This window comes from Ipomoea nil, unplaced genomic scaffold, assembly GCF_001879475.1.
Source record: "Ipomoea nil cultivar Tokyo-kokei standard unplaced genomic scaffold, Asagao_1.1 scaffold1572, whole genome shotgun sequence".
Taxonomy (NCBI): Eukaryota; Viridiplantae; Streptophyta; class Magnoliopsida; order Solanales; family Convolvulaceae; genus Ipomoea; species Ipomoea nil.
The window spans coordinates 193859-325960 of NW_017618000.1; the positions used below are offsets into that span (position 1 = coordinate 193859).

The 132102-nt window shown below is 38.2% G+C and overlaps 2 protein-coding genes, 1 long non-coding RNA gene and 1 pseudogene across 5 annotated transcripts; 2 read left to right on the forward strand and 2 right to left on the reverse strand.

Moving 5' to 3' along the window:
- Nucleotides 1–4869: 4869 nt before the first annotated feature.
- Nucleotides 4870–14790, forward strand: LOC109190169 (probable alpha-mannosidase At5g13980). 3 transcript variants are annotated; one of them, XM_019340621.1, is made up of 30 exons: nucleotides 4875–5494; nucleotides 5603–5686; nucleotides 5833–5921; nucleotides 6204–6378; nucleotides 6591–6710; nucleotides 6834–6917; nucleotides 7005–7076; nucleotides 7183–7296; nucleotides 7457–7557; nucleotides 7682–7775; nucleotides 8299–8466; nucleotides 8554–8643; nucleotides 9414–9479; nucleotides 9591–9647; nucleotides 10197–10416; nucleotides 10512–10651; nucleotides 11258–11338; nucleotides 11446–11505; nucleotides 11594–11665; nucleotides 12029–12076; nucleotides 12197–12316; nucleotides 12396–12461; nucleotides 12669–12781; nucleotides 12925–13009; nucleotides 13397–13507; nucleotides 13608–13703; nucleotides 13814–13861; nucleotides 14152–14220; nucleotides 14319–14530; nucleotides 14630–14790. In XM_019340621.1, the coding sequence occupies exons 1-30, from the start codon at nucleotides 5291–5293 to the stop codon at nucleotides 14655–14657; spliced, it is 3087 nt and encodes a 1028-aa protein (XP_019196166.1). In that variant the 5' UTR covers nucleotides 4875–5290; the 3' UTR covers nucleotides 14658–14790. The 3 variants fall into 3 exon arrangements, with proteins under 3 accessions (XP_019196168.1, XP_019196166.1, XP_019196167.1); XM_019340622.1 differs by having other exon boundaries at nucleotides 10515–10651; XM_019340623.1 differs by lacking the exons at nucleotides 13397–13507; nucleotides 13608–13703; nucleotides 13814–13861; ... (1 more) ...; nucleotides 14319–14530; nucleotides 14630–14790 and adding an exon at nucleotides 13257–13331 and having other exon boundaries at nucleotides 4870–5494; nucleotides 12925–13041.
- Nucleotides 14791–14884: 94 nt separating this feature from the next.
- LOC109190170 lies at nucleotides 14885–28483 on the reverse strand (annotated as a pseudogene).
- On the forward strand, nucleotides 26625–27203 carry LOC109190171. The gene is made up of 3 exons (XR_002055667.1): nucleotides 26625–26887; nucleotides 26990–27039; nucleotides 27164–27203. It is a non-coding gene; the product is annotated as an uncharacterized LOC109190171 (long non-coding RNA).
- Nucleotides 28484–34206: 5723 nt separating the features above from the next.
- LOC109190144 (B3 domain-containing protein At1g05920-like) lies at nucleotides 34207–104238 on the reverse strand. The gene is made up of 4 exons (XM_019340583.1): nucleotides 104084–104238; nucleotides 103049–103228; nucleotides 36779–36928; nucleotides 34207–35073 (listed from the first exon to the last, which is right to left on the reverse strand). Exons 2-4 carry the CDS (start codon nucleotides 103187–103189, stop codon nucleotides 34351–34353), a joined length of 1014 nt encoding a protein of 337 aa, XP_019196128.1. The 5' UTR covers nucleotides 103190–103228; nucleotides 104084–104238; the 3' UTR covers nucleotides 34207–34350.
- Nucleotides 104239–132102: the final 27864 nt, after the last annotated feature.

The following is a 132102-nucleotide window of genomic DNA, read 5'->3' on the forward strand; positions in this document are numbered from 1 at the left end:
AATACACAATAATATGGGGAAATCCTACGGGGGAAATCATAGCTATGAAAATAGGTTTTGTTGAGACATGGGTTACCTCTTAGCCTTAAATAATTCCTTGGCTATGAAGGGTCTTAAATATACATACATACTGATTTTAAAAGAGTTTTAGGGCATGAATATAAACCTTTCAAATATAGATACATAGTTCTGAATGTATAAAACATAGGTTTGGGTGTAAGTGATAGAGGGGTAATAACTCAATCTTATACTCGCATGTAGTCATGCTATCTCACTCTTCAATGCAATTTGAGTAATATATAAATGGTGCACTTAAGTAAAACTTTCATCATTTCATGATACAACACCAAAGTTACCACATACTTAATATTCATAATGTATTTTGAATGCTACTAGCTCTATTACAATGTAGTATACTTTCTCAACCTACTGAAACACAAAGAACCAATAACGCCTCCACTGAGGCTCAAACTCACAATCTTCCAAATGGAAGTCCAACCCGTGTACCATTAGACCACATAGTCCTGGTTAATATTCATAATGTAATGTATCCCAAATCACACTTAGTAAAATCGTAATTCATGCTTTGGTTGAAAAATGGATTTTTTATTCACATACCACTTATGCAATTTCACATAACCAACATTAAATTCCCGAGCCACACGGGCCCACGAGTCTCACAACGGAGCGGAACCACATTAACAGAGCCAAAAGGGGCCCTGTACAGTGGCTCGTAGCCTCCAGGACTATGCAGCAGGATTGGGCAGTCTTGCATCTATGTCCTACGGCACTATGAATCGGAGTGGCAAGACTCGAGGAATCTGCCACTCCGGCCTACTCTTCACACAGGACTAGCCGGCAGGACTAGCTAGTCCTGCAGCGTAGTCCTGCCGCACGAAGAACTGGGCGAGGCAGTGCCTCTGCCGGCATTCAACATTCAACCGCAAACATGCCATAAATTCACAACATTATCATAGCATCACAACAACAATATACAACATTATAAGCATCAAATAACATACATTTCATTATTCTAAATACCCAAAATATATATACACACATAAATAACTATCTCGCATAACTTAGGGCAAAATAATAGATTTGGGCATCCATGGGTTATACGTTGAGATTGCTAGCTCCTAGTATGAATCCCTCCTCCCTTCTTCAACTAGGACCACTTCCTTCACCTCCTATCAACCCCCAAACAAGAATATAGACAACAAACAACATACACACATACACAAACATACACATAGCAGTAGAGAAATGGGTAGGAGAAAATGGAAGAAGAAGATAATGGATGGAAGCATGAAGAAGAAAGGAAGAGAAGAGAATGCTCACAATGATGCCTTCTTGGTATGAAAATTTCTCTGGAGAGTTTTGTGAGGAGGAACATGGAGGGATTGAACATTAGGCAAGGGAATAGTGTAGTATTTATAGGTGGGGTTCAAAACCCTAGGGCTGATTTGTTCACATGGCTAGGAAGGGCAATTTGGTCCTTTCGCGATTTAAAATCTCGGGTTATAATTTTGTGTCAAAAGTTGGATCAAGTTTGGATATAAATGTGATATAAATTTTTAGAAAGAGATTGGGTTCATTTTGAAGCCAAATTTTGAATCAAAACTAGTTTATCAGTTTTTTAAGTCTGTCTTAGATAGACTTTTGGGTCAAGATTTTGATAAATAAATATATACTTTAAATAAGGTTTTCAAAACCATAAATAATTATATAATTACTTTATATTAACTCATTTAAAATAAGGAATTTAAAATAAAAATAATTTTGTGCATTTGGTAAAACCATCGTTGGAATAAAATGATAGAAATAATTATATCTTGGAATTTGATAAAATATGAGTTTTGAAGAAAATATTTTGGGGCGTCACACAAAGAAATTAAATGATTTGAGGGGTCTAAACTCCTAAGCTTGGTATCATCAAAATCTAATTACAAAATGTTCTTAGCAGTGTCTAATCCATGCACTGCTAAGAGCCCAATGACTTAAAGCCTTCTCATATGAGGCAATGGAGCATCCAAAATTGAGACAGATTAACAACCGGCTGATGGCTCCTCCACACATCATGGACATTGTTCCAGAGACTGATATTCCAACAGAGCAAGCATCACAACCTTCATCTCAAGTTGCATTGACCCAAAATCATACCAACCAGTCTATAGCACAAGTACTCAAGTAGAGTATTTCTGAACTAAACAAGGTAATTGAAATCCTGGTGAGGAGACGCAACATTGACATGAAACTTCTTGAGGAGCTTACCTTGAAGCAGGCATTTGAGGAAAGAAACTCCCAGTAGCAAGACAATCAACTCCCTGCTGCCACTGATTTTGATTGATCTTCAGTTACACCGTGCTTGGCCCATCTATGAAATCTTGTGGCTACAGATTCACAAGTTTCTGGCACTGAGGGGGAGCACCAAAAAATCTAATCCTTGTTACTTCTGGTTACTATTACTGGTTAGTGGTTACTATTGCGCTAAACTACCTTTACTAGTTCTTTGTTATTTGTGCTGGTTACTTCTGGTTACTTGAAAATGGCTTGAAATCCTGGACTTGATGTAGCACCAAATACAATATGCTTTTACATTTCTTTTGTTATTAGTATGTCTTTTGGTTGTTCAAAGTTCACATAGGTTCTGATATTTTAATAAGTATTTTTGTGAACTTTGGACTTTAGAGTGTCTTTGGCGTTGAAGTTTGAATCAAAATTAAAGTCAGTATGTTTTTCTCTAAGCATATTTTGCCTTTTAGGCTTACCTTTTTTGAACAACTACATTGCCATAAACTCAAACAAAGGGTGGGGGGATTGTTAATAAAATATATCATTGAGAAAAAGTGTTGTTACAAAAGCAAAATATCCTTTGATCCTCCGTGTTGTTTTGATTTATGGAACAATTCAGTAGTTCAATATCTAGTTCAATAATCATATCTAAAATTGTATTAAAATTAGATTGAGTCTATACTAATAACTCAAAGACATAGTTCAGAGATCAAACGTTTACCGAAAGATGAAGATTGAAGACCAGGAGTGAACAACTTGAGTAGTCAAATTTAAAAGGAAGTCCAAGACAGGTAGTTTGTTAGAGCTAAATCCGGAAGATCAACTATAAATGCCATGTGTTCTCCTACAGAATGGATTGATGATTTCCAAGATTTGCACAACAAAATCCAGAGTTCTAATCAGGGCATATTCATGAAGCATAAATGGAGAAACTTGATGAATTCACAATTCATGTCAAGTTGAATTTGACGCTTGAAGATTACAGGCTGACAAACCACAATTGTACACTCGGGAAAGCTACAGTTCAGGGGGAGTCTCAACTTGGAAGATCGGGAGATCTTACACCAACTCTTCAAGAAGCTTCGACGCGATTGGAAGACTAAGGATCAGCTGTGGAGTTCGAACTGCTTCGCTCAAAATCAATTGTTTGGTAAACTCTTTTGATTGATTATGAATGAAGAGTTGGACAAACCTTATTGTGGTGCCCCCCCTAGATGTAGGAATGTCTATTCCGAACTGGGTTACCAAACTTGCCTTGTTCTTGTGCATGTTTACTTATCGCTTTCTTACAATTTTCTTTATTAACACTCCTTTGCACTACGTTTAGAACTAGTTCATCAGTTATATATCGACAACTCTGTTGCATGTCTTATAAGTTGGGTATTAACGCATAAGTTTAAATTAACTTACCCCTTGCGTAAAACTTCAGTATCTAATAGGAAGGAAGAGTTACATGCTTTGGTTTACGCAGACAGACATCTTAGATGTTGTTGGATATTTTGATGCGGACTTCGCTGGCGGTGTTTATTCTCGAAAATCAACTTCAGGGTGCATATTTATCATAGCCGGCGGGGCTATCTCGTGGAGAAGTATTAAACAGTCCTTAATAACTACTTATACCATAGAAGTCAAGTTCATTTCCTATTTCGAGGCTACTTCAGAAGGTGTGTGGCTCAAGAATTTCATCTCTGGGTTTAGAGTTATGGACTCTATATCTAAGTGATTCGCTCTAACAAGTATAGTGGTATTTGGAACAAAAAATAAATGAATTTTGTTTTTGATCGTCCTAAGGGATTGGGGGTTTGGCTAGCGAAAGAAGATCTAGACACAAGCTCTGAACAATTTATGGAAGCTAAGCAAGTAATAACAGGAGTGAGGCAGCTTAAACATAAGAATATAAATTGTGGAATGAAAATAATGATAAAAGACTAGGGATTGGAACGGGTGTTATTGGTTTGATGCCATGGATCAATGGCTTGAGGGTTAGAAACTTCACCATCAGGTTTAAGACTACCAACTCTAAATTGGTTGAGTAACACGCCACTCTCGTGATCTAATGTTAGACTAATTTGGTAAACGGAAGTTGTCCCACTCTCGTAACGCTACCAATTCTCCTCATTAAGCTCAAATAGTTTGGACCTTCAACACTGCCTTCTCAGCTACCGACTACCCGTCGCCCCAGTCGCCCAACCAGTGGTCTCGACCGGACAACTTACTCGGCCCGTCTGACTAGATACCCTACTTGGGGTATGGGGTATCCAACAGAACTAAAATTACTAATTAAATACATTCACCTTTTGATATGATTAAGTATCTAATTAAGCCCAGAGCTAGTTGAAGTGATTAGATTAATCAACTTTAGTCTTGCAATTTTATCTCCTCAAACAGTTTTATACACGGAATCTTGAGAGCTCATATTAATTCAGTGGTACGGAAAATCTTATCTCAATTAATTCTTCTTTTTTAAGAAAGGAAGAAAAGTATCTAATCAGTAACCACGCCCAAAAGGCCGTAGATCTTTATTAGCAGCTTTTCCTTTAACTAAAATGAAAAATGTGAATAAAGCAAAAGGTGCGACGTGTACATTGTTGTACTGCTCCATGGATAATCGCGTACTCGTGTCACTCTAGTCTACTCACTCCCCACTATATGTTCAGGTTCCTTGTCTGCATTCAAGTGAATCGCGCTCATCTTCACATTTCCATAGACGAACACTCTCCCTATTAAGTAAAGCTATAAAGAAACTTAAAATAATCAATCCAAATATCATTTCCACAATCATTTGCGATCTTATCAACAATCCGGTAAAACCCACACATCGAGAAAGCGACCCGCTGTTTGTTGAGACCTCTTTTGGAAGTGAAGGAAGAGTGGAATTTGTATGTGACATCAACGCCTGCAATGATTCTTGATTTTGTTCTTTAGTGTTTAGTGTCTCTCTATATATATTCTGGGTGTTTGATCGATTGTCAAGATTGGGTGTCATCTGCAACCCATGGCGAAGGTTGAATTTTGGTTCTTGTCGTTGACTCTTGCGGTGGGTGTGTTGTGTGCGGAGTCGAAGTACGTAGTGTACGATACTTCGGCCGCCATTGTTCCCGGGAAGCTCAATGTTCATTTGGTTCCTCACACTCACGATGATGTTGGTTGGTTGAAGACTGTTGACCAGTACTATGTTGGCTCCAATAATTCAATCCAGGTGCTCAGCTTAAAACCTTGTATACCCTTTATTATTGTGAAAGATTCTTTTTTTTTTTTTTTGGGACTTGTGATAAATGAATTGGATTCCTTAATTTAATTTATGTAGGGAGCTTGTGTGCAAAATGTATTGGATTCCTTGATTCCGGCATTGTTAGCTGATAAAAACAGGAAATTTATCTATGTTGAACAGGCAAGTACATTTTTTCTATTTGTACTGGTTTTGTTCTTGCTAATATATATATATATATATGTATGCTGTGTATGTACATTTTGTGGTTATAGAAAACTGATGTAATCTAGCTCTTTGTGCTTTATATTATTATTATTATTGTGCAGGCATTTTTCCAGAGGTGGTGGAGGAACCAAAGTCCGGCAATGCAGAGTACAGTCCGGGGGCTAGTCAATTCGGGTCAACTTGAGTTCATGTATCTGTTATTCTGATCATATTACTTCTTAACCGAATTGTTTGCTGCCTTTTTGGACACAAATTTGTATTATAATTTGAAGCAATAACTTGGGGTGGGGGTGTTATGTGTAAGGAGGAAATGAGCCGGAACGTTTAGAATAATCATTAGTTTTGTTTTGCTTAACTATATATATATATATATATATATATGATTGATATGACTAAAAAATGTTGTTCTCTGATTGTAAATTGTAATGCTACTATTCTTTTTGATTATCAACTACGGGTTCTTTGCCTGCAGAAATGGGGGTTGGTGCATGCATGATGAAGCTGCTACACATTATATTGATATGATAGATCAGACAACCTTAGGACACCAGTATATCAAACAGCAGTTCAATGTTACCCCACGAATTGGCTGGCAAATTGATCCGTTTGGGCACTCTGCAGTTCAGGCATATCTTTTGGGTGCTGAGGTGTCATTACTCTCATCTATGTTTGAATTACAAGACTTGTCTACTAATCTAACTCACAGTTGCACTCGATTCGAAACCCATAAATGAATGAGTTTCTTGAATGCTGTTTGGTTGAAAGAAGATAAAACCTCGAGTTTATTAATTCATTAGTATTGGAACCTTTCCTCATATGAACCACAGTAACCAATCAAACTCACTTTTTGGCCTGTTAGGTTGGATTTGACTCTCTTTATTTTGGGCGAATTGACTACCAAGACAGAGCAAAGCGGAAAGGTGAGAAGAGTCTTGAGGTTGTCTGGAGGGCTTCTAAAAGTTTGGGCACATCCTCACAGGTATAGTTTTTTTTTTTTGTTGTGAATTTGTAATTGATATTACATTAGACTAGGTAGTAATTTCTACTCTGCTATTAAAGTTTTTTGTTTGGTTTTACCTCTTTTGTGCTTCTCATTCTTCAGATTTTTGCTGGTGCATTTCCTGAGAATTACGAGCCTCCAAGTGGTTTCTATTTTGAAGTCAACGACGATTCTCCCGTTGTTCAGGTAAATGGTTAAAAGAATTGTACACCAGGCTCTTCATCTTTTGCTTGCTTTAGATAATGATGGTATCTTTCTTTTGCCAACCCGAAGGACGATACCGATCTGTTTGATTACAATGTCCCAGAGCGTGTCAATGACTTTGTAGCTGCTGCATTGTCGCAGGTGAGATAGGATTTTTCATCTTATAGTATCCACTGCCAATTCATAAATTGTTAATTGCTCGCATTTTCTTAGGGATTAGAACTTATGTGGTAACTTTTATTTGCAGGCTAATATTACCCGCACGAATCATGTAATGTGGACCATGGGAACGGATTTCAAGTACCAGTATGCACACAGTTGGTTTCGGAACCTGGACAAACTCATTCATTATGTCAATCAAGTTGGTGCTCCCCATTATGTTAATGCTATTTTGGTCGTTTATTTTGGTCATAATCATTCATTTCTGCCATTTGACTGAACATATTGTGATTCCAGTAGTTTTAGATGAATTTACAGTTGTAGAAATTCTATTTGACAAAGGGCGTTATGTATTTTTGTAGGATGGCCGTGTGAATGCTTTGTACTCAACTCCATCGATCTACACTGATGCAAAATATGCTTCCGATCAGTCTTGGCCTCTTAAGACTGAGGACTATTTCCCGTGAGTCTGAAAGTTTTAAGATGTTGTAATGCAGACAGACTATTTAAGATTTATAGGCAATTTGGTATTTGGTAGATTTCACAAAAATTTCAAAGATTGATGAATAAATGTCTCTGTTAATCAGATACGCAGACCGTGAAAATGCTTACTGGACAGGATATTTCACAAGTAGGCCAACCATCAAAGGCTATGTCAGATTGATGAGTGCCTACTATTTGGTATGTCTTGCAACTCTTCATGTTTATTTGATAAGTAGCTACTGAATTCTCATTGAGTCTCTTTATATATATATATATATATATATATTGGTTCAAATGCGGACAGTGCTTTCCATGCGGTCGGTGCGGATTCACCATTAGGTATGCAAAAATGCACCACACAGCGTTTAGAAATGCACAATCCAAACAAATGCACCACACCTAGTGGTGCATTTCCGAACACTTTATGTTGCATTTATGCGTACCTAATGGTGATTGACCGCATGGGAACCTGACCCTATATATGTGTGTGTGTGTGCACACACACACGCACATTGATTATATGGCCCCCGGGGCATAGCTCAGTGGTGAAAGCCTGAGTGTGGCTGCGGGTGGCCAGCAAATGTCCGGGTTCAAACCCTACAAGCACTCAAATCACTGCACCACTGAGGCACATCCTCTAACAAGCTCCCCAGGCAGGGTGAAGTGAGGGGCACTTAGGTTTGGGGTTCAAACTTATATATATTGATTATATGCACTATAGGCGGCAAGGCAATTGGAATATTTTAAAGGGAGAAATAAGGTCGGGCCAACTACTGACTCACTTGCTGATGCTATGGGAATTGCTCAACATCATGATGCTGTTAGTGGTACAGAAAAACAACATGTAGCTAATGATTATGCAAAAAGGTTGTCCATAGGTTACACAGAGGTAAGATTCACTCTAATGTCTAAATACAACTTGCGGCTTGTCCACTTGCCAACAAGATGATGTATTTTAAGATAAGACTTCTTGCAGGCTGAAGATGTTGTTGCAAGTTCATTGGCTTGTGTGGTTGAAGCAAAATTGAAATCTGGATGCAAGAATCTGGAAACAAAGTTCAATCAGGCAAACCATCAGGAGCCTTTGTCTTTTAATATAGGGCGTATTTTCTCCAAATATCTAAGAGAGTATCATTGGCAATGCTTTTTATTTTTAGTTATATGCTGCATTTTATTTTATTCATTTCCATAATATTGAGTCTGTCTACTCCAGCTTGAGTTTGCTTTTTGTACACTGTCCTTAAACATTTAATGAACACGCAGTTTTTGTGGTACTTGTGTTCCCTCTAGCCTCTTCTTTCTGCAAAAACCAAGGTTGCAGAAGGCGCTAGGCGCTAATCGGGCGGTCGGGGGCGCCTAGAGCCTAGGTTGCTGCCTAGGCGGCCGAGTAAAATAATAATAATAATGATAAGGTGTAGCTGCCCTAAACCCTTAAAAAAAAATAAAAATAAAAAACTAGGGGTGAAATCCCCTCGGCCTAGGGGCGCCTAGTGCCTAGTCAGCACCTAGGCGGCCGCCTAGACCGATTTTTACAACACTGGCAAAAACATCCCTATATTTTGATGATCCCGAGGTTCATGCATATAAGCTGAAAGACATTTTTCAATACTGTCTTCTCTATTCTTGTTTCCAACTGTAAGGAGAGATATCTTACTTTTGAAGTTAATATGTGCTGTGGCTTTTGTTTGTTTTTTTATTTTTATTTTTATTTTTTCTTTTGAATACATGTCTTCCTGTATATAGAGCTAGATTGATTAAATTTTGTAATTTTCATTTTTTTTCCTTGTATTTTTTTGGTTTCTATTAGTAGTGACCGTTTCTCTCTTTTCATTTCAGTGCCCCCTTCTGAATATAAGTTATTGCCCTCCGACAGAAATTGATTTGTCTATTGGGAAAGAACTAGTAAGTAGTATGTACTGTTGGAACAGTTTTCAAGATTCATTACATTGTATCTGCTGGAATAATGAGAAGATTGCTGAAACCTATCTGTTACAACAATTTTGCTTTCTCTAGGTGATTGTTGTCTATAATCCTCTGGGATGGAAGAGAACAGATGTTGTGAGAATCCCGGTAAGTGTACCTTATGGATTCTCTGATATGATTTAATAATTTTTATATTTTTCAAATTATTTTACTATATACAGAGTTGCCTTTGATGCCTCGCACCAATTTCCTGTTAGTTGCTAGCAGAAAATCTGGCCCTGTTTGGTAAATGGATGTTAGCTGATAGCTGTTTTTAGCTGTTAGCTGATTGGGTTAATTAGAGGGTATAACTAGTTGATAATATTAGCTGATTGTAGAAAGGTGTTTGGTAAATTAGCTGTTAGCTGATAGCTATTTGGTATAATTTCTTTTCTTAAAAAGCTAATTGAAAAAGTTGCTTTGAGTAGCTTTTTGAATTTTAGCATTTTGGAGTACAAAAAGCTAATTAACCAAACACTTATATTCATTTTTAAACCAAGTCAAACAACTAATAGTGGTCAAATAAGCCAAAATTGGCCTATAGGCTAACTATTTTACCAAACAGGGCCAAAATCTTCTTGATGCGTACATTTCCTCGATTACCACCTTCAGTCCGTTATGGATTCCTCGTATGACAAACTGGAATATATGATGCAGGTGACCAGTGAAAATGTTAATGTTTGGGATTCCACTGGAAAAGAAGTTGAATCACAGGTTTTTCCAGTAGTAGATGCCTCAATATCCATGAGGAAAGACTATGCTAAAGCCTATGTCGGCAAATCTCCAAACACAGCCCCCTTATACTGGCTTGCATTTACCGCAACTCCTCCTCCTCTAGGTTTTACCACATATACAGTCACCCGTAGTGGACAGAAAGGTTAGCTGCTAACCTGCATATCTACTCTTTTATATATCAACGGTATACATGGTTCATTAATGTTTCCCGATGGATTACGAACTGTATTTTTTTAGCAGCTGCTACAGTGAAGCAGACAGTACTTGGGTCCAGGACGAGTCAAAATGATGATATAGTAGCAGGGCCTGGCAACTTGAAACTTCTATTTTCTGGAAATGACGGAAGACTTGCTAAATTTGTTAATAGCCAAAGCAAGGTATATAGTTAATTCAATAATTCGTCAGATTTATTTAGAGGGACTAAAAATGTCATTTCTCCTTAATTTTTATACTCAAGAATTCTTTGTTAAATGATAGCAAAAGCTGACGCTCCTTGCATATCTGATCCCCTTCCAATTCACCTGCACTCACTTTCTTTCGTAACATCATTACTTCCTCATTATCATGTAAGATTGGACTTGGGCTATAATGCACATGGGTCAAACCACACTAAAAGATTGAATCCAATCAATTAGCTAGTCTAACCCATAGCCTATAAACACATATGTTCTCTTTTATTTTATCAATGTCGGACTCTTACCACTCCCCTCGAGTGGACTACCGGGCCATTTTGAATCTAATTGGTTTGACCACTTGAAATTGGATGCCACCAATACCACGGGTAGACAACCGGGTGAACACAAAGTGGACCGAACAGGCTCTGATACCATGTTGAATGATGAGAATAAAAGGGATTTATCGTATTGTCTGTCTAAAACTATACAGAGATCTACTATTTATACAAGTATTATGGGCCCATACACATCCAAAAGTTAATCATGCCCACATTATGTTCATTAAACGTTTCTTTATTTTCATTGCAGATTAGTGCTGCTGTAGAACAATCCTACATTTATTATTCTGCTGATGACGGGAGTAAGGATAAGGATAGAGATCACTATCAGGTGATACTCTCTTCAAACATTTGTTATTGATATTTTATGTAGTTTCGTTAATTCAATTGTTTCCAGTTTACTATATATGTTATTGTAAGAACTATTTACTTCTGAAGGCTTCTGGAGCATATATATTTCGTCCAAATGGTTCGTTTGCCATCAACTCTGAAGGAAAGGTAAGAGAGACATTTTGAAGGTACGGGCGTCTTTCCTATGCTCATGTAAAAAACTTATCAATTAAGATGCTGGGTGTTAACATATTAGGTCCCCCTTAAAGTTTTGCGTGGGCCCCTTTATGATGAAGTTCATCAGACGATAAGTTCATGGATATACCAGGTAAATATACCATTCCATAGTAATTGCAACTTTTAACTCCTCTTCAAGATTTGTTTTTCTAGTGTTTTTATGCTATAAAATTATTTAAATGTAAAAACAAAGATAAGATAACGCAGAATTTTTTATTGATGTGAATTTCCAAGTGATTTTGCAACTAAAGTTGATGGAGTAAAACACCATCTCCCTCCTCGGACCCATAAAAAGTGCGAGCATGTGACTTTGTTTGTATAAACGTATAATTACCCAGAAAACTCCAGTAGGAATATTTTCTCGTTCTAGTATTTCATCTTTTCCGGTGCCATCAGAAATTTGTATTTCCTTAAAATGTTTTGCTAAGCAGTCATGGCTAAAATACATGGGCAGGTTACTAGAGTTTACAAGGAAAGAGAGCATGCCGAAGTTGAGTTTACTGTAAGTCAATTTAATTTAGTTTTAGCCATGTTATCTGCAAACGTATCGATCGGTGATTAGGAGGATGGAGAAAATGCTGAAATTTCAAGTAATACTTACATAAGAAATTCTGGATTTCAGATTGGCCCAATACCTATTGATGATGGAATAGGGAAAGAGGTTGTGACTCAGATTACAACTGAAATAAAAAGTAACAAGACATTTTACACTGATTCTAATGGGCGTGACTTCCTTGAAAGGGTGCGTCACTTTCTTTTTTCTATTATTATTATTTTCTTATTGTTCACATGAGAGTATGAGAACGTATGTAATGTTGCAGATTCGGAATTACAGAACTGATTGGGACCTTCAAGTGAATCAACCAGTTGCGGGAAATTATTATCCTGTATGTTTTTTATTATGGATGTAACATCTTCTTTACGTGCATATTTTAGTATTTAGACAATCTGACTAGCTTATACTTCACTCTATTGTCATTTTGTTCGCTGCTTATTACATAAAGTTTGAGGCGGCTTCTCTAGTTCAAAATCCAGAATGTGTTGTTTTCATGAGAACTCTATCTGCTCCACCTTATATAATCACATTCTTTCAGATTAATCTCGGGACATACATAAAAGATAGCAACACAGAGCTCTCAATCTTAGTCGATAGGTCTGTGGGAGGATCGAGCCTTGTTGATGGGCAATTGGAGCTGATGCTTCACAGGTAGATTTGCCGTGTCCCTTTCTAGCTAATCTAATATTTGCGTTTTTTTTCCCTCCCCGACTTTTCTTTCAATTTCCCACTTTACACTACGAAACCATTTCTATTATATGTACTATTTCACAAGTTCAATTTAATCTATATAGGAGATTGCTTCATGATGATGGTAGAGGTGTTGGTGAAGCACTAAATGAAACAGTATGCGTTACAGACAAATGTGCAGGGTTAACTGTAAGCGAATTTGCAGCTCTCGTTTTTATATTAATTTTTGTTATGGAATATATATTATATATTTGATATATAGAATCTCTATATATTAGGCCGTTTAGGAGTTTAGGTAAGTAGGACATATGGAAACTTGTTTCCTATACGTAGTCTTCTAGTACCTATTTATAAGGTTTTGTATTCTCTATTCTAATGATAGTTTGAGACAATATATGACAGCACATTAGAAAAACTCTCTCCTCACTTTCGTAACAATTTTGAACTTTAACTATGTATTTTAATCGCCATTAAAAGCCGTAAATACAGTTAATATTCTCAAATTTGCTAACTTTACTGGATTCAAGCATATAATGCAGCATCTACCTCTGTTTGCTTACGTAATGGTTCTTTTAGGTACAAGGAAAGTACTATGTAAGAATTGATCCAATCGGAGAGGGAGCTAAGTGGCGTCGATCTTTTGGACAGGAGATATATTCCCCGTTTCTTTTAGCCTTTGCCGAGCAGGTTACGTTGTGGGAAGGCCTCAATGATATTTTCCCTTAATACGAGATATCTTACAAAAGTTTTGTTCTCACGATATTTCCCTTGAAACGAGGATTTGCAGGATATAAATGAAGGGATGAAGTTTCAAATTCCTACATTTACAGGGATAGACCCTTCCTACAGTCTTCCTGATAATGTTGCAATTATCACACTACAGGTACCCCTTCATCTCCCTGCAAATGATATAAATATGCTTCAAATACTAAGTAGAAATTCGAAATTACAATTCCTTCCCCTCATTGCCCGCTACACCTTTGAAAATTGCAGGAGCTTGAAGACAAGAGTGTGCTCGTTCGGTTGGCACATTTATACGAGGTTTTTCCCGTTCCCAATATATTCATGCACTTTTACCCCCAATCGTTGCATTATGGTGCCATTAGATCTTCGATTTCCTTAGCTAGAGCCTAGACCAATTATTCTCTCCAAACATGAATGTTATTCTCCTGAAATTGGCCATCGTAATTTCAAGAATAGAATAAGATTTGGCCATGATGGTCACAACTCACAAATTAAAGCTTTAGATTTCGTTCATCAATTGGCCTAAGAACTATTGTTTGTGCACTTCTATATATAACTTTGGTTTTGTACTGTTGGTTTGATTATAGGTTGACGAGGACAAAGATCTATCAACTGTAACTAATGTAGAATTAAAGAAGCTGTTCCCAGGAAGGAAGGTGAGACAACATATACGTATATATCACCGGATCTCATTAGCATTTTGCATAAGATCACAATTAAACATCATATCCTTCTTCAAAATGTCCGTTTCCAGATTAAGAAAGTTAAAGAAATGAGTTTAAGCGCTAACCAAGAACGAGAAGAAATGGAAAAGAAAAGGCTAGTATGGAAAGCTGGAGGTTCTTCCAATGGACAAAAGGCATCAAGAGGTGGCCCCATAGATCCTGTTAAACTCATCGTGGAACTTGCCCCAATGGAAATTCGCACTTTTGTTATCGGATTCAGTTCCGAATTATCCATGAAAGTGTAAGACATCTTGCTACCACTTTTGTTTGTTATTGCAAGAACATATATGCTTCAATCTTGATATTGGACTGTTCTAATTTCAGCCTCTCGTTTATACAGGTTGAATTCACATTTCTTTCTGAAATAATTGCCCCCCGAGATGAGGGCACTGGACGACTTGACGGCTAACCTGTTTGTGTGATGAGTGTTTTTTAGTTGCTTGAACAATGTTTTCAGATCTCTTCCTCATCTTAAATAAGAAAGCCTTTGATTTTCTATGATGTTGGTTTTTATCTTCTTGTGATTTAGTAAAAAGCAAATCTATTGGGTATGGGATGTGAGATAACACAGGTCTCTTTTCAGGTTTGAGCTCTAAGAATGCAGGTGTTTTAAAATCCATGAGGGTACCTGCAAACAAAATTACTCTGATCCTTTGAAGCACTCCATCCATACTAGCTCCCCAGGAAGTACTGGTTCTCAATGTAGATGAAATTCTTGGCGCGACGAATGGCATTGATATACGCATCTTGAATACTATGATCAATCACGTGGTTTTTCCCAGTTATCAGCCCACTCTCCGCCGCCTCCACCGGGTTCCCAGGGAACCCAGCGGTGTCATTCCCGTCGATGGACCGGAAAATCTGAACAGTCCACCTCTCAGGATCATCCAAAACCGGAAATTCTGAGGGGCGGATAGTTAAGCCTTGCAGCTCCTTCATGGAGTATATGTACTTATCCCTGATATGTTTCTTCCATCTCTGCTCAAAATTATAGAGCACATCCCAGGCCGCAGGGCCTTCTAACCTGCATTTACGGATGTGCAAATTTCGGTAAATTTTCAGTTATTCAATCAAACAGACAGAATTCGTTAATCCTTTTTAACTGAACTTTTTCAGTTTATTGGTTAAACGTTTTTTTAAAATTTGGATTAATGGTTAATTCAGTTCGGAACTGTCAGTTAACTGAATTAACATAACAGTTAATCAAAATTTTAAATATATATAAAAATAAGTATATAATTGTTATGATATTGTTTTTGTATATTTTCTTATGAATTTATTATTCTATATATTATTTTAATTGGATTTATTATTATATGTATTACTTTTAGGATTTAAAACATTAGTTTAAAAATGTTCAGGAAATTGGTTAGCGGCAATGTTGAAAAAATCGCTAGGCGCCTAGGAAGCCAACCGTATAGCGTCGAAGTGCCGATTAATCGGCACCTAGGCGCGATTTTTTCAACACTGGTTAGCGGGAAACAATTTAGATTCAGTTAATTAGATAATACAAAGTTTGGTTTAATTAACAGTTAAAATTTTAAAATTTTTTTGTTAAAACTGTTCAATTAACCAAACCGTTACCCGATTGAACACTCCTACCTGCAATGGATGTCGTGCCAGGGCTCCTTCAGGCCGCCTTTACTCACATTCGCTCCTGGGAAATTAGGCTGGTGGAAATCCTCCTTGTGGGTTGTGTTTAATGTCCGGAATAGTGAATGCTCCCTGGTATCATATCGGTCGTCACAGAGATCAATCCCGCCCAGGAAACTAAGAATAGTCCGCTTTCCAGAACTGCCGCCGCCATGGAGCTCACTATCCACTATCACTGTTTTCTGGTGATGAGTGAACACTGTTGTTCTGGTGGTGAACTAGATCCCTTAATTGGAATTTCTCGGGGATAGGATGTGACACCCTGAAATCCAATTTCGGTTAAGGGATTAATTAAGTAATTAATCCTATTTCAATTCGTAATTCAATTCCTGAAATTTAATAGTCGGGGACTAGTAATTGACTAGTCAACCCCTAAGTCAAAGTTGTACCTTAAGCTTTATAAGGAGTTCCCTTGTTCCCTTACACTTCCTTATGTTAGTAAGGGTATTCTTGACCTTTCACTTGGTGTTAGTATTGTAACCTAACCTAGTAGACCACCTTCATTCTTTCCTTACACTTTCTAAAAATCTAGCTCCACCTTCTCTCTAAAAAGGTAGATAGCTTTCCTTCCAAGCCAAGATTGAAGCCTTGCCAAAACTTCAAGAGTTGCTTCCAAGATTCAACCTTTCATATATTTGGGCATCTAGGAGGATAAGATCTAAGTTCATCTTGTGTTTTTAGTATTATCTAAGGTGTCTTTTCTTAAAGATAGGATCTTTATGATCTTTTGGTATGTTATTGAAGTGGGTTTGGAAGGTGAACCTTGTGAGGAGCTTGTTGAGGTGTAAAGTGAAGTCTTTAGTCTACAAGAGGTAACCCATGCTCTACAAAATCTATTTTGCTTATCTATATGAATATTTCTTGGATTCTACATGTGTTTTTGCTATGAAATGTGAGTGTTTATGCATTGTCTTGTGAAAATGCATATCTAGAGCTTGTGTTTAGGGTTCTTGTGTGCCATTGCTTGGCCATTCCTTTGATTCAAGTCATTTTGTTGTATTTGGTGAGATTTGGCATGTTTTGGACTTGAATTTGAGTTTGGAGATGAAAATCGCCGAAGGGATTGTTTTGGTACAGGGTGTACCCGCGGGCAGAACAGCGGATAGGGGTCCAACCCGCCGCCCACCCGCGGGGTACATTATATTGGTTGGCCTGTACCCGCGGGCGGAACCACGGGTAGGAGCCTACCCGTGGGCCTACCCGCGGGGTACGTATTGTGGTTTGGCGGGGATTTGTTTCCCGTGATTCTTTTGACTCAGTATTTGGTCTTTTGACTTCCCGTTGTTCTTTTGTGGAACTATTTGAGTGTCTTCTTGATGTTTCGTATGTTTAGAACTATATGGTAGGAATCCATGTAGGTTTTGGTGTCTTGAGTCGTGCTAAGTGTTCAACATTGTGTTTCGTTGAACAGTGATGAGTCTTGTGTGTTCTTCAGAACTACGTTTGGTTTACCCGTTTGATAAGCATGCTAGTTCGGTGTTTAAATGCTAGCGGGTGTGTTGTTTGTACCTTCCGATTGGTTGATGATAACTTGTGTTATTCATCGTTGTTGTTGTTAGACTGTGATCCATTTCTTGATTGAGTATGGTTTCATATCTTCGTTGTGATCCGTTGATTGAATCCTGTTGTGGTGTGAGACGTGTGAGTGGCTTTACCTGGATTGCACGATTAGTGGTATGGGACACTAGTCACCAAGGTATTGCAGCGGTCCTCGTGGTGGCCGTGACGTGATTATGGAGTTGTGACCTTTGTGTAAGGTTCACGTATTTCTTGGGAGGCATGTGTTGCCGTGTGTGTGATCGGTACCCTCGTGTACTATGAATTGGTGGTTTTGTTGGCGGTTTGTCGGCAGATGGGGACGACGGTCCTCGGAGGGAAAAGGTTGGACTTGGTTGTACAGGGGTCCTGGAGGTAATGGTTGGAAGAAGAAATAAGGTTGGGGGTAGCCATAAGGTTGGAACCGGGCATAAGGAAGGCATATCAACTCGTGATGGGTGATGTCACGAAGGCTTGTGTAGCCGTTGTTGTGAGTTCTTCTGTTGTGACGTGTGTAGTCACAAAGGCATGTGTTGCCTTGGCATGTGTTGCCGTGGGTGAGTCTTATTCCTTTGCGTGATGCATGTCGGGTTTTGATCTATTGTGTGATGATAGATCATACCTTGAGACTTCTTCTGAGTCGTGTTGTTCTTTGTGGTCTTGGGATGTGTTCCCGTGTTCTTGTTGAGAGTGTTGAGTCTTGTGTTGACTATTACTCTTGGTTTTGGACTTATATATATGTATTCCGTTTCGAAAATGGCTTTACAAACTTATATCTTATCTATGTATGATATTTCACATGTATTGGTGGGTTACCAGTATTATTCGCTGACCGGGCGTCGTCCCATGTTTATTGTGTTCTTTCAGGTGATGTCTAGGCGAGTGCGCGGTCTAGTACTTGCTAGTATAGCTTCTCCCTTACGTTTTGTGGCCTGTGTGCCAGTTTAGATGTAGAACAATGAGACAATGGGTTTAGAATTAAACATTGCAGATGTTGCCTGTGCGTTCATCTCTTTGGTGAACGTGGCATAGCACCCCGTATTCCAGTTTATTTATATACATCTATCTTTCAGTCTTCCGCTGTGATTATTGTTTGGTTTAGTTATCTGCATGTTTAAGGCTTTAAAATATCATGTTTTTAGGGGGTGTTACATAGGAAACAATGGACACCCGTATCCCGGAAATAATCGTAGGTTTCTTGGTCGTGGGTTGCCATTAATCCATCCTTCTTGAAAACCTCGATGGATGCCTGGTCGTCCCAAACCAGGACCAAAACGTTAACCCCTTCCTTGGCTTTCGTCTTTAGCAGATCGCCGAGAAACATGTCGCCGCCGGGTTCCTGTCTCGCCGGGTCTATAACCAACGATATCTTGGTGTAAACGGACCAGCCCGTGATGTAAATCAAGTGCCGGGCGTTAACGATCGCTTGAAAAATGTCTTCCCAGCACCAATCGGGGTCGGCGAATCCCTGATCTTGGAGATACTTGGCCATCTTGTCGTCGGGGACGTGGGCGTCGGCGTAAAGCCTGACGCTGCAATTTTGCTATTCCTTAAAGAACGTGAACAGGACGGCGCCGGGATCCCTCTAGACCAGTCGTCGTCTTCTTTCACACTCGAGTACTGTAATCTGACGTGAATTCTAGGGTGGCCGTGGACGGAAATGCCTTCTTCGTCGAGAATTGGGAGCCATGTGTCCACCACGTACTTGTTCACGACCTCCGCCGCCAGGAGATAGGCTCTTCCGATGAGTGTGGCATCGATGGGGTCGTCGTATTTCACCGTGAAAATGATGTGGGAGATTGCGTGGGCGCAGTAGATACGGAATGGCTCGTTCCATATGGGATTGGAATGGTGGTAATGGTGGTTTTCTACGACTTGGGTCCTCCCCACTCTTGCCTTGTCCAGATCAATGGTTGCATAGAGCTTAGTACCTGTAATCTGATCAACAATTTTCACCAAGTTATTTTAAAAAAAAAAGATTTATATTTTGATTATTTATGAATTGACCGACATAAAATCATTAATGAGGTGTTTGGTACCCTGTAATTGCAATTCTTACAAGGCGTTTGGTTGGATGTAATTTAGTGGTAATTGAATTGTAATTCAATTGAGGCCTCAATTACACTATTTGGTTAGAAAGAATTGCAATTTCCTCCTTTTGTTGAATTGTTGCAATTCAAGGCTGGTGGGAAAGGAAAAAATTGAAGAAATGACAAAAATACTCTGGTTGATTGTTATTATTATTAATATTATTACACAAGGACATTTTAGTTTTTATACCACTTTTTCCTTCTCACCCCCAATAATTCTATTCTTCCCTACCAAACAATGTAATTTGAATTCCTACCTTATTCTTTTCCCACCAAATTGCAATTCATTTCCTTCATAATTCCTTCCTCCCAACCAAACACCCCCTTAATTACAATGCAATTCTTTAGCTTGGCAAATTACATTGTGTGGTTGGAGGAAATTGCGAAATGCAATTGCCTCCTAATGTTGAATTGGAATTCATACTTTCCATATGAATTTCAATTGAATGATGCATGGAAAGGAAAAAATAAGAAAAAGACCTTTTTACCCTTAGTAGTTATTATTTTTAATTATTACATAGGGGTCCATATTTTAGTCTTTATATCACTTCTTCCTTTCACATTTTTAATAATTTTATTCTCCCCTACCAAATAATAATGTAATTTGAATTTCTATTATATTCCCACCAAATTACAATTCACTCCCTCCTAATTCCCTCCTCCCAATCAAACACCCTGTAAAATAGGTTCAATTTTACAGGTCAGGCCCATTTAACACATTTTGAAGATAAGTTTGGTTAGAAATTTCACATAAATTACCGATTGGCCAGCCAACTCACTCTTACATTACATGGTGTTTGGTTGGGGGAAGGGATTATGGGAGAAAAGAATAATGTGCTAGGAATTTAAATTACATTGTTTATTATGAATACAATTGAAAGGAAAGAAGTGATATAAAAATTAAAATGTCTTTCTATTGTTAATACACCTTTTTTCCTATAAATAAAGCAATAGGTACAAATTTGCAAAACACATGACCATTCTAACATATGAATTGTAAATAAAATATCCCAAATATTTAAATATAAATAGACCTTTTAAAAAAAAATTCATAATAACCTTGAAACTTTATAAACAATGAGGACATTAACAAAGAAATTTGAAATGGGTAATACCTTAACATTAAAAAAAAATATTAAAAACCGAAAATAACAAAAAAAAAATGATATAGATATATGGGCAAATTATGCCGTGCAACCGTGTGCACCATGCATGGTACACACGGTTGCAAAAACGGCGTCGTTTTGATTAAAAACGACGCGTTCGACTTAAAAAAAATCAGTTTTGATTGCCGTTAACGGCGTTATGTTGTGCATAATTTGAACTATATATCCATGATGAATGAACTCGGTGATTTTTTTTTTTTTAAATCGAATGTCAAAACGACGTCGTTTTTGTAACCGTGTGCACCATGCATAGTGCACACAGTTGCATAGCATAACGCTCGAGATATATGGACACATTCTTTTAATAATCAATAATTTATTATCCAAATATTGTTGTATTGTTAATTAAAATTATTATTGTAGCATTTTAAAATCTAAGGTAAATTAATTGAAAATATATACAACGAAACCAGGGTACCTCTGGCCTACACAATATGAATCTCTTGATGCTGTTGAGGAACTTTTTGGTTGACGATTTAGCAGACGAATCCTTCAAGTTTCCAAGAAAAACAACAAAAAAAAAAAAAAACAAAAAACAAAAATGTAAAATTTGAGATAAGTAAATTAAGGTGTAACAAATTAGCAGGCTATAAAATATACAATCTGTCAATATCAATAGAATTGCTTCATTTAAATATATAGTTAATTCTATTTTGATCCTAGATTTATAAGTGACATTTTATTTTTAATTATTTTTAGTCATTTTTTAGAACATCTTTATTCTTTGATCATAATATTATTGTGACATGACCATTTTTTGTACTCCATCAAAAAATCATAATTGAATACCTAAATGCTCTTGTATTTTACAGAATTTAATTCAATTCTTGATGGATGATCAAAAATGGTCATACCACAATCATAGTAGGACCAAAGATGGATGTTTTGAAAATAAAAAACTAAAAGTGAATTGTTACCTATAAATCTAGAACCAAAAATGAAATTAACTATTTAAATGTATTATAATTTTGCGGAGTTAATTCTTGGTTTAGTTATTGAATATAGTGGCACTTTTTTATTTAATTATTTGTCTTCAACTTATTCAAGACCTAAATTTTATTGAATTTTTTAAGTGACATTGTTGGAAATCGCCAATTTTCCGACCAACAAAAAGTGGTCGGAAATGGCCAAAATCTGGTTGGAACTAGGGCTGCAAATGAGCCGAGCGGCTCGCGAGTGGTTCGCGAGCCGCTCGGTCAAAGCTCGGATCGCGCCCGGTCAATTCGAGCACGAGCCGGCTCGTTAGGCAAACGAGCCGAGCTCGAGCTCATATGTTATATGCTCGTGGCTCGTCAAGCTGGCTCGCGAGCCATAATTAAATAAATAATATAATATAATATATTAATATATATACTTAAATTCTTAATGTCAAACCCTAAAGACAAAAATCCTAAATTATTCAATTCTCTCGCACTCGCACTCTCACAGTATAGCCTCTCCGCCGGTCCGCCCTCTCGCTTCTCGCTAGAGTCGCCGACATACTCGCCGGCTTCCTCTCGCAGCCACTGCCGGCGACGTTGCAGCCGAACCCAAGTCCACCGCTGCCGCTAGCTCTCAGCTCTCTGCCTCTCTGGACTCCCTCAGGCGCGGATCTCGTGACTGCTGCTTCCGGTTCCCTCTCGCAGCCACCGCCGGTGACGCAGCAGCCAAGCACCACTCCGCCGCCTTCGACGACGGTACGGCACTCCGGCACCTCCTTCTACCACTGTAAGGTAATTAATTTTTTTTTTTTTTAAATATGATATCTATGTTGCTGAGTTAGTGAAAACTAGTGCAAACTCTAAGGTAAACTGCCGAGTATGTTTCTGTTTTAAGCTTATTATAATATGTTTCTGCTCTATTTTGTGCCTATTAGAGTATGTTTCTGTTTTGTGCCTATTAGAATATGTTTCTGCTCTATTTTGTGCCTATTAGAGTATGTTTCTGTTTTGTGCATATTTTGTGCCTATTTTGTGCCTATTAGAATATGTTTCTGCTCTATTTTGTGCCTATTAGAGTGCAATTAAGAAAACAGATGAAAGCCTTGCTTGTCATGTCTTGTGAGTTGTCAGTTGTCACTACTTTAAACATGATTTAGAGCCTGTGTGAATTTGACTGAAAATTCACAAATTTTCCTAAAGTTATGCAGTAGTTTATGAATTTATCATATTCTAACATGTTTTAGCAGGCAAGCAGCATCACCAATATATGGAATAAAATGTGCTAATTTCTGTTTAGAATTGATTGCTGTAATTTGGGGCAAACAAATAATACCCGGAGTATTCGGGTTGTCGAACCACAGAGAGGTGGGGTACTAATCACTAGCTACTAGGTTACTCATATGAAACTAGTCTGAACAAAACTTGAAGGTTGATTGATTGCATAAAATAACAAGCAGAATAAAATAAGTAGCAAGGTTTTGTAGACAATAGAGCAAAATAGGATTCTTGGGATCACAATGTTTAATCACCTAGTGCCAATTAACGTTTGTAATATTTGGTTTGGAATTAAGATTTGTATGGGAATGCAAAGTGGAATCGAATTACTCCCGTAATCTCTATTCCTAGTGAATTTCCACTCCCATGGCTTAAACACCCAATAAGATCAAAGATCAGCATTCAATTATTCCTAATTACTACCATCTCCCGATGAGCAATAATCTAGAATAAACTTCCCCTAATAAGTTCCCCTTTCCCAAGGACCAACCATTAGGTGCAATCGTGTGTGCCCTAATTTATGCCCCAACTCCCATTGGTGACACAAACATGACTGTGAAGCTAGTAATTTAGGCCTTTAACTACCAACAACAACAGATTAAAACAAGATTGCAACACAAATCATAAAACCAAACATAAATATATTAAGAAATTAACGAACTAGGCACATAGGTTCATAAACAAATTCACCCAAAAATCCTTAAAGAATTTAGCCGAGCATGGCTAAATTATACATAGCAAATATGAATAAAGGATTACAAATCATCAAAAGAGTACAAGAATTAACCAAGCGATTCTCCCAAATCTCCTTGGCTTCCTCCTTGCTTCCAAAGACAACTTGAGCCTCTTGATTTCCCTCTTTCTTGTCTACCAAGAACTCTAAAAATCTCTCGGTCTGTTATTAGGGTTGAGGAAGGAGGGATTTTATAGTGGGTACAAAGTTGAGATGAAATAGGAATCTTGTACAAAATTGGACTCAAATTATAATTTCTATATTTAAATAAAGAAATTGCTGCTTTTGCTTTTGATTTGAAATTGGAATGTTTTATTTAATTTATATAAAGGAAATTGCCATGCTTTATTGTAATCAGCGCCCCACCATTTGATTAAAGCTTGAATTGAATTTGGAAATCAGCGCCATGTTTTGGGTTTAGGAAATTAGTTGCCGCCATTCTCCTTTGCAGCGCCATAATGTGTATTTCGGGTCTTTCTCGCTCGACGCGTCGAGACTTGTTGAGTCTCGATCACGATACTTTCTGGAAATTTTCGACGCGTCGAGCCTTGGGCTCGACGCGTCAAGTCCCCTGAGGCCCGAACTCGTCCAAAATTGCTCCAAACTCATCCTTGAACTCCCCTCGCTCATATCTTTGACCTAAAATGGTTCAAAAACACTAACAAACACCGTAAAACATTCAAAACAAGTGTGAACCATAATTAAATGATAATAGCAAGGAAAACATGTATTAAATAAGTAAAATTAAAGGACTTAGTTACCGAGATGATTCAAAATAATTATAAAAACAAGCACAGATGTGATAACATCAAGAATAGATGTTAATTGCAACTAAAATCCTTCTATGTTTAGAATAGATGTTAATTGTATGTACATTTAGAATTGTCTTTTGTTCACTCACATTCCTTCTATGTTTCATTAATCTTTAAATAGATGTTAATTGCAACTAAAATCCTAACCAAATTTCAAATTAATTAAACAAGTTATTGATTTTATTATTGTTTTCCATTAGTTATGTCTACCGAGAATTCATCTATCCCGCAAAATCTACCTACTTCAATCAGTATGGTTGGTGAAAGTAATGAAGTGCGACAAACTGAAGGAATTGACTTAGATTTAGGTGATCATGATACACCCCAAAATGAAGATGTAGAACAACAATCAGATTTTCAAACAAACAAGAGGAAAAAAACCTCAAGTGTGTGGGTTGATTTTGAAGTGATCACTGTAGATGGAATAAAGAAGGTAAAGTGCAATCATTGTCATCATCACTTTGCATTGACTAAAACTGGAACGACAACTAGCTACAAGAGGCATCAAGAGAAATGTGTTAAGAGAAAGGCAAACTTACAGGTAACTATTTAATTCTCATTAGCTTAAATGTTAGCTAGATGGAAATAAATTTATAGTAATTGACTAATTGTATTGGTTTTGCAGGTGGTTGATCAACAAACTAAGTTGAATTTTTTGCCTAGTGATGGAGTTTCATCTTCCCTTCCGCCATTACATCATGGGAAGTTTGACATGGAAGTAATGAGAGAGTCTGCGGCTCATTGGATCATGATGCATGAGCACCCATTTAACATTTTGGAAGAAGTAGGATTTAACATCATGATGAAACGAGGAATGCCAGAGTGGAGAAAGATTAGTAGAAGCACAAACAAATCAGACTGTTTGAAGGTTTATGAGTTTGAAAAGAAAAAGTTGAAGCACAATCTTGAATCCGTTAGCAAAGTAAGTTTGACAACGGATTGTTGGAAATCAAAAAACCAAAAGATTGAGTACATGGTTGTGACCGGCCACTGGATTGATTCTAGTTGGAAATTGCAGAAGAGAGTTTTAAGCTTTATCAATATTCCACCACCGAGGGGAGGTCTGCAGATATGTGATGCTATATTTAGGTGCATGAAAGATTGGGGAATTGAAAATAAGGTTTTTACAATTACGGTTGATAATGCTACTAGTAATGATTCTGCAATTCGGTACATGAAGGATACACTTCAAAGATCAAGAAGTTTGGTATGTGGAGGTCGTTTATTTCATGTTCGATGTTGTTCACACATTTTGAACTTGTGTATTCAAGATGGATTAGAAGAGATTTGACATGTCATTAGGGATGTTAGGGATAGTGTCGAATATGTGAACCGATCGGAGGCAAGACGTATATAGTTTGCAGATTGTGTGCAGCAATTACAGTTGAAAGATAGAAAATTGATCCGTGATTGTAAAACAAGAAGGAACTCGACTTTTGAGATGCTAAGTTGTGCACTCAAGTTTAAAGAAGCTTTTAAGATGTTAAATGATCGTGATCCATTTTTCGACAGTTGTCCGTTAGAAGATGATTGGGTTAAAGTTACCAAGGTTTGCTCTATTTTAGAGGCTTTCTGGACAGCTACTCACATTATTTCAGGTTTGTTTCTTTTAACTTGTTTCTTCAAAATTGTTTTAGATTGTGACTTGTGAGTATCTGAATTCAAATTTGTTTCAGGTTGTGAGTACCCTACTTCAAATTTATTTCTTCAAGAAGTTCAGAAAATCAAAGCAGCCTTGGATAGTCATGCAAATGATGAGGATTCCTTCATTAAGGATTTGGTTGGGAAAATGAAAATGAAGTTTGATAAATATTGGGGTGAGTGTAATCTGTTGATGGCTATAGGTGCTGTTTTTGATCCAACAAAGAAGATGCTTGCTGTTGAGTTTTGTTTTCCTAGACTGTATTATGATATTGAAGCTAAGGAAAACATTTCAAAAGTGAAAGAGATCATCAATACTCTTTATGAAGAGTATGTTGCTGAAGCAGTGAACAAAGACATTTCTGAAAATTTAGGTTCTTCTACAACTTTTGGGAGCCAAGTAAGCCGTCAAAGTTCTACATACGATTGGGATGATTTTGATGATTATTGTGCTCAAGTCGAAACTTCAGAGCCTAAGAAATCAGAGTTAGCAGACTATCTTGAAAAAGGCGGTCTTAAGAAAAGTGAGATTGCTGCAGACTTTTCTTGTTTGGATTGGTGGAAGATGAATAGAATGCACTATCCAATATTGGCAAGAATGGCAGCAGATATCTTAGCTATACCTGTTAGCACGGTGGCTTCAGAAGCAACGTTTAGTGCGGGGACACGAGTAATTGATTCTTATCGTGCATCATTGCTGCCGGAAACAGTACAAGCTTTACTCTGTGGGGGTGATTGGCTTCGACATATACACGGAGTTACCAAAAACAAAGTAAGTTAATTTTTAATTTATAACTTTTATGTTAAATGATGCATTGCCTTTTAAAAATATTTGTTTAATTACATGTTAATTTATCTTCTTTTTTTTTTTCAGAAAGAGAAATCGTATCAAGAAATTTATCTTCCTGTATCCAACCCATGAAAGTAAGTTACACACTTTATCTTCTAGTATCCAACTCATGAGTAACATCTCAATTAAAATCTATATATTGATCATTTACAGCTTTTATATATTTAGTTAGTGTGTTTAAGATCTAAAGATTTGCAGGTTATGTTAGAATGATTGTTCCTAATCTTTTTTGATGGGGCGTTGTTGCTGGAAAGAGTGAAGATTGAAAAGCATGGCGAGTGTGAAATTGATGTTAAGTTCTTTAACTTGTATTGAATTGATGTGAAGTTGATGTTAAGTTCTTTAACTTGTATTGAATTGATGTGAAGTTGTTTAATCTGTTTGTATTTTGTAATGTTGTTGTAGACTTCTACTTCAGCTTTGAAGCTGTAAACTTCTGTGGAGAGCTTTGTTTTGGACTTTGATTTTTTTTTTTTTAGTTCTGATTTAGCATGTATTAAATAGGTCAAATTGTGCTTGAATTCGAGCTCGAATCGAGCTCGAATTCGAGCACAAGTTCGCGAACTCGAATCCAAGTCGAGCAGCTCGAGCTCGAGCTCGAACAAACGAGCAACTCAAGCCGAGCTCGAGCTGCTCAACATTGTGACGAGCTCGAGCTCGAGCCCCATTTCCGAGCTCGAACGAGCTCGAGCTCGAGCTCGAGCTCCCCTCTAACAAATCGAGCTCGAGCTCGGCTCGGCTCGAGCTACCCAAAGCTCGAGCTCGGCTCAGCTCGAGCTACCCAAAGCTCGAGCTCGGCTCGGCTTGTTAGAAGCCCTAGTTGGAACTCCATGTTCTGACCACTTTTTCCAACCATTTGGGAGATTCGGAAAAATCCTCGTCGGTAATTCTGACCACCACATTAAGTGGTCGGAACTAGCGTCCACTTTTGTAATCTAATGGGATAAAGTATTTTATTTTTCAAATCCTCAAACTTTACGGGAGATGAAATTGTAAATGAAAAGTTAAACTAGGCATAATCACTAAAGTAAATGGTAAAATAAAGTATTTTATTTTTCAAACCCTCAAACTTTACAGGAGATGAAATTGTAAATGAAAAAATTAAATTAAGCATAATCACTAAAGTAAATGGTAAAATAAAGTCAAATTATCTGTCAATGCGGACTAAATAAGAAAAAAAATATCACCACTATAAAAATTAAATCGAGAGTTAAATTTAATAGATACTTTAATATTGATATTAAAATTTTAAAAAGTACGGAGTATTAATTGGCAAAAAAAAAAAAAAAGATAATACCTTAATAGTACTACAAAAATCAAAGAGTCCACTCGATATCTTATCAACCTCAAAGATGGTTGCGTATAATGTCCCATGTAACAATTGCTGCCCCATAATTGATCCGCGTACTTGAAACACCCACAATAACTAACAATGTTATAAACACCTCAAAATTAATGAGACATTAAAGTAACTATAATTAAGTAAATATTGAACAAAAAGCTATACATACGCTCAAGACTTCGTGATCGGCGAACACCGACCTATGACTTTATGTTATAATGTCATAGATTCGACATCCCTTTTTCAGATTAACAAAAAAATTAATAAGGCTATATATGTATAATGAATATCAAATTAATTACAACATACAATTGTAGATGAAGCAAGCTTTTGGAGGCAATCTAAGGTTTGAGGACATGTGGATTGATGTATATATATGGGAGGGAGCTAAAGGGAAGATGAAGAATATCCTGTTTGGAAGAAAGAGTGATGGTTTGCTTTGTGTGTTCCATTGTACAATTATGTTTACTAAGTTTGGGAAGAATGTTTACTAAGATAAGAAATTGTTTTTCCTCTTTGGTTTTCTCCTGCTACAAGTTACGTGGAGAAAAGAAAACATATTTACTAACACAGTTTTCCATTTTGAAAACTGAAAATAATTTCTGAAAATTTCTAGAAAACTGAAACACACTTAAAAACTGTTTTCGAAATGGAAAACAGAATCATCTATCATCTATTTAGTTATATATCACTATAACCACATTACTATGATTACATTCATTATCACCTTATTTTACTTATTACTATTTTCTATCTTTTCTACTTACTTTACTTATTTAAACATAATTTATTTGCTTACACTTTAAAGTTATACATTATTTACATTATCAAAATTAAGAATTAAACTCTATATAATGTTTTAGATTTTGATTGAACTCAATAGATTATTAGTTTGAATATTTTTGATTATGTTACATCATAATACAAGTTCGGTCTACATATTGGAGTTATTGAAATTTCGCATATATTAGAATTCAAAGTAAAAGTTATATATTCATATACATGTCATTCAAATGAATATATCCAAAAAAAATATTTTAAATATTAGCTCAAAACTAAATTTTAGGTGAAAATTGAAAAATTAGAAAATAGAAAATATAGAACAGTTTTCAGTTAGTAAACAAGTTTTCTAAACAGAAAACAGAGAATTGAAAATAGAGAATGAAAACTGAAAAATTAGAAAACAGAAAACAGAGAATAGTTTTCTGTTGGTAAACGAACCCAAGCCTTCAAAGAATAACATACATTTTGGTTGAACCAAGAAGCAATTCACTGCCAAGCACCTATGTGGCTCCTTTTGAGGGAAGGTCACATGCAGGATCAAACCCCGGTGGTGGAGTATTGACTTTTTAGACTGCAGTAGTTAGAGAAAATATAGAACAGATACTACCTTAATAATATAGTCAATAATATTCAAAAAAAAAATGAAGCAATTCACTTATTAATTAAGCATTCAGTATGCCATGGCCCATGGGATTGCAATACAATAGTTATTTTGTGTAATTTTTTTTACACGCGACCCACTGTAATATACATTTTTATAATTAATAATGTACATTATTCAAACTCATAAAGTACACTATCTTACCTTAGAAGTTTTATTATTTTAATTCATAAATTAAAATTCAACGATGTCGTTTTGGACCATAGTACACACAATAATTTTCCACTACAATAATCCAATATTTTTTTTCTTTTCCTTTTATCAGCAAAACATTTTTTTTTTTTTAAAAAAGGTATTTAATATATTAATTAAGTAATATGTTTCCAATTTTTCTATATTAAGCGTATAAAAAAATATGTTATAATTTCCAATATATATTGTAGTTATAATAAAAGAGTTTCTAAAAACTATTTTTATGGGTTGAAATTACTTGATAATAATGCTTGTGTTATTATTTTTATTTTTATTTTTATTGCATAATGTTCCTAAAATCCTTGTTTTAATTGGTTGATAGTGTAGCTTTATGTGTCACTTTGTTATTGATAATTAATTTTGATATAATATTAATTCAAAATTCAAAATGTACAGTAGTTAACAACCATGTTACTAATTGCTAAGCACATTGTGCTCAGATCGATGACACCTCTGTAACTCTCTTTGGTTGAACCTTGATAGTGGGGTATTAACTTTATGGCTGCAACATATATAGATAAAGTATAAAATATATAATAATAATAATAATAATAATAATAATAATAATAATAATAATAATAATAATGCCACTAATTAATTGAAAATATATATATATATATATATATATATATATATATATATATATATATATATATATATATATATATATAGCATTATTTTCTCTTATTTTCTTACTTCAAATTATTGGTTTAACTTTAGAACTCAATAGTTTTTGGTTGTACTTGGAATTAGATAAAAATAATAATAATTATTATTTTCAAAAAAAAAAAGATAAAAATAATAATTATTAATTTAACACTTAATTTTGAACAAAAATATATTACTTATTATCACTTTTGTGTATTATCATGAAACTAAAATTTGACATTTTAAATGATCTTTTACATCATATCATAAAATAGTACTCAATAGGACATTTAGTATGGGCAATATAATTTTTAGGTTTCCTATCACCATCAATAATAATTTAAAAACATTTTTAAAAATTAACAAAATCTAAACTAATTAAAAACATAATTGACAATTAATTTGGCAAGAAGGTAATTAAAACATTAGAAATGTTTGAAAACATCAAAATATTATTATTTACTTAATAATATTATATTATTTATAATAAATTTATTTAATCATAATAATTGATTATAAATTTAGCCGAGCACCGCTCCACATTACACTTAGTTAGAAAACTAATGCATTGTACCTGGTTGTTGATTTGTTGCAATAAATTTGCTTGAGTTATTGTAATAGAGATATTCATTTATCATTAGATTATGTAATATATATTGTGTATACTGTATACCATCCTTTAGAGAAATGAGAATTACCTTTTTTTTTTTTTTGAAAAGAGAATTACTTATATAATGTGAACATAGTAAATAGTAAACCTAAAAAAAAAAACCTTATAACCACTATAAATGTCCATTAAAAAATTACTAAAGTGATCCCACAAGACAATTTTTACTGATTAGCTAACAAGATTAAAAAAAAAAAAAACAAAAAAAAAAAAACAAAAAAAGAGGTCATTACAGAAAATAAAATTTAAAAATAAAAAGAATAAAAACTAAAATAGTAGATTTAACAATATAATAGAATAACTACTATAATTTCATATGATGTTTTTAAGAAAGTACAGCCTTCAACATTCTTCCTTAGATCATAAATGTTTATAATTCAACTAAATGAGCAATTCATGGAAGGCTTTTACTGCTGAAACTCCCTACAAGAACATCAATTCTACTAATTAGATTCGTTTGTCAAGGACAAAAGAAATTGTAAGAAAAATCTTAAAAATAAACCACATTAGGAAGACTTTGTGTGATGGGCTTAACCAAGAAGGTGTTATCAATAATCGAACTCGTAACCTTCTGGTACAATCGAGAATTATGCTCCACCTACTCGGTCATCCTTTCAGGGCAAAATCTTTAGAGTTTTGTCTCACCATGAAATTTTCTTCGGCCAACCCTCCTCCATTGAGCTCATCTTGGCTTCATATTCTAACCATTGTGACTCAAATTGGTTTATTTGTTCTTTTAATGCTGCATTTTCCTTTTCATTCTGTTCAATGATAGCCTCAGCCATAAGAACCCACTTTTGAAGTTGTTCAACAACAGATGGTAATATAAAACTTCTGAAGGCAAGTCCTGATAAAAATGTCAACTTACGGCAATATCATTAAGACTAGCACTAGCATAAATGTAGAAGAATGCACCCAAAAAAGTTGCTACACTTTATTTTCCTGTAAGAGGGATCCTTCAAACACATGAAGAGAGGCTAAACCTTTTCCCCGCTTTTTCTTACATCACACACCTTCAATCTGTGTCCTTTTTATTCTTAAAGCAAAGGCTTTTTCTTACATCACACACCTTCTACCTATTGATGTTTTGCCCAATAAATATCTAATATGCACATTATATTTGTTAGGTAAACTTTAAAGAAAATTGAAAAGGTTACAAATATGGGAATTGTGAAAGCAAACCTGATGCCAAATATGAATACAATTTCTTTTTCACTGAGCTATTCCAGTAATTTTAATTGCATTGTCTGTCCTGAAAATAAATAAACACGAAAGATCAAAATAAAGCAACCACAAAAGAAAACATCAATAGTGGAAAGTAAGATCTTTGCTCAACTTATATACTAGTATACTACCTTCCAGGCAAAAAACTTCGTCAACTCTGCCCATTTGTTTCCATAAATTTGATGAGCACGAATGAGAGCTAATTCCTCTTCTTGTGTCCAAGGTTCTTTGTTTATTGAAGGATTAAGATGGTTGTGCCACCTTTTAAAAAAAAGAAAAAAAGGAATAAGAGTCCAAACATAATTTACTTCTATCAGATTATTCAACTCAACTGCCAATGGCTACACTAGAACTCAAAAATGTAATGATGTGTATTATCTATTTGCATATATATATATATTATGCTCTAAAAATTTAAAATTATTCTTGAGCAACCAAAACAAAAAGTTTAATGCCTTTGAAAACAGATATATACTTCAAAGGAACAACAATCAATTTCTATTCATGGGCATTAGTTTAACAATATGAGAGAACTCTAGGAATCCCCAAAAACACAAGCTACAAAAGAAACCAATTTCACACCATCCACTTAGCAATGAACACTCCTGCCATTTATGTAGGCTTTGTGGCAGTGGTAGGCTTAACAGAGAGGTAAAGACAAAGAATATTATCAATGTGCAAGTGAAGGGAATACCTATCTTTTTCCAGTTTTTTCCTTTAAATCGTTGAACAGCCTTGCACAAAATTTCATCCTGTAACAATAAGAAATTTATGCTAGTAGAAATACATAAACTTCTATATAATAAACTATGGTATGGAGTACTACACAATGACAGAAAACATGATCAGTAAGCCTGCATACTGAATTAGGGCAACCTTTGTGTCATAACTCATAAACATGTGAAAATCACATGCTGGTAAAAAGTACTGTACTCTCACATACATGGACCATAATGACCAAGAGATCTTAAGGATGCCTCATCTCCAAAATCACTTACCTCATTATTTAAACAGAGTGATTTCTCCTTGGAAAGACAGAATATTGTACACATTCTAGAGCTTTTTAGGGTATACTTTTGCAGGGAAGAGTGGATTCTGGATGTGGACCAAACGGTCCACATTGACCAATAGGTACAACTTTTTCAAATAAAAAGTGAAACACAAATTAGGATTTACGATGACATATTGCAAACATATGCTTTCATGTTATCAGAAAAATAAAGCACTGGAAAAGATCGAATTCTGAATTCTGTAGTTTAGATGGCAAAAATTGATATTGTATCAAGTAATCCCACTGAAATATTGAAAAGCAGTAATGAAACTGCAAGCGGTGCTCTCTTACAATTGTTGAGTATTTATAGTAGTCAGCTATAGCCCATATCTCTAGAAGCTCTGTGCATTCCTCTTCTCCAGAATGCATATGCAGTCATAGTTTTTTCTGATTCACACTATTTATGTGGCAAGGTAACCTTGATAGCTTAATGTTCTCACTTAGTTAAGAGACATATCTGATTCCTGTATCATCCCATTCCCCTTCAAAGGGCCAGCTTATTCATAAAGATGCAGGTCCTCTCAGACCTGAGCCAGTAAATCATTCTTTAGAATATGCAAGGAACACTCAATATAAAGAACAATATAAAGACATCCAGAAGAAGAAGCTGCACCGATATTATGAATTCCATAACACAGATAAGAGCATTTATATAGCAAAATAATCCCTACTCTCATTCAAAATGAACTGAACAGTATTTGATAGACATTCATAACAAAATTCAAAACTCTTTGAATTAGTTTCAAAAAACACAAAAAAGCATATACAAAGAGCATATTTGTATCTCCTAAATTGAAGTGGTAAGTTGATTAAAAGATCAAGAAAGCCTAACTAGAGCCATCCACAAGTCTACGCCAACCCGAATAGCCCACAATTGAACTATCATCTTGCTTTCAAATTTATTCCGTCTTCTTATTTCATTCCAAGTATTAGCTATGACGTAAGATACACTGGGAACTCCCCTTTCCTTCTTCATCTCCCACCTCCTCAAGCTCACCTTTGCTACTTCCATCATTGGTGTGATCAACGGAACTTCATCTATAGAACATACATTCTTCCCATTGCGCTGACAAAGTAGAAGATGCTCTTCTTCCGTAAGGAACTCCTCCCTCACAAGCCTCGCTGGGATTGACAGCCTATTCTGGGTGCTGTTTACATCCGTTTTTGTAAGCTCCTTTTGAATCACCAATTTCTCGACACATACTGCCCGGTTACCAGCCCTTTGGAGAATAAAATTTCTAAATTCAACCGGTAGTCCTGGTGGTGGTTCTGGACCGTTGTTGGGCACCCCACTTCCCCTCTTTCGCTTCTTGGAATTGATCCTCTCTGCCACAGCATTTCCCGCAACCTCATCAGACTTTAACCTCCTCTTTAAAGAAGCTTTGCTGTCATCACTGCCACTGGAATGTGAAATATCAGATTCTAGTGTCTTTCTTCGTGCTGCACTTTGCACCACAGAATTCAAAACATTCTGCCAAGATAAGCCATAAAATGATCCCATCAATTTTTTCCTCCATTCCTCCTTATCAGGCACTGTATGGTTTGAAGGAATGATCAAACTCTTATTGAGATCGACCCCACAGTAATGATCATCATCATCATCATTGTAGCATGCTTTCTTTTCTTGCTTATCCTCCTGTTTCTCTTTCTCAAGTAGTAATCTCTCTTGCTTACACACCGCAAGTAGATAATCAAATCTGCAAGAAGCCACAGGAAGGGTAATGTCAGCAAAGTCTTTAAGACAAACCATGATGAAAATAAACACCACACAACAAGGTATGTATTAAAAACTGAATATAGCAGATAAAGAAACTGAGTCCAGGACAGAAAAAAACTAAAGAAACTCTAGCTAAGAATGAATGAAGACTAAGTGTATGTATTGAAAACTGAATATATAGCAGATAAAGAAACTGAGTTCAGAACAGAAGAAATTCTAAAGAAACTCTAGTTAAGAATGAATGAAGACTAAGTGTATGTATTGAAAACTGAATATATAGCAGATAAAGAAAGTGAGTTCAGAACAGAGGAAAATCTAAAGAAACTCTAGTTAAGAATGAATGAATATTGAGTATATGTGTGTCTGCCTATATGTAGGGATGGATCATACACATAATACATATATACTAAATTTGTTTCCAAATCCCGTCAGAAATCAAAATTGGGATATAGCAAATGTTGAGTTACCGTTGGTATGAAGCTCTGCTGTCACCACTGCCACTGGAATGTGAACTAACAAACTCTGGGGTGTTGCTTTTCCTCCATTCCTCCTTATAAGGCACTGTATAGTTTGAAGGAGTGATCAAACTCTTATTGACATCAAACCCACAGAACTGATCATCATCATCATTGTAGCATCCTTTCTTTTCTTGCTTATCCTCTTGTTCCTCTTTCTTAAGTAGTAATCTCTCCTTCTTACACACCGCAAGTAGATAATCAAATCTGCAAGAACCCGCGGGAAGGGTAATGTCAGCAAAGTCTTTAAGATGAACCATGATGAAAATAAACACCACACAACAAGGTATGTATTAAAAACTGAATATATAGCAGATAAAAGAAACTGAGTTCAGAACAGAAGAAAAATTACAGACTGGACCATGATGGAAATAAACACCACACAACAAGGTATGTAATATGTATTAAAAACTGAATATATAGAGATAAGAGAAACTGAGTTCAAAACAGAAGAAAAACTACAGACAGAACCATGATGAAAATAAACACCACACAACAAGGTATGTATTGACAACTGAATATATAGCAGATAAAAGAAACTGACTTCATAACAGAAGAAAAACTACAGACTGAACCATGATAGAAATAAACACCACACAACAAGGTATCTATTAAAAACTGAATATGTAGCAGACAAAAGAAACTGAGTTCATAACAGAAGAAAAACTACAGACAGAACCATGATGAAAATAAACACCACACAACAAGGTATGTATTGAAAACTGAATATATAGCAGATAAAGACACTGAGTTCAGAACAGAAGAAAATCTAAAGAAAGTCTAGTTAAGAATGAATGAAGATTGATTAGTTGTGTGTCTGCCTATATGTAGGGATGAATCATATACAAAATACATATATACTAAATTTGTTTCCAAATCCCATCACAAATCAAAATTGGGATATAGCAAATGTTGAGTTACCTTTGGTATGAAGCTCTGCTGTCACTGCCACTGGAATGTGAAATAATAGACTCTGGGGTGTTGCTTTTCCTCCATTCCTCCTTATCAGTGTGGTTTGAAGGAATGATCAAACTCTCATTGAGATCAACCCCACCTAAATAGTATTGATCATCATCACCATTGTAGCACCCTTTCTTTTCTTGCTTATCCTTCTGTTCCTCTTTGTGAAGTAGCAATCTCTCTTGCTTACACACCTCAAGTAAATAATCAAATCTGCAAGAACCCCCAGGAAAGGTAATGTGAGCAAAGTCTTTAAGACAAACCATGATATGATGAAAATAAACACCACACCACAGCAGAGCAAGGTAATGAATGAAGATTAAGTATATGTGTGTCTGAGTGCGTAAATGTAGGAATTAGGAAATTGAGTTGAGTTGAGTTGTCGTTGGTATGAAGATTAATATATGTAGGGAGGGATTTTCCAAATTCCTCAGAAATCAGAATTAGGAAATTGTTACCGTTGGTATGAAATATGAATGAATGAATCATACTGTACCGTTGGTAGGATTCCCTCCAAACTTCCCGCCGCTCCCCCGCCGACTCCGACTACTTAAAATTTCAAATAATCCTTTTTTTTTTTAAATAGAAATTAAAAGCGTCCCTTACCGGCGACACTTCTAGGTGGAAGAGCAGCTCCGGCTCAGGCAATGACAACCACCGGTCCACCCCTCCTCTGCTCCTCCGCCGTCGCATTCTCGCCAGAACTGCTGCGCTTTGCTGCGGAGGAAGACGAGGAGAGAAGAGTCGCTTCGCCATTCTCGTCGCCTTGTCTAAATTCAATGAAGAGTTTGATACTGAATGTCTTCACTAGCATTAACTTTGAAGGGAGAGAAAGAATTTATATGGATGACTAAGTCGTAAAAATGTCACCCTAATCAAGACTAATCAATAATTAACTCATCTAATAAATACATCATACGAAATATTATGTGTACGTGAATTTCCACAATGTTTTAGAACATCGTGACATTTTTTTTTTTAATTTTAATAAATAAGCAATAATTGTTGGATAGGTATATAGTAAATGATTGAATAAATTAGTTTTGATATATTTATTGAAAGTATAAATAATATTTTGGTGTTGTTGAGTTGAAAATATTTAGAGAAAATGGTTAAATAGGTTCCTAAATTTTACCTCAAAAGTCAATTAGCTTCCTAAATTTTACAAAAGTGCAATTAAACCTTCAAACATGTCAAATTGGGTCAATGAAATCTAAAAATTGATAAATGACCTGTTATTACAGGTCATTTCAATTCCGGCGACAGATTCCGACCACCAGTGAATAATTCCAGCCACTAATGTAAAAATCCGGTCACCGGCGACAAAATCCGACCGTCTGGTCGTCTTCCGGAGAAGACGACCAGACGGCCGCCTTCTCCAATGGAGAAGACGACCAGACGGCTGTTCTTCTCCAATGGAGAAGGCGGCCGTCCAGTCGTCTTCTCTAGTGGAAGACGACCAGACGCCCATATTTTGTCGCCGGTGATCGGTTTTTTTCGCCGGTCGCCGGAATTGAAATGACATGTAATAACAGGTCATTTATCGGTTTTTGGGCTTCATTGATCTAATTTGACATGTTTGAGGATTTAATTGCACTCTTGTAAAGTTTAGGGGGCTAATTGATCTTTGGAATAAAGTTTAGGGGCCTATTTGACCCTTTTCTCAAATATTTATTATTTTTTACTTGAAATTTTATTATCTGTTGATTAAGAATGTTGATAAATAATTCTGATAAATTTTAAATTTAAGAATTGGAAGAAGTTCCAAGAAGGATTGGAGAATCAGTACAAGTTCCCGAAATGATTGAGGAATAGGAAAAAGTTCTAGGAAGAATTAGGAAATTATAAGAAATCTCGGAAGGAATGAAAAATCAAAATATGTTCTTAGAAGGATTGGGACATCATAAGATTGTGGGAAAATGACAGAAATGTGAAGATGAAATATGCAATTCGTCAAAATATGACAAAAAAATTGGATGAAAATATGAAAAACACATTCAGGAAATGCGTTTTACCATATTTCCGGTCAAAATTAAAACGCAAGTGAGATTTACATTTTTCGAGAAACGTAAATCTCACTTGCGTTTCTCGAGAAATGCAAACTTTTTTTTTTTTACAATTTTGGTTTCTCCGGCGAAGGAATATTATATTTATTAATTTAATAAATTTCTTGATCGGTTATAATGATATTTTAATTTATGAATACTTTAAATTATTGTTATTTTTTTTTCTGAAACACAAAGAGCTCCACTGAGGCTTGAACTTACAACCTTCCAAATGGAAGTCCAACCCGGATACCATTAGACCACATAGTCCTGGTATAAATTATTGTTATTTAATTTAATATATATACTCGTATATATAAAATTAGTATATATTTCACGTTTATTTATTATATATATTCATATTTATAAAATGAAACTAACTAACTAACTATATATATATATATATATATATATATATATATATATATATATATATATATATATATATATATTTATATTATTAAATATGAGTATTTTGGACTTTATACTACTTATTCACTTTCAATTCTCAGGTATATCTAACATTGAAATTGAAATTTTCAGTAATTATATTCATGCAAACCAAACACTGAAATTTAAATTATCACTTTATTTCCACATTATTCATTTCCTATGGAATTGTAATTCTTTTCTCACCTAATTCCCTCCATCCAACCAAACACCTTGTCATAGCGGAGTAGCATACTCATCCTTGCATATATATAGTAATAATGAAGGTGGTGGAGTGAAATATTTGATTGATTAATAGTACAGTTGGTCTTGAGATTTTATCTTAGTTTTTAATTTTATTTTTTTAAAAAAATCGATTGAGGTTAAGGATATGATGCTTGTTTTTGCCACTACCTTCAAAATTGTTGTGTTTTACGACTGCAATTGTTCACCTATTATTGTTATTATATTAGATTTAATTTTTTTGGTCCAAATATGTAAGTTTTATAAAGTGGATAATGTGAAGATCCTTATATAAAGATTACAATAGAGTATATTTACAATCGTTATATCGTGGACCAGGATCCACAGTGCATTGTGGACCCTGGTCTAATACACATAATTTGATTTTATAATGTATAAAATTCATGTTCATAATGTATAGAATTTATGTTCATAATACACATACACATAAACATGATATAATGAACATGAATTCTGTGCATTATGAACATGACTGTACATTATGAATATGAATTTTGTGTATTATGTTAAGTGTTTATGTGTCTTTATTGTATCGTGTTTATGTGTATGTGTATTATCAACATAAATTCTATATATTATGAAGTCAAAGTTTGTATATTGGAACAGGATCCATAGTGCATTGTGGACCCTAGTCCACGATATAAATTGCTGGATATTTAATGACCTACATATTAAACATGTCTTTAAAAAAGTTTAAGCCCAGATCAAACCTATTGTAGGCTTAGGTTTGAGCCTAAAAAAGCCTACACACAGACTTAGACCTAAGTTTTCGTAGCAGGCACATGCCTAAGTTTTCCAATAGTTATGCTGTGCAACTGTGTGTACCATGCATGGTGTACACGGTTGCAAAACGACGTCGTTTTGACTAAAAACGCGCGTCCCATTTAAAAAAAAATTCAGTTTCGATTCCCCTCAACAGCATTATGTTGTTCATTCATTGTGGATATTTAGTTCATTCATTGTGAATATTTAGTTCATTAATTGTGGATATTTAGTTCATTCATTGTGGATATTTAGTTCATTCATTCTGAATTTTGTGTTATTCATTCACTGTGGATATATAGTTATGAATTTGTGGATATATAATTTAAATTATGCACAAAAAAATGCTATTGCCAGGAATCGAACCTATTTTTTCTTAAAGTGCGATGCGCATTTTTAATCAAAACGACGTCGTTTTTGCAACCGTGTGCACTATAAATGGTGCACACGGTTGCACAACATAATTTGCGTAAGTTTTCAAAGCTTGGCCTGGCCTAACATATTTCCATCGATCCCTAAATATATACTCCGTAATAGAACTTCAATCAATTGCCAGTACAATGATTACTGACAAAATAACTATAGACTTTATGAGAGAATTTTTACATGCAAACTAAAAATATCAAGTTACTCTTTTGTTTGGTAAATTTATCAAAAAAGTAATCAGAGAAATTTGACATCTCTTGTACTTTAAAAGTTCTGATTTGATCATCATTGTTGCTTAGTAAGGGAAATAAAAAACTTTTGATACCTTATTTTGCACACCTGAAGATTGTGATCAAATGATTCCTTATTTTAACTAAGTCCCATGTTAATTAGACTTATGTTCCTAACAATAATTATACAAATAGAAGTGATGTTGTATATTTTATAACCTAGTATACCTCTTTTATATATATATATATATATATATATATATATATATATATATATATATATATATAGAGAGAGAGAGAGAGAGAGAGAGAGAGAGAGTTGCACTCGGGTGCGAACGGCTCGCCCAGGCGCGAAATAGGAATGAATTCTGTTCGTCCACGTGTCCAGATCTAATGGATGAGAAACACTCATTTTTTTAAAAAACGCGGTGACATTTTCGTAAATAATTGAACATCGAAGTGCAAGTAAAATGTATTACAAGTGCATGTAAAATGTATTATAGGTGCAAGTAAAAATTTACACTGAGCATCAATACTTAGTTGCACTTATAGTTCTAAGTAGTTGCACCTATAGTTCTAAGTAGTTGCACACATAGGTATAAGTAGTTGCATCTAGGTGTATGAATGTTTGCGAGTGGTTTTCAGGAGTATTACTACCCGCTGAACTCAGATCAATGAATGTTAACAAGGCAAAATTACATGCACTTATAGGTGAAAGTAGGTGCACCTATAGTTATAAGTAGTTGCACTTATAGTTATAAATAGTTGCACATATAGTTATAAGCACACCCAGGTGCATGAATGGTTGCGGAAAGTGAATGCTAACAAGGCAGAATTACATGCACTTATAGGTGAAAATAGGTGCACTTATAAGATATTTTACTTACAATTCGATGTTCAATTATTTACGAAAATGTCACCGCGTTTTTTTTAAGTTATTAGATCTGGACACGTGTCGCGCGCTGATTCGTTCGCATTTCCTTAATGGGCACTTATTCGCACCTGAGTGCGTCCCTCTCTCTATATATATATATATATATATATATATATATATATATATATATATATATATATATATATATATATATATATATATTTATTTATTTATTTATTTATTTTAATATCGAAACAAGAAACTATTATTCTCCAATGATCAAAGAATCCAAGTTACACAGTGGAAGATCAAAGATCCAAGATCTACACTCCAATTATGACCAACGGATTTGGGCAACAAATGGGCTGAGCTAAATTATTCTCAACTCTAGCTAGGAACAAAATTAATGCTAACATCCGGGATAGATGTTCAAATGCTTGGATAATAAATGATTGATTTTATGTTCAAATTGGAAAGACTATGCACAATTTTTAATCCTTACTTTGTTAGTGATTGATAGACAAAAATTGAGAAGCATTACAAACCATGAGGAAGTAAAAGTATTATATTAAAAGCATAATAAGCTTCAATCCAGGTTATGTCCCTGGTTTTATGTCTGTTTTTTCTGTTAATTTTATTTGTACCTTATGCTATAAATGTTTCACATTATTATTACCATGCACATGTATACACAATATCTTTTTTCTTACCTTCTTCAATTGGTAAGTTTGATTTTATTTAAATTTAATTAAATGTTACCATAGTTATATTTAGTAATATATCATTTCTATAATTCTTACTTCATTAATATTAATATGAATTCTACAATTATATATATATATATATATATATATATATATATATATATATATATATATATATATATATATATAAAACTAAGATTTTAACATTAAATATTAATATTGGGCATATATTTTTGCGCATTGCGCATATGAAATACTAGTATTAAAATATATGTTAGAGTTGAAATACTTTGTAATGAAAAAAAATAGTATTTTTATATTAATTTAAGAAAAATTATTACATTTTTGTTAAAATTATATTATATTAAACACATTTGTTTCATTGGTTTCATATAAGATCAATCTATTATATACAACAAAATCTTGTGTGAGACCGTTTCACAAATCCTTAATCGTAAGAGCATATTTGCCTCATAAAAGCTCCACAACTACCAGTCCACCTCTCCTTTGCTTCTCTGCAATCAAGTCCACCATCGCATTCTCATGAGAATTTTTGTGCTTTGCTGCGGAGGAGGACTCTTTGCCCCCAAGGAAGAGAAGAGAAGAGACAACGCAACGCTATTCTCATCGGGTTGTCTCAACTAGGTTATGCTACTAAATTTTGAAAATGGTTTTCAGACTAAGCGGCATATTTAGTTTGTTAAAATATATTATTCAATTCAGTTAATAAGAAGATATTTGTTTAAAAATATTATGCTATTAAATCTACTTTATTTTTATAAATTTACTAAGATTTCATATTTCTCTAATATTTTTCTTTTACATTATGTAGGAAGAAGAATACAATAAAGATGAAGATGCAGACAAAGCAATACCTAGATACAGGGGCGACGACATAATTTTTTTCGATGGGGACGAAAAATTACAACAAAATGTTAGACTAAAATATCACATGCATCACATAATATGTGATAACAGGACCGACTAACCTCCAGCCATAGCTCTTAACACGGTTGAACGATCCGGACTGCTGCAGAGGTAACGAGTATTTTGTCTATCACTTTACTCAGCTCTCTCTAGATGGTGTATGAGGTATGTAATGTGAGCAGTGAGAGGACTAGTGACCTTATATAACCACTGGCCATCATTGTGGTTGATTGTCTTTAGGTCTCCTAAACCCTAACTAGACTCCTAATCATAATGGTAGTCTAGCTATTAGGTTATTAGTGTTGCACCACATATCAAATACTGAATATTATCATAACTTATCCTAATGTTATAATAATAGTAACTGATAAACGTTACATTCTCCCACTTGGTGAAAGCACTACCACTCAATAACAGAAAAACACCAACCATAATGATATGTTCTCATTAGCGCGAGTAGTATCCATTATAATCAAATGCAAATTGCCATTGAGCACTTAATTAGGAAACAAAACCCAATGAAATAAACCCTATGTTTATTCCAAGTCCATGAAGTGCATATTCTCATCAATATATAACAAATGAAGGTGTACACACTTAATTGAGAAAATGTCTGAATGCCAAAGAATTTTATTAAACCTGAATGTATATATACAAATTACAAATTGGGCGAAAGTCCCATTTTCTGAACCAAATCCTTGAATTTAAATGGTGGCATGCCTTTAGTCAAGGGATCTGTTAACATCAACTCAGTACTAATGTGTTCAATGAATACAACTTTATTTTTGACATGTTTCCTAATTGCTAAGAACTTGATGTCGATGTGCTTAGTTCGACTTCCACTTTTGTCGTTCTTAGCTAGGAAGACTGCAGCTGAGTTGTCACAGTAGACTTTCAATGGCTTAGATATAGAATCCATAATTCTAAGCCCAGAGATAAAATTCTTTAGCCAAACACCCTGTGAAGTAGCCTCGAAACAGGAAACGAACTCGGCTTCCATGGTAGAAGTAGCTATTAAGGACTGTTCAACACTTCTCCATGAGATAGCCCCACCGGCCATAATGAAGACGCACCCTGAAGTTGATTTTCGAGAATCAACACCGCCAGCGAAGTCCGCGTCTGAATAACCGACAAGATCTAAATTGTCCGTCTGCCTAAACCCAAGCTTGTAACCTTTGGTTCTTTTGAGATACCTTAGAACCTTCTTTACAACTCTCCAATGGTCTAACCCCGGATTGTGCTGGTAACGCCCTAGCATTCCAACCGCAAAAGCAATATCCGGCCTCGTACATACTTGAATATATCCAAGACATCCAACTGCTGTAGCATAAGGGATGTTCTCCATGGATTCTTTCTCCAAATCATTTTTCGGACATTGGTCCAAACTGAATTTATCCCCCTTAGAAATGGGAGCAACATTTAGTGAACAATTTTGCATATGAAATCTCTCTAAAACTTTGTTTATATAGGTTTCTTGAGATAAACCCAGTATACCCCGGGACCTATCTCTATGAATTTTAATGCCAATAACATAAGAGTCATCACCCATATCCTTCATATCAAAGTTCTTAGAAAGAAATTGTTTCACATCACGAAGCATCCCCTTATCATTGGTTGCAAGTAAGATGTCATCCACATATAAAACAAGAAAGAAAATTTTACTCCCACTCACCTTTTGGTATATACAATTATCTGAGGGATTTTCAACAAAACCAAATGAAGAAATTACCCCATCGAACTTGATATACCATTGGCGGGAGGCTTGTTTTAAACCGTATATGGATTTCTTAAGCTTACATACTAAATGCTCACCACCCCTAGAAGAGAAACCTTCAGGTTGTTTCATATAAACCTCCTCTTCTAGATCACTATTTAGGAAAGCGGTTTTCACATCCATTTGTTGCAACTCAAGATTGAAATGTGCAACTAATGCCAGAATGACCCGAAGTGAATCTTTCTTTGATACAGGAGAAAAGGTCTCCTTGTAATCGATTTCTTCTTTTTGAGTAAATCCCTTGGCAACAAGCCGGGCCTTGTATCTCTAAATGTTGCCTAATGAGTTTCTTTTAGTCTTAAAAACCCATTTACAGCCAATGGCCTTGGCCCCATTAGGCAACTCAACAAGATCCCAAACTCCATTGTCCTTCATGAAATTCATTTCATCCTTCATGGCTTCTAACCATAAGTCAGACTATGCATAATTTGTGGCTTGAGAGAATGTTTCAGGATCATTTTCTGCCCCTATGTCAGATTCTTGTAGATACGAAACATAATAACTAGGAACTGCTGATCGCCTTATTCGAGTAGACCGTCTTAAGGTTGGACCCTCATCACCTTGTACAGGCTGCGGGGCAACTACCTCTTCAGGAATTGGTGGCAGTTCTTGAATTGGTTCAGTCTGCATCGGCTCAGAATCTTGTTGTATATCCTGAGTTGGTTCAACCATTGGCTCGAAATCTAGTTCAGGCGGTTGCTGCAAGTCCTGAACTGGTCCTTCCAAAGGTTGATCCTCAACAGTTTGTGGAACCTCAATAGTAGGTGGTATATCTGCAGGCGGAACTAAAGGAGCACTGCGGATAAGTACAACCCCACCAGATGACGTAGAAGGTCGAGAGTCAGTATGATCGAAGGAAGGAACTAAGTCCTTAAGCCAATGTTGCAAAACACGCTAGGCGCCCCCTAGGCGCCGATTTTTTATTTATTTTTAATTTTTTTTTAAATTTTTTTAATTAAAAATAAAATTAAAAATTAAAAATTTTTAAAATTTAGTAATAAAACATAAGGTTTCCATAGTTATTTCTTATAAATTATTTACGAAAGTGGTTGTAAAAGTGTTCAAAAGATTGTTTAAATCATCTAAATACATAAAAAACTAAAATTAAGAGCTAAAGAAGCATTTTTTTGAGAAATTAGTGGACCAAACTGCCTTCGGCTATTTGCGGTGGATAGATCTCGAAAAAATACGCGATTTGAAAAAAAAATTGTCCAAAACGGACAACCGAGTCAAAAGTTATGCCTTCCGAAACTTTTTCAACATTAAAAAAAAAAAAAAATTTATAGCGCCGAACCGGCCGGTTAGGCGGTCTAGGCGGCCGACCGCGGAGGAGGCCGTTCCTCGCGGCGGCGCAATGGCGCCTAGCGCCTAGGCGCCGATTAATCGGCGCCTAGGCGCGATTTTTGCAACATTGCCTTAAACTGATCACTCCCACTAATCAAGTCATCTTTAAGAAATTTAGCATTCCTTCATTCCACTATCTTAGTAGTATGAGATGGATAATAGAATCTATAACCCTTAGAAGATTGTGCATATCCAATAAAGAAAGCACTAATCGTCCTTGGATCAAGTTTCTTCTCGTGTGGGTTATATATCCTCACCTCATACGGACATCCCCAAACACGCATATGTTGCAAACTCAGTTTCCAACATTTGAATAACTCAAACGGTGTCTTAGGGACAGCCTTGGTTGGAAAACGGTTTAATATATACGTTGCCGTCTTAAGTGCTTCATCCCACAACGACTTAGGAAGCTTAGAGTTACTAAGCATACTCCGCACCATATCCAAAAGGGTCCAGTTTCTTCTTTCAGCTACACAATTTTGGTCCGGAGAACCAGGCATGGTGTATTGGGCAACAATCACATGCTCTTGAAGAAACTTAGCAAATAGACCAGGTGCTTGTCCATTCTCAGTATATCTACCATAGTATTCACCACCCTTATCATACCTAACTATGTGTATTTTCCTGTTACATTTGTTTTCAACTTCAGCTTTAAATGATTTAAAGGCATCCAATCCTTCATGTTTATGATGGAGTAAATACACATAAGAAAATCTTGAGAAGTCATCAATGAAGGTGATGAAATATTTATGACCAGGCATTGTCATGTCAGGACAACATATGTCAGTATGAATAATTTCCAACAACGTTGTACTTCTATTGGCACCTTTCTCTGACTTGTTTGTCTGTTTACCCTTAATGCAGTCAATGCAAGTCTCAAAGTCAGTATAGTCTAGAGTAGAAAGTACTCCATCCTTTACCAACCTTTTAATACACTCAAGGGAGATATGACCTAATCTCCGATGCCACAACATTGAGGAATTGTCGTTAATATTACACCGTTCGGTGCCGTTTTGAACATGTAAAGAATTGTAAACTGAATCATTCTTTAATTTAAAACGGAAAAGACCATCAGAAAATGTACCAGTACCAACACAAGTAGAATAATGAAATAACTTGAAATCATTGGCATTAAATTCAAAAGAATATCCGAAGGGTACAAGTCTAGAAACTGAAACTAAGTTCCTAGAAAAACTAGGAACATAAAATGTCTTTTCTAACGTCAATACAAAACCATTGTCCAAAACTAAATTGCAAACTCCGACAGCTTCTACTGGTGATGCAATCTTGTTTCCAGAGAAGATGCTACACTCAGTTCCCGACGGCTATCTCAGTTTTGTCATATCCTGCAAAGAGTTTGCAATGTGGATTGCTGAACCAGAGTCAACCCACCAGGAATTAGTATTAACTTCTGACATGTTAGATTCGAAACAAACAAAAGAAGATGAAATGTTACCTTTTTGGGACATCCATTTCTTAAACTTGATACAATCTTTCTTCATGTGTCCCTTCTTTTTGCAAAAGAAACACTTTTGTATCTTCTTAATGTCTGCTTTAGGGGTTAGTTTCCCCTTAGCAGCCATGGTAAGTCCCTTAGGCTTTCTAGACTTTCTTTTAGGCCTTGTTGTGGCCATTAAAGCACTTTCCCCAAGCTCAGTCATAAGCCGTATTTCCTCTTGAGTACACATGGTAATCAATTGATTGATAGACCATTCATCCTTATGTGTATTATAGGAAATTTTAAATGCATTATAGTCCTGAGATAGGGTATTTAGTGCAAAGTGCACAACAAAGGCATCTGGAAGAATAATTTTCAACTTCTTCAATTGAGCCGCAATGTCCCTGAGTTGCATGATGTGTTTCCGCGTTCCCTTAACAATGGAAAAACGCATATTGATAAACTTCATTATTAGGGTACTTGCCAAAGATTTGTTCGCGTCAACAAATTGCTCATCGATGGCTATGAGTAATGGCTCAATTTCCTCAATTTCATCGACGGGACCACGAATCTCTCTGGAAATTTTGGACTTAATGAGGAATACGCCCAAGCGATTGGCTGTTTCTCATCGCTCGTATAGCGTTTTTTGTTCCTCAGTGTTTTCCGTAGTAAGCTCAGGAGGCTTCTCATTGTGAATAGCATAATCAAACCCTAATATTCCCAAATTCAATAGAACAGCGTCTTTCCACTCTTTGTGATTATCATCTTTAAGGATAGGAATATCGATAGTTATTGATTGAGTGATTGGAAGAGTGACTGTAAAAGAAAATTGAAAGCTTGGTTAGAATATTTTCGAGGCACAGAATTAGAGAGAGATACTGAAGTACATAATATTACCAATGTAAAATTATGCAAAAGATAAATTCGGATGCCATAAAAATTTCCTGTGAGCTAAATTTTTATGCATAATGAATTTACCAATACTAAATGGTGGAAACGGAATGGGTGCGATTTTAATTTTTCCACCCTTAATGACAAAACTACCAAAACTATATGCCGATACATAATCCCAGTGGGCAAATTATGATCATAGTATGGTATTTCATCCTAATTAACCCTACAAATATAACAAAATTGCCTGTGGGCTAAATTTTGTCATATCACGCAGAATTAACTACAATATTCTTGCTTCGACTTTATGTGAGTAAAACTTAATATGTAATTTTGGTAAATTAAAGATGCTGTGGCTACTCTTTAATTAACCAAAGAACATAATCACATTAGCAAGAAAGCCTAATAAACAAACAGATTAAACCAAAATATGATAGACAATCTTTAGGTATACTCCTAGGAAAGTTGGTTGAGGCGAAGCTCGGTTAAAAACCAACTCCTTAGACAGAGTAGCGTCGCAAGGGGACTAGTAGCAACAAGGCTTTTAAGCCAGGGCCATAGAACTAGTATTCCTCCCCAAGAAACTTCTCTAATTCATGTGTTCTCAGTTTTGAAGTAAAATCGTTTGAGAGATCTAAAGAGTGTAATTTCACCTATGGATAAGGTTTTGAATAGGGTGAACTACGAATTTTTTATGTACTTTATGTGCTTTGAACTTTATAAGAGCACGAGTGGAGTAATAACTGAAGATTCAGTAATAATATGCATAATCTAACCTGAAAGACACTAATTTACCTAAAAGGCTCTAAATCATGCAAAGCATATAATTCAGACCTAAAAGGCTCTAAATTTTTCTTAATGAACATGCTTTTCTATAGGCATAATTATAACAATCAAATAATTATTGCAATAAAGAGATAAATAGCATGCTCAGATTATGCACATTACTCACAAATACTCCACAATTAAATTGCAACACTTAATACAATTTAAACTGAAAAACATTATTAAATTAAAATTCAACTGAAAAATTAAAACTGAATAATTATTAAAAGTTGAATAATAATTTAATAATAGACTTAAAAAAATTTTCAATTCAATTGGATAATTAAATTAGAAGAAGTCCATATATGATGATGATATTAAACTGAAAGAATTGATGAAATCCAAATATCAATTCAGGAGACCCGGCCCAGGTCCCCTTGACCAGAACGACTGCCGGCGAGACAAACTGGAGGTCAAGCTCCAACCACCACCAGCGAGAGAAAAACGGCGAAGCAGCAGGCTAAAAAATTAATTATCCAATTTTTTATTTTTTATTTTATTTCTTTTTTTTTTTTTTTTGTTTCTTAATGCGGAATAAACTTAATTTCCAGCAGCCCAGACAATTTAATTGCGAACTCAAGAATATTCACATATGCATCTCAATTATATAAAACCGTATACAACATATGCAAATATTTAGGCAATTAAAAAAAAAACTAGGCAGAGATTATTTATGACGACTGATATCAACTGTTAGACTAAAATATCACATGCATCACATAATATGTGATAACATGACCGACTAACCTCCAGCCATAGCTCTTAACACGGTTGAACAATCTGGACTGCTGCAGAGGTAACGAGTATTTTGTCTCTCACTTTACTCAGCTCTCTCTAGATGGTGTATGAGGTATGTAATGTGAGTAGTGAGAGGACTAGTGACCTTATATAACCACTGGCCATCATTGTGGTTGATTGTCTTTAGGTCTCCTAAACCCTAACTAGACTCCTAATCATAATGGTAGTCTAGTTATTAGGTTATTAGTGTTGCACCACATATCAAATACTGAATATTATCATAACTTATCCTAATGTTATAATAATAGTAACGGATAAACGTTACACAAAAGAGATAGTTTGAAAAAAATGAAACATTTAAAAAGTATGGCAATAAATATTATTGGATATGAGTAAAAAATAAAGCATATCAAAACTTTATAAAAATATTCATAACAAAATATGAAACAAAATTAATTTGATAAAATAATTAGAATAGAAAATACATTATAAATTACACATATCATTATAAATATAAAATTATATATATATATATATATATATATATATATATATATATATATATATATATATATATATATATATATATATATATATATAGTGAAAGGTTCCAGTGCGGTTGGGTGCTTCCCGTGCGGTTGATTAATGTGCGTGAGCTTTGTACATAATGTGCGTGAGTCTTGTGCTTAATGTGCCTGAGATTTGTACTTAATGTGCGTGAGTTTTGTAATTAATGTGCCTGAGTCTTGTGCTTAATGTGCCTGAGATTTGTACTTAATGTGTGTGGGTGTGTTAATATGCTCCTGTTGCTCCTGTACATATACGTCTTCGTCTTCGTCTCCTCTTCCTCTCTTTTCCCTTAATCCTCTCTTCCTCTCTCTCTCTCTCTGTTCTTCATCATACACGTCTTCGTCTTCTCTTCCTATTCCCTTAATCATCTCTTCCCCTCTCTTTGTTCTTCATCATATACATCTTCGTCTTCGTCTGACTTTTGTGTTTAATATGTGTGAGTTTCTGGTCTGAATGTATTGTGTTTATAGCTTCCTGTGTGATTGTGTTAAAAGTCACGCACATTAAGCACAAATCTCTCGCACATTATGGACAATACTTATGCACGTTAAGTACAAAACTCACGCACATTAACATTACACACTAACGCATATTAAGTACAAATCTTAGGCACATTAAGCACAAGACTCACGCACATTAAGTATAAAACTCACGCACATTAATCAACCGCACAACCGCACGGGAAGCCACAAATGCACCCGATCTCTTCCCTATATATATATATATATATATATATATATATATATATATATATATATATATATATATATATATATATGAAATTGTGTTGAAGAAATTAATAAGCTCACTATTAATAATTAATAATAGCCATAAAAACAGAATTAAGTGATATGAGTATTTGATCAAAGCAGCTTTTTTTGATCAACTTTTTTAGAAAGTCATTTTGTATGTATCAGCTATTAGCTAATTTACCAAACATCTTTTTACAATCAGCTAGGAGTTGGGCTTTTTGTTTTTCTTTTCCCCCTTTTTACGTTCTCCACCGCCTAAGCTATCACTGTTAAGCTCTCGTTCTCGCCGGAGGTTTGTGCGGTAATCAATGGCTCGGTCAGGTGGCAGTCGCCGTTCATGGAAGGGTAAGTCCAGGCAGTCATTCTCGCCAGCAACACCGCCCTTGGCTGCTTCGTACAGAGTCGCGGAGGCATCACGATATGTCACAATCCTGGAAAATGGCAACAAAAGATAGAAGAAGAGGTATAGAAGCAGAGAAGAAAGAGGTAGAGAATAGGGAAGAATTTAGGTTTAGGAGAAAGGAAATTAGGGTTTGATTCAATTCAGCAAGCATAAAAAATTCCAAAATTACAAAATGTAAAGATTAATAGACAACTATGCTAATACTTCCAAAGCTAGCTAACAAACTTCCAGAATTCTCACCATTTTCTCTTCTTCCGGCATCCCCTTCTCAAAAACGCCAAGGCTGGGGTGATTTCAACCGCTTCTTCCATACGGCGTCGTTTCTCCTTAAACGCCCCAACGGCCTCCAACGGCTAGTTTCATACGACATCGTAGGCTTAAATGATAACGGCTAAGTGGAATTCCGCGAACAATGTCGTACTGGTCCTCGTCTTCCAACACTTAGCTTATTTTCCCTGCTCTTTAATTCCAGCCCCATCTTCTCATTTCCTTCTTTAACACTCAGGACCATGACATTACCCTCCTCTTCATTGGACCCTTGTCCCCAAGGATCAAAATTTGGGAATTGCTTTGTGATGTGGTGGTAATTTTCCCATGTGGCTGCTTCCTTGGGTAGATTAGCCCATTGCACAAGAATTTCCACCTCAGGTGCATTCTTTCTCTTTACCAATCTCTTGGCCAGGGCAGCTTTGGGATGGGTCAGTATCATGCCTTCTGCATCTGTGGTGGGTAATTCTGCCTGAGGTACCACCCCATCACCCACCTTTTTCTTAAGTAATGAGACATGGAACACAGGGTGGATGGCAGCTTCTGCAGGCAACCTGAGCTTGTAGGCTACTTCCCCAACTCTCTCAATCACCTCATAAGGCCCATAGAACCTGGTAGTTAGCTTGATGTTGGACCTAACTGCCAAGGTAACCTGTTTATAGGGTTGTATCTTGAGATATACCCAATCCCCTAGTTCAAATGTCCTTTCACTTCTGTGTCTATCAGCTTGTTGTTTCATCCTAGCTTGAGCCTTTTGGAGATTGTCCTTTAGTAAGGTTATCATGGTAGCCCTATCCTTGAATCAGTCACTTCCCTCCCCTTCTGTTGATATGTCAAAAGCTAAGGATGGAGGAATATACCCATAGAGTGCTTGGAAAGGGGAACACTGCAGTGAAGTGTGATAATTGGTGTTATACCAATGTTCTGCCAAGTGAAGCCACTTAGCCTATGTTTTTGGCCTGTGAAACACCATGCACCTTAAGTAGGTTTCTAAACACTTGTTAACTCTTTCAGTCTGCCCATCACCTGTGGATGATAAGAAGTTGACATATTCAAATTCACCTGTAGCTGCTTGAACAAGTGTTACCAGAATTTGCTCAAAAACACTTTGTCCCTGTCACTTACAATGTTCCGAGGCAACCCATGAAGCTTGTAGACATGTTCCATAAATAGCTCAGCCACCTTCTCAGCTGTATAGGGGTGTGTGAGGGCCAAGAAGTGGCTGTACTTGGTGAATCTATCCACAACCACTAGTATGACTTCCTTGCCTTGAGAGTTAGGTAATCCTTCTATGAAGTCCATAGAGATGCTCATCCAAGCTTGGTCAGGGATCTTTAATGGTTGCAACAACCCTGGATATGCCACATTTTCATCCTTGCATCTTTGACAAACATCACAACTTCTGACCATGAGCTTTACTTCTTTCTTCACGCCCTTCCAATAAAAAAGTTGCCTGAGCCTATGATAGGTGACTTGCTGCCCTGAATGTCCTCCAATAGGAGAGTTGTGCATTTGTGTCAAGAGCCTTTCCCTCAAGTTCCCATTTCCTCCAATGTACAATCTCCCTTTATATCTAATCAGGCCCTCCTTTACACTATACAGTGATCCTTCCTCAGGTGCAATCAGGTTTTCAGTAAGCAGTTTGGAAGCCATCTCATCCCCTTCATAACTACTCATAATCTCTTCTATCCACAATGGTCTTGCAGCTGAAATAGCCAGTAATTCAGATGACTCACTGTGATCCCTCCTAAACAAGGCATCAGCTACACAATTCTCTACACCCTTCTTGTACTGGATTTTATAACTCAACCCTAGTAATTTGGTTAAGCCTTTTTGTTGCATTGCTGTGGTAATCTTTTGATCCAGTAGGAATTTCAAACTTTGGTGATCAGTTTTGATAGTGAATGGCCTACCCACCAAATAAGATATCCACTTGTCTACAACATTGATGATAGAGAGATACTCCTTTTCATAAATTGATAGCCTTAGATGCTTAGGCCCAAATCCTTTGCTATAATAAGCTACTGGTCTTCCTTCTTGCATAAGCACTGCCCCCATCCCCTTATAACAGGCATCAGCTTCCACCACAAACTCCTTATCAAAGTCAACTGGTCTTCCTTCTTGCATAAGCACTGCCCCCATCCCCTTATAACAGGCATCAGCTTCCACCACAAACTCCTTATCAAAGTCAGGAAGTGTTAAGACTGGGGCTCCACACAAGGCTTGCTTCAAGGATTCAAATGCAGCCTCAGATTCCCCACTCCACTGGAAGGAATCTTTTCTAAGCATATTGGTGAGAGGCCTACTGATTGTGCCATAAGCCCTTATGAACCTCCTGTAGTAGCCTGTAAGACCCGAAAATCCTCTCAACTCCCTAATGTTAGCAGGTTTTGGCCAAGTTGCCACTTCAACCAATTTAGCAGGATCTGTTTGCAGGCCTTTCTCAGAGATGATATACCCTAGGTACTCCACTTCTGTCTTAGCAAAGGAACATTTGCTAAGTTTGGCCAACAACTGATGTTTCCTCATTACCTCTAGGACTTCCCTTAAATGACTCCAATGGCTTTCCAGAGAGGGGCTATAGATCAAAATGTCATCAAAGAAAACTAGCACTGTCTTTCTAATCAAAGCTTTAAACACATAGTTCATTAGGGACTGAAAAGTAGCTGGTGCATTTGTTAATCCAAAGAGCGTTACCTTAAATTCGTATTGCCCTAGGTGTGTTTTGAAGGTTGTCTTGTATTCCTCTCCTTCCTTCGTCCTGACTTGATGGTATCCAGCCCTCAAATCCAGCTTAGTAAAAATCCTTGCATGGGCCAATTCAGAGAACAAGTCCTCAACTAAGGGAATGGGAAACTTGTTCTTGATAGTAATCTCATTTAAGGCCCTGTGGTCCATACAAAACCTCCATGTGTTGTCTTTCTTAGGTACCAACAACACTGGGGAAGCAAAGGGTGATGTACTGTGTGAGATAATTCCAGCTGACAACATTTCCTCAACCATCCTTTCTATTGTGTTTTTCTGCATAAAGGAGTACCTATAGGGTTTGAAATTCACAGGTTTAGCTCCTTTGATCAATGGAATGTCATGATCAAATGGCCTCCTAGGTGGTAATGACTTAGGATCTACAAACAGATCGTTATATTCTTACAGAATTCCAGCCAATTCAGAACTGTTACCATTGGATTCTGCTTGTTGACAACTTAATAGCTCACCCCCCTGGGCAAGTTGGATTTCCCCTTGAACCCAGTATCCTTGTACTCCTTCCATCTTCCACCTCCTTATTTCCTTCTTAGTAGCAGAATGTAAGGAAATGCCTTTGGTCATACCCTTCAATAACACCTTCCTGCCATCTTTGTGAAATGATATGCTAGGGGGCCTGGTATGTAACTGGATTGGAGTAAAGTTGTCAATCCAGTCCATACCTAGGACCATATCACAACCACCCAACTTCAGCACTCTAATCTCTCTCAAAGGGCTCATCATGTACTTGCTACTTGAGGCCATAGCATATGGAATCACAGACCAGTTTCTCCCCATTAGCCACTGTCACTGTAAGGGGTTTCACCTTCTCAGGAGTGATTTTTAATTGGTTGAGCAGCCTAGGGTCCAAGAAGCTATGTGTACTTCCACTATCTACCAAGATTACAATGGATTGTTTGTTGACAGACCCTACCAGCTTGATAGTGTTAATGCCTTCCCCTCCAATAACTGCACACAAGGTGACTTCAGCTTCTTCCTGTCCCAGATCAGCCCCCACTTCCTCATCCACCTTTTGATCCTCACTGGGCTCCTCCTCAGGTTCTAAGGACTCAACTTCTTCCATTATGTTGAAGGTTGGTCCTTTACATTTATGGCCAGGGCTCCAAGGGTCAAAACACTTGAAGCATCTGTTTTGCTCCCTGAGCTGGGTTCTAAGTTTACTGATTTCAGGTGATCGGGTGTGTATTTGGGGGGTATTAGAGGCTGTAGTTTTAAGGGATTTTTGGCTATTTTGGGATCTGTTTGGTTCAGTGGCTTTGGAATTATAGGGTTTGGAAAAGGATTGGTTTTTTTGGGTAGTATAAGCTGGCTTGTGGGAAAAGGATTTTTGTGGCTCACTCACCTTTAACCCCTTCTCAAATTGTCTGGCCAACCACATGGCATCCTCCAAGTTATTGGGTTTAGATGTCCTCACAAAAAATCTAAGTTGTTGCTTCAACCTTACCACATAGCTATCAAGGAAGTACTGATCTATTAGGTATGGATAAATTTGTAACAGCAAGCCCTTATACTCTTCAAATTTGTCAGAATAGTCAACCACATTTCCCCATTGTTTAAATCTTGAGAATTCTTCCATCACATCCATACTATGCTCACAAATCTCTTACACACTGCCCTAGCAAACATAACCCATTGGGACCCCTCCCTTAAACCATTAAGGTATCCTTCATACCATAGGGCTACTTTTCCAGATAGGTTCACACCTAAAACATGCATAACTTCATCTCTAGGAATCCTAGCTAACATGAAGAATCTTTCACATCTCACAACCCACAGTCTAGAGTTTTCATAGTCAAAAGTAGGGAATTCATGTTTGTACCTCAATAGCTGTTCATTTCCTGGTCTAGCATCAAACTGGACCCTCCTGGCTATCCTTGGTCTACCAGCTCTCATAGGGTCACCATACTGAGCAAACTGGTTCTCCCCTAGCCTTTCTTCATCCTCGGAGATCTCCTGCAGATCAGCTGGGTTTTCAGCTGCAGGCTCCTTGCCTGGCCTCCTTCCATGATCTGCACTGGCCTCCCCTGGGCTGGGGTGTGGAGGATTAGCCTGGCCATGGACAGAAGATGGCTCAGTGGTAGGTGGGGATGTCTATTAAGCCTCAGCAATTCCATCACTTCATTTTTCTAGCCCACTGCATGGTCTCTTAACTCCTGGAATGAGTCCCCTAGACCTTGCAATCCAGTTGTAAATTTCATGTCCTGCTCTAGTAGTTGAGCCTCCATCCGGCTTATTCTGTCTTCCATAGATGATGTAGGCTGGGTTCCCATTACGGGCTCTGATACCACATGTCACAAACCTGGAAAATGGCAACAAAAGATAGAAGAAGAGGTATAGAATCAGAGAAGAAAGAGGTAGAGAATAGGGAAGAATTTAGGTTTAGGAGAAAGGAAATTAGGGTTTGATTCAATTCAGCAAGCATAAAAAATCCCAAAATTACAAAATGTAAAGATTAATAGACAACTATGCTAATGCTTCCAAAGCTAGCTAACAAACTTCCGGAATTCTCGCCATTTTCTCTTTTTCCGGCATCCCCTTCTCAGAAACGCCAAGGCTGGGGTGATTTCAACCGCTTCTTCCATACGGCGTCGTTTCTCCTTAAACGCCCCAACGGCCTCCAACAGCTAGTTTCATACGACGTCGTAGGCTTAAATGATAACGGCTAAGAGGAATTCCGCGAACGACGTCGTACTGGTCCTCGTCTTCCAACAATTAGCTTATTTTCCCTGCTCTTTAATTCCAGCCCCATCTTCTCATTTCCTTCTTTAACACTCAGGACCATGACACGATCGTTCAGACGCAGTCCTCCGGCCACGACTAATCGTGGTGTTTTCGACCGGGTTGTGTCCGTGATAACCTCTAGGGTATCTGCACGGCGACGGACGGTGCACCGGTGTGGTCTGCGAGGTTAGTGTCGGTTCTCATGGTTTTTAGTCATATTCCGCGCGATTTTGAAATTGGTAATTTGGGTTGTTTTCCTGGAGCACATTGATGCTTGAATTGAGCTTTTGGCAGTTTGTTTGTTGTGCATTCGTAGCTTGATTGGGGTCTGCCGGCATGCATGTTGCACTAGACAGATAGGAAACCATGTAGCATATAAAAGTCCCCAATTTTAGGTGGGGGTAATCTGTTTTTGGTTTGTTGATAAACTTCTTCTGTAGTTTACTCTCTAGAAAGCACAAATGAAGCAGATAAGTCCAAACTTGAAACAGTTATTAGGAGTTTATGGGTAAAGTTCAGTATTAAACATTGAATTTAGCGTCCACCATGCTTTTATAATTGACTATAATCTTGGATGGCTGGGTTTTATTATGGTGCTGAACTACAGAATATATAATATAGTATTTTAGTCATTTGTCAAACTTTTTATATGTCATGAATAATTTAGTAGAGTTGGATATTACTCCAAACCTACAGATTATGAAGATGAGCAATGTAATAAAATCAATGGTGGCCCTTGCATTGTGTTAGGAAGCTGCAGTAACGTCTTTGTTAAGAGATATACACATATATTAGTGCTCTCTTTGTTAGACCATTTTGTCAGTTTGCATACAATTTAAAGATTAAGTTAGCATTTTGGTGGCCCTTATGTTAACATTTTGTTTTGGTTTTAATTAGAGTTGATAAAATCAATTTATTATGAAAACTAGCTGAACTTTTAGAATTCTGCAGATTTTCCTTTGACTCAAAACACCAGCCATTCATTATTTTTTTGCACCGCATTGCAGCCTGGCACATCATCTTATAAAAGCTTCATTCGTTCACTAATCGTTTCTCTACTAATCTGTTCAAAGTAGGTGTAAGTAGAGTCTCCACTTGCTAGAATGGATTAAAACAAAGATAATCCACTTAATCAAGAAGATGTTTGAAGAATTTATAATCTTTGTGCATTCTTAGAGTGCATTCAGTTATAGTTATCACGGCGCCCTGTTAAGTCGCGGCGCCCCCCGACCGACTTGTCGCCTAGGCGACAAGTTAGGAAGAACAATATATATATAATTATATATTATATATATATATATATATATATATATATATATATATATATATATATATATATTAATATATATCTAAAGTTTAAACATGGTAAAGTCTAAACTCTAAACAATTAAACATATTCAAGTATTCAAGCATTCAACATATTAAGGTACCAAGTTACCAACTACATAACACACAAGTAACACAACTACACAAGTAGAATACTAGAATAATCAACAAGACAACAATATCCAAGTTCAAAGGCTCAAAGGTCCATCAAGAAGTCATCAATATTTGTTTCTCTCTCATTGCCATCATTACTATCTTCATTTCCCACTTCATCATCATCTTGAACATCATCCTCATCTTCAATGTCTTCATCATCATTAGGAAAATGCTCTTCTTCATTTTGTTCTTCCTCATCTATCCTAGAACTAGAAGGAGTACTAGTAGAAGCATTGCGGCGTCGTGAATAGCTCAACATTTGTGCACGTGAACCTTCCCCCGCGTGAGCTCTTGTAGAAAGATGAGAGCCCTCAAGGTTGTTTGATGCACCAATTGCTTCATCAACATGCCTCCATGTAAGATCACCCCCGGGATGAACATCATCACTAGATTCACCACCATTAATCCATTCATTGTCCCATTGGAACTCTTCTAAGACCAATGGATTAAAGTTGGAGCCTTGTTCACGCATCTTTTGAGACCTACTTGCAATTTTGCGATTGTATTGAACATAGACCAAGTCGTTCAATCTCTTATGCTCTAAGCGGTTTCTTTTCTTTGTATGGATCTAAAAAAGTAAAAGTAGAAACATAAACAAGTTTAAAATTCTTGTATTAAAATTTTAGATAAATTATAATTTCTATAATACTATTTACTATTTACTAATTAGGAAAACTATACTTACAAATTCAAATGTGCTCCAATTGCGCTCACAACCGGAAGATGAACAACAAAGGCTTGTGATGCGCATTGCTAGTGTTTGAAGCTCAATGCTAAGTCCACCAATCAACTACAAAATAAGTTTAAGATTTATAATATTTAATTTAATATACTTTGTACTTAGTGTGTTAGTAGTTATTTACTTAGTATGATAGTATTACTTACGAGGAGTCTTTGCTTTTTGTTGCTTGACTGCTAATGGAATTCCAAAGTCGTTCCTCATGTTATTGTAGTTATTTGCTTGATTGCTAATCTTCACTTGCAAGTCATCATCGTCAATCATCTTATGAAGTATTGTGTTGAATATGGCTCGTTGCTTACGAGCACATGCACTATCCGTCGCCTTAAGGTCAAAGTATTTAGAAGGATTTAAAAATAAGGCGGCTCCATATAAATCCACTCCCATCTGATCATCCCATCTTCGTTCTACAATAGCCATCAACTTTCCCAACAATCTTTGCTTGCTTGCAAATGATTCATTGAGCTTTTTCTTAGCAGCCAACATAGCCATCGTAAGCTCGGGCATAGCTGGAGTACTATCAGCATCAACGATCCTCAACACAATCAAAATGGGATGTGATGCCCTCAAGCGATCCTCAACCACAGTCCAAAATCTATACGACAACACGATCTCACACACCTTTTTACCCGCTTCGGTGTTGGATAATTTTGAGCGAACCCAATCTTCACTAACAAATAGAGCTCTCAAAGCATTTTTGTGCTTGTACAAACTCTGTAAAGTGAGTAATGTTGTGGCGAATTGAGTAGCTCCAGCTCTTATAAGATCTTGCCCACCCGTATGCTCTCTCATGGCACTAAGGATTTGCCCATGTCTATAAATGAAAGTGGTAATATTTCTACCACTTGCAATCTTGGACTTGAACTCCGTCATCTTCCCATGTCCTCTAGCATGAGGTCAAGACAGTGTGCTGCACAAGGAGTCCAAAATAATGTCCGAATCCTCTCCTCCAAAAGTTTGCCTGCGGCTTTATAGTTTGCTCCATTGTCGGTCACTATTTGAACGACATTTTCTTTCCCAACTTCTTCGACTTTTTGCTCCAACAATCCAGCTTACATTCTTGCATCGTGTGACTCACTCGATGCATCAACCGACTCCAAGAAAAAAGTCCCCTCGGGACTATTCACAAGAAAATTAATCAGATGTCTACTTCTCTTATCGGTCCACCCATCAGACATGAGTGTGCACCCGTATTGCTTCCAAATAAGTCTATGTCTTTCTTTCAACTTATCAGTCGCTTGCTTTGAGTCCAAAAGGAGGGGTACTCATAACTCATGAAAGCTAGGAGGCTTCAATCCCAGCCCCCATTGTCCAATTGATTCAACCATTACTTCAAAGCTTCTTGAATTAGCCGCATTAAATGGTATGCCATTCTCATAAAAAAAATCTGCTATATGTAGCATTGTCCTCTTTGTTTCTTCCTTACTCTTCGTACAAGCCTCAATTGTTCTTTGAGTAGGACCCTTGGAATGCCTCTCATCAACTACTTCTTCAAGGGTCTTTCTAAGTAGTGATGCAACTGATTGAGTTTGTTTTCCTACTCTCGGTTGCGATTCTGCAAATCTCAACATCGTTTATTTTCTCTTACCAGCCGTCCCGGAACTTGGATAAGTAATGGAATCGTGAGATGATGGTTGTGTTTCTTCCCTTGTCGATTCTTGCACATCATCATCCACATTATCATCCAAGACCACCCTTGATCTCTTCATTCTTGATGTGCCTTGCATATATTGTTGCATTTCCCTCATAATCTCCGTAGTTGTTTTGGGGCATTTAGCAACATCTCCGTAACCCGCCGCCAAGTGTTGTTTTAGTCTTTTGATTCCCGAATGCATTTGTTTGTGGCAAAGTGTACATTCGACTAAATCTTTGTTTGCCAAGTCCGGCCAAAAACCATGCTTCCATCCCGGATCATTTGATTTAGCTTTCCTCTTAGGGTCGGTAGATGGATCATAGCTCTCATTTTCCGAATTTGCAGCCATAATTGAGTGTAATCCTACTGTCCAACCATGAAACAATGTACAATTTTTTTTTAAAAAATTAAAAAAAAATAAAGTAATGACCAAGTGGCAGGCAGTGAGCACTGCCTCTGCTCACTGCCCCCAGGTGGCCATAAGGCCATTAATGGCTAAATACCAAACAAAAGTCATTTGACTCATTTCTTTGGTATATAAAGCCACTACAAATGAAAACAAAGAGAAAACAAACAAACAAAAGAAGAAGAAAAATCGACGAAGTGACGAACACTCGAACAGCGAAGAAGAAAGAAGAAATCAGGAAACAACTCACAGGGAAACGGTGGTCCGGCGACGGCGGTGGTCCGGCGATGGCAGTGGTCCGTGGGCAACGGCAAAGGAGGGAGGGAGGGCTGGCGTTTGCGTCTCGGAGTCGCACTGTCCAAGACTTGCGTTTCTGACTAAGGTCGCAGAGTCGCAGCAGTTTCTTGCATTTTTTACTAAGTCTCGACTTTCTATTTCTTAACTTAGGGTTTTTTTTTTTCTTATTAGTTGCTACTTACCTTAAAAAAAAAAAACCAAAAATGGGCCGGGTTTCCGGGTTGGACGACGGATTGGCGTCCAAGGCGTCGCCTGGGACGCCATGGCGACGCCATTGCTCGACTCGCCCCTTTCAGGCGAGTCGAGCCCTCCAGGCGTCCTGTCTCTACCGACAGGATGCCAAGGCGTCGCCGTGATAACTATGCATTTAGTAGCCTGGCCCCTTTTGGCTCTGTCATGAAAGCTAGATGACCTCTTAGGTTTCTCTTCACTTCTAGCAAACGCTTTCAATGGATTATAATTTTGCTTCAGTAAGATTCTTCTAGTGAAGCTAAGGAGTAGAATGGGGAAAAATGGCTGAATTATTATAATTTTGCTTCAGTTTGATACTGCCAGTGATAGCTAAGGAGTAAAATGGGGGAAAATTGTTGAATTAAGAAATCAAGGTGGTCTTGGCTTGTGTTATCTTCGACATTTCTCGCTTCCTACACTATTAGTATATGTAAGCATGCAAGCTTTGAAGATTATTGAGAGTTTATTCTTTACCCATCCAAGAAGTTGATCCAGGTTACGAGGATGACACCGGTCCACCCACGGTTCACCACGTGCCCCCTCCAAGTCCCAACATGGTACGCCTACTCCACCTGTGCGTCCTCTACCCCGTTTCTATCCGTGTTTGAGGCATATTTAATTTTTTTTTAATATCTAAGTAGAAAGGGAAGACCCAAACAAGACTAAGAATACAAATCAGCTAGACAACGCTAAACGCCAAGACGGAATGCCACCAACATCATCCTCAAGCAGTTTCTTGATTTCTTCCGGTGGAGCTTCGAGAATATGGATACCTCTAGGATGATTTCTCGAAGTGGCAGCTAACGCATCGGCAACGTGGTTCTGTTCGCGAAAGATCAAAGACACCTTCCAATCTTCCACCTTGCTTAACTCTCTTCTGCATGCCAAAAGGATGTTCTGCGCAACAACATCATCTATGCTGCCTTCATTGATGCTTGCTACAAGTTCTTTAGAATCGCATTCAATGTCCAAACAGGTAAGTCCTTTAGCAACCCCAATTGGATTCTTTTTAATAAGGCCCAGGCCTCCGCTACTAATGGTGAGAACATGCCAATCCGCAGATAGAGACCTCCTTGCCAAAGACCATTGCAGTCTCTTACCACACCACCACCTCCAGACTTACTGGTGAGCAAATCCACCGACCCATCGACGTTGATTTTAACGCGGCCTTCCATTGGTTTAACCCAGTTTAAGAGACTCCAGTGGGGGACCCCTTGTTTACACCTATCACCTCTGGTCATTGAGAAGGCAGAGGTGACAACCGCAAGCTGGGCTCTAATCCAGGCCACCTTGGACTCAAGAGAGAAAAACGTATTGTTAAAAATGGCTTCATTACACCATTTCCACAACCACCAACAGGTCAGGGCAAATAAGGAACTACTGCTAGAAGGGCTTCTGTTAGTCCCTCTGGAAGCAATCCCAGCATCCAACCAGACTGGGAATGATTTAGGGATAGACTCCGTATGAAAGGTAGGAGAAATCGCTATCCAAACTTCCTGCGCCAGAGGGCATTTTCTCAGCACATGCTCGGTTTCCTCAGTTGTATTGTTGCACAGCCAGCACTTGTCACAAGTTGTAAATCCTCTTCTCAGTCTAACCCTGTTGGTCATGATCCTATCATGCTTAGCTAGCCACAGGAAGAAACAAATGCGATTCGGTACCTTTAATTTCCAGATATTATTTCACATAGCCGCTTGCAATGGAGGAACTTGATCAGACGCAATCTCATAAGCCAAGCTGACTGAGAACTTCCCACTAGCTTCTTTGGCCCAGCTAATGTAATCACTCTGTGACTGGTCTTCACAAATAACCATTGCTGCGATCTTGCAGAGGGTATTCTCTGGTAGTAAATGTTCTAGTTTGCTCCAGTCCCAACCCGCGATGGGGTCCCAGTAGTAAGCTACTGGTCTGAGTATCCCGTCATGCAGAATTTGGCCCTGAGCGAGCTGCTGCAAAGGGCCATCCTCCACCCACCTATCCAGCCAGAACCGTGTTCCTTCACCATTTCTCACAACGTTCCTAACCCCCTTATCAAGAAGCGGGATGGCTTTTAGGATACCTCTCCAGGCGTTAGACATGTTTGTCTTGGCGGTCCACTCTGAGTAATGTGAGGAGGATGCTACATACTTGGCTCTTAGGAGCTGTATCCAAAGACTGTCTTCGTTCTGCACTAATCTCCATACGAGCTTTGTCATGAAGGCTGCGTTCATCTGGTTCAACCTGCGAATGCCTAGGCCTCCATTAGATTTGGCTCTTGTCACCGTATCCCAGTTGATTAAGTGGCAGTTTCTTGATTCATCAGTACCACCCCAGAGGAAGCTTCGAATAAGTTTCTCCATGGAGGAAATTACACCAATCGGCAGAAGGGTTGACTACATAGTATAATAAGGAATCGAAGAGAGCACGAATTTCGCCAGGACATATCTGCCAGCGAAGGATAAGGTTCTTAGTTTCCAGCCTGCTAGCCTTGCTTGGACTCTCTCCAAAATCCCCGCAAAGGATTCATTCTTCAATCTCCCATGGATAGAGGGGACACCCAGGTACTTGCCCGTGTCTACTACCTTTGGAATGCCAGCTACACTTTCTATTTCAAGTTGGATCTCGACTGGAGTATTCTTCGAGAAATAAATGGAGGACTTCTGTAAGTTCACTTTTTGACCGGAGCTGCTGCAGAACCTGTCCAGGCAAGCCTTCATTTCTACTGCTTGGTTTATAATTGCCTCACCTATTAGAATCATATCATCTATAAAAAATAAATGGGAAACGTTAGGACTTAGATTATTGACTTTAAAACCTTTCCATTTACCTGACGACACAGAATTCTGAATAAGGTGGCTCAGTCTTTCTATACATAAAACAAAAAGGAAAGGGGAAATGGGGTCTCCCTGTCTAATCCCACGTTCCGGCTTGAACCAATTGGATTGATGCCCATTCCAAGTAGTTGCCAACCTTGACGTGGTCACGCAAGACATAATATTTCTAACCCAGACACTACTCAACCCGATATCCGTGAGTGTGTCTTCAATAAAGCTCCACTTGACCATATCATAGGCCTTTTCCAAGTCTATTTTCATTACCATCCATCCTGAGGCTCCCTTCTTGCACCTCATTGAATTTAGAATTTCTTGGTAGACTAGAATATTGTCTTTGATTTGGCGACCAGGCACAAAGCTTGTTTGATGATGGCCAATCAATTTTCTGGATATATCCTTAAGTCTAGATGCCATTGCTTTGATTAGGATCTTATAGGACACGTTACATAGCCCGATTGGGCGAAACTGCTTGACGGACTCCGGGGAGTTAAATTTAAGTATGAGGGTGATTACTGTATCATTACAAAATTATGGAAGTGCACCCTTCTCAAAGAAGTCCAATGCGAACCTGACTACAGTGCCACCTACTATGTTCCATGTATTCTGATAGAATGAAGCATTGAAACCGTCGGGACCTGGAGCCTTGCATGGTTCCATTTCAAACAACGCTCATTTGATGTCCTCAGCCTTAAAAGGCTTATCAATCTTTGACAAATCTGAATCACTTAAAGGAGGAAACTGACCTCTCGGGAATTCCTGAACTTGGGATTCCAGTTCCTCAGAATACAAAGTCTTGTAATAGTCTCTCACATGGTCACTGATCGAAGCCTCCTCATCTATCCATATTCCATATTCATCCTTTAGTTTTGATATTCTCTTGTTATTGTTCTTGACCATAGTGGCTGTGTGGTAATAACGGGTATTCCGGTCTCGCGATTTGATCCATTCTTCCCTTGATCATTGGTACCATAAGAGTTCCTCTTGATAGAGAATATCCTCCAAGTCCTCACGAAGCTTTCTTTCCTGCCTTAATAAGTTGGAGGTAACTTTGTTGCACAAATAGCGTTGCACTCCTTTCAACCTAGCCAGAATGCAGTTCTTTCGTTGGAAAATGTTACCGAAGACATTCTTGTTCCAAACTTGTAGAGCTGCTGCTATAGACTTTTTTTTCTGATTTTAACTCCCCTGCTGAACTCCACATTCGACCCATAAATTCTTGAAATTTCGGATGAGTGGTCCAGGCAAAATTAAACCTGAACCTCTTGTGATGATTGAGCTGAGGAGATGAGGTAGCACTAGTGTTGACCAGCAAAGGGGAATAATCAGACGCGACCATTGGAAGGTTCTCAACTTGGGTTTCTGGGAATCTTAGTCTCCATTCTACGTTGGCTAAGGCTCTATCTAACCGGGCACCCCTAAAGGTTGATGAGTTCACACCTCTCATCCAAGTGAATGGTGAGCCTGTAAAACCAAGATCGAGTAGTCCCTCCCTGAAGATCCACTCAGAAAAGTCAGAACATCTAGATGAGTTAAATGTGTCCGGATTACTAACTTCCCTCTGACTTGTCACGGAGTTGTAATCTCATACTGAAAGCCAAGGCCCTTGCAGATTCATATTTTGGTATGACAAATCAGCAAACAGCTTCCTCCTCAGCTGTAGATTAGGGCTTCCATAGACGAACGACATAACCTAAGGCTCAAGGCCGGTTCCATTCACCTGCACGACCAAAAACTGGGGATGAGTTTGGATAATATCTAAAGATACGTTATTATTCCAGAGGACCCAAATCCCCTCAAAAAAACCAACCGCCTCTACTCTAACCCATTCGGGGAAGCAAAAGCTAGCACAAATGCCATTCGCCTGGACTCCCGACAACTTGGGTTCAAGAAGACAGACAATGGAAGGATTGTGAATCCTAACAAATTGTTTGAGGGTGCGGCGAAAATCTTGCGAAGCCGCCCCTTGGCAATTCCAAATTAGACTAATCATGAAGAAACAAGCTAAAATAAAAACAAACGCTCAGGAGCGCAAAAAGGATACAGGGAACGTCAAACAACGAAAAACCAGCGCTCAGGAGCGCAGAGCAGCACTAAGTGCCTCGTGGCCAATCTGGCCAATATCGCCATCTACATCACACATTGGATCGTCTGGCGGCTTAGCTGGGATAGGCACTGGTCTTGTAGTGACCGGCTGCCTACTCGATTCGTCACACTCAAACACCCCCATTGGAGGCGTCTCTGGGTGATCATTAACTTTGTATACCACCGTACTGGTAACACTGTAACACCCCGTGTTACGGCCATCAATCCCGGATTAATTATTTAATTAATCCCGTTAATAATAATTAAATATGATTTAATTTGGTTAGGTTCCCTTTAAATAATAATAAGGTCCACCATGAATCGTGGACCCTTGCCTAAACTAGAGTTTTAAGCCTATTAGGAATAAAGAAAGTAAACCTTTTACTAGTCAGATTCTAATTAGGAATCCTAGACCTATTTATCTATTAGGAATAAAGGAAGTAGGTCTTTTACTATTCAGATTATGATTAGGATTCTCTTTAATTAATTAATATGGTCCACTATGGACCATGGACCCTTATCCCTAAAACAAGTCTTTAGTCCTATAAGGAATAGGATTAGTAAACCCATACCATTCAGACCCTAATTGGGACTCTTAAATATATATATATATATATATATATATATATATATATATATATATATATATATATATATATATATATAAGGACATAGGAGGCACCTAGAAGTCACACCACAAAAGATATTACCACACAAGAATTCCCAAGGGACTCCCCACCACCAAGCCTAGGGATATCAAAATGGATGGAAATCTTAGGGAAGAATCTTAATAGCCCAGGAATGATTAATTAAGGCTAAGAGGTAACCAATGTCTCAACAAAACCTATTTTCTTCGCTATAATCTCCTTCCTTGGTCTCCCTCTTTATTCTTGTGTCTCGATTGAATTCTTCTATGATAATTATGTTATGTTCTTGATGATTGATAAGATGATTTATATGCTTTCTTGATAATCTTGATGATCTTAATGTTAAGAAGAAGTTCTTGATTATGATGTGATGATTTTTGACGAATCTTGATATTTTCTTGATGTTAAAGATTAAATATGTTCTTGATGATTTGGGTGGGATTAGAGCCCTCGGTTGGATTGGGAACTTGTATTGTGATGTTCTCGATTTGTATTTGGGTGGGAATTCGCATGTTCGGGTGTTGTTTACATTTAGAAGTCATAATAGGATGAGTCCTACATGATTTTTGCTTTTGATCCGTTAATTGCTTACGTGGTGTCGTTATTTACGTTTAAAAGTGTCTAAGCATGGTTTCGGGTTCCACAAAGGTCCCCGGGACGAATATATGAGAAAAGAGTCAGTGGGGGGTAGGTGGGGGTGGGGGAACCCACCACTTACCCGCTGCCCAAAGAGGCGCTGCCCGGCAGCGGGCAGCCGGCTACCCGCTGCCCGGAACAGCGCCCACCGGCGGGCAGCCGGCGGGTTACCCCCACCCACCGGATACCCGCTGGTCCACACCCCACCCCGGGTCCCCGGCTTCCCCGTTTGATGTTTCCCGTTCCCCATAGTGTCCCAACGGACCCCGTTTGTCGTGCCTGAGTCTAGTTTGGAATTTCGGGTACCATTCGTAGGATAAACGAGTCTTAGGGATTGCATGCTAGTTGAATTGGTAACCCGTGGACCTAGGTGGAAGTTATATGAGCCATTAGGAATTATTCTTAGTATGTGAATGATCACATGTAAGCTTAATTATATGTCTCCCCCTTCCCTATGTGAATTATGTGTTATTATGTGCTGTTGTGTGTTACGTGATGCAGGACCCCAACTTGGTTAAGATCAATTGGGCTATACGGGCAGTTGAATGGGCTGAGAACCATCCCAACTATTAACCAGGCCGGTTAAGATCAGTTAGGGATATAAATATGATATAGGACTAAGGTCCACTATACGGGCAGTTGAATGGGTTGAGAACCATCCCAACTGTTAACCAGGCTGGTAGATACCGGTCACGTATATAAAGATTATGTATAGGACTGAAGGTCCACATGGGCCTCGGTGATATGACCCACCGACCGGGACGCGCCAGGCGGTATGGGGCCAACAAGCCGAGGAAGGTTGTAGTCCACCGACCTGAGTAATCAGGCGGTGTGTAGGGCTACGACTGGCTGCGACCCACCGAGTGGTGGGACATCGGTATGTAGGACCGTAGTCTCCGAGGATCTTTGCCCACCGACTAAGTTTAGCTCAGCGGTGTGTCGGGCTTGATCCGCTACGGCCCACCGATTGTGCGCATCAACGGTGTGTAAGGTCGTAAGTCCCCCCTTGTAAAGGGGATCGCGGTCCACAGACTGGGCGCATCAGCGGTGTGTCGGATCGTGGTCCGATGTTGAGTTCGTCAGCGGTTCTCAAAGGGTTGGTTGCGATCAACTCCCCTCGTACCACGGTACTGAGGTAGGGTGCTGCGGGGCCGTGTTAATGCTATAAGCATTAACCCTCATGTTCGGGGCATGCGATTGGTCCCGTGGCGCCATCAATGATTATGTGATATGAATGATACTTGAATGATGATGTGTTTGAATTGAATCTGTGACCTTAGATGCTTATTCCTTATGATGTTATCTCTACTTCACTGTTTATCATTGATTAATGTGCTTGTCCCTATTTGCTAAGTCTATCCCTGATTTTAAAGCTAGAGTATCCTAAGTATATATCTTCCGGCTTCAAAATGGTTTTCCTATATCTATATCTATATATATATCTATATTGTATTTCAACGCGTTGGAGTGGGTTACCAGCATCTCTCGCTGAACAGATATATTTGGCTTTCAGGCTTAGATGAGTAGGTCCCAGAGCGCGCTAGAGATCCGAGGCGTAGAGTAGCTAGTTTCCCTTTCGGCCTGCGTGCCATGCTTATGTATTGACATTATTTGAGGATTTTAGTTAGTTAGCCTGTGCACCTGAGTTCTCTAGCTCAGGTGTGGCATAGCACCCCATACTCTTATGTTTGATTTCAGGATTTAATGAGGATTTACCTTTATTATATAAGTTTTAAAAGTTTCTAAATTTTGGGATGTTACAATTAGAGCCCTAGGTTAAAATTGAGAATTTCGTATTGTGTTATTCTTGATATAATTGGGTGGGATTTCGCATGTTCGGGTGTTGATTATGTTTAGAAGTCATGATAGGATATGTGCTATATGATTCTTGCTTTTGAATCTGTTAATTGTCTACGTGGTGTCATCAATTGCGTTTAAAAGTGTCTAAGCATGGTTTCGGGTTCCACAACGGATCCCGGGACGTTTATTTTGATAAAGAGTCAGTGGGGGGTAGGGGGACCCGCCACCTACCCGCTGCCCGAAAAGGGCGTCGCCGGCAGCGGGCAGCAGGCAAGCAGGCGCGCCGGGCACCTGCTGCCCGGAGACTCGTCGCCGGCGGGTGGTCCGCCACCCACCGGTTACCCGCTGGAATGTGTCCAACTCGGGACTCCGGCTTCCCCGTTTGATGTTTCCCCGACCCTCGTGGTGTCCCAACGGACTCCGTTTATCGTGCCTAAGTCTAGTTTGATGTTTCGGGTACCGTTCGTAGGATAAATGAGTCTTATATATATCGCATGCTAGTTGAATTGGTATCCCGTTGGCCTAGGTGAAAGAAGTATGAACCCCTTAGGATTACTCCTAGTATGTGGATGACCACGCATAGGTTTCGTTATACGTTTTCTCCCCTTTTCCCAATGTGTTAATGTGGGTTGCATGTGCTTGCTATGTGTTATGTGTGCATGATACCCCAATTTGGTTGCGATCGAATTGGTTATTCCTGAGCTGCGGTTCAGAAGCTGGCTGCGGTCAGAATTACACTCTCGGGCTGCGGTCCACCGTTTGGTTGCGATCAAACGTTTTACATGAGTTGCGGTTCATATTCCTGGCTGCGGTCAGATGATCACTTTTGGGCTGCGGTCCACCGTTTGGTTGCGATCAAACGTTTTACATGAGCTGCGGTTCATATTCTTGGCTGCGGTCAGATGATCACTCTTGGGCTGCGGTCCACTGTTTGGTTGCGATCAAACATTATGATGAGCTGCGGTTCATCGGTCGGTTGCGATCGACCCCTTCGTATTGCGATATGAGGCAGGGTGCTGCGGGGCCGTGTCAGAGCTATATGCGCTGACCCTCATTTATGGGCATGCGATTGGTCCTGTGGCGCCACCAAAGTGTGCTTGTGTGTGATGAGACACGAATTGAGATGATGATATGAATGAGATGAAGTGAATATGTGACCATAGGATGTGTGCTAGTATCTTTATATGCTTGATTATGACTGTTGAATGTGCTTATCCCTATCTGTCGAGTCTATTCTTGGTTTTAAAACTAGTGTCTCCTAAGTATATATCTTCCTGCTTCAAAATGGTTTTCGTATATCTATATATAAATATCTATCTATAAGGTATTTCAACGCGTTGGAGTGGGTTACCAGCATCTCTCGCTGAACAGATATATTTGGCTTTCAGGCACATTGGAGTAGACACTGGAGCGCGCTAGAGATTTGGAGCGTAGAGTAGATAGTTTCCCTTTCGGCCTGCGTGCCATGCTTATGTATTTACATTATCGAGGATATTAGTTAGTTAGCCTGTGCACCTGAGTTCTCTAGCCCAGGTGTGACATAGCACCCCGTACTATACTATATTATGTTTTGAGATTTAATGAGAATTTACCTTTATTATATAAGTTTCCAAAGTTTTAAAATTTCGGGGTGTTACAGTTGGTATCAGAGCCTAAGTTTGACCCTAGGATAAGCCTCTTAAGATCAGACTTTAGGACAATAGGCTTGAACTCTAAGTATTTAGGAACATAGGACTCAGGAATCTTAGGACGCGCGGTGAGATTGTGAAACCTACACATAACCTCCCCTCACTTTACCCCTCCCTAATTTAAAAAAGAACTTCCCCTACGCTTACCACACCAAGGTAAGGGTGCAACACACTGACTTATCATTACAATAAATAGCCCTGAAAACCAGCAGCATGGCACCAACAAGAAGTCAGTCAAGGACCCCACACTCCTCGAAGAATGGATCCGAACCTTCAACAAAATCCTCGGGTTAGTGGAATGCCCAGAGGAACGCCGCGTAGAGATAGCCTCGTTCCACTTCAGACACGAGGCCGATCTTTGGTAAATCCACGAATAACCCACTCATGGACAACAACCGGGGGTTCAACTGGGAGTGCCTAGGAGCACGGCTATGAGGACGATTCCACCCCGCACCCGTAAGGGCAACCATGTACGAAGAAATTCTCCACCTAAAACAAGGGATGACCACCGTTAGGGAATTCCACAAACAATTCCTCCAGCCGGCTCGTTTCGCGCCTGAATTAGATCCTACAGAAACAACCAAGATAAAGAAGTCTGTGACAGACCACCAACTACGAAACCCAGAAGGCCCTAATTGTAAGCAAACCCCGAACCGCTAATGAAGCCTACACCAGTGCTGCCTACCTCTATCGAATCCAACTTCTACAAATGGGAAATTCAGGAACAAACCCGAAAGAAGAAGTAACAGAAGTGGGAGACCACTTGTAAAGAGAACCGGGAACGCCAATTAAATGCAAGGAAGTAAAGTAGTACATAAACAACATCTTTTCTTAATCGTTAGCGCGAATTGTCGAAAAGGGCTCGATATGACAAGAAGAGGCAACAGACGCGTGGGAAGTACCATACAACTAAAGCTTCCCTGCAATAAAGGTCTTACCTTGGAACAAGGACCTTGATGGTTTTAAGGCACCGAAAGAAGTGCATGTGACACACAAAATCGCCAAAACACCATGCGACGTCGAGGGCAGTCAATCAAATGCATTCCAAGGAAGAGAAATGCATCACCAAGCACTTGGTCACCAAAGGATTGAACAAAGAGCGAGCGACAAGCCGAACTCCAAGAAAAACCAAGAAGGCTTATCATTAATCAAACAAGGAAAAGACAAAGTTGGCTTATAACCAACTACCCGGTGAAGATAACAAGGTTGCTAATTCGAAACCTGACCCGACCTACTGAGCGGAAAGGACATACGAGAGTCTTGACACATCTAGAACTCGTGCTTAAGGATCAATAACACTGTGTTAGTGTTTTTATGTTCAAAAACCCCATATTATAATTGGCAATATTATTATGGCATACTAAGATAGGTTTAGAGTCTGTCCGGTTGGGTCTACAGTTTACTGATAAAGCAGAAGCAACGACAGAAGAACTGACACTGAAGATCTGATTTAGGAAAGCTGTTTCCTTAAGAGTCTTACGCGGTTTTATCAGCTCAGTATGGAAAGACGATCAGCGTATCTTCAAAGAAGGTAATGGACCTAATCAGCTGAGATTACATTCCTCTTTTATAGTCCTACCTTTTACAATCAAAGATCTTTTATGGAGAGTGTTTATAGAAGGATCTATAAGTACCAGTTCTTTATGGGAACTAGGGTTACGCCAAAAAATAAGCAGAAGAAACACTCCAGATCAGTTTGATGAGTCTAGATCTTTGATGGTCATGCACCTTCTCAATAGAACATGTTCATGGTGATTAAGATAATGAACTTGAGAAGATTTACTGCTGCTTAAACGAAAGGACACTAAGATCACACTGTTGTGGGAACAACCTTATAGAGCGTCACTGAAGTGGACTGCATCAGAGCTGGCTCTCCAAGTAAAGGGATTTCATTGGACTTCTGTATGCATGGCTGTCCATCTTCAACAATCCACTAAGCCTGTGTAGACTGGGTATGTACCTTGTGTGGGGCACTTGGGTAAGATTATTGTATATCTACCTTTGTACATTGGATTATGACTTAGTGGATTGGACGCCTATGTGATCGTCCCCCAGACGTAGATACACACCGTATCGAACTGGGTAAACATTGTGAGTGTTCGTTCTGTGTGTTTGTTTATTTTTCTCTGATGTTCTCTTCATGATCTATCATTACTAAGTAGGAGCTTAACTGAATCAATCAGTATTCTAAGTCAGCAAACATTTTCTGTTAATTTATGTAATATGAGAAAATGCAAAATTACATGTGGTATCAGAGCTTTTAAGTCTACATAGTGACTTGATCCGAAGGGCTATCTTAGTTTTGCTTTCTCTCTGTTTTTGTGGAAGTCTGTCTGTGTGTTCGTTGGCTGGTTGTTGGTTTCAGGATGGACGCGAGTATGAAACCACCAGAACTAGATGGTCACAACTACTCTTTCTGGAAGGCTCGTATGGAAATATATCTTCATGCACAAGGAAACAGGGTTTATCACACCATCCTAACTGGGTGGAGTCGACCTACTACTCCGAATGCACAAGGAGTTGCTGAAGAAAAACCCATGGAGACTTGGACAGATGATGAAATGAATGCCTCTGATCTAAACAACAAAGCACTGAACTCAATTGTTGGATCTCTACATGAATCTGTTTTTACGCTTGTTACAGGGGTAAAAGAGGCTAAACGAGTATGGGAGATTCTTGAAACCAGATTTGAAGGAACCAGTGATGTCAAACAGTCAAAGTTGCAAATGGTTCTGTCAGAGTTCGAAGCTCTCAGAATGACTGAAGACGAAACCATTTCTACCTTCCACAGTAGGGTTCAGAACTTGATGAACCGAGCCTCAATTCTTGGGGAACCATTCACTGATGAGAGAGTGGTCAAAAAGATTCTCAGATCTCTACCTAACGTTTTCGAATGAAAGTAACGGCTATTCAGGAACACACAGGTTAGGAAAAGAAGACTGTCGGAGAACTCATGGGAAGCTTGCACACATATGAACTGGAAGTTCTTGCTGATGATGATGTTGGAAGCAACAAGAAAGGAAAGTCTGTAGCCTTTGTGGCTGAAGCTGACCGAGAATCTGACACAGACGACATAGATGATGAAACCCTAGCTCTCCTAACCAAAAACTTCAAGAAAATCTTAAAAGTATTCAACAGAAAGGGTCAAGGTGAGCCTACAAGAACACAATACAAAGGCAACAACCCTTCATATCAAAAGGTTGAAACAGCACCCTTCTCTCAGAACAATCAATCTCAGACTGGGCGATCGAGACAAAACAGAAGTAGTACCACAGACACAGGAAAACCCCTCAATCGGTCAGTGCAGTGTAGGGAATGTGAAGGATATGGTCACATACAGGCTGAATGTGCAACATATCTTAAAAGGAAAAAGGCTATGTCTGTAGCTACTCTTAGTGATGATGAGGAGGAAAATTCAAATGATCAATCAGATGATAATGTAGGAAACTTTGTAACATTCTTCACTGCCACAAACATTCAATCAGACGGAGATCAATCAGATGGAGAATCATACATATCAACATATGATTTTGAAGAGAGACATATTCAACTTGAGGCAGAATTTGCAAAACTTGTCGCTAGCTGGGAACAACTTGTGAAAGTGAATAAGAATCTGAATGACGATCTAAAGCAGAAAGATGATCTTATAAAGAAACTAAATGCTGAACTGGTCATAAAAGAAGATCTCATCACTCAGATACGTTCCAGAGAAGGTAAATTAATCAAGGAGTTGGAGAGCTTGAAGAAAAATATACAGATGATGGACATCACATCTACCTTAGATAAAATTCTAGACTCTGGCAGAAATCCTAATGATAAAAAGGGTCTGGGATTTGAGCAAGGAGAATCTTCGAACAACGCACCAAAGTTCATCAAAGAGGGAATGTCTAAGACCACAGCATATCACAGGTATGAACAAGGACAGTCATCTCAGTCAGTACAAATCAAGGAAAGGAGATACGGTACTAACACTGACCAGGACAAATCAACTTATCAATCTCATTATTCGAGATTCAAAAATAAGATTGTCAAAGTTAAATATTATACTCCCATTTGTCACTGCTGTCACACAAAAGGTCATACTCGTCCCGAATGCTATTTTTTTTTTTTTACAGAGATCAAAGGAAGGAAAAATATCAGAATAAGACTATTACAGCATTCACTAGACAGGTTTGGGTCAGAAAGTCAGAAGTTATCTGTTATCCCACCATTGTTCTAACTGCATCTACAACTGATGCTAGATGGTATTTCGACAGTGGTTGTTCCAGACATATGACAGGAAACATTAAATGTCTGATGGCTGTTCAACCTAGCAGTGGAGCTGTAACATTTGGAGATGGACAAAAGGGTAAAATCATTGGGAAAGGTGTCCTAAATGTTCCAGGTTTACCTCAATTAGAAGAAGTCTTGCTAGTCAGTGGGTTAAAAGCGAATCTTATTAGCATCAGTCAGTTATGTGATCAAAATTGGAATGTATGCTTCGATCGTAACTGCTGCAGAATGAGTGACAAAGCAAATCCACTTGTCATGGAAGGAACTCGGTCTTCAGACAACTGTTATGTTTTGACAAATGAAACTGCTTGTTACCTATCCAAATCCGATGAATCAAAACTCTGGCATAGAAGACTGGGTCACATAAATTTCAGAGACATGGATAAGTTGATAAAACTGGAAGCAGTAAAAGGTGTACCTAAGATCATAATTGATCCAGAGAAAATTTGTGGGGCATGTGCTATTGGGAAACAAATCAGAACTCCACACAAAGCAGTAAGAGGTATCACCACTGAGAAATGTTTAGATCCTGTCCATATAGATCTCATAGGGCCAACACAGACTGAAAGCATTGGAGGAAAGAAATATATATTTGTGTGTGTAGACGGTTTCTCTCGATACAGCTGGGTTTACTTTCTGAGAGAAAAGACAGAAGCCTTCAAGGCCTTCAAGACTTTGTGCATAAGAGTTCAGAAGGAAAAAGATGAGTCTATTATAAAAGTTTAGAGATTGAGGAGTGATCATGGAAAGGAATTTGAGAACTCACTATATTTAGACTTCTGCTCCGAGCATGGTATCTCACATGAGTTCTCAGCTCCTAGAACTGCTCAACAGAATGGAGTGGTGGAAAGAAAGAACCGAACGCTACAGGAAATGGCTAGAGTTATGCTACATGCCTCACATATGCCACAACATTTCTGGGCTGAAGCAGTACACACAGCATGTCATACTATAAATAGGGTCTACCTTAGACCAGGAACGACGAAAACTCCATATGAGATCTGGAAGGGAAAGAAGCCAAATCTGAAATACTTTCATGTGTTTGGGACAAAGTGCTATGTGCTGGCTGATAGAAAACAAAGAGGGAAGTTCGAACCCAAAAGTGATGAGAGCATCTTTCTTGGATACTCTCCGAACAGTCGTGCCTACAGAGTCTACAACAAGAGGACTCAGTCTGTGATGGAGTCAGTAAACGTGGTTGTCGATGACAATCCAGAAGAACCAGTGGACTCAACAGTGATAGAGTCACCTCTACGTGATTCAGATGCAAGTAATAACAACAGTCAGCTCAAACCACAAGATTCATCAGATGAAGATCAAGAAAGTTCGGAACAAGAGATAGATCTCATGAATGATGTTGGTAAAGACAAACCTACCAGAACTCAGAAAAACCATCCATCAGATAACATTATTGGAGATCTGTCAGATGGAATGAAAACCAGAAGCAGAATAAGAAATAATCTGACAGAAATATCTGGGTCTTACTGCTATACCTCAAAGATAGAACCCAAAAATGTCAAAGAAGCTCTACAGGATGATCTGTGGATCAATGCAATGCAGGAGGAGCTACATCAGTTTGAGCGGAATCAAGTCTGGAATCTTGTACCAAGACCTGATGGTGTCAAAGTAATAGGAACGAAGTGGATCGTTAAAAATAAAACTGATGAAGCAGGGAATATAGCCAGAAACAAAGCTCAGTTGGTGGCTCAAGGTTATACACAGATTGAAGGGGTTGACTATGACGAGACATTTGCACCTGTAGCTAGACTTGAGTCAATCAGAATCTTGCTGGTTGTCGCCTGCATTTTGGGATTTACATTATATCAGATGGATGTAAAGACAGCGTTTCTGAATGGGTATCTCCATGAAGATATATATGTGGCTCAACCTAAAGGTTTTGAAGATCCAGAACGTCCTTCGTATGTCTATAAGCTTCGAAAAGCTCTCTATGGCCTTAAACAAGCCCCACGGGCCTGGTATGAACGTCTGACACAGTATTTGCTCTAGCACGAATATAAACGCGGAAGTGTTGACAAAACTCTGTTTGTCAAAACGACTGGAAGTCATGTAACCATAGCTCAAATCTATGTTGATGACATTGTGTTTGGATCAACCTTGCAGAAATACACTGATGAGTTGGTAAAAGTCATGGAGGAAGAGTTTGAAATGTCCATGGTTGGTCAACTGACATATTTCCTAGGTCTACAAGTCAAGCAAAGCTCTGAAGGATACTTTATTTCACAAGAAAAGTATGCTAAGAATCTTGTCAAAAAGTTTGATCTGGAATCATGTAAACCATCCAGAACACCGATCTCCACTTCTACAAAAGTATCAAAAGATGAAACTGGTATATCAGTGGATAACACAGTCTATCGTAGCTTGATAGGCAGCTTGTTGTATCTAACAGCCAGTCGACCAGACATAATGTTCAGTGTTGGAATCTGTGCAAGGTATCAATCTAACCCAAAGGAATCACATCTGATAGCGGCAAAACGCATTCTAAAATACGTGAAAGGAACGATACAGTATGGACTCTGGTATTCCAAGGATAGTGAACTGAATCTGGTTGCATATTGTGATGCTGATTGGGCAGGGAATATTGATGATCGGAAAAGTACTTCTGGAGGATGCTTCTTTGTTGGGAAGAACTTAGTATCATGGTTAAGTAAGAAACAGAACTCTATCTCACTAAACACTGCAGAGGCAGAATACATAGCCGCAGGTGGTTGCTGTACTCAGTTGGTTTGGATGAAACAGATGTTTCTGGATTATGGTCTTACACAAGGAACAATGACACTCTTTTGTGACAATGTCAGTGCTATTAACATCTCCAAGAATCCTGTTCAACATTCCAGAACGAAGCATATTGACATCAGGCATCACTACATCAGAGACCTGGTTGAATCCAAGGAAATTGAGTTGGAATACATTGAGACTGACAAACAACTGGCGGACATTCTGACTAAGCCACTGGATGCTAATCGTTTTGAAATTCTCAGATCTGCTCTGGGAATTTGCAGAATTGACTGACTAAAGCAGTTGGTCCGTCAGAGAGGAGTTGGTTTAATACGGGTCAGTGTTATGACTTTGAATTTCCTTAAAGACTCCTCTCTTTTTATGTTAAGAAGATCATCTAAGCTTATTCTTCTCTGAAGATATCTTAAAATATCTCAATGCTTTTTGAATTTCAAATTCCCTTGGGTTCCGTTTCCTTCCTAAAAAGGAGCTGTACCGTTGTGTCCATCAATCACTTCTGCATGATATTTTGACTTGCCGCATTAATTAGGGTTCATCACTCTTAAGCCTATATGATACCGGGTCAAGAAGAAAGAACTCACCTCAGCTCTCATCTCTCCATTTACCGTGCTTATCTGCTCTCGGTGTTTTATTCTTCTTCTCGCACTTAATCTTAAATGGCGGACCCCGTAAAAAACATCATCATTAAGCTTGGAAGCAAGGTACACCCTCCGGCGGCAGCCCTCAAACACATTCAGACACTTCTACAGTTGGTTATGAAGAAGATGCTCAAGCTTGATCCTCTGCTTCGCGACGAGATTCTGGTGACTGTTATGACCAACTATCCGGAGTTTTATGCTGAATGGTCGGCAGATGATGTAACTGAACTTCTTGTGTTGGTCGCCGAAGCCAGTGATGACGTCTCTCCAGTGTTTATTCCAGAACCCTTCGATGGAAATCGGGCCGGGGCATTCCTTCAATTTTTTGCTCAACGTGCCCTACAATCTGTTGAAGAAGCTCGACGACGAGAGGAGTCCCAAGCTCTGTATCTTGAAGCTGCTCAGAGAGAAGCAACACACAGACAGGAGATTCTTCGACAACGGGTAAATGATTCTGAAACCCCTATTGAAATTTCTCCTGATAGACCTGTTGATTCTTCTATTCCATCGTCTGTGTCTGTTTTGCCTGAAAATCAATCTTCTTTGGGTTCCGAGAAGTCCCCTGTGAATGTTGATCCTTTATCTTTGCCTGTGACTAATTTTGCTGGTGAAAAATCTGATGCGTTACATATGTCTGATGAGAAAACAAAGTCCTCTGATGAGCCAAATCCACTGAGTCTGGTTGTTTATGCTTCTGAGAACATTGCTCTGCCTCCGTCTGAAACTGATTATGTCTCTAAAGAATCTTGTCCTGCTGTTGATCCTCCTGCCTTACCTGCAACTGTTAAAACTGTTGATTTATCAAGTCCCCACAAGTCTGAGAAAACAGGTGGAGTTCCTGTTTACACTGCAACATCTTTGGGAGAAAGCCTGGAACATGTGCGACATTTTGCTGGGTTACCATCTGCTTCGATCCCTCAACCTTATCGAGTGATACACCCTTCAGAATCCTCCAGTGAAGATGATAAGATTCTGGCTGAGGTGTATGGATCCCAAACACCTTCTTCTGCTGCCCCTACTATTGAGGGAACTGCTCATCCCGATTCCACGAATTTCAGAATTCGAGAGATATCAAATATTGTTGGGAGCTCATCTGCAAATGTTTCTGATTCTAGCCACTCGGTGACTCCTGTTCAGTCCCCATCCAGAGAAACAAGACGGACAAAAAGGTAGAATGTTCCAACGAAGGTTGTTGTTGAAACCAGTGCTGATAATGTTGATGTGGATCAGCCTGTGAAGAAGAGAAAGTCGACTGAGACTGCTAAGCCTGAAGGAGACCCACCTATCCACCAAGTTTTCAAGACTCTACGTTCCTCTGTTAAGCAACAAGGCACTACTGCTGCTCAAGCTTCTTCTGCACCAGCCCCCTCTGTCAGAAAAGGGAAACCTACCACAAGGTCAAGAGGTCGAAGTGTAACTCCGGAGGTTCCACCTATTGAAGGAATTGATACTACTGTTTACAAACCTCAGTTTGGTGCTGCACAAACAAAATGGGCCACTATGGTCAGAAGAGAGCTGATTGTTCAAAGAACTGTGGATAAGAATCAACTGAACTCCGTTTGCGACATCCTGCCCTTGCTGAATGAAGTTGGTCTTTTGAAAACTGTTACAGATGTTTGCCCTTACTCCAAGCTGCTCACATATGAGTTCTATTGCAATCTCAGTGATGAGATTGACAGTCTCACAGGGCCACGACCAATGCAAATCTTCATCAGAGGGAAGTGGTATGATTTTGGGCCAGCTGTGATAAATAAATACTATGGCTTGCCTACAGTGCAAGAAGAAGCTGTTACTGAATGGGATGTGGTGGCCAAAACTCTTACTGGTGGACATACTACATCTTGGCCTACAGGAGATAAGGACTATTATATGTCATCCTACATCGCCTGGCTCTGCACAACTGGCTTCCATCAGCGCATTTCAACACGGTTGGCAAGCTTCTGGCAGGGTTCTTATTTAGAATTGGAACTAAGATGCAGTGTGATCTGGGCAAATGGATTTTTTATCATGTTCTAACTCTGGTTCATCCCCGGGAACAGAAGGTAAGACTACTGTTTCCAAATCTGATTTTTGGCATCCTTACCTCTCAGGGTCTTAAGCATATGCCCAGTGAAGTGATCAGTCCGACGCTGCTTTACACTGTTGATAAACGTCTTCTTTCTGGAGATCATATTAATGATGTCGTTCCTGTGACTGCCCCATCCAATTCGGAACCTGATGCTGTGAATGATGAGTCTCCACATGCTAAAGATGAGAGGCTTTCCGAACAATTGAAGGCGCGAGTTGTTGATCTTGAGACGGTGCACGGTATCATTGCCAAGCAACTGACTGGTGCGCGCACTGAGCTAGCTACTGTTCTTCTCCGCATGAGCCTGTCTGCTACTGCTGTTGCTGCTGAGGATCCCGTGAAGTCTGACTGTGACTCTCCCTAAAATGTTTAATCTTTGGCTACCATTAGCAAAAAGGGGGAGTAGTAACTCAGGGGGAGTTTTTGTGATCGAGTACTTTCTGGCCCTGGCTAGGCGTTATGTTTTGATGTCGTTTTCTTTTTTTGTTTTTAGACTGCTTTGGATCTTATGTTCTTTTTATCCTATGTAATCAGTTTGGACACTTGGGTTGCTTCTTTTAATAGCCTATCTTAGTTCTTTTTATATAGTTGAGTTGTTTTGCCAAATAATAGCCAAAGGGGGAGTTTGTTAGTGTTTTTATGTTCAAAAACCCCATATTATAATTGGAAATATTATTATGGCATACTAAGATAGGTTTAGAGTCTGTCCGGTTGGGTCTACAGTTTACTGATCAAGCAGAAGCAACGACAGAAGAACTGACACTGAAGATCTGATTTAGGAAAGCTGTTTCCTTAAGAGTCTTACGCGGTTTTATCAGCTCAGTATGGAAAGACGATCAGCGTATCTTCAAAGAAGGTAATGGACCTAATCAGCTGAGATTACATTCCTCTTTTATAGTCCTACCTTCTACAATCAAAGATCTTTTATGGAGAGTGTTTATAGAAGGATCTAAAAGTACCAGTTCTTTAAGGGAACTAGGGTTACGCCAAAAAATAAGCAGAAGAAACACTCCAGATCAGTTTGATGAGTCTAGATCTTTGATGGTCATGCACCTTCTCAATACAACATGTTCATGTTGATTAAGATGATGAACTTGAGAAGATTTACTGCTGCTTAAACGAAAGGACACTAAGATCACACTGTTGTGGGAACAACCTTATAGAGCATCACTGAAGTGGACTGCATCAGAGCTGGCTCTCCAAGTAAAGGGATTTCATTGGACTTCTGTATGCATGGCTCTCCGTCTTCAACAATCCACTAAACCTGTGTAGACTGGGTATGTACCTTGTGTGGGGCACTTGGGTAAGATTATTGTATATCTACCTTTGTACATTGGATTATGACTTAGTGGATTGGACGCCTATGTGATCGTCCCCCAGACGTAGATGCACACCGTATCGAACTGGGTAAACATTGTGAGTGTTCGTTCTGTGTGTTTGTTTATTTTTCTCTGATGTTCTCTTCATGATCTATCATTACTAAGTAGGAGCTTAACTGAATCAATCAGTATTCTAAGTCAGCAAACTTTTTCTGTTAATTTACGTAATATGAGGAAATGCAAAATTACACACTGTACGATGGGTCATCCTATGTATTCGAATCCCTTTATTGTGCACATAGGCATGGGGTTTGTCAGGACGTGAATCTGTGCATTCTTGGGATTTTTCCTGAAGGAATTCACTCTTCCTAGTCACCTTCCCGCGGGTTCCCAACGGGACCTTGATGGGACCCTAACGGGTCCTTGACGGGACCTTGACGGGGCCCTGACAGGAGCTTGGCAGGCTGACGACAGCCCACCTCGCGCCCACTAGTACAATGTGCTGATTTCTTAACTCCTCGTTTTATTGATTCATTGCGCACTTGTGTGCCTCGATTGATGAACGCGAGTCTTGGGTAAGGACCATTGGTCGCCCAAACATGGCTTCCTCGGTAAAAGACCTTGACACGCGAGACACCATCAGAAAAACACGACCAATTGCATTACACGTTGAGTTGAAGTTGGACTCTACGATGCAACCGACTAGGGATGATTGCCGTGAAGGATTGTGCAAACCAAGGAGGCGAGTTGGGAACTCGTGCTAAGGACTCACAAAGGCCTTAAAAGTCAAAATGCTAAGGATGGACCCGGACTCCCTCAAACCATGGATATCATTCAAGCAAATCAGAGGGCTCCTTACAAGATGTATGAAATCAAGAACGACGTAGCCCGTGGTGCTAGGCAAAAAAAAGTAAAAGAGCACATTTGCGCCAAGGCCTCAAGGGTTATTAAGGACCCACAAGGAAATGAGATGACTCGTAAAGTCACCGAGTCATTCCACAACGAGATTAGGTAACCAACTGCGCTTCAAGAAGAAAAAGAACATGCAGGGCACCTTCATCATTAAAAGTAACACAAAAGGGCACAACAAGCCGAACCTCGGGGAAGACATGAAGTCTTACTAAGAATTTCGTTCACTAAAGAGGAGATGAAATTCAATAAGAAGAGAAAGTCAACCCAAAGTTTATCGACTCCCAAGAGACTTTGGGAAGAATTTGGGAAGTGCGCCCTAAAAGATTGGCTTGGTTGACCAAACATGGTCAAGACCTTGGACGCATTAAAGAAGAAAGTATTAAATCATCACGGGAGATTCCCTCAAGATAAAAATAGAAGGATGAAACTTAAGCTTGGGAAGCAAGGTCCGACAAGGACCTTAAAGTAAAGCAAGTGCCAACACCAAAGGAGAAGGATCATCAGTTCATCAATGCGTCGTGATCAAAGCATCAAACCAGAATAGTCACTTGAATCGAGAACCCTTAACCCATCCTAGCCGAATCCCTTTCCCTCCCTTGGACAACCGAGCCCTCCTTATTGCAAAACCCTTTCTACCCTTCAAACCCCATTCTTGATTCCCTACTTTAACGATTCCATACAAGGTATCAACCTCACCTCCTAAAGTTGCAAACCTTGAAAACTTTGATCCTAATTCCTAAATTCACTTTGTCCTCAAGTTTGAAACCCACTCTCTTAATCCATTTAACCCAATCATTCCCAAAAACCCAATACACATAGATAAACAATTATATATTCTCCGCATAGAATACATTCCCCCTATATGACCACCGTACTACTTTTGACTCGTTATCCCTGTAACGATTCCTAAGCTTCGGGGACGAAGCTTCTCGTAAGGGGGGGGGGGGGGTGGGGGAGAGAGTGTAACACCCCGTGTTACGGCCTTCAATCCCGGATTAATTATTTAATTAATCCCGTTAATAATAATTAAATATGATTTAATTTGGTTAGGTTCCCTTTAAATAATTAATAAGGTCCACCATGAATCGTGGACCCTTGCCTAAACTAGAGTTTTAAGCCTATTAAAAATAAAGAAAGTAAACCTTTTACTAGTCAGATTCTAATTAGGAATCCTAGACCTATTTATCTATTTGGAATAAAGGAAGTAGGTCTTTTACTATTCAGATTATGATTAGGATTCTCTTTAATTAATTAATATGGTCCACTATGGACCATGGACCCTTATCCCTAAAACAAGTCCTTAGTCCTATAAGGAATAGGATTAGTAAACCCATACCATTCAGACCCTAATTGGGACTCTTAAATATATATATATAAGGACATAGGAGGTACCTAGAAGTCACACCACAATAATCTCTCACCACACAAGAAGTTCCAAGAACTCCCCTAGGAGAAATCAAGAAAGAAGGAATCTTAAAGAAAGACCCTTCATAGCCAAGGAAATTAATTAAGGCTAAGAGGTAACCCATGTCTCAACAAAACCTATTTTCTTGCTATAATTATCTTCTTTGGCCTCCTCTCTATACTTATGTCTTGATGAATCGTTTATGATATTGATGATATGTTCTTGATGATTGTGAGATGATTTTATGTGTGATCTTGATGATCTTGATGATGATAAGAGGTTCTTGATGATTATGTGATGTTCTTGATGAATCTTGATGTTTTGATGATTAAAAGAAGAACTATGATTTTATTGATTTGAATATGATTAGAGCCATAGGTTAAAATTGGGAATTTCGTATTGTGTTATTCTTGATATAATTGGGTGGGATTTCGCATGTGCGGGTGTTGATTATGTTTAGATGTCATGATAGGATATGTGCTATATGATTCTTGCTTTTGGATCCGTTAATTGTCTACGTGGTGTCATCAATTGCGTTTAAAAGTGTCTAAGCATGGTTTTGGGTTCCACAACGGATCCCGGGACATTTAATTTGATAAAGAGTCAGTGGGGGGTAGGGGGACCCGCCACCTACCCGCTGCCCGAAAAGGGCGTCGCCGATAGCGGCCAGGCGACTGCCCGCCAGGCACCCGCTACCCGGAGACTCGTCGCCGGCGGGCAGCCGGCGGGTGGTCCGCCACCCACCGGCTACCCGCTGGAATGTGTCCAACTCGGGACTCCGGCTTCCCCGTTTGATGTTTCCCCGACCCTCGTGGTGTCCCAACGGACTCCGTTTATCATGCCTAAGTCTAGTTTGATGTTTCGGGTACCGTTCGTAGGATAAATGAGTCTTATATATATCGCATGCTAGTTGAATTGGTATCCCGTTGGCCTAGGTGAAAGAAGTATGAACCCCTTAGGATTACTCCTAGTATGTGGATGACCACGCATAGGTTTCGTTATACGCTTTCTCCCCTTTTCCCAATGTGTTAATGTGGGTTGCATGTGCTTGCTATGTGTTATGTGTGCATGATACCCCAATTTGGTTGCGATCGAATTGGTTATTCCTGAGCTGTGGTTCAGAAGCTGGCTGCGGTCAGAATTACACTCTCGGGCTGCGGTCCACCGTTTGGTTGCGATCAAACGTTTTACATGAGCTGCGGTTCATATTCCTGGCTGCGGTCAGATGATCACTTTTGGGCTGCGGTCCACCGTTTGGTAGCGATCAAATGTTTTACATGAGCTGCGGTTCATATTCCTGGCTGCGGTCAGATGATCACTCTTGGGCTGTGGTCCAATGTTTGGTTACGATCAAACATTATGATGAGCTGGGGTTCATCAGTCAGTTGCGATCTACCCCTTCGTATTGTGATACGAGGCAGGGTGCTGCGGGGCCGTGTCAGAGCTATATGCGCTGACCCTCATGTATGGGCATGCGATTGGTCCTATGGCGCCACCAAAGTGTGCTTGTGTGTGATGAGACACGAATTGAGATGATGATATGAATGAGATGAAGTGAATCTGTGACCATAGGATGTGTGCTAGTATCTTTATATGCTTGATTATGACTGTTGAATGTGCTTATCCCTATCTGTCGAGTCTATTCTTGGTTTTAAAACTAGTGTCTCTTAAGTATCTTCTTGCTTCAAAATGGTTTTCGTATATCTATATATAAATATCTATCTATAAGGTATTTCAACGCGTTGGAGTGGGTTACCAGCATCTCTCGCTGAACAGATATATTTGCCTTTCAGGCACAGAGGAGTAGACACTGGAGCGCGCTAGAGATTTGGAGCGTAGAGTATATAGTTTCCCTTTCGGCCTGCGTGCCATGCTTATGTATTTACATTATCGAGGATATTAGTTAGTTAGCCTGTGCACCTGAGTTCTCTAGCCCAGGTGTGGCATAGCACCCCGTACTTTACTATATTATGTTTTGGGATTTAATGAGAATTTACCTTTATTATATAAGTTTCAAAAGTTTTAAAATTTCGGGGTGTTACAAACACGCCCTCCCCAGTTAGAGCCCCGAACCACGGTATGCTCTACTCCGGCTGCGGCCTTTCTTGTAGTCCCCCCTTGCGTGATTCTGCCCCTTTGCACACCACGCTGGGCAGGTTGAGGGAATCTTGGCTGGCTGGACAACGACTCGGATCTTTGATTCTCGATGGGCACCTGTGGCGGAGGGGCACTGCCATCGATCCGTTGGTTAGTCCTAATTCTTGGGAGATTGTCCGTCTGATGAGCTATTCTCGCATTAGGTCCTTCTTCCTCCATGCGGACTTGAGCATTTGCTGGCAAATTTTCATCACCGTCAAGGCCCACAAGGGTAGCAAAGCGTGATGGGGCTCCCAGACCTTGCTTCGTTACTACCCTTCCTAGAGGCGTCTGTCTTCCGGCCTCCTGTCCAGATATCACCTTTCTTGGGCCTCTTTTGTCTCTTCTTGCTACTAACATCCATGGGCCGTATTTGGCCGTCAAATCATGCTCTGGGCGAGCCGGCTGATTCTCTGGTTGGTTTGGTGCCTTGCCCCCCTCTCCCAATTGGTTTGGCTCACCACCCTGATCGATGTTAGCAGCAGTACCATTGATGCCACATTGAGATTGTCTATGGCCATATAAACCATAGGAAAAACGTACCAAATGAACCCCCTCATATTCGACCGGCCAAACCTTTTCTTCAAGCGTGAACTTCGAAAGTAATGGCTTGGTGATATCGATTTCAACACACACCCGTGCAAATTTACCCTTAGAGATTAAGTTGGTAGTAAAGTCCACCCTAACTGGGCGCCCCACTCTTCTTGATATCTTCCTCACAAACTTCCCTTCAAAATATTCAATGGGCAGAGTAGGGAACATTACCCACATCAGTAATTTCTTGGTCTTGTTGCTCGATGGGTCGAAGTTTGGTTCCCATTCTTGGACGACCAGGTAGTGGTCAAGAATCACCCACGGCCCTTCATACTTGGCAAATTCATAGTCTCTGAGCGACTCAAACTTGGATATGAAGTAATCCTGATCTAACGCTATTAGCTCGAAGACGGACTTTGGTTTCCACATCTTCTGGAGCCTCTGTAACAGGTAAGAATAGCTCACTTTTCAGCCAAGAACCTTACAAATCAGCGATCTGCGCCAAGGTCTTCGAATTCTTTCCTTTTCTTCCTCCGTGATGGGTATTACCGGGTTGCATGGATCCGAGTCATCCTCTTCCATTGATTCCTCATCTGAATCGACATCCTTGTTAGCGGGATCGTTGAATTCCTTCCGACTCCCGGTCTGATTCGGAGTCGCATCTGGAGTTTTCCACTGAGCAGAACCTGGTGACAACAGCTCATTCTCCGCCGGAGTTTCTTGGACTCGACTTATCGAACCGATCGGAGAAGAAGTCCCCAACTGCGATCTTCCTCTTTTTGATTTCTTTGAACTTCTTTCAGACAATTCTGGGTCCGTCGGCGACTGAGAGGTCGCCGTCGGCATGACGGGTTCTGAGCGAGACTCAGAGGCTATTTCTATTCATTCTCGAGTTAATTCATTAACTTTGCTGAGGCATATTTAATTTTCTTTCCTATATTCTTGATTGTTTGGGATCTGTTGTGCCGTACGGGTTTGAGCAGGAATTCGCATCCATGACTATGGACCTTCTTTCAATAGCCACACGGATTGCAGAGATGGTACGCAAAAACCCCAACCAAGCTCGCATGGACCGGAATTTCCAAAGGATCGCCAGCGCGGTGAATTTGTTGAGGGGGTTAATACCAGAGCCGACGGAGGACACACCTCACCCCAACCCCGAACCAGCTGAGGCACCAGCCACGACATCTGGCTATCAGGACGACGCTCTTTCGCAGCACACGCAGTTTTAAAGCCACATGTCCAGGCATAGGTGATATAGTTATGAACGCCTTCAGCTAGTGTTTTAAAGCAGCGTCCAATGACCGGACCGGCGTAATTGCCGTGTCCACATTCAACCACCAGTATTTAATAGGAACGGTGGTTAGCTCCGTCGTACTATACGGCACACCCCTGCCCACAATCTCCAACTCTTTGGCCCCTGTAACAACAAATTACGCACAAAGACAAACTAAAAACTCCAAAAGAGATGCAAAATGGAATGGAATTTTAAAGATATAATACTAGATTAGAGTATGAAACAAAAACATGTTCAATCTGTCAACTTAAGAAGCAGGTGCATTGCAATTAAGAAATTATGCCGCAGTGTTCACAACACAAAACCAGGTGCATTGCAATTCATGCACAAATCATTGGTCATTATAATAAACTGATTTTATCGACTTTATTTAATACCAAAACAAAATTTTAAAATGTAAAAATGTTAACATTAGGGCTAACAAAATGCTAATTTAATCTTTAAATTGTATGCAAATTGACAAAATGGTCTAACAGAGAGAGCACTAATATAAGTATATATCTCAACCAGATTTTACTGCATCTAACTTACAACCAGAGGTTTGGAGTAATTTCACAGTTCAAAGGCCACCAGATGACCCACATCAGTGCACCACATTAATCCACGAGTTCACACGGTAGCAGTAGTATGCCCCAATTTGCCAGCCAGTCCGCACACTTATTCAATATGAATGGTGGTAATGATTTACAAATTTAAAGAATTGAATTGCAGATTCAATATTATGATTTTTTTTTAATTTTTCCTTTAATATTTCCATTTATTTTGAATTATTTCATTTTTTAGATAGCGTCTAAGTGGTTAAGAACCATTGATGGACACCTTATCATAATATGTTTATTAAGCACACTATCAGCGTATTCATGGGAGGCAAAGTTGGTGCTAATGCTTACAGCTTTCTCCATTAGTTATGGTAAAATCAACATTATTCCTGAATTAGACTATAAGAAAGGATTGACAAAGCAGATGACAATCGTCACCCAAACCACCAATCCAACAACAACCTCTTATAAGGAAAATCCATTTAATGATTCGATCAAGCATGCCTTAAAGCTCACTAGATGCATTGTTGAGCTCAAACAATCAGCATCTTACTCTTTGCCACAATTAGTCATTTCATCCCTGCCAATTGCTAGCTATTGGATCGGTAGAAGTGCCGTTATTACTAACGCTACTTATTGTGCTGGTCTTCTTACAGCGGGTGTGAAGTAAGATCTTAATTCTAACATATTGGTATTAGTGTGGAATATACATGCATATTTGCTCAAACAATAAAATTAAATTATTAGAAAAAAAACATATTTAGTATATTATACTCCGTATTTATCTTAAAATTAACGTCTGAATATAATTAAATTGGAGTGAACAATTTATATTTTGGCGTGGCTGACTATTAATTTTTCAGGTTTCAAAATGAACAAGATGTTATTACTACCAAAATCAAAGGCATACTCGCCACGACGCCACATGTTGCCCTGCACTAGGTTGGTTTCATAGTAGATATATTTATTTCTATGACATATATAGTTATATAGAAATAGGTTCAGGTGCGGTGGATAGCCTCAGGTGCGGTTGTGCGGTTAAAACAGAGCCATTGATTCTGCTTAAAAACGTTCAAGATTATCAAAATTTAAAAAAAAAAATGCAGTAGAAATTTGGTAATTTTTGCATCTAGGTCAAAATTATGGTGAGTGGCGTTGTGATTAAGGTGCGTGAGTTTTGTATATAAGGTGCGTGAGAGTTGTGCTTAATGTGTGTGAGTGTGTGCTTACTGTGAGTAATTGTTAAAACTTAAAGTGAGGTGGTGTTGTGATTAAGGTGCGTGAGTTTTGTATATAAGGTGTGTGAGAGTTTTGCTTAATGTGCTTGAGTCTTGTGTTTAATATGCGTGAGTGTGTGCTTAATGTGAGTAATTGTTAAAACTTAAAGTGGGTGGTTTTGTGCTTAAGGTGCGTGAGATTTGTGCTTAATGTGCTTGAATTTTGTGCTTAATGTACGTGTTGTGCTTAAAGTGCATGAGTGTTGTGATTAATGTGAGCAGTTGGGAAAACTTAAAGTGCATGTGTTTTGTGCTTAATGTATGTGAGATTTGCGCTTAAGGTGCGTGAGTGTTGTGCTTAATGTGCCTGAGTTTGTACTTAATGTGAGCCATTTTAAAATCTTAGGTGCGTGAGTTTTGTGCTTAATGTGCTTTGTTCTGTGCTTAATGTGCGTGGTTTATGTACTTAAGGTGAGTGATTTGTGTTCTTAATGTGCTTTGTTTGTGTGCTTAAGGTGTGTGGTGATTTGTGTACTTAAAGTGCGCATGTTTATGTTTGAGCGTTCAATCGCACGGGAAGCATCACCCGCACTTGAACCCTTCCCTATATATATATATATATATATATATATATATATATATATATATATATATATATATATATATATATATATATATATATATATATATATATAAAGGTGCGTGAGTTTTGTATATAAGGTGTGTGAGAGTTGTGCTTAATGTGCGTGTGTGCTTTATATGATTAATTGTTAAAACTTAAAGTGAGTGATTTTGTGTTTAAGGTGCGTGAGATTTGTGCTTAATGTGCTTGAGTTTTGTGCTTAATGTACGTGTTATATATATATATATATATATATATATATATATATATATATATATATATATATATATATATATAATGCAAAATCCTTTTTTATTTTAAATATTTTTGTTTTGTTTTTTTGTTTTTTTGTTTTTTTTTTTTTTTTTTTTTTTGCATAGAAGAGAAAAGGGAAGAGGAATTTTATAAAGCATTACAACATGCTTTGCTTAATAACTCTTCTTCTAATGTGGAAGTTTTAAAGTAATATTGAATGTTAATGATGACAATAAGGTTGTATATTTCAGGAGGAGCGAGGTAAAGCTACATGCTTTGACCAACATCTCTGTAACGTCAAAGATTGAGCCTATGCATTATAACATACATTATTGTTTTATAGTAAAAATAATGATGCATTTTAGTCTATCAATTTTGCAATTCTACTTGTACATTTTTATACCGTTCTTTTAGTCGTTGCATATTGCATATCCCTAATTTGACAAAAACAAAAACAAAAAAAAAAAAACAAAAATTGTGATTTTCATTACTCTAACAACTAAGTAGACATGTTTGGCACTCGATATTTTATATGCATTTCAATTCCTCAGATATGTTTGAGTTTTGACACTCAGGATTTCGTATGCTTCTCACATTTTGTATCTTTGTTTTAATATTTTGTACATTAGTGGCAGAAGAAATGAAAGTTAAAATTTTTTATGCTCTGCTCTTACTAATAACATCCGGTCATGACATCTCTGATGAAACAATTTGGGTTCTCAATTCTTTTTACTCGGTAGCAAATTTAGAAATGCTTTGAATTCCAATTGTGGATGATCATGTAGCATAGAGAAATGGTAGTTAAGATGCGATTTTTGTCAATGGGTGATCCAAGGAAACAATTGCACAAATTAAAGATTCATTAGATTTGTCAAGGAAAATCTCTCCTCTACCTTAGCTTTCACATTGGAAAGGAGCCAATCATCATTTCACTAGACAAACAAGGAAAGATCATTCATTCAAATGCGAAGCACATGATGCTAATATGGGATCTCGTAATATTGAAGGACAATCAATGAGAAGCCAGAAACGAGACAATATAATTCTATTTATCGAAAAGGAGATGAAAAAAGGACTCAATGTATTGATAGTTTGATTACTGATATTGATGAATTGATAAGTCATTTGGCTTGTGAAGTTAATGACAAGATAAATGATTGGTCACAGCACATTTTGAATAAGATAGAACAGTTGGTATGTTTTCCAACTTATAACTTCTAACTATGCAATTTGAAAAGCATACAAATCCCGCGAATAAATGATTTGAAATTTTACTGTCCAAAAAAAGTTATATTTAAATTTCTTTTTTTTCTTTTTAATCTAAATTATGTCATTTTGTAGCATTACTTACGTATTATCCTTTCATTCATATTCAGAAATCTACTTCAAGTATGCATACAAGTGAAAGAGAAATTACTCTATGGCAAAGAGAAAAGCTTTGAGTCTTGACCTTTTGCAGGGGAATATTGATAATATCATAAAGTTTTGGGTAAGTCCATTTTCAACCTCTTACTAATAACAACTATAAAATCTTATATTGTTTGAAGGGGTAGGGATCACAAAAATTAACTACAATATTTTTTTAAGGAATTAAGTACACAAAATTTATTTTTCAATTCTTTAACATTCCATATGCTAATAAATATTGTTTAATATATTATTTGTTGAAACAATCAATTTTGTAACACTTCCTTATTTTCGATCTTTCACCAGATTATTCCAATACAAGAAAAATCGCAATTCGCGACGGAAAAATTTCGTTGCGAAAATGCGAAATTCCGTCGCAAATCACGTTTTGCGACGGAATTTTACATTTTCACTACGGAATCCACTCAGTAATGTGAAGGCTTGTCGTATTTCATTTCGTGACGGAAATAATCCGTCGTGAGCGATGGCAACGGAAAATTGCGACGGAATTTTCCGTCGCAAAGTAGGTGACGGAAATCATTCTGTCGCGAGTCCGTCGCGGTATTGGCAACGGAAATGTTTCCTTCTGTCGCCATTGCGTGGAAAAATATTTCGTCGCGAAACTAATATTCCGTTACATATTTCTGTCGTTAAATATAACGATTGAACTAATTATTGTAAAAAGGTAAAACTTTCAATAATTACATAGGTGGTGTAATAGTCAAATGGGGGTTCATTTTGCTATTTACACCACCTTGGTCAAACTTTATTTATGAGGTGCAATTAATAATTTTTTATTTCAAAATTTAATTAATTAAAACATTAAATAAATTAAAAAAAATGACTCTATCACCTTCTCTAGTGAGAAGGCGAGAGACTGCCTTCTCACCGGAGAAGGTGACGGGATCTTTTTTTTTTTTTAATAATTAATATTTTGATTGTTAAAAAAATGGATAATAAATATTAATCTTTGACCACATTTAATGATGGTGGTGCAAATAGCACTTTTCTATTTGCACCACCTATAAAGCTATTATATCTAAAGGGGTGGTGTAAATAGCAAATTGGGTGGTGCAAATATAATTTTCTAAGTACAATTGTACTTACCTCATTAATTGTCAAGTCAAAAGGGCAAATTGAAAAATATAAAATGATAATTATGTTCAATTTTTTAAAGAAGACCCCATTTCGGGATTGATTAAAAAAGAAAGTAAAATAAGTAAAATGAGACAAATTAAAAAGTTTTGCAATTTAGTTATAACATATGAATTCATATGAAATTTAAATTTTATATTAAATTTTAAAAATTTCCCACTTAAAATTTAAAATATTCTCGCGACGGAAAAAACGATCGTCGCAAGTTCCATCGCTAAAATCAAACGTGAAATATATCATTGGGCCAAATAATGCAACAAAATTAATTTCTGTGGCAGATTCCGCCATCATAGCGTGATGAACTTGTAGGGCGTCGCATTTTCTGTTGCCAATGTGTTAACATATTGGCAACAAAATTGATTCCATCGTATAATTCTGTAGCGAAAAAAAAATTTACTTGAAAAATTAAATATTTTAGTGACGGAAAGAACGATCGTCGCAAGTTCCATCACCAACCTCAAATTTCAAATCTACCTTTGTGCCAAACATTGCAACAAAATTAATTTCCATTGCCATAGCGCAACAGACATGTAGGGCGTCTCATTTCCTGTCTCCAACGTGTCAACATATATGCGACAAAATTGATTTTGTCATCTCATTTTGTAGCAAAAATAAACTTTACTTCAAAAATTAAATATTTTGGTGACAGAAAAAATACCCGTCGCAAATTCCATCGTCAACCTCCGTCGTCAATCCCTTGGCGCAAAGATTACGTGGGAATATTTTTCACTTTGCACCAAATATCACAACAGAATTTATTCTCGTTGCCGATTCTGTAGCAAAACCACGACGGAACCATCGGTCGTTGCCTTTTCCGTCGCTATTACGGTGACAGAACTTAATTTTGTCACAAAATCCGTCACCAAAATGTGGGCGCCAAAATTCCTGGGCTTTCTCTCACTTTGCGCCAAAAAATCACTACGAAAATATATTCTGTGACCATTTCCGCCGCAAAATCACGACGGAACACGTTTCGTCGCAAAAACCGTCACGAATCGACAACGGATTACGTTCCGTCGTGATTCGTGATTTTTTTTGTAATGTTCAAGAAAATCACATTTAATTTTCTTATATGGTGGAATGATGCTAAATGGGTTCGAGAGTTCATTTCTAAAGTAATTGAAGTAAACTCTAAAACTCACTCAAATATAAAGTTGGCTTATGTAGGTTAAAATGAAATGATAAGAGCAAGCATTATTGAAGAAAACAAGGGTCATATATTGACTAGTCCCTACCATGTTTGGTGGTTTTGGGCACGACTCCAAAGCTCTTTCCTATCAAGGATCAATTATTTAAATGCAACAAGTCTGGGTGGTGATGAGCGCAATAATGAAATTGCACGAGGGTTCAAAAATCTGTTGGCTTATGAAAGTGAGAGCCTAACAAGAAAAGGATGGACATTGTTAAGTAAAGGGCAAAAAGTGATTGTTAGTGGATATGGAAGTAAAATATTGAATCATGAATGAGTATCAGAATTGGACGAAAAGCATAACTCCTGAAAGTTTTGGCCAAGCATTCAAAGATTACTGCCAGATGATTTCTTCTTGTTCATTCAATATACATCCTTATTGTGCTCTTGAATACCCAATCACTTTGGAAGAAACTATAGAGAATGAAAAATGTCCCGAGTGCTCCTATCATATGCAAAAGTTCATCACTTTTACATGTAACCATGGTGATATTTGATTACAAGGATGATGGAAAACCTTTTCATGGCTAGGCATTCAAAGACAAGCACATGAGCAGGCTTGTTTTCTCTTGTGCAGTGTATTACCACCCACTTTGTGTGTATGAAAAATTGCTTATGATTGATAATTTATGTATTGTTTCTTTATACAATAATTTTCGAAAACTTATACCACAAAAGAAAACTGCTCATATGGAAAATATAATGTGTATAATTCAGCTAAAAAAGGTATACTTGAAGTCTTCAACAGAGACAAAAGTAATAGCTAGGTAAATTAGTACAATAAATTTTTGGTACAAAATAAAGGTTTCTCATCGAGACAATTTTTATTTTGAACTAAAGATTTCATACCCAAAACAAATATTTTTTTAAAAATATAATTCTATGATTCTTTTAGTATAATTAAGTAGTGTGGCTAATGCTTAATTTGCTAATTGATCAATTGCCATTTGAATTGTCAATCTATTATAATTGTTGATTTAACCTAGTGGTCTGGTACTTAGCAATAATCGAGTGTGTTGTTGTTAAGGAGAGTTATATTTGATTATCTGGTTGTAATAAATTGATGTGTTTTGTTCATTAGAACTTGTGTCTTTCTTGTTTCTAATACTATCAATTGAATTATTATATGAGTTTTCTTTAATAATCAGTTGGTAAGAGAAATAACTATAGATGTCTCGTAGTTATCAACAAGTTTAGGATGAATTAGTGTCTGAGTTATTGTTTGGGTCGTTATAACCAAGTTTTTTTTGCAATTATTGTAGGCCTATCTTTGCAACTATAATCTATTGCATGAATCATATTGTGAAAATAAATCTATAACTAGAACGTGTTATTCATTGAATTCTTATCACTTGCATCTTGTGTTTGTTGCTAGTTGACATTTTAATCTTTTTATTCCATGCAATTTAACCTCCTGTGGATACGATCCCTACTCCCCATTATATTGTTTTTTTTTTTAGGAGTAGGAATTTATTTTGACAGTTTGACACCCAACCAAAATTTGGTGTCGTTGCCGGTGGACAACTTGTAATTGGTTTATTTTATTTTTGTTTATTGTATTTATTTTCCAGTTTATGCCTCGTTCTTCTAGTACAGGTGATTTGCAATTTGATCCTGATATTGATATAATAGAGTGTAGGCTAAGGAAAGAGGCATGAGAAACAAAACAAGCGTCATCGTTGGGAGTGTCACAAGAACCTATGAACATGACAGAAGATATTACTTTAAGAGAGTTGGATAATCCTATGTTAACAAACAACCTTTATGCATTACTTTTCCAAATATTCGAAAACCATTTTGAGGTAAAATTTGGACTAATCCATTTGTTGCCTATTTTTCGTGGTCTTGCAGGTGAAGATCCTTACAAACATCTCAAGGAATTTCGATCATGTTGTGTGTTCAACTTTAAGCCCACAAGGAGTAACAGAGGATCAAATTAAATTGAAAGCATTTCCCTTTTTATTAATTGATAAGGCTAAGGATTGACTAGCTTATTTGCCACCGGTTCAATTACCAAATTTAGTCCTTGAGTATTGAATCATTTCCAATTGTAATCCACTATAAACTTTTTCATGTGTGAATTATAATTGAAAATGATTCAATACTCAATGATTAACTTTGGAAATGAGTGCAGGAGGGTCAAAGGACTAAATCCAGAATTAACTATAATATATATTACATACAAAAATGGTTACACAACTTAAAAATTTATTTGATTTGTAACTTTAGGAGAAGCTAAAAATTTCTAAATTTACCCTTTAATCCCCGTCAATTTTAACATAAAATTGAGGTGAGGGAGAAACAACAATTAAACGAACAATTCAGTGACTAAATGGGATCAGATGTATAATTAAGGATTTTTTTTTGAAACTACAAACGGGGGGGGGGGGGGGGGGGGGGGGACACCCCAGGCTGAGGGATAGAAAAACAAAACAGCCTACTCCGTCTCAAGCATGAGACGATCACTCACAACTCCCATTTGATCATTACAAACCAAAGTTTCACAGTCAGGGGGAGTGGAATCAAAAATAATACAAGGCTCCCTCCTGTTAGGAGCTACTGTAGCAAAAAAATCTGCAGCAGAATTCTGTTCACGAAAGACATGCACTAACTCGATGCTACCACCTCTACAGAGTAAATCTCTGCACCGTCTCTTTATAGTTCCTTTATGGTGATCGCTATCGTTGGCGTCCTTAAGAGCCTCCTTAACATCTTTGCAATTCCAAGTTTAAGATTCCTTTGGATTCCATCCATCGAAGTGCCAACTCCAGCGCTCTGAGTTCAGCTTCCAACGGATTCCAAGCTTGGAAGGAGAATGAGCAACCCTCAATCCAATTGCCATTTCTGTCTCTTAGTACAGCGCCTCCACCTGCTAACGTGTCCACTCCCCTAAAAGCGCCATCAACATTGAGAATTAGAGGAGAATCTGCTTGTCCCTTCCAACGAATTTGTCTCTCCACGTATCTCCCTTGGGGATTTCCTGGACTGGATGATCTAGCGAAAGCCCTGTTAATCTCCATTTCTTGGACTCTTAATCACTCAATCTTGTGTTGCAGCTCTTTCTCTTGGCCCCCGAAAGCAACTTCATTACGCCATTTCCATAACCACCATATGGTAATAGCAAAGAAGATATTCCAATTTCTTTTTACTCTGGACTCCACCTTTCCCCTAAGATTGGTAGAAAACCACTCCTCAAAACTTAATCTCTCAAGTCTTTGCCTTTCATGTCTGGGAAGGAATATTTTCCAGATGTTATCTGCAGCTCTGCACTTCCTGAAGATATGATCGCTATTTTCATGCCTATCTTTACATGTGTCACAATTGTCCCTGGCCGTGAAACCCCTTCTACATCTCTCCATATTTGTCATGAGTCTGCTATGCTTCAAGAGCCATAGGAAAGTACATATGCGGTTAAGAACTTTGAGTTTCCAAATGGCTGCCCAGTCCTTATCTTCAGGAGAGTCTTAACTATAACTAGCCGCCTCATAAGCTCTTGAAATGGAGAAGGAATCATTGCCTTCCTTTCCCTTTCTGCTGCTCGTGGAAACTTCTTCAGCACAAGGGGAATTCATGTTGCTTCCTTTATTAATCAGCTCTCGGTTAATAGATATACCTCATTTTCTTTTAAAATGAATTTTTAATTTTTATCAAAATAATAAAATACTTTATTGATAAAAAGTATATATATATATATATATATATATATATATATATATATATATATATATATATATCAAAAGTCAAAATTAAAGTTCAACGCATTTTACTTGTATATGGCTCTCATTTTACTTGTAAGCTTTGCTAAAAAAACACTCAATTCACTACATCTTAGAACACTTAAGTGATCTCAAAAAAAAAAATAAAAAAAAATAAAAAAAAAAAATAAAGAGAGATATACCTGATTCCTGTATCATCCCATTCCCCCTCAAAGATAGCAAATCCATTATTTTCCTAGACAGATTGTGATGGAGCTTACAAATAGCTATTTGCCTCTTAAATAATCAATGTTGCAACAGTAAAAATGCTTAAATTTTACCCAGACTAGATACATACTCTGAATTGAGTTACCAACACTCTGAATTGTTGCAACAGTAAAAAATCCCCTCCTGTGTTTGAGATTGCTTTTGTAATACTACCACACTCAAGCATAATCAGAATATATCGGGTTCAAATCCATCAGGATAAAACCTCCCAACTCGAGGGGCTACTTTGAATGCTTGCCATGCTCTTATTAGCTACCTTTCTCCCAGTGCAACACTTCCAACTGTTGCTCCCATAACCAAAGGAGTTGTCTGAAACCCAAAATGCCAAAGAGCATTCATATACTTTCACCTCCAGAAATAGTATCTTCAAAGTACATCAATACAATAGATACTTCTGTTTTAGTCTATAGCTCTCCATCTTAAGCATCATTACATTACAAGTACAAATTAAAGCTCTTATTAATCTATAGCTCTAATCACACATTAATTGCCAATTACTTCTCTCTGCACCATGAAGCCCAGGCCAACACTGAAACCTAGTAATTACAAATACAAATTCCCTCCCCTAAAAGAACTAAACACCTAATACCCATAGTTTGTATGATATTTGACCTTCAGGAGTAAACTCACCTAGGCTTCTTGTTTCCAATAGTCACAATTTCCCCAACTTTCAAGGCCCCATCCATTTGTAAATTATCAATCCCAATTCAAAAGAAGCTAGACCATATGAAGAAATTCAACCAAAAGAGAAAAGAAAAAACTAATCAACTTTTCATATTATTAAATGTTTGCATACTCTGTATTCACAAGTCACAACCAATCAATAACAAATATCAAGAACAAAGAAATTTTGATCTGATATGCAATGGCAATGATAATACAATGCCTAGACTGCCCTGTTAGCACCATGACCAGGCATTAGAATTTTCCTTAAAAAGGGAATAAAAATAAAAAATTTCTAAAAGGAATTCCCAGCACACAAGACTTGCTGATTATATTATAAAAACTTCCTAGTCTGCAGTTTTGTAACTCAAAACCATTTCTGGAAGATGGAACTAATTAAGCTAAAAGAAGAAGAAGATTTACCATATTGGAACTTCAGACGAGGAACGAATTCAATTTCGAACCTTGTTCTCTCTGCAATGAGTATTTTGGGCCATGTAATCAGCAGAAAGTAAAAATAGAAGCAGTGAATTGAAGTCAGTATACTAGGAAAAAGAGGTCATAGTTACCTCATACTCGCATATGGGAATAGTCTTTAAAACTACTAACTCATATCTATCTATAAATGGCACAATCAATGTCTCCAAAGTAGGCAGTCTTGTTTCTCAAAATTGTAACAATAAGGTATAAATTACAAAGTAGAGTCTCAGATTCTGCAAAACTTGAATTTCAACCATAAATGTACATAGAACGGGAGTACTAATGAGTAGCATATCAATGTTTGAGCATGCAGATAATGCCAAAAACTCCCAGTATAAAAGTAACATGGTTAAGTACACCAATCTTAGGTTTATAGATGAATATTGAATACAAAAGCTGTAAAAAATCGGGAACAATCCAGGTCAGATGAACATACAGTTGTGCAGTGGTGATTTACATTGTCTATAATCACACAAAGCTTATAAATTAATGATTCAAAACAGTTCCTGTCATAGCAATTCACTGAGATCTCAATGAAAAAACACTATGCAAACTACCAAGATATTTTAGATGAATAGATCACAGTTTTCAATATCACTTTCTGACAGAACTCAGCTAGGACATATAGATTCTATCTTCAAATTTGAAGATGAATTTGTGTTTCAATGGGAAGAGGAGGAAGGATTAGACTATTAGAGGGGTAAAACTACACACAAAATCAACTGAACCCCAGAAAATTTAAAATAGTAGAAGAAATAACATTCAGATAAACAAACTGTTTTAATCCACCACAATATTAACAATGACAATAGCTAGTAACAAAGTTTTGAGAAGGTTAGCAAAACATCTTACCTGAAGTGGTTCCCTTCTGATTGAAAGCAATCAGGCTTTAATCCAAGTTTCATGAACTTCATCTTGGCAACTTCAAGATTTGTTTCTCCTTGAAACTTTAACTCTTATATATACTTCAATGTTACTCAACTGATCACTGTAAAATTAAATACCTGGGTTCATTGGCTGACAGACTAAAAGATCAAATACATCCAGAGTTCCAGAAACAGAAAATAGAAAACACTCAATATAAAGAACAATTTAAAGACATCCAGAAGAAGAAGCTGCACCGATATTATGAATTCCATAACACAATTAAAAGCATTTATATAACAAAATAATCCCTACTCTCATTCAAAATGAACTGAACAGTATTTGATAGACATTCATAACAAAATTCAAAACTCTTTGAATTAGTTTCAAAAAACACAAAAAAGCATATACAAAGAGCATATTTGTATCTCCTAAATTGAAGTGGTAAGTTGACTAAAAAAAGATCAAGAAAGCCTAACTAGAGCCATCCACAAATCTACGTCAACCCGAATAGCCCACAATTGAACTATCATCTTGCTTTCAAATTTATTCCGTCTTCTTATTTCATTCCAAGTATTAGCTATGACGTAAGATACACTGGGAACTCCCCTTTCCTTCTTCATCTCCCACCTCCTCAAGCTCACCTTTGCTACCTCCATCATTGGTGTGATCAACGGAACTTCATCTATAGAACATACATTCTTCCCATTGCGCTGACAAAGTAGAAGATGCTCTTCTTCCGTAAGGAAATCCTCCCTCACAAGCCTCGCTGGGATTGACAGCCTATTTTGGGTGTTGTTTACATCCATTTTGGTAAGCTCCTTTTGAATCACTAATTTCTCGACACATACTGCCCGCTTACCAGCCAACTGGAGAATTAAATTTTTGAATTTAACTGGCAGTCCTGGTGGTGGTGGTTCTGGACCGTTGTTGGGCACCCTACTTCCCCTCTTTCGCTTCTTGGAATTGATCCTCTCTGCCACAGCTTCTCGCCCAACCTCATCATACTTTAATCTCCTCTTTAAAGAAGCTCTGCTGCCATCAGTGCCACTGGAATGTGAAATAACAGATTCTGGTGTGTTGCTTCGTGCTGCACTTTGCACCACAGACTTCAAAGCATTCTGCCAAGATAAGCCATAAAATGATCCCATCAATTTTTTCCTCCATTCCTCCTTATTAGGCACTGTATGGTTGGAAGGAATGATCAAACTCTTATTGAGATCAACCTCACAGTACTGATCATCATCATCATCATCATTGTAGCATGCTTTCTTTTCTTGCTTATCCTCTTGTTTCTCTTTCTCAAGTAGTAAGCTCTCATGCTTACACACCGCAAGTAGATAATCAAATCTGCAAGAACCCGAGGGAAGGGTAATGTCAGCAAAATCTTTAAGATGAACCATGGTGAAAATAAACACCACACAACAAGGTATGTATTAAAAACTGAATATATAGCAGATAAGAGAAACTGAGTTCAGAATAGAAGAAAAACTACAGACTGAACCATGATGAAAATAAACACCACACAACAAGGTATGTATTCAAAACTGAATATATAGCAGATAAAAGAAACTGACTTCATAACAGAAGAAAAACTACAGACTGAACCATGATAGAAATAAACACCACACAACAAGGTATCTATTAAAAACTGAATATATAGCAGACAAAAGAAACTGAGTTCATAACAGAAGAAAAACTACAGACTGAACCATGATAGAAATAAACACCACACAACAAGGTATGTATTAAAAACTGAATATATAGCAGATAAAAGAAACTGACTTTAAAACAGAAGAAAAACTAAAGAAACTCTAGTTAAGAATGGATGAAGACTAAGTATATGTGTGTGTGTATATGTAGGGATGGATCAAATACATAATACATATATACTAAATTATTTTCCAAATCCCATCATAAATCAAAATTGGGAAATAGCAAATGTTGAGTTACCTTTGGTATGAAGCTCTGCTGTCACTGCCACTGGAATGTGAAATAATAGACTCTGGGGTGCTGCTTTTCCTCCATTCCTCCTTATCAGTGTGGTTTGAAGGAGTGATCAAACTCTCATTGAGATCAATCCCACCTAAATAGTATTGATCATCATCACCATTGTAGCACCCTTTCTTTTCTTGCTTATCCTTCTGTTCCTCTTTGTGAAGTAGCAATCTCTCTTGCTTACACACCTCAAGTAAATAATCAAATCTGCAAGAACCCCCAGGAAGGGTAATGTGAGCAAAGTCTTTAAGACAAACCATGATATGATGAAAATAAACACCACACCACAGCAGAGCAAGGTAATGAATGAAGATTAAGTATATGTGTGTCTGAGTGCGTAAATGTAGGAATTAGGAAATTGAGTTGAGTTGAGTTGCCGTTGGTATGAAGATTAATATATGTAGGGAGGGATTTTCCAAATTCCTCAGAAATCAGAATTAGGAAATTGTTACCGTTGGTATGAAATATGAATGAATGAATCATACTGTACCGTTGGTAGGTTTCCCTCCAAACTTCCCGCCGCACCCCCGCCGACTCCGACTACTTAAAATTTCAAATAATCCTTTTTTTTTTCTTAAATAGAAATTAAAAGCGTCCCTTACCGGCGACACTTCTAGGTGGAAGAACAGCTCCGGCTCAGGCGATGATAAGAGCTCCACAACCACCGGTCCACCCCTCCTCTGCTCCTCCGCCGTCGCATTCTCGTCAGAACTGCTGCGCTTTGCTGCGGAGGAGGACGAGAAGAGACGCTTCGCCATTCTCCCAGTGTTCACTAACATTAACTTTGATGATTATGTAATTAACAACATACTAATTCACATTTTAACTCTTAAATGTCAAGGTAGAGATAGAATTTAATTATATGGATGACTAGGTCGTAAAAATGTCACCCTAATCAAGACTAATCAATAATTAACTCATCTAATAAATACATCATAGCAAATATTATGTGTACGTGAATTTCCACAATGTTTTAGAACATCATGACATTTTTTTAAATGTTAATAAATAAGCAATAATTGTTGGATAGGTATATAGCAAATGATTGAATAAATTAGTTTTGACATATTTATCAAAAGCATAAATAATATTTTGATGTTGTTAAGTTGATATTATTTTATACTTGAAATTTTATTATCTGTTAATTAAGAATGTTGATAAATAATTCTGATAAACTTTAAATTTAGGAATTAGAAGAAGTTCCAAGAAGGATGGGGAAATTAGTGAATTGCAATTCTCTCTAACCAAATAATGTAATTGTGGCTTTCATTGAATTATAATTTAATTACAACCAAATTACATCCAACCAAAGGCCTTGTAAAAGTTCTCGAAATGATTGAGGAATAGGAAGAAGTTCTCAGAAGGATTGGGGAATCATAAAAAAGTCTTGGAAGGAATGGAAAATCAAAATATGTTCTTAGAAGGATTGGAACATCATAAGATTGTTGCTATTCTCGGGAATTCTCAATAGTGGGGATTTTGATGTGGTTTTTGAGGAGTTGTGTAGGTGTGATTAGGAAAGAAAGAAATAAAAAATGGAGAAAAACAAAACAAAACAAAACAAAACAAAAGCTGAATTTAAAAAAAAAAAAAAAAAGTCAAATATTTAATTAACATGCCCAGCTAGCGCGGGCTGGGCGCTAGTTGGCCTTCACGCAGCCTTGGCTGCAATTCTTTATTGGGATAAGTGTCAAATAAACCCTCAAACTATATAGCAAAGAGCAATTAGCCCCTCCAACTAAAAAAACCTCCAATTAACTCTTCAACTTGTTAAAAGTGTGCTTTTATCATTTTGGAATAAGGTTCAAATTGGATAGTGAATGTAACCTGAAAATGCAATTAGGTCACTGAACGAAAAAAAATGCAATTAAGCCACTGGACACTACAAAAACGTGCAATTAGGCCACTGAGCACTCCAAATGTATGCAATTTCACCGGATAGCAGGTTACCATCAATTTTATCAGGTTACCATCAATTTTAGCAAGTTACCTGCTTACGTGACAGCTGAGTTGGCATTTTAAATAATTTTTAAATAATTTTTAATAATAAATTTTAAAAAATTGAAAAAAAATAAAAATAAATAAATAAATAAATAAAACGCCGGCAACCCCGTCGTTTTTTAAATTTATTATTAAAATTTATTAAAAATTATTAAAAATGCCAACTCAGTTGCCACGTAAGCAGGTAACCTGTTATCAGGTGAAATTGCATACATTTGGAGTGTTCAGTGGCCTAATTGCACTCTTTTTTTTTTTCGTTCAGTGGCCTAATTGCATTTTCAGGTTATGTTCAGTGGCCAATTTGAACCTTATTCCTATCATTTTTAACAAGTTACCAAAAAGTCACTAGTTAATTTTGCTTGCTTAGCATCTACATCACATTTCATTTAGATATTTTTTTTTTTTTAAAAAAAAACCTTAAAAAAAAAAAAAAAAAGTCGCTGGCAGGGGATAAGCGTCGACGCCGCCGGATAAGCCGTTGGATTCATTTCGTTGGCTTCCCTCCTCCATTAGCTCTCCGTCTAAATATACCCTTCTTCTTCACGTTCTTCCTCGTCGTCTCCTTACTTCTTGTCACCAACAATGCAAGCGTAGGATAAGACTTGTAGTTATACACTGTCTTGTAGCTATTCACCTTCGGCAACGCTGCTTTGTAGGATAAGACCTCGTCGTCTTCTGCTTCTTCATGTTCTTCCTCTTCGTCTTCTTCTCTGTCCAAATATAACGTACCGTAGTTATACATTGTCCTGTAGCTGTTCATATCCGGTAGCGCGTGATGGCGGAGCAACCTCTGAAGTAAGGGCGGACGGTGTAACACCCCACTTTTCTTAAACTTATTTAACAGACTTAACCTTAAAAGGTAAGCTAAGGCAACAGAATAAACTTACTAAGCAACTTAATAGAGGTGTTACCGCCACAATCACCCTTCACGGTGATTGCACAGGCTAAGGATAAACAAACTAAATCATTAAAAGTTTTACTAGCATCAATCAAACTAGGGGATAAACCCCGGTGTCCAGCACCATAAAAAAACAAAGGGTAGTCGACTACAAGTCTCAAAAGAAATCAACATCAAGAGTTTAGACTACAACAGCTAACTATGCTAGTCTAGTCTAACTCGTACTCTCACAAACTGGGCCCACCTGAAAGGGGTTAATGAATAACAAGTAGAAAACAAACCCATTAGCACGAAGCTAAGTATAACGCCACTCAACCCTGTAAAGTACTACAGTATATACTTTTGGAAAACATTTGTTTCACATTCTTAGATCAAACATTCTCAATCACTTAGGCAATACTTTAACATGCTCCACAGGGTTTCTATATGCTTGCAACCTAATTAACAAATAGGCATGCTATCACAATTATTTAGCTTATCAACAAGTTCATAATATCACATATTTATCTTTCAATAATCTCATATCATCATCTATCTCAGTAAGCAGTCTCATGCTAACACATAATTCAATAAGCAATCGCGTGCTGTCATATAGTAAGAACTATATCTATAGCTGCATGAGCTATATCTATAGTAAGAACTTGCCTTGTTGCCTGATGTTATTTTGTGTTGTGTAGAGAAGCATGATCACTTTGAGAATATGACTTATTAGAAAAGCATGACTAGAATGTGTTGTTTGATCAATGGAATTTGGAGTATATTTTGACGATGGAATTATATAAAATTTGTTATGTTGCAAGCCTAGCATGAGATTGTATTCTTGAGAATTTTTAATTTTATGAATTATATACATGGATTTGGAGCATGTTGTAGAGTGTTTTTGCATCTCAAGTATATCATGTTTTAAAAGCTGCATAAGTGGCCAACGTGAGTCTAAGTATTACTTTCAAACTCCATAAGAATGTGGTATATCATTATTTGATGCATTGAGGAGTTGTTGAGATGTTGCATGCATGAGATTGATGCATGAGAGATATATTTATATATTATCTATATCGGTGAGGTTTTGGAGGACTCCGTTTGGACTATGTCCTCTCGGATGATTTTTATGGACATTGCGGTCCCAGTATATGTAACGCGGTGTATTCCCATGTTACGAGGTTGGAGACTGCCCGCCAAGCTTGGAATCCTGGTTAGGGGGTGTGCACACTAAAAGTACGATACCTGATTCTACAGAGAAAGCAAGAAAGAACGAAAGATAAAGAACCAATAGAGTGGTTCTGTGGGTGAGTTGAGTATGTGGCCGGCTAGATTGCCGACCCGGTTAGGTCCATTCACGATTCGTGAAGACCTACCTCCCCACAAGTTAGAGGTTCCATAGTTACGGATGTGGCGGATGCACGAGATTGCACCGTATGCTAGGGCTTCGCTGTGGCGGAGTACCTGCCTCGCACAAGAAGAGAAATTAGAAGTATGAGAAAGTTTGAGCAAGAAAGATATCGAGTCAAGAGACTCAAGAGAAAGAAAGCAAGTCGTTTATGACTCAATGAGACCTCCACAGAAAGTATTCTACTTTACAAACGAGTGTATGAGTATATTTATAGTATTGCACGAGATTGCATTTGAGTATAGTATTGCACGAGATTACATTTGAGTATATTTATAGTATTGCACGAGATTGCATTTGAGTATAGTTATAGTATTGCATGAGATTGCATAATGAGAATGACGAATGAATTTTTTTTATCGAGTATGATTGCTTAGTTATATTTTGAAGTCTTGTATATCCAGTTTGCATGATGAGAACCTGAAAGCATGACGATAGTTTTTGTATTGTTTAATAGTATGAAATTGCTTGTAAGCATGAGTTCGTTACGATGAGTTCGTTGTGATATTTATGTGTTGGAATCTTTATGTTGTAAAGTCATTTGTATTGAAGCATGCCTATTGATATTATAGGTTGCAAGCATATAGAAAGTCTGTGTTGTAACTATAGTTGCCTATGTGATGAGATTGTTGATTATTAATGTGAACAAATGTTTTTCCAAGTATATACTGTAGTACTTTACAGGGTCGAGTGTGGTTATACTTAGCTTCGTGCTAACGGGTGTTTTCCTATTTGTCTATGTGTTGTTTGTAAAACCCCTTTCAGGTTGACCCAGCTTTGAGAAGTGATCGAGTTAGACTAGTCTATTAGTTATAGAAGTCTAAACTCTTTATGTTTTGATTATGACGTTATTTATTGGATTTTAGACTTATGTTGTTTTGATGATGTAGATATTGGGGTGTGTTTACCCCCCTTACGCTTTTAAACTGAGTTTTATGGATTATTAGTTATTTATTTTATTTCTAGTTCTATCCTTAGCCTGTGCAATCACCACGGAGTGGTGATTGTGGCGGTGACACTCCCACTAGCTTTCCTAATAAGTTATTTATCCGCTGCTTAGTTATGTTAATTATGGTTTAGAATTTTAAGTATGATTTAGAAAAGTGGGGCGTTACAAATTGGTATCAGAGCGGTATGAACCACGGGAGACTTAGGCAGTTTGACTCTTAGGATTGAGTATAGAAACTCTAAGTGGAAGTCCTAGGAAGGACAAGTTAAGGAAAGATCTCTAAGTTGAAGTCTTAAGAAGGACAAGTTAAGAAGAGAACTTTAAGTGGAAATCCTAGGAAGGATAAGGCTAGGGAAAGAGCACTAAGTCATGAATTTGAGATGAGAAAGACTCTAAGTTCAGTGATTAAGTATGAGAATCAGAGTTAAGAGAAACTCTAAGTATTCGTTAGGAACGCGATGAGGTTGTGAGTTTTCCTTGCGTTTTCTTAACTGTTTATGTGATTTATCAATGTGTTTAAAGTGTTTTTGTTATCTTTTGTGATTGAAGTAGAGAAGTTAAAAGTGAGAAGTTGAAAGAGAAAAGAAACCAAGAGTTTGAAGGTTGAAAGTAGAAGTGAAAAGCTAAGAAAGCTAGAAGTTAGAATGTGAAAGAAAAACCTTGTGAAGTTGATAATAGTAAGAAGTATACAAGTTTATACCTATGTGTGTTTGTGTGCTTTGCTTGCTTAGATCTGTGGTTGTTGTACCTTGATAGTGTGCACGTAAACCCCTTGTCCTTGAAACCTATGTTTCACTCCATATATGACATTCATTGTGTCGTTGGTTGTCTAAGCATATTCCTTGTTCATGAGCTTGGTTTTGACATCGAATCCTGAGTATATTGTTGTGTTTATTATGCCAATCTTCTATTCCGAATTCCTTGTTGTTGATGGCATGATAATCCTTGAAATTGTATCATCGAGTTTGAGCTTATGCTTTCTGGAAATTTTCTCGTAGCTTGTTATTGATCCTTGAGTCATTCTGACTACTTCCAGTTTGCTTTCAATGTCTATCGAAGCTACCTAATGTCTAGAGTTGAGCATGAGAAGTTGTTTTGATTGAGTTGAGCCTTGAATTATTGCTAATGTCTATTCTTGACATTCCATGATTTATTGTTGAATCTGTATCTAGAATGCTTATAAATTCTTTCTAAGTATTCTTATGAGTTATCGTTGACTTGCAATGCTAGTATAATTGAATCTTGAAGCTAGTATGATCTTTTGGAAAGCTTTATTCTTGGAATCTCATTGTATTTGTGTGACACACTGTAAATCCAAACACTAATCAAGGATTAATTGAAGAATTAATCCTAGTCTCTTTGATAATCTATTCCTAAAAATCTTGAAATTTAATAGTCGAGGGACTAGATTTTGACTAGTCACTTAAGTCAAGTGGGTTGTACCTTGTGCTTCTTGAGTTGTGCCCTTGTTTCCTTGTCTTTCCAACATTAGTAAGGGTATGAATGTCTTTCTACCTAAAGTTTGTGATCCAAGCTAACCTAGCAAGGCTCTTTCATTTCATTCACTCCTCAACCTAAGACACAAAAACTCTAGCCTCTCTCTAAAAGATTTAGCTTCTTCTCCAAACTAGAGTTTGAGCATCCAAGTCTTGCAAGGTATTCTCCCAAGATTCCTACTTTCTTCATCTTAAGCATAGGGAAGGGTAAGATACTTGGTCCTTTGATGTTTTTAACCTTCTTTTAGGTGTCTTTTTCTAAAGATAGGATCTTTGTTGTCTTTTGGTTTGTGTATGAAGTTGGTGTGGAAGAGGAGCTATAGGGAAGGCTTTTTAAGGGTGAAAAGAGGAAGTTATTAGGCTACAAAGGTAACCCATGCTTTACAAAACCTATTTTCTTACTTATGTGATGATTCTTGGCTTCTACTTGTGATTCTTGTGTTGATTTGTGAGATTTGATGCATTGTCTTGTGGTGATGCATGTTTAGAGTTTGTTCTTAGGGTTCTTGAATGCCATTGCTTGGCTATTTCTTGGATTCAAGTCATATTGTTGTAGTGTGTGAGATTTTGGGTGTTTTAGACTTGAATTTGGATTTCTTGTTGAAAATCCCCGAAGGGATTATTGTGTACAGGAGGTGGTACCCGCGGGCAGAGGCCTACACGCCGCCCCACCCGCGGGGTACATGGTTCTTGTGGGTGAGTACTACTCGCGGGGAACATGCTTGGTTGTTGGCGGGGATTTGTTCCCTGTGATTCTTTTGATTCGGTATTGATGTTTTGACCTCCCAATGTTGTTTTATTGGGCTATTTGTAAGTCTTCTTGATGTTTCGAATGTATAGAACGGTATGTTAGGAATCCATGTAGGATTTGGTGTCTTGAATCGTGCTAAGGGTCCGACATTGTGATTCGTTGGACTAATGTGAGTCTTGAATTTTCTTTGGAACTACTTTTGGTTTACCCGTTTGATAAGCATGCTAGTTTGATGTTGAAATGCTAGTATGTGTGGTTTGTTCCTTCCTATTGGGATTGGCAACTTGTGTTGACAATCATTTGGTGTTGGATGGTGATCCTTTGTTGTTGAGTATGGTCTCATGTCTTGTTGTGATCCCTTGATTGATTCCTATGATATGAACGTATGTAAATCGTTGTACCCATTGATTGATACTTGATTAAGACTATTGTTGAGTCTTAATCTTCTTGGTAATGATGATGATCTTGTGTGACTATGATTGTGATTGGTGGTGTGTTATCTGAGCTTGGCTCACATGTTGGAGGCTATGTGAATGAAATTAATGGTACCCTCGTGTACTGAGAGTTCGACGGTCATGTTCGAGGTTGTTGGAGGGGGGACGATGGTCCCTAGCGGTACAAGGTTGGACTCAGAAGTACAGGGTGGCACTCGGAGGTAAAGGTTGGAACTTGTTATAAGGTCAGGGGTAGCCATAAGGTTGGAACAGGGCATAAGGTTGGAACTATGAAACTTGTGACATGTAGTTGTCACTGTGTGAATGTGAATTCCTTGCTTATGAGCATGACGTGATGTATTCTACTTTGTGATCAGTAGAGTGCACCCCGAGTTGTATCGTCTTTCATGTTTGTTGTCTTGTCGTTGTTGTGAGGATGGTGATTCCTATTTCTTTTGAGAGTGTTGAATGAGTCTTTGAAGTTGACTTCTCTCCTTGGCTTTGAAATGATGTATATACTGTATACCGTTTCAAAATGGTTTTGCTTATACTTATCTATATATATGTTATTTAACGCGTATTGATGGGTTAGCAGCAATATTCGCTAACCGGGTGTTATCCCCATGTTTATTCCCTTGTTCTACAGGTTTTGAGTAGATGTCTGAGAGCGCTAGACGTGGATCGCTAGATAATTTAGCTGTCCTGTGTAGACGTTATCTTTTGTTGGCCTGTGAGCCTGTTTTAGCGGCCTGTGTGCCTAGATACTTTATGTTTTGTTGAATTGATAAATTTTCCCGCCTGTGCACCTATGTCTGAGATAGGTGTGGCATAACATGCCCCGATTTTATATAGCTTCCGTTGCTTTATGTCTTGATGATTAGATATTTTCCTGTGCATTTAAGTTTTTAAAATGTGGTAAAAATCGGGGGTGTTACAATTTGACCTGAGTTTATTATCCTCGAATCCCCATTGTTGGAATCCATTGAGTTGTTGAGTCAAGATCTAATCGTTGTTGTTATGCCATTGGAATCGGTATTTGTTGAACTATTCCTATGAGCTTATATTTGATAAGTATTTTTGAAAGTGTTTTGTTCTTGAAGGGCTATGTTATTGGCTATGTGTCCCTCGTGCCCTCGGATCCTGTTGCTATTTTCTTGAGATTGTTCATTGTGGGATTCTTTTCTTGTTATTGAGCTTTTGAGCTATTGATTCGAGATCAACTTTTATATCTTCCTTTGAAATTCACTAGTGTTGATCTATTGCTTGAGATTAAATCCTTATTGCATCTTTATCTGGAATCCGTTAGTATTGAATTACTTCATTGAGATTATTCCTTGTTGTGCGCTCCTCTTGGAATTTGATCCACAGCTTTTGTTTCACAAGACCTTGCTGAATCTTGGAAAAACCGTGACTTTGATATTCATGACTTTGGTTGTAACCAATAGTACTCTTGAGTTTCAATTTAGAAACCTCTTATTTTCTTCCTTATGAAGTCGAAATACCTTCAAATCAAGTGTGTATCTATTTGTTAAGTTCCTATTTGCTAGTAAGTGGTTGCTTTGTTTAGCCTTATTAATACCTTTGATAGATGAAAGTTGTAATTATGTGAAAGCTGTTAATGTGATAAGTATAAGAGTTATGTTTGTATCCTGTTGGTATGCTTTCGTTGTGTGTAAAGTGTTAGATTGAGACAAGCATTAGTGATTAAGTGTAGTTCCTGTAGCATCGTAATAGCGCCAAGAAGCAATGTCTGGATCCGGAGCATTCATGGAGTGGATCTTCCCGACGTCGAGACACATCAAATCCAAGGGAGTACGTTAAGCCAAAGCAAGAGGAAAGCTAACGAAGACGTGAACCGAGTAGAGAAGAAGTCGAGATTTAGCTATCATGACCAAGACAAGAGCTTTCAAAGGAACCATGGCACGGTGAACAAGAAGGATAACCCAAGACAAGATCCAAGTGTAGCAAGGAAGAACAAGGCTGGAGAGAGAGACACTATCATTGCAAGAAGTGCGGGAAGGAGATCAGAAAGGCAAAAGAAAAGTTTTCATTGATAAAAGGTCCAAAGGGAGGACCGGCCCTTACAAAAAGTAAAGTTGCTAAAAACCTAAACTAAGGAAGAATGTGTTGTGGCTTCAACCCCCTCAACTTGCTCATCTGCCGATGGTCCAGCTGGAGGAGCAGTCGAAGGGTCTTCTGTTTGCGGAGGCACGTCAGTAGGCACAGTCAGATTCGTCGCTGGCAGGACTGGAGGAGAAAGAGAGGAAGTTACGGTCGCGGCCCAAGGCGCTGGCAGTGGCTCGATCACCGACTTGAGGCCCCAGCCTTCTGGAGTGAAAGATGGGTCGCGGGCCAGCAAGAGGGCATACATCTCCAGTTGCGCCTCGCGGTAGCTGAGGCGATAGTCGCGCTCGCCGAGGTCAAGAAGATAGTCGTCGCCCTCCAGGGTTGTAACAACCCAAAATTTCATTTTATAAATCCAGTGTTAAGAAATTCCAAAGTAGTTTTTCACTCCATTACAAATTTTTGCGAGCAATGGGTGTTTGAATAAAATAATTTTGTTCTATTTTAAAGTTAATTCGACACCAAAGAAATGAATTTCTTTCGAAAATTCCAAAGTTTTCGGTTACTTTGCGTACCAAGATTTAAATCGAAAATTTTACCCGAGTGAGACCGGGAGAATTAAAAAGGGAATTTTGTACAAGTGTTCATCCATTTAGCTTTTGGGAAATTCACTTTCCACCCCAAAGTAATAAAGAAATATCATTTTTAGTCTATGGTTCATGATACATGGTGGACCACAAGACATCCAAAAATCCCTTATAAAGTCATCTTTTAGCTTGGGGAAATTACCCCTTTGCCCTCAACCAATCATTGTGTATCATCCTAGGCTTTTGAACCCTATATAAACCCTTCATTCCATCACATTTTCCTGATCTCATTTCTTTGCCTCTTCCCCACATTTTGTCTGCCAACATCAAAGGAGAGAAACATCAACCTAGTAATTAAGCTTGTTCATCCTCCATCCTAGCATCTTTTATCTTCGAGTTTTCTTTGGTCTTTAAGATTATAGGCTAAGGATAGAAGGTGTGTTGGGAAGTGTAGGTGGTGAAGGAGGCTCAACCTAGGCCAAGAGGAAGAAGAGATCCAAGCAAGAAGACTAGACTACAAGAGGTATAACCCTATGGATTCCTCTTTAGTTTTGGCTCTGTGAAGCCTAGTTTTGAGTAGAAATGAGTAGAAACTACGAGCTTTTGATGCGTTTATGCTTAGAAATGCTTTGGTATGTGTTTATGAGTTGTTGAGATTATTTTGGACATGTTTGAAGAAGTTTTTGTAGGAGAAATGCTATCTGGTGCACAACACAGTGTGCACCAGACCAGAGTGGCGGCCCTAGCCGCGGCCCATCAGAAGGGTCGCCGGCTAGAGCCGTGCCACCACGGGACTAGGGCACGGCCCTAGAAGAGGGTCGTTGCCTAGTCCCGGCTTCTTAACGGGGCTCTAGGGGCAGACCATGATGAGTCCCGCCCCAGGTTCCTGAGTTTTGTACTGATGAGATTTTGTGTAGTGGTCGGGTTCTTGTGGCTCAGCTATGTGTCGTTTCGGACCGAGTGTTACGGGCCCTTTTGGCTCAGCTCTTCGGGATCGTCTTGACGCACGTTTTGTCTTTGATTTCGTTGAATTTGGATTAAAAACAAGTATGTTAAGAAGGATTTTGTGAAGAAATGTTACACAGTGCATATTTTGCTAAACTCTCTATGCTTGAGAAATTGTGGATTTTGTGATCAAATAATGATTTTATTGAGTAAAGAAGCATGATCCTTCCAGAATTGGATTTATTATGAAAGCATGATTAAATTGTATTATTTGATCAATGAGAATAGAAGCATACTTGTTGAGTGAAATGTATAGAAATTGCTATTTTGCAAACCGAGCATGTTGATATAATTTTGAATACTTCATGTTAGTGTATACATGATTTAAAAGCATGTTATAAACCATATTGACATTTCACATGATGCATATTTCGAAAATGCATAAGGGACCAACGTGAGTCCAATAATACTTTCAAAAACCATAAGCATGTGGTATATCATTCTTTGATGCATTGAGAAATAATAGAATTGTTGCATGCATGAGATTGATGCATGAGAGATATATTTATGTATTATCTATATCGATGAGGTTTTGGAGGATACCGTTTGGACTATGTTCCTCTCGGGAGATTATTATGGACATTGCGGTCCCAGTATATGTAACGCGGCGTATTCCCACATTACGAGGTTGGAAACTTCCCACCGGGCTTGGAATCCTGGTTAGGGGGTGTGCACACTAATTGTTGGTCCCAAAAGAGGTAAGGTGAAAGTCTAGAGGGGGGGGGGGGGGGTGAATAGACTTTCAAACTTTTTTGCACAGCACAACAATTGCTAAGCCAGAGATAAACCAAAACTCTTAACTAGATTGTTAGAGTATGGTGCACAGCGGAAATAAATACACATAAAGTGTGTGTGAGATTGTGTGAGCAGTATATCTCGTGTAGAGCGAATATGTAAAGAGCGGTAAGTAAAGAAAGCAGTAAAGAACACAAGACAATTATAGTGGTTCGCGAGGTGGTGTAATCCTCCTACTCCACTTGCTCTTATCTCCAAGAGCAATTCACTATATCTACCACTCCTTGGTTCCAAGATACAATGAATTTCCGTGATCTAGTGCTTTGATCACAAAGCCCGCACTAATCACGCCCAGTGACACCACACTGCTGCTTCGGGTTTCACGTCGCCGCGCTACTATCCCAGGATTTCACGACTCCGCGTTACTTTCCCCCCGTCTTCCACACTCCGGTAGAAACGTATCCCGTGATCTGGTGCTTTGATCACCAAGCCCACCCCAATCACGCCCAGTGCCTCCGACACTGCTGCTTCGGATCTCACAGCTCTGTGTGACAATCCAGGATTTCACAGCTCCGTGCTACTTTCCTCCCTTCTCTTGTTTTGCTCCAAAACAAGTGTTGTCTTGCTTCCAACTTCTGAGACTCTGTAGATGATCTTCAATGATGCGCAGGTCTCTTTGATGAAGATAAACACTCTGGAATGATTTCTCTTGATAGCTCTGAGTGTTTTCTCTCTGTGAATATATCAAGTAAAGCACTTGATATTTTTACTCTGCTTTGCTCTGTTTAAGAACTCTCAGAATATTTCTCTTTTGAAGCTCTCTGAGTTCTTTTTCTTTTCTCACTTCTCACTTGAAGATTTTTGGTATGCTCTGTACCAAATGAGATTTTTGCTCTATGCTCTTTCAAGCTTAATTGCTCTATTCGATCTCTTGATGAGTTTCGAATTTTCTGCTCTTGCTCTATTGCTCTTCACACTTCGCCGTTCTTCAAGTCTTCATATCTTCATCATTTTATAGCTGGTAATGAGAATCTGTCCGTTGGAAAGAGACGCTCTCATTTTTGAAATCTTGTATCTTTTTGTCAGAGATCTTATCTTATCTTCTGCAAAGATGTTAGAAAGGATAAGCTAGCCGTTGTTAGAGCTTCATCTCCATGTAAATGGGTTCTCAAACTTCATATGATATTTCCTCTGGTTTTACGTTGAGTGGGAATATCTGGGTGTAGAACGGCTTCTCTGATTAGCTCTGAAGTGGTCTTTGTATCTTTGGGATTTAAAAATATTCATCAATTTAATCCCATACTAGTTAAACTAGTATTTTTCCTTGTGAGAATATTTTCACTGTAAGTTCATAATTTAATCCCATACTAGTTAAACTAGTATTTTTCCTTGTGAGAATATTTTCGAGAATATTTTCACTGTAAGTTCATCTTCATCTTCTTCATTCTCATGTCTGGGTGTTCTCAGACTTCAAACTGGCTTTGAACTTCCACCCAATTTGAATTTCTCCTTTGTAATTGACACCCAATTTCAATTGGCTTGTAATTGGCACCCAATTTGAATTTCTCCATTGTAATTGGCTCCCAATTGACACCCAATTTGAATTTCTCCATTGTAATTGGGAGGCTTGTAATTGGCACCCAATTTGAATTTCTCCATTGGGAGGCTTGTAATTGGCAGGCTTGTAATTGGCACCCAATTTGAATTTCTCCATTGTAATTGGGAGGCTTGTAATTGGCACCCAATTTGAATTTCTCCATTATAATTGGCTCCCAATTTGAATTTCTCCATTTGGAGGCTTGTAATTGGCACCCAATTTGAATGGCAGGCTTGTAATTGGCACCCAATTTGAATGTAATTGGCAGGCTTGTAATTGGCACCCAATTTGAATTTCTCCAGGCTTGTAATTGGCACCCAATTTGAATTTCTCCTCCTGTTCCTGTTCCTGCTCCTTGACTTTGAAATTGGCTCCTGGTATTGAATTGGCTCCACACATACAAGAGTGTGTTTGCACATTGTCAATGCATGTATTTCTTGATGATTTTGAATAGATTTTTTTGCCATTTTTGAAGATAAATGAAGGCAAGATTCCTGAAGATCGCCTTGCTCTTCAAATGCTGGCAGAAGAGTTGAGTTCATGGCCTAATTTGGAGGTATTTCTGTGACTTTAAAGCATGGAATCATCATTTATTATTTCTTACGTGTAAGTGTCTTTTAGGTTAGCTCTGTTCTGATGGTGAGGTGGAGCTAAAATGTTATTCCTAAGAGAGGATGGATGCATTTGCATTTCCTTCTAAAACTAAATGCATAAATATAAAATAGATCTTCAGAAAATATTCCCCCTATTCTGGAGTGTTGTATCAATATGTAGATGATTTATACTCAAGCTTGTGTGCATATTTGCTTACATTATTCATGCTTTTCCATTAGACTGAAGCCACGTGTGTTCTATGAAGAAGACAAATAAAAGAGTGGCTCATGCATATCATTATAATTTAATTTTTTTCTATTTTAATAATGCGCAAAAATGAAAATTAAAGGTCATTTCAAATGCCTAATTATTTCTTTGTACTTTTATTACTATGTATTGAGATATTTTATTGTATTATTATGATTATTTCTTGAACCTCTTTGTTGATGAAGTGTTGATTTATATTATATTTTCCTCTACGGTTTCAAAAGCAACAAGAAGAACATGATCAATGGTTCCAAAAGCAAAAAGAAGAACATGATCAATGGTTGCAGATGCAACAAGAAGCTTATGAGCCCCAAGAAACAGATGAACAACGATTTGAAGAAAATGAGGCTTGCTTTAAAAGAATAGAAGCACATTTAGAGCAAATTGCTAAATTTGTGCAAGTGCACGTGCCAGGTAAGTTACCTAGTTAACCTGAAATTGGCTCCTGGTATTGAATTGGCTCCGACTTCTCCTGGTATTGAATTTCATCTCAATTCAATTGCATCCCATACTACAACCTCAATTGGCTCCCAGATTAATTTAATTTGGCTTCTCAAATTTTACCTTGTAAAATTGTTGATGGTGAGTTTTGAACTTGAGCCATTTTGCACAATATATCAAGCATCATCCACTTCATCCGTACAGCTTTTGATTAAATTTCCAATCATATTTGATGTACTCCTTTATTTCCATAGATGCTTGATCTCCAAGTCAATTTCATGCATTCTTCCAACATTAATTTTCTTCACGAAAATTCTTCTGGGATATCTTCTTTGAGTAGCATTAACGTGATTTCATATCATTCATCTTTTTCTTTAATTTGTCATTTTCTTCAGACAAATTCTTGATTTTAGGCTTTATATCTTCTTCTTCCATTTTCATCCATCTTCCTCTGTTTTTCTCTTTTCATAATTAAATAATTTCCCGATCATGGTCTAAGACTCTACTAGACCTATGAAATAAAATTGGGGGATCTACAAATACAAATTTGGCATATCAAAACCATTACACTTTATTCCTAACAATTTCCCCCATTTTGATAATGCCAAAACCTATACTCAGTCATTGGCTTTAAGTCTTTGAAAAATAATCTTTTTGCTCAATTTTATTTGACAAAGCCAAGATGAGTTTAACAGATGGTTTTCTAGACACAATAAAAAAAAACTTGTGAATTAAATTTTTAGACAAGCTCCTAAACGCATCTTGAATTATTTTTTTTTTTATTTTGATCATCATCAATTTTTAATTTTGTCGTGCGTTTGACATATTTCTTGTCTTTTAATTCACGAAAGTCTAATTACATTAAACAAATAAAATTAAAGACTCAAAATAGACCATGGGAAATATTTATTGTTATATTTCGAATTTATAGAGGAAAACGCAACAGAGGTTCGAAAATAGAGAAAATATCAGCTTAAGAGAATTTTCAGATTACCTTCTGGGTTTCTTCACACCAGAGTCTTTCTTCAAATTTTCCTTGACATGTTCTCTGAGCTTGAAGAAATCATCTTTGAACTTTGCATTCTGAAATTTCTTTGTAAGCTGTCCGGCCATGTAATGTCCATAAGCTTCTTTGATATTGTTGCCCGGAAGAACTCCGTTTTCCCACCATAAGACACATTCTTCGAAGCTTCTTTCTTCTCCAAGATTCATGCCCATATTTCCGGTGAAATCTCTTAGTTCATACCACATCTCGGTTCTTTTCCTTTTGCCTTCTTCTTCTTTATTTTTCTCCGAGATCTATTGGGCTTGATCGGCTGCAGGCCATTTCTTGATCATGCTTGGTAGATTTTCCTTAGTCCATATTGTTGTCTGAGTGGCGATACCCTTAGAGTATTCAAACCAGCCACGCTGTTCAGCAACCTTCGATGTACTTGTACCAAGACTAGGATTCGCGAACTGAGCAAAATCAATCTGAGATGGTCCTTGTGAGGATTGTCCGCGGCTTCGGCCTCTACCTTGAGTAGACACTACTGGCTGTTGTTCACTTCCAAGAATAAATTCTTATTGTTGCAAAGCCATGTGACTGAGAATTTCTTCCCCCCTTTTGGCGTTATCAACAAAAAATGCAAGGGTCTTAAAATCTCGGTCTTGATTTGCCTTCACAGTTTCAACACTGTTGTGTGTTTCAATGGAAACGGTTTGCACGTTGTCAAGCTTGTTTGTTGTAACTGTGAGTTCAGCTTCAAGTTTGTTGATTCAGCTTTCTTGGTCTTGAATCACTTTGATTTGTCTCAAGTGACGTTCATTGTTAATCTTTTCAGCTGCTTCTCGTTCCTTCTTCATGAGCTGAATCACTTCAAGTAAGCCTTTTGTCAATTCTCCTTTCAAAATTCTTTCTACTTTGTCAATCTGGGTCTTCAAAATGTTTTGATGCTCCATTAATTCCTTCAGATTGACTCTTGTATCCGTGTGTTGTTGATCCATCTTTTGATTTTGTTCAACCAACTTTTCTCCAATTGTTTGACAAACAACATCACTGGATTCGGCTACTTTGGCAAATAAGGATGAAAATATGCCATCATCTTGATCATTCATCTGCACAAAGTTTTGAGGGGATCCGAATGGACTTTTATTCGGATCTGTGAGAACAACTGTATCAATAAGTTGCATCCCTTCTTCTTCAGGTGATTCGGCTTCTTCTAACACTTCTCGTACTGACACTTCAGCTTCATTGGATCCCACAAGTTGGTCATTGCACTCCAGATTCACATTAGTTGTTGTGGGGTCAGATCAGATATTAATAAAGAAGCATCATGGACTTTCACAGGTATGTCCATATGAATTTCAGTACTTATGAATGGTACATCAACGAGTGCCGTCCCTTCAGTTCTTTCATCAAAAATTTCATTATCCACAAGAGATGTGTTACCTGGATAATGATGTGTGTCATAAACTGACCTTTGCAGAGCTAACTGAAGTGAAATTTCATTCTGTCGTTCTTGTTCGGCTAAACGGTCTTGAGCCGTACCGCCTCCCTTTATTGGAGCTTTTCCTTTTTGTCTGGCTGCCTTCTCGTGTAGTTTCATGTGATACACTTGATTTAAATCCATGTTGAGTGCATCTAGCATTACGTTTGTTCCGCACCATTCCAAGGAAAAATCTTCACTCCGTATCAATTTTGGGGTGATTTTTAACATGAAAGAATGATATCTTTCAAGTTTCCATTCTCTCCAAGTTTGCACCATTATCAATTCTTTCAACAGTTCCGGATCATCTTGAATGAGAGCTGAGTCAAAAACTATAGGTCCTGCACTTCCTTCGGCTGCAGATTGACTCGAGAATCTTCTTTGTAGATCATTCGAAATTTGCACATCAACTCCTGCAAATTCCATTCTTGTAGTATCGTCCACTCCTTCGGCCAACAAGTTTGGTTCGGCATATTTGATCGGAACAACTGCCATAGCCGTACTGATGGCTTCCTGATCTCTTCCTGATCGATTGCTTGATCCCATTTGATTACTTGAGGTTGAAATTGCTTTGCTGTGTCTTGGTCTGGAACTCCGGGGTGTTTTTGAACTTGTAGAACTTCCACCTTCTTGTCCTCTTCTCTGGCTTGACCTTTTTCCAAAGTTAGGACTGAATTTTCTGAAGAGAGCTCTGTAAATTCCAATATTTTTGTGTTTTCTCATTGGAATTGTCTTCTTCCTTAGCAGTTCTCCAATGATGAGACCATATCCAACATTTTGATAGAATCGATCCACTACAGCAGGTTTCTTCATTGGTTTGGCAGCATGAACAAAAATAACCATCTTCCTGTAGATAAATTTTCCCCATTTGAATTTTATCCCTTTCATGATTCCGTCCATCACGCACACTGTTGAGGCAGTCAAATCTTCAGTACTACCCAATTTGTGTTCAAGAATCTTGTAAATCATGTCCACCAACATCTCATATTCAAACTTCGATACATTCTTATGAGCGGATACATCAGAGAAAATTGGAGCCGTAGGACCACGAATCTCGTTCCAAAAATTTTGAACAACATAGCTGTGAGATTCTGGCATTATCTGAGATTCAGGAAAGTTTAAGCACTTATGTATGTCATCTTCTGTGATCGAAACTTCTGATCCTCCAACTTTAGATTTAATCGAGTCTTTTTCAACGACTGCATGTAGATAAAATTCGGCTACATCTTCTTCAAAGGTTCCAAAGTAGTTGTAGGTGAAGAAATCAAACAGTCCACAGTCTTTTAAAGCTTGAAGAATTTTCTCGGCCGTGTCCTTGTTGGTAGAACCTAGTCTGAAAAACTCAGGATTGAGTACCATCCCATTCGTCACTTGTTGCGAGAGGGCAAAAATAGGATCAATTTGCTTTCTTCCAGATTGGGCCATGATGATCAGATCGATTGATCGAGGAGAGATGATTTGAGATAGAGTTTTCTGATATTCTGAAGGTTTTGAAAGAGTTTTTGAGATATAAGAGAGGGGTTTATATGAGGAGGATGACTCGAAGGGGTTTTTCGAATTTAAGAGAGAGAGAGATGGGATTTCTCAATTGTACCCTTTGGTTGAGGTTGAGGTGTGTCGATTGGGTGAGTTTAGGGTAGATGAGTCATCTGATAGAGAGTGTTACAAGGAAAGAGAAAATGTCATCATGAGCAGACAAGAGCATTTAATGCTCACACCTCTTTAGAAATACCCAATGCACGTAAGGTGTAGAGGGTGGAGATTTGAAGAGACACTTAGGAAGGATTTGGGTTCTGATCTCCTTGAGATTTGTTTGTGGGGATCGATTAAGAGTGTGGATTTCTGACAAGTGAGATGGGGGTGTCGATTGAGAGAGGGGGTAAATCTTATTTGGAAAGATTTGATCTAGGATAGGATTATGGGGAGAGGTTTAGAAAGGGTAGGAGTTTATGGGTGGAGGTTTGATACCCAATTAAACTCTAAATTTTCCTCCTTTATCTCCTGATTTCCTTCTCAAATTCGTGTACCACAAACATAATAACACTCAAACATCTCGTTAGTAGCAAAAATTACTCCACAAATAATTAATCACACATACCAATTATATTAAATTTATACATGGTAATTTCCAATCAAAAATTAAACACATTTTGGAAACTAACAAAATTAACACACATATTCCTAAATTATAATTAGAAACAACTTTATATAAAAAGCACATTAATCAGATTCCAAAAAAAATTTAGAAACTAATAAAAATATTAACTTCTTGATTTCTAAAACATTTTATAGCAAATTATATCACATATACTGCATATATACGAAACACATGTACAATTAACACTTTAAATCACATTTTTGCACATAACACATATATATTATTAAACAAACACGGTAAATCACTTTTTAGAGCAAATTGTTCATGCAAACGAGTTAGTTAATTTACAGAAACATGAACACATACTCAAAAACTGATTAACACATTAAAACATGCAATCTTAAACAACTTATCAAATAAATCACGAATTGCACATTTCATCAAATTAATTTGCATGGCATATGATCTCACGTTAAATAACACATGCAAATGCACAAATAAGATCCTAACACATATTGCAATTTTATCATATAAAAATTTCGAATAAAAACATGCATATAAACACATAAAACAATTTATTCATATAGAACAATTTATTTTGAGCACAAGTATCAATTTAAATAGAGAGTTTAAGTCCAGTGATACTTAGCTCATTTCGATCATTCCCAACTCGTGCCTTAAGGTAGAAAATCTCGTTTCGCATAAAGGCTTCGTGAGAATATCAGCAACTTGGTTTTCCGTAGGGATATATTCGATCTTTAGATTTTTCTTTTCAACGTGATCCCTTATAAAATGATGTCGAATGTCGATATGTTTGGTTCTTGAGTGAAGCACCGGATTGTGAGTGATAGCAATTGCACTAGTATTATCACAATAAATACTAATGTCATCACAATTAACTCCGTAATCCTTCAACTGTTGCTTCATCCACAAAATTTGCGCACAACAACTTCCTGCAGCAATATATTCGGCCTCGGCGGTACTAGTTGTGATGGAATTTTGCTTTTTGCTGAACCAAGAAACAAGCCTCCCCCCCCCCCCCCCCCCCCCCCCCCAAGAACTGGCATGTCCCGGAAGTGTTTTTTCTGTCTATTTTGCAACCTGCAAAATCCGCATCTGAAAAACTCGTTAGAGTAAAATCTGTACCTTTTGGATACCACAATCCAACATTGATTGTGCCTTTCAAATATCGTATGATCTTCTTTGTTGCGGTGAGGTGGCTTTCTTTTGAATTTGCTTGGAATCTTGCACACACGCCCACAGCATAAGAAATGTTCGGCCTGCTTGCAGTAAGATATAGAAGTGAACCAATCATTCCTCTATATTTTGTTTGATCGACATCCTTTCCATCTTCATCTTTGTCTAGCCTTATTGATGTGCTCATTGGAATTTTGATCGATGATTTTCCATCAAGGCCAAACTTCTTTATCAAGTCGCGGTTGTACTTTGCTTGATTGATGAATACTCCTCCTTTCAGTTGTTTGACTTGTAAGCCCAAGAAGTAATTCAATTCACCCATCATGCTCATTTCGAATTTATTCTGCATAAGCTTCGAAAATTTCTCACACAAAGAATTGTTAGTGCTTCCAAAAATAATATCATCAACATATATTTGCACTAATAAAATATGATCACCATCTTGAATTCTAAATAGAGTTTTGTCAACAAGGCCTTTGGTGAATCCACAGCTTATTAAGAACATTGACAAAGTATCATACCAAGCTCTAGGTGCTTGTTTCAACCCATACAATGCCTTTTTAAGTTTGTAGACTTTATCACCTTCGCCTTTTACCTCAAAACCTGGGGGTTGTTCGACATAAACTTTTTCTTCGAGTAGACCATTCAAGAATGCGCTTTTCACGTCCATTTAATAAACGGTGAAATCTTTGTGTGCGGCGTAGGCTTGGAAAATTCTGATTGCTTCAAGTCGAGCCACCGGTGCAAAAGTTTCATCAAAATCAATTCCTTCTTCTTGAGAGTATCCTTTTGCAACGAGCCTTGCTTTATTCCTAACAATCACGCCTTCTTCGTTTGCTTTGTTCCGGAAGACCCATTTGGTTCCTACAACATTGTGGTTTGCCGGTCTTGGAACAAGTTCCCAAACATCATTTCTTTTGAATTGATCGAGCTCTTCTTGCATAGCATTTATCCAATCCGGATCATTGAGAGCTTCGTCAATTTCTTTTGGTTCAATCTGAGATAGATAACACGTGAACAATGCTTCCATGGTAGATGATCTTGTTTTCACGCCTTCATGGATATTCCCAATAATTAATTCTGGAGGATGATTTTTGAGCCATCTTAAATTTGGTTCAAATGGGTGCATGGTACTGGGTGGATCCATTTGTTGTGTACTGGGAGAGTTGGTTCGAATTTCCACATTTAATTCATTTTGTAATTGACCACCAACTTCACCAGTAACTTGATCACTAATTGGAACCCGTACTGCATCCTCATTATCACGTGAGGCATCACTCCCAAAATTATTATTAAAAGAATTTCCAACTTCTTCTAGATGAGGGATGGGATTTTCTAGAGAATTAATTTCCAACTCATCCATTCCCTGCAAAACATCATCTTCACACGTATCATTAGTCTCACAAAAATCAATATGACACTTGTTACCATTTTGTGCAATTTCTTCGTCCAGTGCATCATTCTTGATCTGTGATTTTTCATCAAATACCACGTGTATGGATTCTTCAACCACCATTGATCTTTTATTCAAAACTCTGAATGCCTTGCTGGTAGTCGAATATCCTAGAAAAATTCCTTCATATGCACGCTCATCAAAAGCTTTTAGATGCAATTTATCATTAATATGAATAAAACATTTGCATCCAAAAATATGAAAATAACCAATATTTGGTTTTCTCCCTTTATATAGCTCATATGGCGTCTTCTTGTACTGCTTATGGATCATGCTTCGATTTTGCGTGTAACAAGCAGTGTTGATAGCTTCCGCCCAATATCGTTTCGGGAGACCGGCAGCACTGATCATCACTCGTGCGGCTTCTTTGAGCGTCCGGTTTCTTCTTTCGGCAACACCGTTTTGTTGCGGTGTTCTTGCGGCAGATAATTGATGAGAAATTCCATGTGAATTGCAAAAAGCTTGTATAACTCCATTCACGAACTCGGTTCCGCGATCCGTTCGTATTTTTGATATTTGCAATTCTTTCTCATTTTGTAGTTGCTTCAACAGCTTCGGTAGAACTTGCTCAACTTCATTTTTCTTCTTGAGAAACACGGTCCAAGTGTACCTGGAAAAATCATCAACAACAACGAGAGTATATTTCTTACCACTTACACTTATTGGATCAACCGGTCCAAATAAGTCCATATGTAGTAAGCTTAGCGGTCTTGACGTTGACTCGTGTGTCTTTGATTTGAATGATGATTTGATTTGCTTTCCGCGTTGGCATGCATCACACACTTGGTCCTTCTTGAAGATAATATCTGGCAAGTCTTCTACTAGATTCTTCTTTGCAAGCTGATTGATGGTCTTGAAGTTTAAGTGGTTGAGCTTTCTGTGCCATTCCCAATTAGCTTCATTCGAATTTCTGGCCATTAAGCACACTGAATCTTTGCTAGTGCTCCAATCAACAATATACATATTCTTTCGCCGTTTTCCAGATAAAATAATCTCATTTGTGAGCTCATTTTTATTAGGCAATTATCTTTAGAAAATTCTACAAGATAGCCTTTATCACAAAATTGACTAGTGCTCAACAAATTAAATTTTAATCCTTCAACGAAAGAAACATCTTCAATCTTCAAACCATTTTTCTTGGTCGTGCCAACTCCTTTTGTAATTCCATAATTTTGATTTCCTCCGAATATAACTTTTGGTCCATCGATTTCTTTGAAATTCACTAGATATGATTTATTTCTAGTCATGTGGCGTGAGCAACCACTATCGATGTACCAAACATCCTGCAAAAAAGATTAATTAACTTTAGGTACCCATATTTGCTTGGGTCATTTACTGTTAGTGATTTTTGGTAACCAAACCCACCTTGATCTTATTGAATTAAGATGAGGCGATTTGTGACCATTAGAGACATGATAATCATAACTCACTTTAGAAAATATTTTTGGCGCCGGGTTTTGAAAATTATTTTTATATTTTGGCACCTGGGAAGAGAATGGTTGCTTTGGTCTATAAAAAGCATTACATCTATTACACAACCAATCTTTTTGAGTGGAATGAAATTTCCCAACTTTATTTCTAGAAAAACTTCCCACTTTTCTATGAAATCTTTTTGCACTTGACTCTTTGGCATATCTTTGCTTGATGAATTTTTGTTGTTTTGCCGTATCATAGAATTGTTTTGGCCTTTCAACATTCAACTTTGCATTTGTTTGATAGCCAAGTCCTTGTCTCATCGTGCTATTCTGACTTTTAACAAATTTTACCACTTGAACTTTATTATTTAAAGTAGTAGTAGAATTAGTCAGATTTTGAGGGGTTTGAGAACATGTGGAGTCATAACCAATTCCGGTTCTATCTCCTGATGGTTTTTGCATGCTCACCATTTTATCTATTATTTTAGACGAATTAGTGAACGTAGCAATAGTAGCTCTAAGATTATGTTCTCTAACATCTCTTGCTTTACACTCTTCTTGAAGATTAATATTTTCATTCTTCAATTTACTCACTTCAAGTAAAGCATCTTGCAATTTTTTATTCATTTCTTCTTTTTCAAGAATTAGAATATTATTGCGCTTCTTGAGTTGAGGATGAGTGAGCATAATCTCTTGACATTCTCGCATTAGATTGTCAATAGATTCACGAGAAAAAGAAGAATTAACAGAATTGAAAGAATTAGATGTTACCTCTTCTTCCTCTGCGTCAAGAGCCATAAGACAATCTTCACTTGTACTCAACTCAATTGACTTGCATATTAGCGCCGTATCATCATCCGAACCTGAACTTTCATCGCTTGTTGATGAATCTTCCGAATCATCATTTTCGTTTGGTTCGTTGCTAACGAGAGCTTTTCTTTTGTCGCGCTTGAACTTTTTGCTTTTGGATTTGTTCGGCGTAGATTCAACATTTTTGCCTTGATACTTGCTAACGATCGGATACGGACAATTTATTTTAAAATGTCCAGGTTTGCGGCAATTGTAGCATAAATCCTTATTTTCTTCGACTTTTTCTTCTTGTGTTATGCGAGAGATGAATTTTCCACGAGCAGAAGAACAACGGCTGGCGGACCGAGAAAATAGCGGGCCATCTCAAGGTCCGCCGCCGATACAAGCGACGGGGTATCCGCCAGAGGAGCTATTGACCTAAAACTTCCCTTCGGCCGTTGAAGGCCGTCAGGCAGGGCCGCCACTGTTGTTAGTGGGGCCGGACTCAAAGGCATAGCCGCCCCGGAGGAAAACGGGGCCGGCTGAGGGGAAGACGGGGAAGGGAGGTCTGGAGGAACCTCCCGACGACGAGAAGATGAAGAAAAAGAGGATGAGGAAGAAGACGAGGAGGAAGTGACGGACGACCCCACCGGACGATGGGAAGGGGAGGAAGAAGAGGACATGACTCACCAACCTGTAAGGTTTCCGGCAAGATGCAAGGAGAAGGGCGGGACTCACTGGTGGCTCGTTTTCTCTCTTTTGCTCTCTTTTGGAACAAAGTAAACAATGGGGGAGGAGAGGAGATGTATTTAAACTGGGGAGAATCCTAAGAGGCCACCACGTGTCAATCACCTGTAGGAGGGTGAGAAAGGTTGATTTGATGTGAAGAGACGGCTGCATTAAATGCCCTCAAAAAACGAAACGACGGTTGAAGCTAGGGTTAGCCCGAACGGCGCGTCTAGGCATGCAAGGGGACAGAATGACCCGGCCTGTCCAATCCCAGGCCCAATCTCGCCACAATCCCTTTGGGCCACCCCAGTACCTGTCTATTCAAGACTACCCGCGAACGAGTCTCGGGGCCTGTCGAGTGAGGAGTCGGTGCCGATAGCCCAACTTCGGTACCCAGTCGAGTGAAAAGTTGGGCCTCGGGCCCGGAGACGCCGTTGACCCCGCAATCAGGCAAATAGGCCCGACCACCCTCAACGAGAGGACGAGTCGGTAAAAGGAAAGCTATTAAAAGGCGACGAAACACGACTATCTCTATAAAAACGGGGAAAGCAAGACAGAACGTTTATTAATCAAGGTAGACAAGCCTACATCATAGTCATGGTACAAACTAAGAAGCACAAAGAGTGGGGTCACGGTTTAGCCTTCTCCTTGGTCGGATGAGTAGGAGGAGGTGGACCTTCCAGGAACAACCAGGGCGGGAAAGGAGGCGGAGCTAGATCCGGATCTGGCACATCATCCACATAGACTGGCGGCTCCCCGTCGTCGATCATTTGAAGAGGCCTTTCAAGAGCGCTGGGAGGCATGGCCACCCCAAAGAGCGGAGGAACTTCCCATACTTCCTCCTCGTCCAAAGGCGGCTCGTCCACCACTGGATCCACTCGCCGGTTGGTTGAGTCTACCGGAGCCACGTCCAGCATGTCGGGGGGGGGGGGGGACCACGATGGGATCTGAGCCGGTGTCGCCCACCAAATGGCCACCATGGGCTAGCCTTTGCTGCCTCAGCTTCTCCAACCGAGCCTGCTATTTCAGACGGATGGAGGAACGCTGGTCACCATCTCTATAGCTCATGTCGAAGCGCAGAGAGAAACAACGACTGCAAAAGGTGTCAAGGAAAAAGTGAGGAAGGTAAGTAAAGAGAGGTCCTATTTATAGTCGGGCCAAGCGAATCTCAATGAGAAAATCACGGAGAAGAATCAAAGCTGCCATCATTGGGCAGAAAAGAAGGAAGGGATAAAAGTCATGAATCTGCGTCAGTGAAAGATCCCATCAATTTCGCTCGGACATGGCGAGATTCCTGCTATGACCTGAAAAGTAAAATCTTCCGAAGATACCGGAAATCGCGAGTGTCAGACCTCGGGCAGTGCGGGTACCGACCAATGGGTCGGATGAGCAACGAGCATGATTGTATATGGAGAAGAGAAAAAAAACGCAAAGTCAAGAAATAAGTTCATGCAATTTTATTAAAAAAGGAGGACAATACATTGAGAAAGAGAGGAACTTTATTTGTACTAATATAGGTTCATCGCACAGTCCCTCATTGAATCTCACTCGACATCACGTTCAGCCGCCAGAAAGCCTCGGGCGGTGCAATTCACTCGTCCGGCGAGGAGGGCTCGTCCAGTAAGGTCATCTCCTCCGATGAGCCAGCAGGAGATGGGCAGACCGAGTCCCAAAAGGCCGGCATTAGGGGCGGAACCACGGGCGCTTCATCGTCGGGGTATAGCTCAAGGTAGCGAGCAAAGTCAGCATCCGACATCAGATCAGTGGCCGGCCCGTCGAGGTCATCCAGAGGGATGGTAAAGGTCATTTTGAAAGCTAGTTGTTCTGGGACCGCCACCTCGACGAAAGTCCCGTCCTTGGCCGTGACACGGGCCTTAGTCTGGGGCGAAGGGTCAGTCAGAGAATATGAGTCCACGGCTGAAGGCGGAGCCTCAGTCGCCATCCGCGAGTCAGAAGAGGTGGAGCTGGAATGATGCTTCCGAGAGGAAGGTCTGTGAATTCTTCTTGCCTTTCTCCAGCCTCGATCGCTTGGAAGGAGGAGGGCGAGGCGGCGACCCAAAATCGATCTTCTTCCCCTTTACTGGAGAGCGGCCCATACTGACAAAAGGGATGAGGAAAGGCCAAAGGCGGAGGCACTATTTATAAGTCCGAGGAATGGAGGAAAGAGTTAAAACGGATCCGGCGAATCAGGGAAATCACGCAGGATACGGCCATTAAAAGAGAGGATTAGGGAGAAATCCCAGTGATTTGCAGTAAAGAAGCCGTTACTTTTCAACATTTCTAGTGGGAGAAATGCCTCAATATTGAAAAGTGAGGGACTAGTTGATGGGGTATGAACCCCTGGGCCCAAAGCCCGGGAAGGAAGAGGAGGAGCCCAAAAGTAGGAACGACCAGAAGGGAAGAAGGGGCCAAGCCCATAGGAGGGAAGGCCCAAAGAAGAACCTGGATCGAGTCAAGAAGTCGGCTCGACCCAGGGGTCGGCGCGAGCCCTCGGTTGGCAGAGTGCCAAGAGACCGTTGAAGCATTTAAGAAGATGCCTTAAAGACTCAGTCAAAGAGCCGTTGGGAGGCCCAGTAACGGCCGCCCAACGGACTGAAAAGTTAAGAAGAAAGTTAATGAGCCGATTTATGGCCTTTTTTGAAAGTGCCGATTTATGGCCTTAAATGTATGATTTAATAGATTCCAAGGAGACTCACTATAAAAGGGCTCCT

Coding starts and splice junctions, on each gene's coding strand:
- LOC109190169 (XM_019340621.1), top strand. CDS start 5,291: ATGGCGAAGGTTGAATTTTGGTTCTTGTCGTTGACTCTTGCGGTGGGT. Junction 8,467..8,553: donor TGTCCATAGGTTACACAGAG/GTAAGATTCACT, acceptor GACTTCTTGCAG/GCTGAAGATGTTGTTGCAAG. Junction 10,652..11,257: donor TTGTTAATAGCCAAAGCAAG/GTATATAGTTAA, acceptor TTTTCATTGCAG/ATTAGTGCTGCTGTAGAACA.
- LOC109190144 (XM_019340583.1), bottom strand. CDS start 103,189: ATGGGATCATTTTATGGCTTATCTTGGCAGAATGCTTTGAAGTCTGTG. Junction 36,929..103,048: donor CTTCTTTAAAGAGGAGATTA/AAGTATGATGAG, acceptor AGATTTGATTAT/TTACTTGAGGTGTGTAAGCA. Junction 35,074..36,778: donor GTTTGATCATTCCTTCAAAC/CACACTGATAAG, acceptor ATTCCTTCAAAC/CATACAGTGCCTGATAAGGA.